Below are 144179 nucleotides of genomic sequence, written 5' to 3'. Positions count from 1 at the left end.
CTGGCAATGGGGGTCTCTTGGAACAGCCAAGCCGGTTCCTCGACCTACATCTCCGAGATTATGTTCTCCAGTTACCTTCATATCTGAAGGACACTTCAGATTTATTGCGGAAAATTCATAACATCATCTTTGAAGATAGCTTCCACCTTGTGACCCTGGATGTTGAAGCATTGTACACTAGCATTGACCACCAAGCAGGCCTGAGGGCTACCAATTATTTCCTTGATGGAGGAGAGAAGAGTGCCTTCAATGATCTTCTGTACAACCTGCTAGCATTCGTATTACAGAAGAACTATTTCACATTCCAAGAACAGTTCTATCTCCAAGTTAGGGGCACCGCAATGGGGGCAGCGTGTGCGCCTACGTATGCAAACCTATTTCTTGGATGGTGGGAAAAGATGCTTGTCTTTACCGATACCAATGACAAATATACAGCACATATCATACTATGGCTGCGGTACATAGACGACATATTCCTCATTTGGGACGGAGACTCTGACTTACTTCAGGAATTCATTCAACTTCTCAATACCAACAACTTGAACTTGAAATTAACACACACTATCAGCCAAAAACGAATAGCTTTTCTTGACGTCTACATATACAAATCCCCTAAGGGGTACCTGGCGACTGAGTTGTATAGGAAAGAAACGGCAACCAATACCTTGTTGTTTCAAACAAGCGCACACTTCCCCCCTACGGTGGAAAATATCCCCAAGGGAGAATTCCTAAGACTCAGACGTAACTGCTCAGTAGATGAGGTATTTAAAGCCAAAAGTCGGGAACTGACCCAACGACTGCTGGAAAGGGGGTACAGCAAACGATCACTGAAGAGGGCGTGCGTGGAAGTAACTAAAACACCTGAGAGACTCTGATTTTCCCAGACAAATCGATAACACATCAAGAGAAGGATGAAAAGATCAGATTCATTGGGACCTACTGCCCGGAATGGAGGATAATAAAAAAAGCAATAGAAATAGAATCTCCCTATTTTGAAGTTAGATAGTGACCTAGCACCCTTCATAGATGACAATATTCAGATGAGTTGGAGGAGAGCCAAGAATATCAAGGACCTCCTAGTGAGGAGCCATTTTCAAAAACCAATGGCAAAATCATATATACCTACTGGCTCTTTCCCCTGTGGGCATTGCAAAGCATGCCCCCTCATATGTAAAATCAACTCAGTGATCGATCGTTATGGAGAATCAATTCAGATCAAACATTTTTTCAACTGCAGTACTGAGGGAGTGATATATTGTATAGAGTGTAGCTGCAACCTGAAATACGTCGGGATGACGACAAGAAAATTAAAAGAACGCGTATTGGAACATGTAGGGAACTGCCGAAATGTTGCTAGTGACCTAACCCGCATGAGGAAACTGACTCCGGTGGCACGACATTTTCATTCTCATCATACGGACTTCTCAAAAGAATTTAAGGTTTTTGGTCTGGACAAAGTCCAGATGGGAATAAGAGGAGGTGATATGACGAAAGAACTGCTCAAACGAGAAACTGAATGGATTTTCAAATTAAATACATACAGACCCCTGGGACTCAATGAGAGCATCAATTATAGTGCCTTCCTCTAAAAACTCCGTCCTAATCAACACAACAATATTAGTGTATAGAATGGAGGATCAATAAACCAGATCCTGGAATAAAATATGGACCAAAACTCCAGCACACATTTACATCCCAACACACACAAATTAGTTCCCAATTAAAGGCAATGTACACTTTTTATTTTTTCACCGCACTGTTTTTCACTCGTTTGCCCTCTTTTCACCTTCACGTGTGGTTTCCCTCTTCACAATACTTACCCCTATACATATTCTGTTCGAGGAACAGTTCATTCCACCGCACCACACCATCCTCTGCCACTCACTTCCCTAGTACAATTCAGCCACACTAACTCAATCGCCACCCCAGCTCCTCGCGAACAATTTTCCCCATCTCTTCTTCCCCCCCTCCCCTTTTTCTTCCTCCTCTCCTTCCACCCCCTCCCAGTTCCTTCCCAAAACCCCGCCCCCCCCCTACACCACCTCCCCATTCTTTTTTCCCCCCCTTCCACCCCTCCAAACCCAAACCCCTAAACACCAAAAAAAAACCAACCCCCCCCCCCCTTTCTCCCTCCCCCCTTTTTATATGTATACATAATGGTCACATGCCCTTCACTGATACTAGCCCTGCTTGTCCAGAACAGTCCAATTTTGGAACCTGTCAATAGGTCACTCCCACTTATAAGTGAAAACCCTATTCACTGTTGACACATGGCATACCGTACTTCACAGCACCACATATTCCTGTGCACAGTTATCCCCATCCATATACAATACTATTGAATAATTTACTGGTCCAACAGTCCCTAGCACAACCCCCCCCCCCCTCTTTTTCCCCTCCCCCCTTCTCCTTTCCCATCCCCCCTCATTTACCCTCTCTCCTTCCTTCCCCCTTCCCTCTTCCCTTCTCCCTACTCCCATCTCCCTACCTAGGATCACATGTTTTCCCTAACACTTCTCATCACGACTTAAATGAATCACGTCAGTCCCACTCATATGCTTATAATAGCAAACAATTAAAAACAGACAATAGATCCAATTTTTGTAACTCAAATACAGTGGCAAAAGCATGTCCCCCCATTTGGCCCACCCATTTCTCTGTCATAACAATTCAATAAGAAGGATGCTAGGCAACGAGACGCCATCAATCCAATCATGAGGATGCTAGGCAACGAGACGCCAGTACTCCAATCAGCAGGATGCTAGGCAACGTGATGCCACCTCTTGAAGTAGACGCTATGGTATGACGCATGAATGTGCTGCTCATGGGCGCGATAAGGATATCAGCACCCGGGACGGTGTCCATCGAGCAAGGTTCGTATGGAGCATTTGGCTCTCCACGATATGGGCCTCATTTCCCTTTCCTTTTCTTCTCCTCTCTCTTTCCTTTCCTTTCTTCTTTTCTTTCCTTCCTGATCCTTGCGCCCTGACAAATAGGACCTCCCCGTCATTATCTACGAGCCTATGATACCGCAAGTAGGTTGCTAGGCAACCACACACACACAGACGGCTTCCGCTGACGCCAGCGGGGGCTGAGTAACTAATCAGATAGGAGAAGCAGCTATTGGCTGACTAGCAATGACCAGGGTTTTTAAACCCGGTACAGCAACAGATTATCAGCATTGGAAGTGAGCAAGCCCGCTAGACAGATGAAACGCGTTTTCCGACCGAATATGCATTAGGACCTTGAACCTTTGAGAAAGCCATGCAATAGGACCGAATCTCGGGAGAATATCATTATTGCTAATCGTCTCTTTAACTGACCCAGGGACCTGGGCGGTATCCGGTATTGAATTTGACAATTTTCTTATTCACAATCCTTGTCAGGCTATCTGAACTCCAAGTAACAACTAGGGAAGTTTGCATAGCACCTGGTGAAGGCGGGTAACACAGTGTATAGCATAATACAAAATTAAGTGTTTCCCGGATGATGCCTAGATTACCTTTCTGAGATACACTGTGTAATGATCCCCCACACTGGTATATGGGAGGGATCATATATGTGGAATATGTTTCTTCAGATCATGGTGATAATTTTGCGTATGTAAACTAGATCCTTTCAAAACAAGTATAATTACTGTGTATCACTAATTTATGTGATGTTAAATACTGGAGATGATAGCTGTGTAAAAAGGATGTACGGTTATTTTCATACATGGGAAGGAGTTCACAGTTGCCCAGGTATGATACACTTGTGCTAAAATTGAGTGATATGTTATTGTACTTCTCCCATATTCCCGCATACAATTTGAATTGTAGATTGGGATTCTCTGTTTGACATAGCTCTATATGCTGCAGATTATATGTGGACAAAAACATCCCTTATGAAAGGGTATATTCACATTGAATCTAGAGATGAGCGGGTTCGGTTTCTCTGAATCCGAACCCGCACGAACTTCATGTTTTTTTTCACGGGTCCGAGCGACTCGGATCTTCCCGCCTTGCTCGGTTAACCCGAGCGCGCCCGAACGTCATCATGACGCTGTCGGATTCTCGCGAGGCTCGGATTCTATCGCGAGACTCGGATTCTATATAAGGAGCCGCGCGTCGCCGCCATTTTCACACGTGCATTGAGATTGATAGGGAGAGGACGTGGCTGGCGTCCTCTCCGTTTAGAATAGATTAGAGAGACACTTGATTTACTAATTTTGGGGAGCATTAGGAGTACTCAGTACAGTGCAGAGTTTTGCTGATAGTGACCACCAGTTTTATTTATAATCCGTTCTCTGCCTGAAAAAAGCGATACACAGCACACAGTGACTCAGTCACATACCATATCTGTGTGCACTGCTCAGGCTCAGGCCAGTGTGCTGCATCATCTATTATCATAATATCTATATATAATATTATATATATCTGTCTGACTGCTCAGCTCACACAGCTTATAATTGTGGGGGAGACTGGGGAGCACTACTGCAGTGCCAGTTATAGGTTATAGCAGGAGCCAGGAGTACATAATATATTATATAGTGAGTGACCACCAGACACACAGTGCAGTTTATTTAATATATCCGTTCTCTGCCTGAAAAAAGCGATACACACAGTGACTCAGTCAGTCACATACCATATCTGTGTGCACTGCTCAGGCTCAGGCCAGTGTGCTGCATCATCTATATATATTATATATCTGTCTGACTGCTCAGCTCACACAGCTTATAATTGTGGGGGAGACTGGGGAGCACTACTGCAGTGCCAGTTATAGGTTATAGCAGGAGCCAGGAGTACATAATATTATATTAAAACAGTGCACACTTTTGCTGCAGGAGTGCCACTGCCAGTGTGACTAGTGACCAGTGACCTGACCACCAGTATATATAATATTAGTAGTATACTATCTCTTTATCAACCAGTCTATATTAGCAGCAGACACAGTACAGTGCGGTAGTTTACGGCTGTGGCTACCTCTGTGTCGGCACTCGGCAGCCCGTCCATAATTGTATATACCACCTAACCGTGGTTTTTTTTTCTTTCTTTATACATACATACTAGTTACGAGTATACTATCTCTTTATCAACCAGTCTATATTAGCAGCAGACACAGTACAGTGCGGTAGTTCACGGCTGTGGCTACCTCTGTGTCGGAGCAAAAGGGGGGGTTTAACCAAGGTTAAATCAGGCGCAAACAGGACTGTTGTGCTAATTTTGAGCAGCTGCCACACAAGCAAGACTAGTCAATCCTGCGATTGAAGAAACAACAAATAACAAACACAATAGCAGCGCTAGAATCTGTGAATTGGATGTAAAATCAACACAATAATATAAATCACTTAGGAACAAGTGGAGATGAATGGACTGAAAAGAAAGGTACCAAATTATTTATTAACATGAATGGTTAAAAGTGCACAACGTCCCTTTATATAGATGGGATCTTTGGGGTCCTTGGTCCTCACCAGGTTGCGGATTCCTCACTGCTGAGTTGGTAATTGCGGTGTCACCAATGTGCTGGAATGAGTCGTCTGATCATCTGATGGTAGTAGTCCACTAAAGGTCCGGATATGTCTCATGTAGCTTCCCAATAGCAAGTGATCTAAAATGCCTAACGCGTTTCGCTGCAGGGCCTGCAGCTTTTTCAAAGGTCTATATAAAGGGACGTTATTTAGAGGACTCCTTCCCTCCAGCGGTAATCATTGTGGTAACTATCACCAACAGAACTGTGCCATCAGTTCTAATGTTTTTCTGATTTATTCATCTGACGTCCACACTAATTAAGGAAAGGACGCATACAAAATAGCTCCCCAGTGATCTGTAACTTGATTTTATCATCATTACCAATTTTATCATTGCTTTGGCAATGTTGTGCACTTTTAACCATTCATGTTAATAAATAATTTGGTACCTTTCTTTTCAGTCCATTCATCTCCACTTGTTCCTAAGTGATTTATATTATTGTGTTGATTTTACATCCAATTCACAGATTCTAGCGCTGCTATTGTGTTTGTTATTTGTTGTTACCTCTGTGTCGGCACTCGGCAGCCCGTCCATAATTGTATATACCACCTAACCGTGGTTTTTTTTCCTTTCTTTATACATACATACTAGTTACGAGTATACTATCTCTTTATCAACCAGTCTATATATTAGCAGCAGACACAGTACAGTGCGGTAGTTCACGGCTGTGGCTACCTCTGTGTCGGCACTCGGCAGCCCGTCCATAATTGTATATACCACCTAACCGTGGTTTTTTTTTCTTTCTTTATACATACATACTAGTTACGAGTATACTATCTCTTTATCAACCAGTCTATATATTAGCAGCAGACACAGTACAGTGCGGTAGTTCACGGCTGTGGCTACCTCTGTGTCGGCACTCGGCAGCCCGTCCATAATTGTATATACCACCTAACCGTGGTTTTTTTTTCTTTCTTTATACATACATACTAGTTACGAGTATACTATCTCTTTATCAACCAGTCTATATATTAGCAGCAGACACAGTACAGTGCGGTAGTTCACGGCTGTGGCTACCTCTGTGTCGGCACTCGGCAGCCCGTCCATAATTGTATATACCACCTAACCGTGGGTTTTTTTTCTTTCTTTATACATACATACTAGTTACGAGTATACTATCTCTTTATCAACCAGTCTATATATTAGCAGCAGACACAGTACAGTGCGGTAGTTCACGGCTGTGGCTACCTCTGTGTCGGCACTCGGCAGCCCGTCCATAATTGTATATACCACCTAACCGTGGTTTTTTTTTCTTTCTTTATACATACATACTAGTTACGAGTATACTATCTCTTTATCAACCAGTCTATATATTAGCAGCAGACACAGTACAGTGCGGTAGTTCACGGCTGTGGCTACCTCTGTGTCGGCACTCGGCAGCCCGTCCATAATTGTATATACCACCTAACCGTGGTTTTTTTTTCTTTCTTTATACATACATACTAGTTACGAGTATACTATCTCTTTATCAGCCAGTCTATATATTAGCAGCAGACACAGTACAGTGCGGTAGTTCACGGCTGTGGCTACCTCTGTGTCGGCACTCGGCAGCCCGTCCATAATTGTATACTAGTATCCAATCCATCCATCTCCATTGTTTACCTGAGGTGCCTTTTAGTTGTGCCTATTAAAATATGGAGAACAAAAATGTTGAGGTTCCAAAATTAGGGAAAGATCAAGATCCACTTCCACCTCGTGCTGAAGCTGCTGCCACTAGTCATGGCCGAGACGATGAAATGCCAGCAACGTCGTCTGCCAAGGCCGATGCCCAATGGCATAGTACAGAGCATGTCAAAACCAAAACACCAAATATCAGTAAAAAAAGGACTCCAAAACCTAAAATAAAATTGTCGGAGGAGAAGCGTAAACTTGCCAATATGCCATTTACCACACGGAGTGGCAAGGAACGGCTGAGGCCCTGGCCTATGTTCATGGCTAGTGGTTCAGCTTCACATGAGGATGGAAGCACTCAGCCTCTCGCTAGAAAACTGAAAAGACTCAAGCTGGCAAAAGCACCGCAAAGAACTGTGCGTTCTTTGAAATCCCAAATCCACAAGGAGAGTCCAATTGTGTCGGTTGCGATGCCTGACCTTCCCAACACTGGACGTGAAGAGCATGCGCCTTCCACCATTTGCACGCCCCCTGCAAGTGCTGGAAGGAGCACCCGCAGTCCAGTTCCTGATAGTCAGATTGAAGATGTCAGTGTTGAAGTACACCAGGATGAGGAGGATATGGGTGTTGCTGGCGCTGGGGAGGAAATTGACCAGGAGGATTCTGATGGTGAGGTGGTTTGTTTAAGTCAGGCACCCGGGGAGACACCTGTTGTCCGTGGGAGGAATATGGCCGTTGACATGCCAGGTGAAAATACCAAAAAAATCAGCTCTTCGGTGTGGAGGTATTTCACCAGAAATGCGGACAACAGGTGTCAAGCCGTGTGTTCCCTTTGTCAAGCTGTAATAAGTAGGGGTAAGGACGTTAACCACCTCGGAACATCCTCCCTTATACGTCACCTGCAGCGCATTCATAATAAGTCAGTGACAAGTTCAAAAACTTTGGGTGACAGCGGAAGCAGTCCACTGACCAGTAAATCCCTTCCTCTTGTAACCAAGCTCACGCAAACCACCCCACCAACTCCCTCAGTGTCAATTTCCTCCTTCCCCAGGAATGCCAATAGTCCTGCAGGCCATGTCACTGGCAATTCTGACGAGTCCTCTCCTGCCTGGGATTCCTCCGATGCATCCTTGCGTGTAACGCCTACTGCTGCTGGCGCTGCTGTTGTTGCCGCTGGGAGTCGATGGTCATCCCAGAGGGGAAGTCGTAAGCCCACTTGTACTACTTCCAGTAAGCAATTGACTGTTCAACAGTCCTTTGCGAGGAAGATGAAATATCACAGCAGTCATCCTACTGCAAAGCGGATAACTGAGTCCTTGACAACTATGTTGGTGTTAGACGTGCGTCCGGTATCCGCCGTTAGTTCACAGGGAACTAGGCAATTTATTGAGGCAGTGTGCCCCCGTTACCAAATACCATCTAGGTTCCACTTCTCTAGGCAGGCGATACCGAGAATGTACACGGACGTCAGAAAAAGACTCACCAGTGTCCTAAAAAATGCAGTTGTACCCAATGTCCACTTAACCACGGACATGTGGACAAGTGGAGCAGGGCAGGGTCAGGACTATATGACTGTGACAGCCCACTGGGTAGATGTATGGACTCCCGCCGCAAGAACAGCAGCGGCGGCACCAGTAGCAGCATCTCGCAAACGCCAACTCTTTCCTAGGCAGGCTACGCTTTGTATCACCGCTTTCCAGAATACGCACACAGCTGAAAACCTCTTACGGCAACTGAGGAAGATCATCGCGGAATGGCTTACCCCAATTGGACTCTCCTGTGGATTTGTGGCATCGGACAACGCCAGCAATATTGTGTGTGCATTAAATATGGGCAAATTCCAGCACGTCCCATGTTTTGCACATACCTTGAATTTGGTGGTGCAGAATTTTTTAAAAAACGACAGGGGCGTGCAAGAGATGCTGTCGGTGGCCAGAAAAATTGCGGGACACTTTCGGCGTACAGGCACCACGTACAGAAGACTGGAGCACCACCAAAAACTACTGAACCTGCCCTGCCATCATCTGAAGCAAGAAGTGGTAACGAGGTGGAATTCAACCCTCTATATGCTTCAGAGGTTGGAGGAGCAGCAAAAGGCCATTCAAGCCTATACAATTGAGCACGATATAGTAGGTGGAATGCACCTGTCTCAAGTGCAGTGGAGAATGATTTCAACGTTGTGCAAGGTTCTGATGCCCTTTGAACTTGCCACACGTGAAGTCAGTTCAGACACTGCCAGCCTGAGTCAGGTCATTCCCCTCATCAGGCTTTTGCAGAAGAAGCTGGAGGCATTGAAGAAGGAGCTAAAAGGGAGCGATTCCGCTAGGCATGTGGGACTTGTGGATGCAGCCCTTAATTCGCTTAACAAGGATTCACGGGTGGTCAATCTGTTGAAATCAGAGCACTACATTTTGGCCACCGTGCTCGATCCTAGATTTAAAGCCTACCTTGGATCTCTCTTTCCGGCAGACACAGGTCTGCTGGGGTTGAAAGACCTGCTGGTGACAAAATTGTCAAGTCAAGCGGAACGCGACCTGTCAACATCTCCTCCTTCACATTCTCCCGCAACTGGGGGTGCGAGGAAAAGGCTCAGAATTCCGAGCCCACCCGCTGGCGGTGATGCAGGGCAGTCTGGAGCGACTGCTGATGCTGACATTTGGTCCGGACTGAAGGACCTGACAACGATTACGGACATGTCGTCTACTGTCACTGCATATGATTCTCTCAACATTGATAGAATGGTGGAGGATTATATGAGTGACCGCATCCAAGTAGGCACGTCACACAGTCCGTACTTATACTGGCAGGAAAAAGAGGCAATTTGGAGGCCCTTGCACAAACTGGCTTTATTCTACCTAAGTTGCCCTCCCACAAGTGTGTACTCCGAAAGAGTGTTTAGTGCCGCCGCTCACCTTGTCAGCAATCGGCGTACGAGGTTACATCCAGAAAATGTGGAGAAGATGATGTTCATTAAAATGAATTATAATCAATTCCTCCGCGGAGACATTGACCAGCAGCAATTGCCTCCACAAAGTACACAGGGAGCTGAGATGGTGGATTCCAGTGGGGACGAATTGATAATCTGTGAGGAGGGGGATGTACACGGTGATATATCGGAGGGTGAAGATGAGGTGGACATCTTGCCTCTGTAGAGCCAGTTTGTGCAAGGAGAGATTAATTGCTTCTTTTTTTGGGGGGGTCCAAACCAACCCGTCATATCAGTCACAGTCGTGTGGCAGACCCTGTCACTGAAATGATGGGTTGGTTAAAGTGTGCATGTCCTGTTTTGTTTATACAACATAAGGGTGGGTGGGAGGGCCCAAGGACAATTCCATCTTGCACCTCTTTTTTCTTTTCTTTTTCTTTGCATCATGTGCTGATTGGGGAGGGTTTTTTGGAAGGGACATCCTGCGTGACACTGCAGTGCCACTCCTAGATGGGCCCGGTGTTTGTGTCGGCCACTAGGGTCGCTAATCTTACTCACACAGTCAGCTACCTCATTGCGCCTCTTTTTTTCTTTGCGTCATGTGCTGTTTGGGGAGGGTTTTTTGGAAGGGACATCCTGCGTGACACTGCAGTGCCACTCCTAGATGGGCCCGGTGTTTGTGTTGGCCACTAGGGTCGCTAATCTTACTCACACAGCTACCTCATTGCGCCTCTTTTTTTCTTTGCGTCATGTGCTGTTTGGGGAGGGTTTTTTGGAAGGGCCATCCTGCGTGACACTGCAGTGCCACTCCTAGATGGGCCCGGTGTTTGTGTCGGCCACTAGGGTCGCTAATCTTACTCACACAGCTACCTCATTGCGCCTCTTTTTTTCTTTGCGTCATGTGCTGTTTGGGGAGGGTTTTTTGGAAGGGCCATCCTGCGTGACACTGCAGTGCCACTCCTAGATGGGCCCGGTGTTTGTGTCGGCCACTAGGGTCGCTAATCTTACTCACACAGCTACCTCATTGCGCCTCTTTTTTTCTTTGCGTCATGTGCTGTTTGGGGAGGGTTTTTTGGAAGGGACATCCTGCGTGACACTGCAGTGCCACTCCTAGATGGGCCCGGTGTTTGTGTCGGCCACTAGGGTCGCTAATCTTACTCACACAGCTACCTCATTGCGCCTCTTTTTTTCTTTGCGTCATGTGCTGTTTGGGGAGGGTTTTTTGGAAGGGCCATCCTGCGTGACACTGCAGTGCCACTCCTAGATGGGCCCGGTGTTTGTGTCGGCCACTAGGGTCGCTAATCTTACTCACACAGCTACCTCATTGCGCCTCTTTTTTTCTTTGCGTCATGTGCTGTTTGGGGAGGGTTTTTTGGAAGGGACATCCTGCGTGACACTGCAGTGCCACTCCTAGATGGGCCCGGTGTTTGTGTCGGCCACTAGGGTCGCTAATCTTACTCACACAGCTACCTCATTGCGCCTCTTTTTTTCTTTGCGTCATGTGCTGTTTGGGGAGGGTTTTTTGGAAGGGACATCCTGCGTGACACTGCAGTGCCACTCCTAGATGGGCCCGGTGTTTGTGTCGGCCACTAGGGTCGCTAATCTTACTCACACAGCTACCTCATTGCGCCTCTTTTTTTCTTTGCGTCATGTGCTGTTTGGGGAGGGTTTTTTGGAAGGGCCATCCTGCGTGACACTGCAGTGCCACTCCTAGATGGGCCCGGTGTTTGTGTCGGCCACTAGGGTCGCTAATCTTACTCACACAGCTACCTCATTGCGCCTCTTTTTTTCTTTGCGTCATGTGCTGTTTGGGGAGGGTTTTTTGGAAGGGACATCCTGCGTGACACTGCAGTGCCACTCCTAGATGGGCCCGGTGTTTGTGTCGGCCACTAGGGTCGCTTATCTTACTCACACAGCGACCTCGGTGCAAATTTTAGGACTAAAAATAATATTGTGAGGTGTGAGGTATTCAGAATAGACTGAAAATGAGTGTAAATTATGGTTTTTGAGGTTAATAATACTTTGGGATCAAAATGACCCCCAAATTCTATGATTTAAGCTGTTTTTTAGTGTTTTTTGAAAAAAACACCCGAATCCAAAACACACCCGAATCCGACAAAAAAAATTCGGTGAGGTTTTGCCAAAACGCGTTCGAACCCAAAACACGGCCGCGGAACCGAACCCAAAACCAAAGCACAAAACCCGAAAAATTTCAGGCGCTCATCTCTAATTGAATCTACTTAGGAATTCCTTAAAACCCATATTGAATACTATTCAGATGTGAAATTGTGTATATGTATCGTATCTTTTCCTTCTCCTTCAATTTGTTGTTTCATTTCTTACCTTATTTCGTGGACTCTCGTCTACGATTCCTAGGAGTAATCCTGGGTCTAACATAGACAGCAGATCCACACTTTTTCTCAAATCTATTTAATAGGTGCACTCTCATTGGTGAGTGGAACACCTCATTTACGTGTTACTATCATACCTCACCGCTAGAGCCCAATCTCGTCTGATCTTGTAAGCAAAACGGTGATGGGCTGGGTCAGTATCTGTGGGGTGACCCTCAGAGAATACCCAGTGTAGTAATTTGAGGTTGTTCTTTTCAAACTCAATACCAACAGCAGGATCACCACTGCTTCTTCTTTCTAACTTTGACCTACCCTGATTTAACTCAGGCAGGAATCTAATTAAATGATAATCTGTTAACTTCAGTGATACATAGGCACACACCCCCTCAGGGTCATGTACTGATTAAATATTCCAATTAGTGAGACAAGCATATGTGTCGACAGAGCACTCTAAATAATAGAGGATGAAATGTGACAGCGGATATATGGGACAGATACTCCCGTTGTATGAGGTAGCTATTCGTGCATGACCTACTCAGGTCCCATTAAAACAAGCATTGCTTGTACTGGTAAGGCATAAGATAGATGTATGACGACTGTGCCTACATCTTTATGCCAGTCTATATTGGGGATAGACCAAACCAGAACATACCATATTTTTTACTTCATTAATATGTTTGTGTTGTTCATATTTTTACTTTCTTTTCTTGTACCAACTCCATGGGGAGAATGAGTGGATACTGACCTTATTTTAACAAGGCATAATAAACGTTATGTTTTAATATTATCATTATAACTTGAACAAGAGTGCACCCAAACAAGAGTCTTCTGTATTCTATTTTTACTCAAGCTGTTTTCTGACTCTGGGTGCACCACCAGACTTTAATTAGAGATTTTCTCTGCATATATGAATACTGGTCCATATAAACACATGTAATTGTGTATGACTGGTGCGGAATCACCAACCTTCCTTGGTCAACCTTCAGTTTTACTGATCCTAGATCAGTTTCAGATTCCTGCACAGTCTGATACTCACAATATCCAGTGGCAAGTGGTTTTTCTTCTTTCCCTCCGCTGCCCTAGGATAATTCAGCATCCACTCAACAATACAATTTTACATCATGTCCTCGTTCTCTTTGAAATCAGAACTTACCAGACGCAGGAACACTGAGGGATTTGAAGATCTCTTCTCAGAAACTGGGGATTCTGGAAGCCTGACTACAGATTGGAGGGGTCCTTTATCCAAACTCCAGAAAACGCTACAGAGGAGAACGCGACTTACTTAAGATATCACTACCCGGGAGAACTATATTAAATATAAAATTGTACCCAAGGGTTTGAGACCTAGGATTTTCCCATCTTTTCCCTTAGCCACAGACAATCTCAAGGCAGAGTGGGAAAATACCCTTTTGAAATGCTCCAGTGAATTACTACACATACTTATTAAACACGATACACTGATCCTTGATCAGGTAGAAAAAGAAATAGAAGAGGTTGGGAAAAGTCTGGAAAAGTGGGAAAAGGACCTTTCCTTCCAATCTACCTTTGAGAAATATAAGAGAGATTTAGAGATCTATGAAAGAAACATCATAAAACGGAAGCGAAACAAACTCCAGAGGGATAAACGGGACTTTTCACAGGGAAATCAATTTCGTTGGAACACACAGCCCCCAAAGTACAGAGATAGGAAACCCAAGGAGGACTATACATTTTCGGAGTTTGAGTCATCTAATAGCGAGGATTCCGCGAATGAACTGACAGATATTCCACGTACCAACTATATCCCGGAGGATCGAGAGGACTCACCCTATTTTTTAGGACGCGGCCAGAAAACAAGAGGACGAACCAGACCCGTAGGCCAATACGGAGGGGGAGAAAGAAGAGACAGAGGAAGGAACAACAATTGGGACACCCCACGGACCTCGAGGTATCCGGAACGGCAGAGGAAGGCTCGATAAATTCACCTTCCATGAAACATTTAGAGATTATCAATCTCTCCGAGAGAATAATTACCCCTGAACAAACCAAAGTATTAGGCAAGGGCCTATATTTCTCACCATCAAAACCCTTCAACAGATTCCTGTGGGAGAAAGACCTGAGAATGTATGGGAAGAAAATGACAAAATCACAGGAATTATTCATTCTAATCAATGTTATTATTGGTCCAAATCACTGGAAGAAACTGACAAAATCACTGGAAGCATTTGGCAAGAGCACTGTAATTAATAATTAATTATAAATCACTGATATTAATTGGTAAAATCTCGCTATCGCCTGCCTAGTGAAGTGGAATCCAGATGGGATTTTGTACCGGGGACACAATAACTTCATCAGTTGTCTAAATCCCAATGCACTAATGGCGGAAAACAGGCGCACGGCTAACAGTGCACTGATTATACTGAGAACTAATTATACTGATCAATCACTGATTATACTGAGCACTGATTTTACTGAGCACTGATGATACTACGGAGAACTGACACTGAGCAGCGAGAACAGCACTGGACTATTGTACTGTAGTATACTGGTCACCACAATGCTGCACTGTACTACTATATACTGCTCACAACAATGCAGCACAGATATGGATAATAGAAGTGACACAGAGCTGCAAGATACAGCAATGGCCTACTGTACTGTACTACTATACTGGTGGTCACCAAAATTCTGCACTGTACTACTATATATATATTGCTCACAACAATGCAGCACAGATATGGATACTTGAAGTGACATGGAGCTGCAAGATACAGCAATGGCCTACTGTAAACTATATACTGTTGGTCAGTGGTCACCAAAATGCTGCACTGTACTACTATATATACTGCTCATAAGAATGCAGCACAGATATGGATACTTGAAGTGACATGGAGCTGCAAGATACAGCAATGGCCTACTGTACTGTACAACTATATACTGTTGGTCACCAAAATTCTGCACTGTACTACTATATATACTGCTCACAACAATGCAGCACAGATATGGATACTTGAAGTGACACGGAGCTGCAAGATACAGCAATTGCCTACTGTACTGTACAACTATATACTGTTGATCACCAAAATGCTGCACTGTACTACTATATATACTGCTCACAACAATGCAGCACATATATGGATACTTGAAGTGACAAGGAGCTGCAAGATACAGCAATGGCCTACTGTACTGTACAACTATATATATATACACTGGTGGTCACCAAAATGCTGCACTGTATTACTTATACTGCTCACAACAATGCAGCACAGATATGGATAATAGAAGTGACACAGAGCTGCAAGATACAGCAATGGCCTACTGTACTGTACTACTATACTGGTGGTCACCAAAATGCTGCACTGTACTACTATATATATATTGCTCACAACAATGCAGCACAGATATGGATACTTGAAGTGACACGGAGCTGCAAGATACAGCAATGTCCTACTGTACTGTACTACTATATATATATACTGGTGGTCACCAAAATGCTGCACTGTACTACTATACTGCTCACAACAATGCAGCACAGATATGGATACTTGAAGTGACACAGAGCAGCAAGATACAGCAATGGCCTACTGTACTGTACTACTATATACTGGTGTTCACCAAAATGCTGCACTGTACTACTATATATATATATATATACTGCTCACAACAATGCAGCACAGATATGGATACTTGAAGTGACACGGAGCTGCAAGATACAGCAATGGCCTACTGTACTGTACTACTATACTGGTGGTCACCAAAATGCTGCACTATACTACTATATATATATATATATATATATATATATATAGCTATCCAGAAAAAACAGCGGCACTCGAGGATTTAGTGAGAAATACAAACTGTATTCAAAAAAAGTTACAAGAAGCCGACGTTTCGGGGCTTACATGCCCCTTTGTCAAGGTGTATAACGAATATATATATATATAGTATATACTGGTCACACAACAATGCAGCAGATATTGAGCACTGATGATCAGGATACTGTCTAGAACTGAGTCTGACACGGGGCTGCAAGATACAGCAATGGCCTACTGTACTGTACTACTATAATTATATAATGGTGGTCCCCACAATGCAGCACACTGAGCACAGATATTTGCAGCACACTGCGCACAGATATGGAGCTTTTCAGGCAGAGAACGTAGATATTTGCAGCACACTGAGCACAGATATGGAGCTTTTCAGGCAGAGAATGTAGATATTTGCAGCACACTGAGCACAGATATTTGCAGCACACTGAGCACAGATATTTTCAGCACACTGAGCACAGATATGGAGCTTTTCAGGGAGAGAACGTAGCCACGTCATCTCCGTTCAATTTCCAATGCACGAGTGAAAATGGCGGCGAGGCGCGGCACTTTATATGGAATACGAATCTCGCGAGAATCCGACAGCGGGATGATGACGTTTGGCCTCGTTCGGGTTAACCAAGCAAGGCGGGAAGATCCGAGGCTGCCTCGCACCCGTGTAAAATAGGTGAAGTTCGGGGGGGTTCAGATCTCGACGAACCGAACCCGCTCATTTTAATTGGTAACTGGAGCAGAGCAAACAAAATACTCAAGTTACTTGACTACTTACTTGTATATTTTGTTTGAGAAAATTCAGCTATTAAACTGTATCCCTCCCACTCAGAAATCCCTTAGACATTAATAATCGTAGCTATTGATGTGGACAAAGGTTCATGTGATCAATCTGAGCCCGAATACATTGTCACTGATAAACAAAAGTCAGGAATACACTTGCGCTAGTGAGTTTTGGGAACTCAGTTTTGTTATTTGTACTCACTAATTGGCACCTTACACACCATATTCTATTTCTCATTCATAGGATGTCCTTATATATTGGATTGATTGAACATTTGTTGAGCCACAGAAGATTTCCCAGTAGCCAATTAATCATGCTTCTGCCAGTACATGGGATTTTCACTCTCTCATTAAGACTTATGAATATTTACAGCTGCCCAGAAGATGGCTAACTGTCTGACATGCAATAAGGTAGATATAATATAAACTATATAGCTATACCCAGTGGTCGAAGTAGAAATTTTGAAGTGGGGGTATGGAAATATCAGGGGGGCTTTATTTAGGCAGGCCAAAATCCTGAGCCTCCCTGCTATTTCCATACATGATAACTAATGACACAGTGACCTGGGCCTAATGCCCAGGGTCACTTACCAATGCCTAGCATATACTATAGGCCTCAGGCCTGACTGCGCCCACAAGTTTAGTGCCCGACAACCCTAGTTAAAATAAGGGTAAAATAAGTAATAATGATGCCGGTATCCTGACATGGATCAGAATGCCGGCATCCCGAATAGGATCACAATGCTGGCACAAGCGTCCCGACAGCCGGAATCCTGATTGATGGACTGCCGTGCCGCTGGAGAGGTAAGCCACGGGGGGCGGGGAGCTGGTGATTATATTTAGGCTGCAATTGGTCACGCATACCCAATGCCTCCTCACAGTATACCTCCTCTCACAGCACACCTCCCCTCACAGTATACCTCCTCTCACAGCGCACTGCACCATTCCCTTCCCCTTCAGTGACAGTCCCAGCACCGGCCGCTGAAGTGAAGTGCAGGTATGACATACTGTTTCAGAGCTATACTCTTTGAGCACCATTTATAACAAAGTAAAGGTAACATGTGTGTTATTATTTGCTGCCTGGTGAATACCTGTTTAATGTACAACAGTTTAAGATTGCAATAGTATGTGATATCCTTCTCAGACCCTGACTTACCCCACTCTCTTGGGGAGACTCATGAATTTGGGAGGGAGCCCCCCTGGTTCCCAGTAAAGTGGGTAAATTCCCCACAAACCCTGGGAGCAACTGTTGAGTGGGCCTGATGCAGGTGTTGATGTTATTCACCAGTGCTGTAACAGGCCTCAACAGTGCATTGTGCCAGCCATGCCTCATGATCAGTGGCTGGTCCAGAGGTGGGGCTGCAGCACAGTCCAAATTTCAAAAAGGGAAGCCACACCTATTGTCACCAACTGTCATCCTACAGTGACGCACTGGCAGCTGGTGTGGCTCCAGTGGCGTAACTAAAAAATGTTCTCCCCCAAGCCAAAAATTCTCTGGCGCCCCCCCCCCCCCCCTCCATAATTGGCACTAGTAAAGTGGTGAATCTGCGCGCGCTGCAAAAAAGGGCGTAGCCTTGCTGAAATGGGTGTGGCTTTGCATAAAGGGGCGTGGCATTGCAGGAAAAGACTACCTTATACCCCAGTTTTGCAAACTGCACGCCCAGACGTTAGCCACCACAGGAAAAAAAAAGAATCCTGATTCATGCCCGTTATATTATTTGTCATTTTTCCTCCGTATAGTAATGCCCAGTATACATTATGCCACATACTGCAATGGCCCTTAGATATTATGCCACACACAATAATGCACATGACACAATATGCACACACTGTAATGCCCCCGACACATTATGCCACACACCATAATGCCTGTGACACATTATGACAGGCATCGCAATGCCCGTTATACATTATGCTACACACTGCAATGCCCCTGATACATTATAGCACATACCACAATACCTGTGACAGTTTATGACACACATCGCAATGTCCATGATACATTATGCCACACACTGCAATGACCCTGAGACATTATACCATATACCACAATGCCTGTGATATAGTATAAATACCACACACCGTAATGCCTGTGACACATACCGCAATGCCCGTTATACCCTATGCCACACACCGCAATGCCCGTTATACATTATAGCACACACTGCAATGCCCCTGAGACATTATACCACATACCACAATGCCCGTGATATAGTATGCCACACACCGTAATGCCTGTGACACATTATGACACACACCGCAATGTCCGTGATACATTATGCCACACACCGCTATGCCCATTACACATTAAGTCCTACAGTAAGGCTTCTTATTACTTTTAAATTACCTGCTCGTTGTTAGGGTCTCCTGCCCTGTGCTGCCACGTCGTCATGGCAACCGGGAGACAAGTGCTAGCGGAGTAACCTGAGCGCAGCTGATACTCCGGTTCGGGTCTTTTGCTATGCAGTGGTTACAGGCAGGGGATCCGGTGCTGGTTTTTGTGCTCACAGTCTGTGAGGTCTGAGGGGGGCGTGGACAGCACCTGCTTTATAAGGCCTCTTCTCAGGTTAAGCAGATGCTGCTGAATCTTTGTTGGTTAGTCAGTTCCTGAAAGTTAGCCAGTACTGTGTAGCTTTGTATTTGTTGTTGCTTACTGCAAATAGACCTGGGGATTTGGTACTACACTCTGCCAATCCAGACCTAGCAGTAAGACTGGAGTCAGTCATTTAGCCTGCTGAGGTTCTTTTGCTATTCTGTGAACCCAGCAGGTTTGTGGCTGTACTTTCAGACCTGCCTGCATAATCCTCTCTCACTGTGCAGGGCGTCCATGTGTCAGTTTAGTGGCAGTAAGCTGAACCTGGGCCCTGCAAGTGAGAATTAGGATTGTGGAGACTCTCCTTGTGTCTATTATTCCATCTCTGACCAAGGAGTTTACTGCCACACCCGTTGGTAACCCTTTAGGGTTTTGCTGTTGCCCTTAGCAACAGCATTTCGGGTTCTCTACGTATTAAAACACAACATCTTGCTTTTTCCATCTGAGCATTTCTAATACTAGGGAGACACCCAGTTTCTTAGCCTCTGGGCTTCTCTGTTCACTCTGTGTTGGTTTTGTTACCCTATCACCTTCTGTGTACGTTATGTCATATTTCCCAGTTTGTCTGTGAGTTCATTTGTTTTGCATCCCTCTCTGTTCAGACACCAGTACATTCCTGCAGGCACTGGTGTGCATAACAGTTCAAACACCAGTACATTCCTGCAGGCACTGGTGTGCATAACATATTCAGCAGCCCAATACTCCTGTTGAAATTTTGTGGGAATATGGAGCATACCCCTCAAAATACGTTGCAACAGGTGGTCGATCAGGTGCAGGTCCTGACTCGTCAATTTAATGATTTGTCCATTAAAATGCACACCTCCCAGGCCGCTGGTGGAGCTCCCGCAGCAGCAGCACCTTCAGGGGTTAAGGAGCCGAAAGTAAATCTTCCGGATCGTTTTTCTGGAGATCGCTCGCAGTTCTTTTGTTTCAAGGAGAGCTGCAAGTTATATTTCCAGCTTAGGCCTCAGTCTTCTGGGTCAGAGATTCAGCGGGTGGGTATAGTGATTTCCTTGCTACAAGGAGACCCACAGGTCTGGGCATATGGGTTGCAGCCTGACTGTCCGTCGCTTAAAAGTGTTGATGCTTTTTTTACGGCACTGGGCATGTTGTATGATGACCCTGACAAGACGGCCTCAGCCGAGGCTCAGATTTCGATCCTTAAGCAAGGGCGAAGGCCAGTTGAGGTTTACTGTACGGAGTTTCGGAGGTTGGCCCATGATACCCAGTGGAATGACCCAGCCCTGAGACACCAGTACCGAAGAGGTCTTTCTAACCAGATAAAAGACCAACTGGTACAATATCCCTTGCCTGATAGCTTGGATCAGCTCATGCAGTTATCCATCCGGGTGGATAGACGGCTGAGAGAGCGTAGGCTTGAAAGGGAGACCGAGGTTTCCTTCTTTCCCAAGGGAACCTCAGACTCTGAGGAATTTTCCGAGGAGCCTATGCAGATTGGGGCTACCCGCCTCTCCTCGCGTGAGAAGACGCGGAGGAGACAGCAGGGGTTGTGTTTGTACTGTGGGAATAAGGGTCATGTGGTAGTATCATGCCCAGAAAAGCCGGAAAACTTCAGGGCCTGAGGGTGATGGGAAATATCCTGTCAGGCCAGAAGTCAGAATTTCCCAAGAAGACTTTTATCATTCCGGTGACCTTGAAGATCCTCGGTCAAACTGTCAAGACTGAGGCCTTTGTGGACAGTGGGGCCGACGGGGTTTTTATGGACCGCCAATTCGCCCTGAAACACTCTGTTTCCTTAGTACCCTTGGCGTCGGAAATTGAGATTTGTGGGTTAAACGGGGAACCATTATCCCAGGGTAAAATTACCTCTTGCACTAGCCAGATTTCTTTGTTTATTGGAGCCACACACTCTGAAAAATTGTCCTTTTATGTGACTGTCTGTACTTTTGCCCCATTGGTGTTGGGGTTACCCTGGTTAAGGGCCCACAATCCTCAATTTGACTGGGTCTCTGGGGAGATTCTTAGTTGGGGTACTGATTGTTTCAGGAGTTGCTTGAGCCTTCCAGTCAGGCTCTCGCAGCTAAGTTTGCCAGGATTGCCAGGGTGTTATGCAGATTTTGCGGACGTGTTCTCCAAAAAAGTTGCAGAGGTACTACCTCCCCATCGCCCCTATGACTGTGCCATTGATTTGTTGCCGAATGCTAAGCTTCCCAAGAGCAGGTTGTACTCCCTGTCACGTCCTGAGACTCAGGCTATGGCAGAGTACATTCAGGAGAACTTGGCTAAAGGATTTATCAGACCTTCACAGTCTCCAGTTGGGTCGGGGTTCTTCTTCGTGGGTAAAAAGGACGTTTCATTGCGACCCTGCATCGACTTCAGGGAATTGAACCGTATCACGATTAAAAACTCATACCCACTGCCTCTCATTTCGGTCTTGTTTGACCAGCTTCGTACTGCCACCATTTTTTCTAAGATTGACCTACACGGTGCGTACAATCTAATCCGAATAAGAGAGGGGGATGAATGGAAGACTGCCTTTAATACCCACTCAGTGCATTATGAATATTTGGTGATGCCTTTTGGGCTCTGTAATGCCCCGGCAGTCTTCCAGGATTTCATGAACGATGTGCTCAGGGAATATTTGGATAGATTCTTAGTTGTATACTTAGATGACATCCTAATCTTCTCCCATTCCCTGGAGGAACATCGGAAGCATGTACGCTTAGTCCTCCAGAAACTCAGAGACCACCGGCTTGGGGCGAAGCTGGAGAAGTGCGAATTTGAAGTTCAGCAAATCGCATTTCTAGGATATATTATCTCCCCAGAAGGTTTCCAAATGGAGGGTTCCAAGGTACAGGCAGTCCTGGATTTGGTGCAGCCCACTAGTTTGAAGGCGCTTCAGCGTTTCCTGGGCTTTGCAAATTTTTATAGACGATTTATCGCTGGATTTTCGTCTATAGTGGCGCCCTTGGTGGCACTCACTAAGAAAGGGGCGGATGTTGCTCACTGGTCTCGTGAGGCCAAAGCGGCTTTTGCCCGTCTCAAAAGGGCATTTGTCTCGGCCAAGGTGCTGCGACACCCAGATCCAGAGCGTCCTTTTGTGGTGGAGGTGGATGCCTCTGAGATGGGTATTGGGGCAGTGCTCTCTCAGATGGGAGTGTCTGATAATCGCCTTCATCCCTGTGCTTACTTTTCCCGTAAATTTTCGCCTGCCGAGATGAATTATGACGTGGGTAACCGGGAATTGTTGGCTATTAAGGATGCACTCGAGGAGTGGAGACACTGGCTTGAGGGGGCTAAGTTTGTGGTCTCAATTCTCACCGACCATAAGAATTTGGCATATTTAGAGTAGAGATGAGCGGGTTCGGTTTCTCTGAATCCGAACCCGCCTGAACTTCATGTTTTTTTTCACGGGTCCGAGCGACTCGGATCTTCCCGCCTTGCTCGGTTAACCCGAGCGCGCCCGAACGTCATCATGACGCTGTCGGATTCTCGCGAGGCTCGGATTCTATCGCGAGACTCGGATTCTATATAAGGAGCCGCGCGTCGCCGCCATTTTCACACGTGCATTGAGATTGATAGGGAGAGGACGTGGCTGGCGTCCTCTCCATTTAGATTATAAGAGACTGAGAGAGATTTACTGGAGCTGACTAGGAGGAGTACTGTTACTGTAGAAGTGTAGAGACTGAGTGGAGAGAGTTTACTAGTGAGGACAGTGCAGTTTACTTTATAATCCGTTCTCTGCCTGAAAAAAGCGATACACAGCACACAGTGACTCAGTCACATACCATATCTGTGTGCACTGCTCAGGCTCAGGCCAGTGTGCTGCATCATCTATTATCTATATATAATATTATATATATATCTGTCTGACTGCTCAGCTCACACAGCTTATAATTGTGGGGGAGACTGGGGAGCACTACTGCAGTGCCAGTTATAGGTTATAGCAGGAGCCAGGAGTACATAATATATTATATAGTGAGTGACCACCAGACACACAGTGCAGTTTATTTAATATATCCGTTCTCTGCCTGAAAAAAGCGATACACACAGTGACTCAGTCAGTCACATACCATATCTGTGTGCACTGCTCAGGCTCAGGCCAGTGTGCTGCATCATCTATATATATTATATATCTGTCTGACTGCTCAGCTCACACAGCTTATAATTGTGGGGGAGACTGGGGAGCACTACTGCAGTGCCAGTTATAGGTTATAGCAGGAGCCAGGAGTACATAATATTATATTAAAATTAAACAGTGCACACTTTTGCTGCAGGAGTGCCACTGCCAGTGTGACTAGTGACCAGTGACCTGACCACCAGTATATATAATATTAGTAGTATACTATCTCTTTATCAACCAGTCTATATTAGCAGCAGACACAGTACAGTGCGGTAGTTCACGGCTGTGGCTACCTCTGTGTCGGCACTCGGCAGCCCGTCCATAATTGTATATACCACCTAACCGTGGTTTTTTTTTCTTTCTTTATACATACATACTAGTTACGAGTATACTATCTCTTTATCAACCAGTCTATATATTAGCAGCAGACACAGTACAGTGCGGTAGTTCACGGCTGTGGCTACCTCTGTGTCGGCACTCGGCAGCCCGTCCATAATTGTATATACCACCTAACCGTGGTTTTTTTTTCTTTCTTTATAGTCATACTAGTTACGAGTATACTATCTCTTTATCAACCAGTCTATATTAGCAGCAGACACAGTACAGTGCGGTAGTTCACGGCTGTGGCTACCTCTGTGTCGGCACTCGGCAGCCCGTCCATAATTGTATATACCACCTAACCGTGGTTTTTTTTTCTTTCTTTATACATACATACTAGTTACGAGTATACTATCTCTTTATCAACCAGTCTATATTAGCAGCAGACACAGTACAGTGCGGTAGTTCACGGCTGTGGCTACCTCTGTGTCGGCACTCGGCAGCCCGTCCATAATTGTATATACCACCTAACCGTGGTTTTTTTTTCTTTCTTTATACATACATACTAGTTACGAGTATACTATCTCTTTATCAACCAGTCTATATATTAGCAGCAGACACAGTACAGTGCGGTAGTTCACGGCTGTGGCTACCTCTGTGTCGGCACTCGGCAGCCCGTCCATAATTGTATATACCACCTAACCGTGGTTTTTTCTTTTTTCTTTATACATACATACTAGTTACGAGTATACTATCTCTTTATCAACCAGTCTATATTAGCAGCAGACACAGTACAGTGCGGTAGTTCACGGCTGTGGCTACCTCTGTGTCGGCACTCGGCAGCCCGTCCATAATTGTATATACCACCTAACCGTGGTTTTTTTTTCTTTCTTTATACATACATACTAGTTACGAGTATACTATCTCTTTATCAACCAGTCTATATTAGCAGCAGACACAGTACAGTGCGGTAGTTCACGGCTGTGGCTACCTCTGTGTCGGCACTCGGCAGCCCGTCCATAATTGTATATACCACCTAACCGTGGTTTTTTTTTCTTTCTTTATACATACATACTAGTTACGAGTATACTATCTCTTTATCAACCAGTCTATATTAGCAGCAGACACAGTACAGTGCGGTAGTTCACGGCTGTGGCTACCTCTGTGTCGGCACTCGGCAGCCCGTCCATAATTGTATATACCACCTAACCGTGGTTTTTTTTTCTTTCTTTATAGTCATACTAGTTACGAGTATACTATCTCTTTATCAACCAGTCTATATTAGCAGCAGACACAGTACAGTGCGGTAGTTCACGGCTGTGGCTACCTCTGTGTCGGCACTCGGCAGCCCGTCCATAATTGTATATACCACCTAACCGTGGTTTTTTTTTCTTTCTTTATACATACATACTAGTTACGAGTATACTATCTCTTTATCAACCAGTCTATATTAGCAGCAGACACAGTACAGTGCGGTAGTTCACGGCTGTGGCTACCTCTGTGTCGGCACTCGGCAGCCCGTCCATAATTGTATATACCACCTAACCGTGGTTTTTTTTTCTTTCTTTATACATACATACTAGTTACGAGTATACTATCTCTTTATCAACCAGTCTATATATTAGCAGCAGACACAGTACAGTGCGGTAGTTCACGGCTGTGGCTACCTCTGTGTCGGCACTCGGCAGCCCGTCCATAATTGTATATACCACCTAACCGTGGTTTTTTTTTCTTTCTTTATAGTCATACTAGTTACGAGTATACTATCTCTTTATCAACCAGTCTATATTAGCAGCAGACACAGTACAGTGCGGTAGTTCACGGCTGTGGCTACCTCTGTGTCGGCACTCGGCAGCCCGTCCATAATTGTATACTAGTATCCAATCCATCCATCTCCATTGTTTACCTGAGGTGCCTTTTAGTTGTGCCTATTAAAATATGGAGAACAAAAATGTTGAGGTTCCAAAATTAGGGAAAGATCAAGATCCACTTCCACCTCGTGCTGAAGCTGCTGCCACTAGTCATGGCCGAGACGATGAAATGCCAGCAACGTCGTCTGCCAAGGCCGATGCCCAATGTCATAGTACAGAGCATGTCAAATCCAAAACACCAAATATCAGTAAAAAAAGGACTCCAAAACCTAAAATAAAATTGTCGGAGGAGAAGCGTAAACTTGCCAATATGCCATTTACCACACGGAGTGGCAAGGAACGGCTGAGGCCCTGGCCTATGTTCATGGCTAGTGGTTCAGCTTCACATGAGGATGGAAGCACTCAGCCTCTCGCTAGAAAAATGAAAAGACTCAAGCTGGCAAAAGCAGCACAGCAAAGAACTGTGCATTCTTCGAAATCCCAAATCCACAAGGAGAGTCCAATTGTGTCGGTTGCGATGCCTGACCTTCCCAACACTGGACGTGAAGAGCATGCGCCTTCCACCATTTGCACGCCCCCTGCAAGTGCTGGAAGGAGCACCCGCAGTCCAGTTCCTGATAGTCAGATTGAAGATGTCAGTGTTGAAGTACACCAGGATGAGGAGGATATGGGTGTTGCTGGCGCTGGGGAGGAAATTGACCAGGAGGATTCTGATGGTGAGGTGGTTTGTTTAAGTCAGGCACCCGGGGAGACACCTGTTGTCCGTGGGAGGAATATGGCCGTTGACATGCCAGGTGAAAATACCAAAAAAATCAGCTCTTCGGTGTGGAGGTATTTCACCAGAAATGCGGACAACAGGTGTCAAGCCGTGTGTTCCCTTTGTCAAGCTGTAATAAGTAGGGGTAAGGACGTTAACCACCTCGGAACATCCTCCCTTATACGTCACCTGCAGCGCATTCATAATAAGTCAGTGACAAGTTCAAAAACTTTGGGTGACAGCGGAAGCAGTCCACTGACCAGTAAATCCCTTCCTCTTGTAACCAAGCTCACGCAAACCACCCCACCAACTCCCTCAGTGTCAATTTCCTCCTTCCCCAGGAATGCCAATAGTCCTGCAGGCCATGTCACTGGCAATTCTGACGAGTCCTCTCCTGCCTGGGATTCCTCCGATGCATCCTTGCGTGTAACGCCTACTGCTGCTGGCGCTGCTGTTGTTGCCGCTGGGAGTCGATGGTCATCCCAGAGGGGAAGTCGTAAGCCCACTTGTACTACTTCCAGTAAGCAATTGACTGTTCAACAGTCCTTTGCGAGGAAGATGAAATATCACAGCAGTCTTCCTACTGCAAAGCGGATAACTGAGGCCTTGACAACTATGTTGGTGTTAGACGTGCGTCCGGTATCCGCCGTTAGTTCACAGGGAACTAGACAATTTATTGAGGCAGTGTGCCCCCGTTACCAAATACCATCTAGGTTCCACTTCTCTAGGCAGGCGATACCGAGAATGTACACGGACGTCAGAAAAAGACTCACCAGTGTCCTAAAAAATGCAGTTGTACCCAATGTCCACTTAACCACGGACATGTGGACAAGTGGAGCAGGGCAGGGTCAGGACTATATGACTGTGACAGCCCACTGGGTAGATGTATGGACTCCCGCCGCAAGAACAGCAGCGGCGGCACCAGTAGCAGCATCTCGCAAACGCCAACTCTTTCCTAGGCAGGCTACGCTTTGTATCACCGCTTTCCAGAATACACACACAGCTGAAAACCTCTTACGGCAACTGAGGAAGATCATCGCGGAATGGCTTACCCCAATTGGACTCTCCTGTGGATTTGTGGCATCGGACAACGCCAGCAATATTGTGTGTGCATTAAATATGGGCAAATTCCAGCACGTCCCATGTTTTGCACATACCTTGAATTTGGTGGTGCAGAATTTTTAAAAAAACGACAGGGGCGTGCAAGAGATGCTGTCGGTGGCCAGAAAAATTGCGGGACACTTTCGGCGTGCAGGCACCACGTACAGAAGACTGGAGCACCACCAAAAACTACTGAACCTGCCCTGCCATCATCTGAAGCAAGAAGTGGTAACGAGGTGGAATTCAACCCTCTATATGCTTCAGAGGTTGGAGGAGCAGCAAAAGGCCATTCAAGCCTATACAATTGAGCACGATATAGGAGGTGGAATGCACCTGTCTCAAGTGCAGTGGAGAATGATTTCAACGTTGTGCAAGGTTCTGATGCCCTTTGAACTTGCCACACGTGAAGTCAGTTCAGACACTGCCAGCCTGAGTCAGGTCATTCCCCTCATCAGGCTTTTGCAGAAGAAGCTGGAGGCATTGAAGAAGGAGCTAAAAGGGAGCGATTCCGCTAGGCATGTGGGACTTGTGGATGCAGCCCTTAATTCGCTTAACAAGGATTCACGGGTGGTCAATCTGTTGAAATCAGAGCACTACATTTTGGCCACCGTGCTCGATCCTAGATTTAAAGCCTACCTTGGATCTCTCTTTCCGGCAGACACAAGTCTGCTGGGGTTGAAAGACCTGCTGGTGACAAAATTGTCAAGTCAAGCGGAACGCGACCTGTCAACATCTCCTCCTTCACATTCTCCCGCAACTGGGGGTGCGAGGAAAAGGCTCAGAATTCCGAGCCCACCCGCTGGCGGTGATGCAGGGCAGTCTGGAGCGACTGCTGATGCTGACATCTGGTCCGGACTGAAGGACCTGACAACGATTACGGACATGTCGTCTACTGTCACTGCATATGATTCTCTCAACATTGATAGAATGGTGGAGGATTATATGAGTGACCGCATCCAAGTAGGCACGTCACACAGTCCGTACTTATACTGGCAGGAAAAAGAGGCAATTTGGAGGCCCTTGCACAAACTGGCTTTATTCTACCTAAGTTGCCCTCCCACAAGTGTGTACTCCGAAAGAGTGTTTAGTGCCGCCGCTCACCTTGTCAGCAATCGGCGTACGAGGTTACATCCAGAAAATGTGGAGAAGATGATGTTCATTAAAATGAATTATAATCAATTCCTCCGCGGAGACATTGACCAGCAGCAATTGCCTCCACAAAGTACACAGGGAGCTGAGATGGTGGATTCCAGTGGGGACGAATTGATAATCTGTGAGGAGGGGGATGTACACGGTGATATATCGGAGGGTGAAGATGAGGTGGACATCTTGCCTCTGTAGAGCCAGTTTGTGCAAGGAGAGATTAATTGCTTCTTTTTGGGGGGGGGTCCAAACCAACCCGTCATATCAGTCACAGTCGTGTGGCAGACCCTGTCACTGAAATGATGGGTTGGTTAAAGTGTGCATGTCCTGTTTTGTTTATACAACATAAGGGTGGGTGGGAGGGCCCAAGGACAATTCCATCTTGCACCTCTTTTTTCTTTTCTTTTTCTTTGCATCATGTGCTGATTGGGGAGGGTTTTTTGGAAGGGACATCCTGCGTGACACTGCAGTGCCACTCCTAGATGGGCCCGGTGTTTGTGTCGGCCACTAGGGTCGCTAATCTTACTCACACAGTCAGCTACCTCATTGCGCCTCTTTTTTTCTTTGCGTCATGTGCTGTTTGGGGAGGGTTTTTTGGAAGGGACATCCTGCGTGACACTGCAGTGCCACTCCTAGATGGGCCCGGTGTTTGTGTCGGCCACTAGGGTCGCTAATCTTACTCACACAGCTACCTCATTGCGCCTCTTTTTTTCTTTGCGTCATGTGCTGTTTGGGGAGGGTTTTTTGGAAGGGACATCCTGCGTGACACTGCAGTGCCACTCCTAGATGGGCCCGGTGTTTGTGTCGGCCACTAGGGTCGCTAATCTTACTCACACAGCTACCTCATTGCGCCTCTTTTTTTCTTTGCGTCATGTGCTGTTTGGGGAGGGTTTTTTGGAAGGGCCATCCTGCGTGACACTGCAGTGCCACTCCTAGATGGGCCCGGTGTTTGTGTCGGCCACTAGGGTCGCTAATCTTACTCACACAGCTACCTCATTGCGCCTCTTTTTTTCTTTGCGTCATGTGCTGTTTGGGGAGGGTTTTTTGGAAGGGACATCCTGCGTGACACTGCAGTGCCACTCCTAGATGGGCCCGGTGTTTGTGTCGGCCACTAGGGTCGCTTATCTTACTCACACAGCGACCTCGGTGCAAATTTTAGGACTAAAAATAATATTGTGAGGTGTGAGGTATTCAGAATAGACTGAAAATGAGTGTAAATTATGGTTTTTGAGGTTAATAATACTTTGGGATCAAAATGACCCCCAAATTCTATGATTTAAGCTGTTTTTTAGAGTTTTTTGAAAAAAACACCCGAATCCAAAACACACCCGAATCCGACAAAAAAAATTCGGTGAGGTTTTGCCAAAACGCGTTCGAACCCAAAACACGGCCGCGGAACCGAACCCAAAACCAAAACACAAAACCCGAAAAATTTCAGGCGCTCATCTCTAATTTAGAGTCAGCGAAGCGTCTCAATGCCAGGCAGGCACGATGGGCTTTGTTTTTTGCTCGCTTTAATTTTTTGATAACATATCGCCCTGGGTCAAAAAACATCAAGGCTGATGCGCTCTCGCGGAGTTTTGCTCCAATCCAGGAGACCACCGAGGAGCCGTTGCCCATTGTGTCCCCATCATGTATTAAAGTGGGCATTACCCAGGACCTCTTGTCATTAGTCCTTAGAGCACAGGAGCAGGCTCCTCCAGACCTTCCGGTAGGTCTTTTGTTTGTGCCTCCTAGGTTAAGACAGCGAGTGTTCCTGGAATTCCATGCCAAGAAGTCGGCAGGTCACCCGGGTATTGCCAGAACTCGGGAGTTGCTATCTAGGGCGGTGTGGTGGCCCTCGGTGGCTAAGGATGTGGATCAGTGGGTTCGGGCATGTGACATCTGTGCCCGAAATAAGACTCCTAGAGGGGTTCCTGTTGGCCCATTACATCCACTCTCTATTCCATCTAAGCCATGGACCCACATTTCAATGGATTTTGTTGTGGACTTGCCCAAATCCTCGGGGATGACAGCCATCTGGGTTGTCGTTGACAGGTTTTCGAAGATGGCGCACTTCGTTCCACTGGTTGGGCTGCCATCGGCCAGACGCCTGTCTGAATTATTTATGCTGCATGTTGTGCGTCTCCACGGGTTGCCACTTGATGTGGTCTCTGACCGCGGATCCCAGTTTGTGGCCAAATTCTGGAGGGCATTTTGTTCCGATCTCCAGATTTCTGTCAGCTTGTCGTCAGGCTACCATCCGCAGTCTAATGGGCAGACTGAAAGGGTGAACCAGTCCTTGGAGCAGTTCCTCAGGTGTTATGTCTCCAAGTGTCAGACTGACTGGGTTGCTCATCTGTCAATGGCGGAGTTTGCCTATAACAACGCGGCTCACTCTGCTACAGGGATCTCTCCCTTCCTTTGTGTGTATGGGCATCATCCTAAGGCCAATTCTTTTGACCCCCCTGGACTCCACGCCTGGTGGTTCCTCTGTCGTTTCGGTCCTTAGAGGTATTTGGAGGAAAGTGAAGAAAGCCCTTGTGTCTGTGTCATTAGTGACCAAAAGGGTTTTTGATAAGCGGAAAAGACCCTGCAGCTTCAAATTAGGAGACTTCGTCTGGTTGTCTACCAAGAATTTGAAGTTGAGACAGCCATCTCATAAGTTAGGCCCCCGGTTCATCGGCCCTTATAAGATCACCAGGGTTATCAATCCGGTGGCATTTCAGTTAGATCTGCCCCGTTCTTTGGGTATCAATAAAACATTTCATTGTTCCCTTTTAAAACGGGCGATTAGTAATCCTTCTTCCAGAGGAAGACCTTCCCCTCTTCTGATACGTGGCCAGAGGGAGTTTGTTGTTGAAAGGATTCTTGACTCCAAGATGGTCGGGGTCGGCTGTCATTTTTGGTGCACTGGAAGGGGTATGGCCCGGAGGAGCGGTCGTGGGTGCGCAGTTGTGATCTTCATGCCCCCAGACTGATACGCTCTTTCTTCTCGCAGTTCCCCGATAAACCCGGTGGTAGGGGTTCTTTGACCCCTCGTCAGAGGGGGGGGTACTGTTAGGGTCTCCTGCCCTGTGCTGCCACGTCGTCATGGCAACCGGGAGACAAGTGCTAGCGGAGTAACCTGAGCGCAGCTGATACTCCGGTTCGGGTCTTTTGCTATGCAGTGGTTACAGGCAGGGGATCCGGTGCTGGTTTTTGTGCTCACAGTCTGTGAGGTCTGAGGGGGGCGTGGACAGCACCTGCTTTATAAGGCCTCTTCTCAGGTTAAGCAGATGCTGCTGAATCTTTGTTGGTTAGTCAGTTCCTGAAAGTTAGCCAGTACTGTGTAGCTTTGTATTTGTTGTTGCTTACTGCAAATAGGCCTGGGGATTTGGTACTACACTCTGCCAATCCAGACCTAGCAGTAAGACTGGAGTCAGTCATTTAGCCTGCTGAGGTTCTTTTGCTATTCTGTGAACCCAGCAGGTTTGTGGCTGTACTTTCAGACCTGCGTGCATAATCCTCTCTCACTGTGCAGGGCGTCCATGTGTCAGTTTAGTGGCAGTAAGCTGAACCTGGGCCCTGCAAGTGAGAATTAGGATTGTGGAGACTCTCCTTGTGTCTATTATTCCATCTCTGACCAAGGAGTTTACTGCCACACCCGTTGGTAACCCTTTAGGGTTTTGCTGTTGACCTTAGCAACAGCATTTCGGGTTCTCTACGTATTAAAACACAACATCTTGCTTTTTCCATCTGAGCATTTCTAATACTAGGGAGACACCCAGTTTCTTAGCCTCTGGGCTTCTCTGTTCACTCTGTGTTGGTTTTGTTACCCTATCACCTTCTGTGTACGTTATGTCATATTTCCCAGTTTGTCTGTGAGTTCATTTGTTTTGCATCCCTCTCTGTTCAGACACCAGTACATTCCTGCAGGCACTGGTGTGCATAACAGTTCAAACACCAGTACATTCCTGCAGGCACTGGTGTGCATAACACTCGTTGCCAGGGGTTTCATGCTCTTGGTTCCATGCACGGTGCCAGGGGTTTTCATGCTCAGTGTGTCATGCTCGTTGCCAGGGGTATCATGCGGTAGGTTTTATGCTTGTTGCCAGAGGTATCATGTGCTGGGTTTCAAGCTTGTTGCCAGGTGGTAATATTCGTTGCCAGGGGTTTCATGCACTGGGTGTCATGCTCGTTGCTAGGGGGTAATGCTTGTTGCCAGGGATTTCATGAGCTGGGTGTTGTGCTTGTAACCAGGGGGTAATGCGTGTTGCTAGGGTTGTGCTCCCAGTGCCAGATATTCTGCCACAGTGCCAGGTACACATATGCCCCCAGTGCCATTTATGCCACTTCCCCAGTGCCAGGTACACATATACCCCCAGTGCCAACTATGGCCCCCCTCCCCCAGTGCCAAGTACACATATACCCCCCCAGTGCCAAATACGCCCCCCCCCCCAGTGCCAAATAAGCTCTCCCCCAGTACCCAAATATGCTCTCCCCAGTGCCAAATATGCTCTCCCCCAGTACCCAAATATGCTCTCCCCCAGTGCCAATATGCTCTCCCCAGTGCCAAATATGCTCTTCCCCCAGTGCCCAAATATGCTCCTCCCCAGTGCCAAATATGCTCTCCCCCAGTGCCCAAATATGCTCCCCCCCAGTGCCAAATATGCTCTCCCCCAGTGCCAAATATGCTCTCCCCCAGTGCCCAAATATGCTCCTCCCCAATGCCAAATATGCTCTCCCCCAGTGCCAAATATGCTCTCCCCCAGTGCCCAAATATGCTCCTCCCCAGTGCCAAATATGCTCTCCCCCAGTGCCCAAATATGCTCTCCCCCAGTGCCATTTATGCCACCCCCCCAGTGCCAGGTACACATATACTCCCAGTGCCAACTATGGCCCCCCTCCCCCAGTGCCAGGTACACATATACCCCCCAGTGCCAAATATGCCCCCCCCCAGTGCCAAATAAGCTCTCCCCCAGTGCCCAAATATGCTCTCCCCCAGTGCCCAAATATGTTCTCCCCAGTGCCAATATGCTCTCCCCCAGTGCCCAAATATGCTCCTCCCCAGTGCCAAATATGCTCTCCCCCAGTGCCCAAATATGCTCTCCCCCAGTGCCCAAATATGCTCCTCCCCAGTGCCAAATATGCTCCCCCCCAGTGCCAAATATGCTCTCCCCAGTGCCAAATATGCTCTCCCCCAGTGCCAATATGCTCTTCCCCCAGTGCCCAAATATGCTCCTCCCCAGTGCCAAATATGCTCTCCCCCAGTGCCCAAATATGCTCTACCCCAGTGCCCAAATATGCTCCCCCCCAGTGCCAAATATGCTCTCCCCCAGTGCCAAATATGCTCTCTCCCAGTGCCCAAATATGCTCCTCCCCAGTGCCAAATATGCTCTCCCCCAGTGCCAATATGCTCTCCCCCAGTGCCAAATATGCTCTCCCCCAGTGCCCAAATATGCTCCTCCCCAGTGCCAAATATGCTCTACCCCAGTGCCCAAATATGCTCTCCCCCAGTACCCAAATATGCTCCCCCCAGTGCCCAAATATGCTCTCCCACAGTGCCCAAATATGCTCCCCCCCAGTGCCCAAATATGCTCTCCCCCAGTGCCAAATATGCTCTCCCCCAGTGCCCATATAAGCTCCCCCCCCCCCCCACTGCCAGGTACTCCGTCATCCCTCCCCTCCCCTCCGGGCTGCTGTGCTGTTTGTTTTGTGAAGGAGGGACATGGAGGGGACAGAGCGCGCCTCTCCTGTGTGTCCCTCCTGGGTCTCCGGCAGCAGCGGCGTGTCTGTTTAATGAAGTGACCGTTCGTGAGCTCTGATTGGCTCATGAACTGGCACTTCATTAAAGGGACACACAGGAGAGAATCGCGCTGTGCCCTCCATGTCCCTCCTTCACAAAACAGAATCAGTGGCGGCAGTTATGGCGCCCCGCAGCCCTGCGCGCCCCCAAGCGCACGCAGTAGCTGCGTATCCCTAGTTACGCCACTGTGTGGCTCCCCTATTTGAAATTTGGATGCGCTGCAGCCACACCTCTGAAGCCGCCACTGCTCCTGAGCACAAGATGTCATGAAGTTATGCTGAGGGAGGATGGTAACCAGCTAATGAGAAAACAGCACTGCCTGAGGCACTCATCCTTGGTCAACAGTGTCGCCTCCAGAGCCCTAGTTTACCACAATGACATGACTTGCGCTGCTTCGCCCTCCATCCTGTCCCCAAAAACGCTGAGAATATTGGTGAAACAGCAAGGATGTGGATCTGTGATGACACATACTGCAATGCTCCATCCATGTTCTACCCACCTACCTCCTCCTCTCCCGGGCTAGGAATTGTCAAAGTCAGCAAGTACATTTTGCTTACCCTGCTCTCTGTACACAAGTCTCACATTCCCCAAAAGCCTCATTGATCTCCATTAGAAGTGATTTCCATTTAAAGTCATAACATTGTTGGGGTTATTTGCTCCTAACAAGTCACAGTTCCTTTACTGCGTTTTTACGCTACCAATGCCCAGAAAACATGGCACTGATGGGACTCAGACTGCAAACTCTGGGTTACAACTGCGCAGCCTCTACATAGTAAGCAATAGTTATCCATAGGCTCAGTTTACAGTCTGTTTATCATTTTTAATCACTTCATATGTGTAGACCTGCATCATGCAATTGCCTCATGACCTACTGCTAGTAATGAGCTGATTGGTAACACAGGCCTTTCGCAGCAGTTTTTTGTGAAAAACATATTGGGTGGTATCCTATTAGCCCCAATAAGTCAGCGCGAACCACAGCTTATCAGGGATTTTGAACTGGGAAGAAAGGAGAGAGCAAAGTAACCTTTGTTACAGTATAGATTACAATTGGAACTAGGGCTGGCCTAACCCAGGATGGAGGGACGGGAAGAAGGGGGCGAGTGCACATTTTTTTTGCTAACCCCACTACTCAGGGGGGACTAGCCCTGATGCCAGCTGGTCTAGGGTTTGTGGAATCATGAGGGGGTGCACTTTTGCAGGCTAGTGTTGGGAAAGGAAGAAACGGGTGACCCCACACTTTTCCACGAGATTTTTCCTATATCAGCCTAGTCACTTACAAGTGCTAGTGCTGGTTAAGCTTAGAAAAAGGGAATACACACATTGTACTCCTTTTAATTATTTATTTTTTAAATGCTGTAACACCAAAAAATGGTATGCCTTGTTGAAGTACCTTCAATTCTTCTTCTTCTTCTTCTTCTTCTTCTTCTTCTTCTTCTTCTTCTTCTTCTTCTTCTTCTTCTCCTTCTCCTTCTTCTTCTCCTTCTCCTTCTCCTTCTCCTCCTCCTCCTCCTCCTCCTAGTAAAGGTGAATACCAGCCATATGCCAGATCAACACTATCTGCCCCCAGCTCCACCCCGTCCCCAGCTTTGCAACTCCATGTCCAGAACTATCACCTCTATATCCACTGCTTCACCCCCTCTCTGCTGCTGTCCTGCCCCACCACCTCCACCCATATTGTAACACCCCCACCCACTCACCTGCCAGCTAGGTCTTGTTCCCTTACCATACTGTATTTAACCCATTCCTTGCAGTCAGTTGGTTCCTCTACCTAGGCTAGGGCTAGGCCTATCCCATCTTCCTAGTTGTGCATATACATGTTGGAAATGGGACAGACCTTACAGAATTATTATATAGTATAGTAGTTAAGTGTAATGTATTTATTTTCAACATACCATTAATTTAATGTTTACATATTTACTATACTGAAAAAAGTAACACATTTTTAGTAATAGATCTTTTACTTTGAAATCATGAATCAAAGAGACCATATTATCAAAAACAATATATATTTTTTCATTAATGGTTTGCTAATTTAACATTTCTATTAAATGTTCTCCCTGTGGCACTAATTTAACACAATTGCAGATGCACTTTAATTAAAAAATGTAAGTTGTTAGGTCTTTGATGATGCATCCAATTGTCTGTGTCTATTTCACCTGTAATATTTCCTGCCAACTAATTCATGACACAAAGTGAGTTGTTTGATATATTTAGCATAGAAATTAAAATAATAGGACTACTAAAAGCCTGAGCGCCTCGTGTTACCTTACTGTGCTAAGAGCTGCACTTTATCTTCAATGGGTCTCCTGTTATTGGCACAATGCTCTGACTCCCCTCCCTCTACACTCTGTGCTCATCGCTCAGCTATCTCACAGAAGCATCACTAGGGATACAGTGGTTTGTGGAAGGAGGATGTGAACACTCAGCTATGGGTGCAGGAACAGACCCAAGTCCTACAGAAGGGACACAGAGCTGAGTAGGATCCGGTGAGTCCACAACAATCCATCTTATTAGTGATAAGATATGCAGAGTGTATGCATGCACAGTGTGTGTGTGTGTGTGTGTGTGTGTGTGTGTGTGTGTGTGTGTGTGTGTGTGTGTGTGTGTGTGTGTGTGTGTGTGTGTATATATATATGTATATGTGTGTATATATATATATATATATATATATATATACATATATATACATAATATAAGATGTTGGTGGCAGCTTAACATATTGCAGTGTATAGATAGGTATTACCTGTTTTTGACACACAGTGTATTGGATATAAAATGTTCTTGTGTTCTTTAATATATTGTTGAAATGTACACTGTACTGTACACACATACCAAGTACTATTTTCAATGCAAATACATATCGCTCTACGATGATGATATATAATATGTTTCAGAGGTTTTGTAGGTATAGAGTAAAATATTACACTTCATCCAGAGTTATGTAATCATTGAAGTCCGAGATAAAGGTTTTGCTTTGTTTCTACCTTTTCCCTGTGTTTGCCACCTTGGTTTATGATTCTGAGGTCAGACTAGGGAACATGAAGCATCTCCGTGTTTTTCTTTACCTCCTCTATCAATAGTTTGGAACCCTTTGCCCTAGAGTCAATAAACCATTAATGCTTGTTACAGTGACTCTCCCTCCTTTGTACTGTGCAGTGCACTTGACATCTCCCTTGATTGCTTAATTACCATCAACCAGACATGAATTGAAGGAGCCCAATCTTTACTGACATTTCCCCTTAAATTACATTTGGTTTGCTAACAACTATTAGGTAGTTCAACTGCTAGAAATTAATTGTTTTACTAATCACTTTTTAAGTCATGAATATTCCTTCTCCTCTTACAGTGCTCATCAAAAGTCTGTCCCCAGATACAGATATGTAATTATGATAAGCAAATGATTTGTACTGTGGTAAAAAAAAAAAAACAACTGGGAAAATATATATATCATTTACAAACACACAATTAATACAGGTATGAGTTCTCATCATATTACTCAGCTCCGTAATGCATGAATCCCCCCCCTTCCTTCCTGGACCATATATTTACCCTACAGGGGACCAGGGACATAATTCTCCCCAGCAGACACATGGCACCTTAATCCCCTAATTTTCTCTGGAATTGTAAAGCAATTTTTTTCCTTCCCACTGACGAAAGTTACGGATAGAAAGCTGTCTTGGTGTAGAATATTTTTGAGATATTGTTATCTTGACAAGAGGCCACAGGTTCTATCTATTTGGATGTGAGATTAGGGGACTCTCTTTGTATTAATAAACTACTGTGAAAGTTTGTTTTATATCACCTGAGGGAGTAATGTGAGAGAGGCAAATGACTGCAATAGTTCCAGTTTCACTGTTAGAGAAGCGCTGGCTGACACAGCTGCACTAGCTACAGTAAAGTTACTGCATTCAAGGAAAATGGGCACCCGCACTGCACAGGGGATGTTAAGGATGTAATGAGGGACTAGCCAATGCCATCTCTCAGCTGGAGAACAGGTTGCAAAGTTTAAATGGAATTGACACAAGCATGAGGGATAATGTGTTCCCTGCTGAGACGTGTGAACTAAAAGCGAGTTATTATAGCAAACTTGAACTGATTGTTCACTGCACATCTGCTTATAGTGCTGTATTTGTGTCAGCTGTAATCTTGCATACTCACGATTCTACTAGTGTCAGCTGTAATCGTGCATACTCACTGGATGTTCTATAGCTATAGTGTAAACTAATTTTTACATTAATTATCTATTCTATGTGGTTGTCAGAGCAACCTACTAATCGTACTAAAGACTGACTTCTATATGTTCTATGTCATTCAGCTCTGGCACTTTGCTGGACACATGATGATTGCATCTTTGTGGAATGCACAGAACACACTAGACAAGCAAGCTTGTGCAGCTGGTGACCTTATAGACAATCTGGCATGGTATAGCATTTCTACAGTATGTCTGGTCTGGTATATATGAGGTGGGAGTTTTTGTGCAGACTGAGAATGCATATGGGTGTATATTAGCATTGCAGGTATATTACCTGAAGTTGCCTCCATCTTCAGTATTGGCATTATTACCTGTTAGGTGACATTTCCATTTGCACAACTATTCTCTGTTGTGTATGTGACACTTCATTGCATTACTATATAATATACACATAGGGTAATGCAACTGCTGTATTCGCTATAAGCACTGTCATTACCTTCTCGCTAGCTCTACGCTTTCTCTGTGTTACCATCTGGGAAATGTGACTCCTGATTAGGCTTCATCCAAGTATGCCTTGTATACTATAAGTGACTTGGAATCACGCTACGATGTACATGAGACTTGAAATTCAGTGAAAAAGTAAAAAAGCATGAAGCTCACTATGGCAGAAGATCTAAGTCATGCAATCATGGCGCAAAAATGTTATATGTATAAAAGAATTGAAAAAATATAATAATAATAATAATGTGTGGGCTATAGTAAGAGTGATTAGAAAAGATTTTGCATGATTACATGACATTCTCAGATGAGTTACACATGAACAATCATACTGCCACTTACCCCCACCATTCATCCATGATTTTAAAGCCAGTCTTATGCCAAAATTACTACTACTACCAGGGCCGGTGCTAGGGTGTTCAGCGCCCCCCTGCAAACTATAATTTTGCGCCCTCCCATAACTGAAAAAGGGACAACGCGCGCCAAAGGCATTATATGAAAAATAATCTGTAACCAGGCATTACAAGCATGCTTCTGGTGGAAGATGAGAAGACCACCCGTTGAGGCACAGCACATTTGAACACCTCCATGTACAGTAGTTTTTATTAAGGCTATGGGCAGGATGTACTAAGATATTACGTTGCGCTTATAGCCCTCTTACCGCTCCGATGCGGTGTTATCGCAGTGACCCCAACAGACACGTACACACCACACAGATTGTCCCTTGCCTACACCCTGGCGTGACAGCACCGTGCACAGCAGAGGTATTACATGCAGACTACGCCGACATGGCGGCTCTCATTACACCGGGGTGAGTGACCCAGGGATAGGGACGTATTATAGATCCGTTCTCAGGCGCTACATTTGGCAACAGTCTGGGGCCTAGCTGCAGACTGATCCCGCCATACCCCGATCGGAAGGAAGCAATGCTGGGCACCACAGTGACATTACACAATAGGAAGGGGAGTGTCGCCCAGGTGGATAGATGCGCCTTTGACTGGCCATGGCTCCATGACTTCCCATCATCCGCTCACTCGCTGCCGCCTGCAGCCAGCACTGGGCGGGAAGAGTGTGTGCGGCTCTGGTGTCGCTGCGTGGCCGGGAAAGGAGGAGGCTGTGGAGAGAGCAGGAGATGGTGGAAGAGGGGGGGATGTTTGCTCCTGAGTGTCCTCGCTTCCCAGGGAGGGGAGAGGTGGGAGGCGGCAGTGCTGCTCCGGGGGAGTAGGAGGCGGAGGGTGGGGGCTTCGGAGCAATAAGAGGGCTATTAGCGAAGTGCAACGCAGCTCAGCGCAGTGTAACATATTAGTACATCCCGCCCTTGTGGTCCAGATGGTGGTTCAGCGTATAGTGAAGGCCACACAGGAAAAGGAAATTAAGTCACAATGTCCTTGGAGAAAATTTCAGAGCACTACTTTGGATGGACTTAATAGAAACATACAAATGGCAGATGATAGTGTGCATAACACAAATCAATGCCGTAACTAGACATTTTAGCGCTGTGTGCAAGAAACGGCATCGGTGCCCCCCACTTTATGTAAAATAGGGCAGCGCGAGCCGTAGGTACACGCAAAAAATATAGGGCTTCATGGGGAAGGGGTGTGGCCGCAAAATAATACCAATTCATATTACGGTGTGCAGTAGTCTCCATTATACGCCGCACAGTAGCGCCACTACACCAGGTAGAGCCCCTTTTACACATTACGACGGACAGTCCGCCTTTTTACACATTACGGCAGACAGTCCCCCTTTTTACACATTACGGCAGACAGCATCCCCTTTTTACACATTACGGCAGGTAGCGTCCACTTTTTACACATTACGGCAGACATTGTTCCCTTTTTACACATTATGGCAGACAGCGTCCCCTTTTTACACATTACGGCAGACATCATCCCCTTTTTTACACATTATGGCAGACAGTCCACCTGTTTACACATTACAGCAGACAGCGTCCCCTTTTGCACATTACAGCAGACAGCGTCCCCTTTTTACACATTACGGCAGACATCGTCCCCTTTTTACACATTACGGCAGACAGCGTCCCCTTTTTACACATTACGGCAGACAGCATCCCCCTCTTTACACATTATGGCAGACAGCGTTCCCATTTTTACACATTACGGCGGACAGCGTCCCCATTTTTACACATTACGGCAGACAGCGTCCCCCTTTTTACACATTACGGCAGACAGCGTCCCCTTTTTACACATTACGGCAGACAGCGTCCCCTTTTTACACATTACGGCAGACAGCAAAATTGCATAGCCTTCTCCTAATAGGATAAAACTGTATAAACTATTTATTAAAAGAGCACAATGTTTTTATGTTTGACATACAGTAGTACACATGTGGGAGCTGGTGTGTCTACTACATACCTGGGTAGGACACTTTGGAGAACTGGGGAACAAAGCATTCCATTTAAACAAGTGGTAAATGACAGCTACTGCATCAGAAGTAATCACAGGAGGGACGTTGACTTCCATGCCACATCACTATTTCATCCATATAACAGTTCTGGTCCCCTAAAGCGTACTTACAATCGCTGGCTGGCAGGATCACTCTGTAGCTGCCTTGTCCAGTGTAGCTCCGCCCCCATAGGCCCCATGTAGCTCCACCCCCTCAACACAGCATAGCTCCGCCCCCTAACAGCCGAACACTGCCGCTGTCACAGGGGAGTGGGGAGGAGGAGGCTACAAGTTGCCGGCGCCACTACCTGTCAGTGTGACAGGCACAGCAGCCGGCTGCAGAGGGGACAGGTGCGCAGCAGGGATGCAAAGCAGGGGGAGCGCCTCTCCAGTCCGGCGCCTACCTGCTTTGCATCCCTTTGCTGAGTGGGTGGCGCCGGGCCTGACTACTACTACTACTACTACTACTACTACTACTACTACTACTACTAATAATAATAATAATAATAATAATAATATTTTATTTATTTAGCGCTCTTTCTCTGACAGGACTCAAGGTGCTTTACAGACATCAAAAACAATGTACATAATATAGAAGATTTAAGTAATACAGAAATAGATAAGCCACACAGAAATAAAAAGAAAACCTTGAGCACACAGTAAGTATAATGCAAGATTGGTGTAGGCATTTTGAGTAACAACTTCCAAGGGTTGTGTATTCCACCCTCACATGTACCAGATGAGAAAACCATCTTGGGCGCACTGCGTAGGATTACCCTGGGTGGATTAGTTTACCCCTAGAAGAGATGACACACAATGGGGAGATTGTAATGTCTTAACTAGTGATGAGCGGGTTCGGTTCCACGGAAACCGAACCCCCCCCCCGTACTTCACCCATTTTACACGGGTCCGAGGCATACTCGGATTCTCCCGTAAGGCTCGGTTAACCCGAGCGCGCCCGAACGTCATCATCCCGCTGTCGGATTCTCGCGAGATTCGGATTCTATATAAGGAGCCGCGCGTCGCCGCCATTTTCACTCGTGCATTGGAAATGTTAGGGAGAGGACGTGGCTGGCGTCCTCTCCGTTTATTAATGTTGCTGCAAATATTTGTGCTTATTGCTTAATTGTGGGGACTGGGGAGCAGCTGTATTGTATAGAAGGAGTACAGTGCAGAGTTTTGCTGATCAGTGACCACCAGTTTTATCCGTTCTCTGCCTGAAAAACGCTCCATATCTGTGCTCAGTGTGCTGCATATATCTGTGCTCACACTGCTTTATTGTGGGGACTGGGGACCAGCAGTATTATATAGGAGGAGTACAGTGCAGAGTTTTGCTGACCAGTGACCACCAGTATTATACATTGTCTGCCTGAAAAACGCTCCATATCTGTGCTCAGTGTGCTGCATATATCTGTGCTCACACTGCTTTATTGTGGGGACTGGGGACCAACAGCATTATATAGGAGGAGTACAGTGCAGAGTTTTGCTGACAGTGACCACCAGTATATACAGCAGTACGGTACGGAAGGCCACTGCTCTACCTACCTCTGTGTCGTCAAGTATACTATCCATCTAGATTCTATACCTGTGGTGCATTTTAGTTTTGCAGTTTGCTGACAGTGACCACCAGTATATATAGCAGTACGGTACGGAAGGCCACTGCTCTACCTACCTCTGTGTCGTCAAGTATACTATCCATCTAGATTCTATACCTGTGGTGCATTTTAGTTTTGCAGTTTGCTGACAGTGACCACCAGTATATATAGCAGTACGGTACGGAAGGCCACTGCTCTACCTACCTCTGTGTCGTCAAGTATACTATCCATCTAGATTCTATACCTGTGGTGCATTTTAGTTTTGCAGTTTGCTGACAGTGACCACCAGTATATATAGCAGTACGGTACGGAAGGCCACTGCTCTACCTACCTCTGTGTCGTCAAGTATACTATCCATCTAGATTCTATACCTGTGGTGCATTTTAGTTTTGCAGTTTGCTGACAGTGACCACCAGTATATATAGCAGTACGGTACAGAAGGCCACTGCTCTACCTACCTCTGTGTCGTCAAGTATACTATCCATCCATACCTGTGGTGCATTTCAGTTGTGCGCAGTATATATAGTAGTAGGCCATTGCTATTGATACTGGCATATAATTCCACACATTAAAAAATGGAGAACAAAAATGTGGAGTTTAAAATAGGGAAAGATCAAGATCCACTTCCACCTCGTGCTGAAGCTGCTGCCACTAGTCATGGCCGAGACGATGAAATGCCATCAACGTCGTCTGCCAAGGCCGATGCCCAATGTTATAGTAGAGAGCATGTAAAATCCAAAAAGCAAAAGTTCAGTTAAATGACCCAAAAATCAAAATTAAAAGCGTCTGATGAGAAGCGTAAACTTGCCAATATGCCATTTACGACACGGAGTGGCAAGGAACGGCTGAGGCCTTGGCCTATGTTCATGGCTAGTGGTTCAGGTTCACATGAGGATGGAAGCACTCATCCTCTCGCTAGAAAACTGCAGTGCCACTCCTAGATGGGCCAGGTGTTTGTGTCGGCCACTTGGGTCGCTTAGCTTAGTCACACAGCTACCTCATTGCACCTCTTTTTTTCTTTGCATCATGTGCTGTTTGGGGACTATTTTTTAAATCTGCCATCCTGTCTGACACTGCAGTGCCACTCCTAGATGGGCCAGGTGTTTGTGTCGGCCACTTGTGTCGCTTAGCTTAGTCACACAGCGACCTTGGTGCGCCTCTTTTTTTCTTTGCATCATGTGCTGTTTGGGGACTATTTTTTAAATCTGCCATCCTGCCTGACACTGCAGTGCCACTCCTAGATGGGCAAGGTGTTTGTGTCGGCCACTTGGGTCGCTTAGCTTAGCCATCCAGCGACCTTGGTGAACCTCTTTTTTTATTTGCATCATGTGCTGTTTGGGGACTATTTTTTAAATCTGCCATCCTGTCTGACACTGCAGTGCCACTCCTAGATGGGCAAGGTGTTTGTGTCGGCCACTTGGGTCGCTTAGCTTAGCCATCCAGCGACCTTGGTGCACCTCTTTTTTTATTTGCATCATGTGCTGTTTGGGGACTATTTTTTAAATCTGCCATCCTGTCTGACACTGCAGTGCCACTCCTAGATGGGCCAGGTGTTTGTGTTGGCCACTTGTGTCGCTTAGCTTAGTCACACAGCGACCTTGGTGCGTCTCTTTTTTTCTTTGCATCATGTGCTGTTTGGGGACTATTTTTTTGAAGTGCCATCCTGTCTGACACTGCAGTGCCACTCCTAGATGGGCCAGGTGTTTGTGTCGGCCACTTGTGTCGCTTAGCTTAGTCACACAGCGACCTTGGTGCGCCTCTTTTTTTCTTTGCATCATGTGCTGTTTGGGGACTATTTTTTTGAAGTGCCATCCTGCCTGACACTGCAGTGCCACTCCTAGATGGGCCAGGTGTTTGTGTCGGCCACTTGTGTCGCTTAGCTTAGCCATCCAGCGACCTCGGTGCAAATTTTAGGACTAAAAATAGTATTGTGAGGTGTGAGGTGTTCAGAATAGACTGAAAATTAGTGTAAATTATAGTTATTGAGGTTAATAATACTATGGGATCAAAATGACCCCCAAATTTTATGATTTAAGCTGTTTTTGAGGGTTTTTTATAAAAAAAACACCCGAATCCAAAACACACCCGAATCCGACAAAAAATTTTCAGGGAGGTTTTGGCAAAACGCGTCCGAATCCAAAACACGGCCGCGGAACTGAATCCAATACCAAAACACAAAACCCGAAAAATTTCCGGTGCACATCTCTAGTCTTAACGCTCAGACTTAATTATGCTAGGTACACACTATACAATTATCTGTCAGATATTCTACCAGATCTAGCTGGTTGGAATGAAACTTTGGTAATGGATGAGAACAAATGGCAATCGACCATTTGCTCCCAAAAACTGCAAAATGGACAAAAACAGTTGTTCATCCAAGTTGGTTAAATTTGTGTTTAACCAATTTGTATGAACGACAGGTTTTGTTAGTTTTCCAGTGTTTGGGAGCAAATGCTAGATTGTAATTTGCTCTCATCCATTACCAGATTTTCATTCCAACCAGCTAGATCTGGCAGATTATCTGCCAGATAATTGTATTGTGTGTACCTAGGCTAATTCCCAACAAAACTAAAAGGTCCATGTATTTTTCATCCCATCCACAAGTGTACCAGATGAGGCAGCCATGTTGGGTGAACTGCAAAGGTTACACTGTGGGAGATAAGCCATACAAGGGCTCAATACATACATTGGAAATCTGACACTTGTGTAGTAGTAGTAGTAGTAGTAGTAGTAGTAGTAGTAGTAGTAGTAGTAGTAGTAGTAGTAGTAGTAGTAGTAGTAATATGATATACCCTGCATGGAAAGAGCCACATGAAAAACATCCTGCCCAAGGAGGAACCATCCGATGCCACCACACTCAAGTCCGATGGAAATGTCCCTGCTGAGCCTGGTCCTGGTGCTCTACCCCCATAGCTCCCTGCTTATGTTGAGGGTTAGGCCTGGGTGCAAACCTGATGTTCTCAGCACGAGGGGTGGTAAGCCTGGTCCTGGAGTTCTCATTGCAGAGGTGTGGAGAGGCCACATAATGATCACTGAGCTTTGTGGTTATAACTTGTAAGGCAGTTCTTCTGCAGTAATGTTGGTTCGTTTGTTTGCCTTCTTTTATCCTTCGGTTTAGCACAGGTATAACGCTGATATTGATTGGTATTGATACTATAAACCTTCCGATCAGTGGGGGGTCATTCAGAGTTGATCGCACGGTAGCAGTTTCTTGCAGCCGTGCGATCAGATAGTCGCCGCCTATGGGGGAGTGTATTTACTTTTAGCATAGCAAGTGTGCGATCACTTGTGCAGGGGAGCTGTGTAAAATGTTTTTGTGCAGTTTCTGAGTAGGTCTGAACTTACTCAGCTGCTGCGATCACTTCAGCCTGTCAGGTCCAGAAATTGACGTCAGACATCCGCCCTGCAAACTCCTGGACACGCCTGCGTTTTCCACGGCACTCCCAGAAAACAGTCACTTGCCACCCACAAACGCCTTCTTCCTGTCAATCTCCTTGCGATCGGCTGTGCGAATGGATTCTTCGTTAAATCCATCGCACAGCAACGATCCGCTTTGTACCCGTACAAAGCGCCTGCACATTGCGGTGCATACGCATGCGCAGTAGTGACCTGATCGCTGCGCTTCGAAAAACAGCAGCGTGCGATCAGGTCGGAAATGACCCCCCTCCGTGAACGTACAGCCTTCAACAAAGTCTTGAGCACCACTGTTCCCTGAGCACTTACAAGGCCAAACAAACACAAACAAGCATAGTGTGGTGCAGTACATATTGGGGGTCATTCCGAGTTGATCGCTCGCTAGCAGTTTTTAGCAGCCGTGCAAATGCTATGCCACCGCACACTGGGAGTGTATTTTAGCTTAGCAGAAGTGCGAACGAAGGGATCGCAGAACGGCTACAAAAATTTTTTGTGCAGTTTCAGAGTAGCTTCAGACCTACTCAGCGCTTGCGATCACTTCAGACCATTCAGTTCCTGATTTGACGTCACAAACACACCTTGCGTTCGCCCAGCCACGCCTGCGTTTTTCCTGGCACGCCTGCGTTTTTCTGAACACTCCCTGAAAACGGTCAGTTGACACCCAGAAACGCCCTCTTCCTGTCAATCACTCTGCGGCTGCCTGTGCGACTGAAAAGCATCGCTAGACCCTGTGTAAAATGACATCGTTTGTTGTAATAGTACGCCGCGTGTGCGCATTGCGCCGCATACGCATGCGCAGAAGTGACTTTTTTTGCCTCATTGCTGCACAGCGAACGAATGCAGCTAGCGAACAACTCGGAATGACCACCATAATGCAGCTCTTTGCAGCATTAAGGATCAATCTAGTCTCAAGCTTTATTATTTGTGGCACAGTGGGGCTGCAGACTTTGGGGGTCTATTTACTAAGCATTATTATTTTGCCTAATTTTAATGTGGCCTTATTATTGTGGTTACTATGTGTTTTGTGGCACTTTTGAGACAAAGGGGTCTATGTATTAAGCTTTGGAGAGAGATAAAGTGGACAAAGATAAAGTACCAGCCAATCAGCTCCTAACTTCCATGTTACAGACTACATTTGAAAAATGACACGTAGGAACAAGTTAGTTGGCAGTGGTGGATTTCCCACTAGGCACGTGCATAAGGTGACACTCGCATGAAAGCCCTGCTAGGCCGATGGCCAGATGAGGCCAGGTGATTTTTTTTTTCATTACGACTAATACCCCTTTTCCACTAGCTCAAAAAACACGGGTAAATGCACGGGGGCGCGCATTTACCCGTGTTTTTGGCAAGTGGAAAAGGGTAAACCCGGATCAAGTGACCCGTGAATCCTACCCGGCTATTTACCTGGGTAGGACACGGGAATGATCCGGGTAGGGTGTAGTGTAAACGGGAGCCGTGTCGATGCGACACGGCTCCCGTTTACACTGTATGGATGGGCGGCGCTGGGAGATCATGTGATCTCCCTGCGCCGCCCCTGCCGTGTAGCTAGAAGCGTCACCAACCCGGCATATGCCGGGTTGTGACTGCTAATGGGAAAGGGACCGAGCACGGGTCGCAGCAGGGGGCAGCTCCCGTGTCAGGCTCCCGGCTGCGACCCGTGCTCGTAGGTGTAAAAGGGGTATCATTTTTTTATTTTGTAACTGGGGGCAAGGGTAGTTAACTGTGGTGGTGGAAGGGGGGTAAGGTTGGTGCTGCTTTGTCAATCGAGATGACGTAACATGAAGGGGACCGTGACGGTATGTGGAGGGGGCAACTAATAATGTTGTGCCTAGGAGCGTCCTGAACTGTAAATTTGCCCATGTTGGTTGGTACTTTATCTCTTTCCACTTTATCCCTTTCTAAAGCTTAGTAAATAGACCCATTTGTCCATAAAAGTGACTCCTTTCCTCCTGACTGGTGCCTAATGCAGTTACTGTACAAGTCTTTTTATAGCCTATTCCCAATAAATCTGCATAGCAAGATCATTGCCGGAGTTAGGGCCACATGGACCTGGGGCTGAAAATTATGAAGAGCCTATTGTGAGAAGCAAAGGAGGTGTGACCAGTGCTGGGTGGGTGTGTCCAGTGCAATTTTGGTGTGTACACCCCCTACATTATCAACTCCAATGTCTCCCTAATATGTAAAAGTAGATAAATTGCATTCATTTGTGAGGAAATGCAATTTGAATATTTATTGCAGTCCATGTAGCCAGCTGGGCGGCTAGTCATCATCATGCTGTCATGATAAAGGGACTATTTTTATGTGGAGGCCTGGCACAGTAGTTCCATCCGTCACATTGTTACTCTGGTTCTGGGGAATATGAAAAATAAGCCTCTTGAAAGATGAAATTCATCTGACAAACTTAGAACATACCGAATCTCAGTGCTGTAGCTTTAGACATAGCCATCTATCTTCTTCTGAGCAAGGGCCAAGCTACATAGGTGCAGGGAGTGCAGCTGCTATAATCCCCAGAGCTGAGAAGGGCCCACCTTTCCTGTCACAGTTACCTGTGTTATATACATTTTTCACCATTGGTAGATCCACAGGGGCCCTTCCAAACTTTTGCCTTCCAATATAACTAGGTATGCCTCTGGACCTGCTCATTGTAATGTGGTATAAAATTTACTGGAGCTCATTATAATGTTACATAGTATGAATTGGAGGCACCATAGTGTGGCATAAGATGAACTGGGGGCACTGTAATGTTACATAATTTGAGCTGGGGACACTGTTATCATGTGAATTGGGAGTACTGTGTGGAATAATGTGTGCTGGCAGCACTACAGTGTGACTTAATCTGAACTAGGGCACTACTAGGGTCGGGACCACAATCTCCCGGGACCTTAAATGGTGGTCCAACACTGACGCCACTGGTGGGAAAGTGCAGCAGAGGTTGTTCTTCCTCAGGCAACTAAGGAAGTTCAACATCCCACAGAAGCTTCTGCTCCTCTTGTACTCTGTGATTGTGGAGTTGGTACTGTGCTCCTCGATACTGGTATGGTACGGTTCCGCCAACGCAAAGGACAGATGCAGGCTCCAAAAGGTGGTCAGAACCGCAGAGAAGATCATCGGGCCGACCTTCCCTCAGTCCAGGACCTGTACCTGTCCAGAGCTAAAAAGCAGGCAACGAAGATAGTAAAGAACCAGCTACACTCCGGCCACAGCGTGTTTAACTTGCTTCCTTCAGGTAGGCGTTACAGGCAGAGGCGTCACTCACCTCTGTGACACCCGGTGCGGTAGCGAGGATAAAAGGGGTGGGGCTTCACGGGAATGGGCGGGGCTTAAATAGAGGGCGTTGCTTCGCGGGCGGAACCCGTTTTTAAACCATTGCAGGCACGCAAAGGGGGCGGGGCTTTGCGGAGGGGCGGGGCTTCGCGTCCCGACACCCGTTTTTTTTTTCACTGGGGGGTGTGGGAGGTGAGGGCTGACTCTCGGGAGGTGCTGTCCCTGCAGTGCTGGCTGCTACAAAGTGACAGGAGCCGAGTGCTGCACATAATATAACAGTGCAGCACTCGGCTTCTGTCACTCTGCAGGAGCCGGCATTTTGGTGTCACCCCTCGGCGGTGACACCCGGGAGCGGGCCGCACCCCCCGCACCCCCCTTGTGACGCCACTGGTTACAGGGCCGTCCCCGCCAGGTCCACCAGAAGCCTCAAAAGTTTCTTTCCCCAAGCAGTCCACATGCTGACCTCCTGAACATTGACTGACTAGACGTACATGTAACTCACTTGTGTCCCCACGGTCAGGGACAGTTCTTGCCCTTGTGGCGCCCCGGGCAAAAATATAGGGGCGTGGCTTCATATGGGGGCGTGGTCAGTTACACCCCCATTTTTCCCCCTTGAAGCCCCGCTGAAAGAAGAAAAAAAAGAAAAAGTTATACTTACGATCCCCGCTCCTGATTCCAGACCGCTGCAGACCTCCGCCGGCGCCGCTCTTCTCCTCTCCTCTACTCTCCTCCGATCTATGGGAGAGACGTCAGTCATGACGTCTCTCCCATAGATACACAAAAGGAAGAAGGAAAGGGCTGTATTGTCGGTGCACATAGGGAAGACTAGATCTGGTTATCACATCTGCCTATATTTGTTTAAAATTTAACTTTTATTAGTATCTGTTTAAAACTAGTGTACATTACTTACACATAACCATGAGTATAAGCGAAACATAGAGGTTAAAATTGTGACGTAGACAAAGCATACAAAGTGCAAATGAAATAAAGGTGATTTATTCCAATGTCCAAATATGTATAATCTATTATTCCATAATTGGATCAGTGTTCATTCATATGTTTAGTCATTATTATGCTCTTGAAAGAGGCATTTAGGGAATATAGATATTAATTATGGTAGTATCTTAGGTATGATTTCAATATGAGCTGTTTGATATCAGCTTGTGTGTAACAAAACAATCGTCGCAATATCTAATTGGAACAGATGTGTAATAAAGTGTAGAAAACAAAGGTGATGCTATAAATTCAATATAGATATATAATACACTCTGGGGGGATGAATATCTTCCTCAGTTGTGTATGATCAGTAACATATGTAACGTCCTCTTATAGTGGTTAGGTAATCACACTATTGTTGTCCCTTGAAGGAAAGCACCTCCATTCATAGGGGCTGGTGATACCCACTCAATTAATTTGATTCAATACCTTCCAAATGCTTGGTGTTATTCGTGATTGAGTATATAACAGTTGGTTATAGTGGTTAGGTGTTCACAACATTATTATCCCTAGAGGAAAAGGCGTCCTCATTATGAAGGATTAGTGACACCTTTCTGTTATAACCAGAGTATTAAATTATACACCATCATCAAGCATCCAGACGATTCATTAGGAAGGGGAATCGTTTATTGTATTACTGTTGTTTATAATATCCAATGTATTATATGGGGATATATCTTTCCCTCAATTTTTCATACTAGGCCACATCTGTTACGATCTGTTAGATATTCACATTAATATGTCCTTAGAAGGAGAGCATCTTCATTTGTTAGGACTGTATTGCTGATAATAGGAATTAAATATCAGTGTACAACTTCCCAGATTATGCATCACCGTTGAACATCTAATATAATTATTAAGAAGGAAAAACCTTCATTAAGTGTATATAAATAGCGACGTATTGAATGAAGATTTTATTATCCTGAAATGTACCACCTAATAAGGATAGATTTTCCAAGTAGCACTAGATATTAGTGTTAACACATTATTTTATTCACAGCTGCCACATTATATCATATCACAGTTACCTCTATGTAATCACTAACTGACTTGGAGAGTTCATTTGGAAACATTTGTTGCATTTGCGTCTGCTCTGTTGTATCAAATTTAACATATAAAGATGGAATGTATCTATTTGAGCTTGAAGCAATGCCTTATGCTCCCTGTGTATGTTAAAAGATTTTAACAGCCACTGCTGCGTTGTTCATTAATTCACTATATTGTTATGTAATCAGCAGATATGTTACTATCTATATTTCAATAATCATCTATCCACTGTCTCCTAGTAATAGTTGTGATATTCACTGCATATGGTGACTGGGTAGCGCTGGTTAGTCATTAATTTGGAAACATTTGTTGCAATTGTATCACAGGTGCTAGATAACACTGACACATCTAGCATGCAAGTCTGGTAGGTTTATCTTAACTTGCAGCAGTGCTTACAACTCCCTATATGTTCTCAAATGAATTGATAAAGCTAATTATTTATCTTATAACATTCACTATGTGTGGGTAAGAGACTCAGTACGCAATTGGCGTATGGGGTACCGTAAGGGTACACACTTAGCGTAGCAGACGCTTAGCCGTGGTCGAGACGCACATGCGGCACGCTCGCTCACAGCTTAACGCTTGGTGTCGAGCACGCTATAGGCGGCCGACTACCGTAATGCTACGCTACCAGCGTAGCGGACGCTCGTGACCACGAGGGGAACACGAGCGGCGCAGACGCTCACGGGATGACACTCAGTAAACCTTGTATGCAACACACAGAAAGGATACGCTTATACTGTAAACCTTGTATTGAAATACTGTAGCGATATAACGCTGCTTAACCTTGTTATTACAAAAGCTGTTTGAGCGATTGAGACGCTCCGAATACCCTCAGTAATGTAATAAACACACAATACCTTGCTAAGGTTCCAACACCTTTACTAACAATATCTAGCTATGTAAAAAAGGGAAAACAGTTAACAGTTCATACACTACAGGCTAACATCAATATCTAAATATAATAACTACACATATACAATATACAACAGTTTAACAATAACAGAGAGAGAGAGAGAGAGAGTATGGCAAATACAGAGAATAAGTTGGTTACAGAGAGTACTTACACACATGGGAATGAATCGCCTGCGCTATCTGGATATCCAGCTCCCAGTTAATCAGTGATGAAAACCGTTGTGGAGAGAAGAGTCTTGTGTCCCCAATCCTATTGCAGACTATATTTATGTACTAGCTCAAGACATACTACAATAGATACTGTTGTGCCCTCTTTCCATTGGTTAGGGGGTGGGACATGTACTGCACCTGGGATCATTGGTTAGTTCAAGAAGTGGGCGCTGGCTAGGACTTTTTAGTATTCTAAATTCCTCTCTGGTTGTATTGTGGAAACCTATTGTTTGGATCTTCCAAACAAACTCTGTCTCTGGGCTTTGTTTACCCCACCGTCACCTCTTTCAGTTGAGACAATGACATCTCAGCACTCATTATTCTGGAGAGAAACCTGGACCTATTCATAAACAAAGGTGTAAACCCTCTTCATAGAATCTCAAAGCTTAGTGTAAATAAGGCTATTTGTTTTCAGTCTGTGGGAAAGAGGTGACTGAATTCCAGTCACCCACCCTGCATTTATGTGTAATTTATTCTGAATGCAATTAATCTTATGTTCTACTTCTGTGCATAACCATGAGCAGGAACTATGCGAATCCCTCCCAACTGTCATAGACACAACACTTCTTCAATAACCCACAGCTGGACACCATACACTACCCTCCAACCTTTGTCTGAGCCCTCCCAGCATGCAAAGAGGAATCTCTCTGTCTAAGAGGTTTTAAACTTACCATACTTGCTGACATTATGAAGGGGGATATTAACTATAAAACGCATTATATTGGTTAAATATGTAGCGATCGAGTCGCTCGCTAGTCGCACACAAACACCGCCGTAAATACCCATCTCCATGCGCAGGCGACGTCAGAGCGTCCCCTACGCAACCTGAGGGGATGCGTACGCACGGGGGAGTCGGTGCGCGAGCAGCGGGCACGTGCATTGGGGTTAGTACAAGGCATCATAGGTCACTATATTTTTCGACTTTGACAGTCGACCCTTTGGCAGTCATCAATAACTGCCACTTCCTAAACAATTCAAACAGAAAAATATATGTCATCATGGAATACCTTTTTATGATTGGGTAGAGGGAGGAGAGGAGAAGGTGGGAAAGGTATGACCTAGTGAGATAGTAGAAGCGTGTGTGTATGAATCCATGTTTGAGGGGTCATGTATCATCGTGCCGTACGTGTTTTAAATCAAGCTTCGAGGTATTGCGAAGTATACATTTGAATCCTTCTTATCCCGTATCAAAGGTCTGTGGATGGGCTGTCAAACTCTACCGAGCTCTTTTCGTCTTTTGGTTGCAACAAATGGGGGAGCACATTTAGTTGATGATACATGAATGGGGGGGTATGTGAGTGCTGATACCTGTGTCTATATTCCCTATCGACTATGTGTGTCATTACCTGGAGGTTGTAGAGATGAGGATAAGAAACAATCGTTATAAATGCAGTCGTAAACTATGTGAGTTTATATAAACAGTCGCCAATTGAGGTCTTGTCTGATGTCTTGTCTTGATGTACATGTTGTCTGTTGTCTCTCTGTGCTTTTGCTATAAATAGCGAGCAAAAGTTGTTCCATTGTCCATAAAGTTACAGTCTCTAAAGTATTGGGCTATCGTAAAAGTTAAAGTCACTAGGGAAATTGGGGGCTTGTAGCATAGTTCATCAATGATCTGTATAAAAGAGGTTGTCAAATTCTTCTTCCAAGCGGATGTCTTTGTACCTTGGAGGAAAACAAAGGAGAAACGGGTGAAAGAAACGGACCGTGGAATCACATTTTCATCACAACATTGTCTCTATCGTTGGGTCATAAATCAGATTAGTTGTTGTTATTACAGTGTCTTCGCTCCTTAAACTCATCACCCTGGTATTACTTTTACACTTCGCTAAAACCCGAACGCATCTAAATATCAGGCCAACCAATATGATGACTCCCAGAATACACAAAAGAAATTTCCCTACATCCATAATAATATCTTGGGCCCATTCTCCTAAACCCGAGAACCAATTTCGTGGGTTCAACCATGACACCCAACCGGTCAGCTCATTACCCACAGCGGCGAGAGTGAGATTATGTTTCCTTCGGAACTCCCATTTTAATTGTAAAATGTCATCCATCTTTTGGTCTATGACCTCGGCTGGGTCCTCCGTGCTGTTTGTAATGTACGTGCAGCACGTTATTCCATATTGAGTTGCTAGGGTAACACAATACCCGCCTGTCACAGCTGTGAGGTAATTAAGAATCATCCTATGCTGAACCAGTTCTGTTTTGTAGGCTTGTAACTCTTTCCCAGTGTACCTGAATGTGTCGTCATACATTTCGGTGATATTGTCTAACAAATTTGCAAGCGCAGATATATATTTATAATGTATCACTCCTCTGGTGGTATGAGTGATATCTAACGCGAGTAGGAATTGAATCCCGGTGGATTCATGGATCAGATCAGAGGCCGAGTGCTCTGTCCTCTCTATCAGGTGCCTCTTAACGATGTGCTTGTAATGAGTGTGAGTATAAGGAGCTTGGGCACCGCGGTGAATGTCTTTCATTTTGTTATGGGATACAGTCATTACTTCAGGCAGTACTTTTCCAATATAACACAATCCCTCTGAGTTTGGGGCAAGGAACCTATACGCCTTCCTCCCGCATATGAAATATGCATCATCGGGGAGAACATATGGGACTGAGTATGACATAACCATGTTACAAACTTTCCATGTGAACTCTCCTAACCCTAACCCTCCCATCTGTCTAGTACACGTATCAGGTTGTACGATATGTGCACAGTATCCTGGTGATACTTCTCCAACTCGCATGGTCCTATTTCCTAGAGTATACCTATACCGGAAATATTTTCCATGGTCGGCTATCTGGCGTATAAGTTCTGTGTCTATGGGCATTCTATCGGGTCTGTATGAAAAGGTCATGGTTTGATTACTCCATGACACTTCCCAATTTCCCGGCTTTCGGGGATTGGAAATGTTAAAGCACACTAAGGACCTATCCACATGATATTGGTGGAGCTTCAAACTAGGAGGACTAGAGATATTAAACCTCTTGTCCACCGGCCTCCCACCACTTAGCTCAAGTACCTCTCCTACAGTTAAAGGGAATGGTACTAGTCCTGATTTGCTATGACCTTGAGGTACTTGAGAGCATACCCAACAGTCTGTCTGATTTAACACTTTACCCACTAAGGAGTGATAGTAACTCAATGGATGCCGGTCCATATGGATATTAAAACTGAATTGACATTTCTTGATGCACCCATCCTCAACTATACTGTCACAGTGCCTACAGATGCAGTTCTCTTTAGCTAACAATCCTTCACAATGTCTACAAATAACATGGCTGCTAGATCGTTTTCTGGTACTCGCCTTTGCTTGGTGATTGTGTTGCTATTGGAAATTTACGCCTCCGTCTCAGTCATCAGAAACCCATTCCGGATCCTTTCTCGACCTCACTGGTACTCTCACCAAAACAGACTGCTCTGGTCAACATCATGGTCAACAGGAAAACACGGACTGCAGTCTCTTGGGGCGAGTCCATCTTACAGGAGGAGAAAGAGAAATTTGTAATGAGGGCACAAAAAAAATACTTTGTGGGGAAAGAAAAAATGTTATGATGCTTTTGTCCTCTAGTCATGTTGTTCTTCTTGCTCTGCTGTCATCTCAAAGGTGCTATCTCTCAGTCTTCCAAACGAATCATTCTGGTGATACAATATTCCTTCCAAATCTGCGATCTTTCTGTAAGGAGCAAAAATCTTGCATTACCATTTGTCTAACTGATGTGTGACATACCATCTTTAAAGCATGAGAACACGAGAGAGAAGAGGAAAAAAACAAACGAGAGAGAGAACAATTCATATATATGTTACATAAAACAACAAACAAAAAAACATTGTCAGATCTTCCGTTCACCATCAGGCTGTCACACCAACACATCCATTGGTATCTTTGCGCAGTCTCCCCCACCAGTATTTCCACACTTCACCTTTTTGTGCCTGGCCAGGACACACCGATGTCGGTAGGTCACACTGGGGTTAGGTAGACTTCTGCAAAGACCAAGTAGCTATGTGATGTTTGAGTTCTGCCGATGAACGTCAGAGATGGGGAAAAAAACATTTACAAATCAATTACAACGTTTACCCGGCCGTTCCTGTGTCTACAAGGAACTGACCTCCCAATTTCATTAACTGTAACCTCAGGCTTACTATCAGTCCTAATGATCACCTTTCCCGACTACATATTACAGGTGCGGCCCAAACTTCCTCCTATATGATCCCTGATTACAATTTCGTGTGTCATAACTCTGCTCGTGTTCTTGTCTAGGGGATCTGACTTTATGTGGGCTGTTACAGTTGCTGGCATAATGCCCTTCTCTTTTACAAAGATAACAAACCCTTGGCTTCCTCCATGTGCCAGTGGCCTGGGGTTTCGGTCGATTTGATGCCTCCTCTAGTGCTTGGATGCTCATCACCATCAACCGCTCTCCCTGTGCTTCCCTGGTTCTTTGGATATTACGGTCATGCTCGATAGCGGACTCTCTTAATGCAGCCACCGAGATACCTCTCCAGTGAGGTAGAGAGGTTTGTACCCTGGTTCTTAGTGTGTCTTTTAAGCCGTCCATTAATACGGACACAGCTACTTCTCTATGATTCACATTTGTTTTAATGTCTTCTATCCCTGTATACCTAGCCATGTCCTGCAATGCCCGATGGAAATAATCAGCAGCTGTTTCTCCCTCTTTTTGTTTGATGGAGAAAATTTTGTTCCATTTGACAACAGCAGGAAAATACACTCCCAACAGCAGATTGATTCTTTTTACATTATCTTGGTTGTACTCATCCGTAAGGGGTACCTCTTCATCTAGTTTACAGTCAGCGATAAATTTCACTGAGTCGACATTGGGGGGTAAACATGCCCTCTGCAATACCCGCCAATCTTTGTTATTGGGCTCCACAGTATTTCCTAGCTCTCTAATGTACTTCTGGCTTGCAACTAGATCTTTCCTAGGATCAGGGAATTCAGACACCATTGATCTTAATTCCGTTCGGGAAAAGGGGCAGTGCATGGCGATGTTTCTGACAGGAGTGACTCCTGAAGTGTCAGTTTTCCCATTTGGTACTGCAATTACCCTGACAGGATTAAGTCCAATAACGTCATTCTGAGTTGGTTCTACAATATGAGGTACATTTGTTTGTGCGTGATATATAACACCATACGTACCTGTGGACACGACCTCACCTGACCCTCCATTAGGGGGTTTGATTACTGCCTTTACCGATTTGGTCGCGTCCACCTGGATGTCTTGTATGATGGCTGCTGGGAAAGGTGCCGACATTGTGCTGGGCTCACTTTCTTGTTTGTGATCCTGAGGGAAGTTTAACATGGGGTGCAACTTGCACGGGTTAACAGGGGTACATTTAACAGTTTTACTTTTATCATTGTTACATTTATTACAATTATTCTTATCATCAATAATACAGTTGCTAAGTGCATGTTTATTAAACACCAGTGTGCCACTCTCTGTAACCACCTTCTCTTTTGTTGCCATATTTTTCTTACCACAGTGAGAGTCAGCTGTGTAAGCTAATCCTCCTTGTATTTCACCTTCCTGTTGCCATATCTGTAAACAATCATAATGTCTAATTCGTTGCTTCCCGGATTTTATGAGACAGATCCTTCGCCTTAAATTATGCAATACCTCTGAGTCAAAACTACCTATCCCAGGAAATGGTGCTTTATCCCCCACAGTCATTCGTGTCCATTCGTCACAAAAGGTCTCAGTGTGGGGACCATACTTCCCCCACATTACTAACCGAGCAGACCCTCGGGGTCTGCAAGCCTCTTCAGTCTGAACCCTGACTGCTAAACGTCCTTGTGTTGTGCACTTGGCTTCCATTGTGGACCTTTTTAACACAGAAAAACTTCCTAAAATGCACCAAACACAGAAGTCTACTACAGTGGAAGTTTTCCAAGCTCTTCCACCAGCTTCTTCTGCTCCGAGTACAACGAATCTGCCCCTTTTAGCAGACCCACGTAATCGTTGCAGGCCCTACCAGCGAAAATTCCTTACCTTTATATTTTTTTACACAAATCACGCTTGCATGTGCTCCCTACAACACGCATGAGGACAATTTAAATATACGACCTCATATCACGTTGCGTTATTGGTCACACATACAACCGTGCGGTCCAATCGTACCACTTATAGACACTTGTTGCCTATAAATGGTAGGATCGTTGGAGTCTCCTTACTGTGCTCCAAAACAGCCAGAGCGTAATACCACGAAAACTTTATCACAATCCGTCGCACGTTTTCACCTAGACCGTGCTCATCACGTATTCACCTAGACCGTGATTCACCAAGACTTACTTCACCAAGATTTACTTCACCAAGATTTCACCAAGACTTCACCAAGAGGAGTTCAATACACTCATACCGTTTTCAACCCACTATCATTCTATAGTTTTTCTGATCAGAAAAATAATTTCCCGTAATCTGATAGCTCTCCCCAGAGGCATTACAGTAAAGTAAGGTATTTAAACTAAATTTTGGAAACTGAAATCAATTTGTGCTATTATCGCGTTGCCTCCTTATCGCTTACTTAAAACAATACTATCGTGTGATTTGTATCATGTGGGCGTACCCAGACGCTCTGTTGCGTAATATACGCTCCGTGCGTCGGCCCTTGCGTCGCGTACGCTAGTCTCACCCTTTTGTTAGAGACACGCGTACGCCGGCCAGATATGTCCACAGAAATACAATTAACACGTTTATATCAATGTAAATGATCTTTAACTGTAATCATCTACCGAGCACCACACAGGTCTTTCCTTGTATCTTTAGGCAAAGCTGTGTGCGTGTTTTACAAATTACTCCTTAACGTATTATTTTTACTTTTAACTACCAATAGCAACAAATCTTTCTCAGCACGTTATCAATTATGAAATGGTAACCAGGAGAATGAAAATGTGAAAATACACAAATGAAAATGCAATTCTAAATTTATCTAATAACATACATTGATGTAAGCACGCACATATAGATATTACATATATGTACTAATCACTATTACATATATGAGACCCTATTCAGTGCTTCTAATTTGCATATGAATGTGCTTTTTAACTCTCTGAAGGCGATTTCTTTCACTGCTGGGAGAGAGAGAAAAAAAAACCCAATTATACAGGTTAATTTGCATTTCAATGGCCCATCTTACAAGTAGCAGAGTTAAACAGGCTCTTGAATGGAGACAGTGACAAAACAAAAAAAAAACAAAAAAAACCCACTACTTATTTGTGTATTTCCTAAATCAAATATTTATTTTATTATTAACTTTTATCAAACTCTATCTGAACCACTCATGATTGACCATGACATGGACTAAACAAATGCATTAAAAAAACTCATTAAATGATGATTTATTTATTTTTTGACAATGGATGGCTGATTATTTCCTGAGTCAAATGAAAATCAGCCGCTTAGGGAGAAAAAAAAAATTTGACCTTCCCAAAATGGCCGCTGCTCCTCCCCCTTCCACCTCTATGAGGGTTACACAAAATGGGGGACAGACCATGCGGCTCCTTTTGTCACAAAGAAAATCATCATGCCAGCCCCTGAAGTTATTTTTAAGCCTGGGTAAAAACTATCACGCTATGCAGAGCGATTAAAAATACTTTTAAACCTATTTAAACAGACAAGCCATCCAATCTGTGTGTGCAGTTGGCACCAAATAGAAATAAAAACCAGATTTACAAAGACAATAGCTTAATGTTCCTACCTTCCTCGGATTCCACCAGCATCCCTACAAGCCAAAAGAATCAGACGCAGACTCTCATCTGATCAGCACTACAAGATACTACCTTTCCTCCCCTTTGCTGATAGATAAAGTCTGCGCATTTTCGCCTGACTGCAGATATGAGATGGACCGGACTTGCCCCCAATTGATAAAGCTAATTATTTATCTTATAACATTCACTATGTGTGGGTAAAAGACTCAGTACGCAATTGGCGTATGGGGTACCGTAAGGGTACACACTTAGCGTAGCAGACGCTTAGCCGTGGTCGAGACGCACATGCGGCACGCTCGCTCACAGCTTAACGCTTGGTGTCGAGCACGCTATAGGCGGCCGACTACCGTAATGCTACGCTACCAGCGTAGCGGACGCTCGTGACCACGAGGGGAACACGAGCGGCGCAGACGCTCACGGGATGACACTCAGTAAACCTTGTATGCAACACACAGAAAGGATACGCTTATACTGTAAACCTTGTATTGAAATACTGTAGCGATATAACGCTGCTTAACCTTGTTAATACAAAAGCTGTTTGAGCGATTGAGACACTCCGAATACCCTCAGTAATGTAATAAACACACAATACCTTGCTAAGGTTCCAACACCTTTACTAACAATATCTAGCTATGTAAAAAAGGGAAAACAGTTAACAGTTCATACACTACAGGCTAACATCAATATCTAAATATAATAACTACACATATACAATATACAACAGTTTAACAATAACAGAGAGAGAGAGAGAGAGAGAGTATGGCAAATACAGAGAATAAGTTGGTTACAGAGAGTACTTACACACATGGGAATGAATCGCCTGCGCTATCTGGATATCCAGCTCCCAGTTAATCAGTGATGAAAACCGTTGTGGAGAGAAGAGTCTTGTGTCCCCAATCCTATTGCAGACTATATTTATGTACTAGCTCAAGACATACTACAATAGATACTGTTGTGCCCTCTTTCCATTGGTTAGGGGGTGGGACATGTACTGCACCTGGGATCATTGGTTAGTTCAAGAAGTGGGCGCTGGCTAGGACTTTTTAGTATTCTAAATTCCTCTCTGGTTGTATTGTGGAAACCTATTGTTTGGATCTTCCAAACAAACTCTGTCTCTGGGCTTTGTTTACCCCACCGTCACCTCTTTCAGTTGAGACAATGACATCTCAGCACTCATTATTCTGGAGAGAAACCTGGACCTATTCATAAACAAAGGTGTAAACCCTCTTCATAGAATCTCAAAGCTTAGTGTAAATAAGGCTATTTGTTTTCAGTCTGTGGGAAAGAGGTGACTGAATTCCAGTCACCCACCCTGCATTTATGTGTAATTTATTCTGAATGCAATTAATCTTATGTTCTACTTCTGTGCATAACCATGAGCAGGAACTATGCGAATCCCTCCCAACTGTCATAGACACAACACTTCTTCAATACCCCACAGCTGGACACCATACACTACCCTCCAACCTTTGTCTGAGCCCTCCCAGCATGCAAAGAGGAATCTCTCTGTCTAAGAGGTTTTAAACTTACCATACTTGCTGACATTATGAAGGGGGATATTAACTATAAAACGCATTATATTGGTTAAATATGTAGCGATCGAGTCGCTCGCTAGTCGCACACAAACACCGCCGTAAATACCCATCTCCATGCGCAGGCGACGTCAGAGCGTCCCCTACGCAACCTGAGGGGATGCGTACGCACGGGGGAGTCGGTGCGCGAGCAGCGGGCACGTGCATTGGGGTTAGTACAAGGCATCATAGGTCGCTATATTTTTCGACTTTGACAGTCGACCCTTTGGCAGTCATCAATAACTGCCACTTCCTAAACAATTCAAACAGAAAAATATATGTCATCATGGAATACCTTTTTATGATTGGGTAGAGGGAGGAGAGGAGAAGGTGGGAAAGGTATGACCTAGTGAGATAGTAGAAGCGTGTGTGTATGAATCCATGTTTGAGGGGTCATGTATCATCGTGCCGTACGTGATGAGTTCTGCAATTTGAGTTGTACATGGATGAAAAATTAAATCAATTCAATATAAGAGCCAGATAATAACTTTTCTGGATTAATACTAATTTAAAGACGGGAATGGTACACAAATAATGTCACCATTAACTTGGATCTATTAAGATAGATCCAGATCTCAAAATTAATTCATACTGGAAGAAGTGTATAGTTGCTGTAAAAAACCAGATAGTCATTTGTCTGAATTAATACTAATTTCGACATAAGAATGGTGAATGGGTGATGTCACTATTAACTTAGATCCATTAAATTAGATCCAGATCCCAAAGTTGATTTACACTAAAAAAGGTGTATAGCTATTGGATTAATTCAATCCAATGGGATATAGGCTGTCAAGAAGAAAAATCATTTTAGTTTCGAATTGGAGTAATTCTTGGTCCAGATTGCCACCGCGTATGCCCAACTGTATATGCTTTAGGCCAAAGGCTTTGAGACCCAATGGATCACTGTTATGATGTTTCAAAAAGTGTCTCGCAACAGGTTGTAGGGTTTTAAAATTGGAAGCATCTTTTTTAGCATTACGTATGCTTCCAATGTGTTCCAAAATTCTGACCTTTAATGGTCTAATAGTTTTCCCTACATATTTCCTGTGACATGGGCATTCAAGATGGTAAACAGTTCCTATGGTTGTACATGTGATTTTCGGGGAAATTGTCCATTTTTTACCAAATTTATCGAAAAAGTGGTCAACAGGGACCATGTGGGCACAGGTTTTGCAATTACCACAGGGTGATGAACCTATTGCTTTCACCCGATTGTCTGGAATTTTAGTCAAATGGCTATGTACCAATCGATCTTTGATACTTCTAGATCTTCTCCAGCTTGCTTGAGGTTTTGTAGGCAGGAATGTCGCCAAATCTGTATCGGTTTGAAGTATGGGCCAATGTTTGTGTAAACTGTGTAATATCCCATTCCATTGGGTATTAAAGGTGCCCACGAACCTTATAGGTTCTTCTCGGGAGGCTTTAGGCTTGGGTTTTAGCAGAGTATCTCGTTCATAAGTGTTCACTTCTCTGATTGATCGATTCAGAAGCTTCTTGCTATACCCTCTCGATTGGAGGCATTCATTAAGTTCATTCTGCCTGACATGAAAGGTTTCTTCACTAGAACAGTTTCTTTTGATTCTGAGTAGTTCTCCCTTGGGTATTGCTCGAATGGTGGCTGGGAGGTGAGAACTGTCTGAATGCAGGATGCTATTTGTCGCTGTAGGCTTCCTGTATAAATCTGTTGAGATGTTTCCTTTGTCATTGATGGATATGGAGATGTCCAGGAAATTGATGGAGGTCTGACTAGCTTCCAAAGTCAATTTAAGGTTGAGGTCGTTAGTATTCAGAATTTCAATGAACTCTTTCAATTCCCTCAATGGGCCCTCCCACAATATCAATATATCATCAATATATCTGAGATATATCAATATGATGTCAGTATATTTTTCAAATATTTCCTGAAACACTACCTCCCTTTCCCACCACCCCAGGTAGAGATTGGCGTAAGTAGGGGCACAAGCTGTCCCCATAGCTGTGCCCCTCACCTGAAGGTAGTGGTACTCATTGCAGGTGAAGTAGTTTTTTGATAAGATAAATTCCAACATCTCAATGATGAATTCACTGAGTTCACTGTGGGTCTCCATACTTAAGAAGTATCTTATAGCATTAATCCCTTTATCATGAATAATGCTAGTGTAGAGACTCTCTACGTCACAGGTGGCTAACCATACTCCTGGGTTAACACTTAGATTATTCAATCTGTTTAGTACATCCATAGTGTCACGTATATGGGAGGGTAGTGCAGTGACATGTTTACGGAGATGGTAGTAAACAAAAGTACTTGCTTTTTTGGTTAGACTACAGACTCCTGATACAATAGGCCTACCCGGTGGTTTCTTTTAGCTTTTATGTACCTTGGGTAATAGGTACAGGGTAGGAATTTTTGGTTTAACTACCGTAAGGAATTCGAAGTCCTTTTTATTTATGACTCCATTGTCAAAGGCAGACTGAATCAAGGTGTTATAATGTCCCAAGAATTTAGCTGTTGGATTAAAGCTAAGTCTTTTATAACAGTTGATGTCATTCAGTTGTTTGTTTAGTTCCTCTAGATACATATCCCTAGGCCACAGGACTATATTCTCCCCTTTATCAGAGGGCTTGATTATTATGTCCTGCCACTTTGATATTTCCTCTAGGGCAGCTCTTTCAGATGTACTCAGATTGTCAACATGACATTTTCTATGGAGGAATAATTGGTCCAAATCCTTAGAAACTAATTTTTGGAACACTTCTGCTTGGGGACATAAACTGATGTCTGGAAAGAATTTTGATTTTAATCTTATTGATGATCTACTCCTAGTATCATCATGAGGAGCTTCAACCGGAACCGATTCATCAGCTAATTCCTCTAAAATTTGTATGGCTGCAAGATCTTCTGTATCCACAACGTTTCCTACATAATTGTCCTTTTTCTGTTCTTGATTAATAAAGAATTTTTTAAGAAGAATCTTTCTAATGAAGAGTTGCAGGTCTTTCTCGCACTCGAATCTATCCATAGTTTGTGTCGGTGAAAAAGACAGACCTTTACTTAAAACAGATAGTTGATCATTAGTTAAATTCTTATCGATTAGATTAATGATTTTAAGATTGTCTGTTTTTTCACTCCCAGATGATCCGGGATTAATTATTTGTATCTCCTCCTCTCCCTGGGTTCTTCTCTCCAGTCCAAAGAGTCTCTTTTTCTTCTTCCTCCCCGAGCTCCGCCTGGTTTTTCTCCTTCTGTATCTGTATACATCCATGAATATTTTTGACCTCTCCCTAAAAAATCACGTCTAAACATCCTTCCACTACTTCCACCTGTAGAGTTTTCCCCTTCAGAGGATTCCGCCTCAGATGTAGAGTAATTGGCTGAATACGTTGCCTTACTTCGTTGTATTGGAGTGTTCCACTTGTAGACCCTATTTGAGGCATAATCTGTCTTGTCGCGTTGGAATTTGCGGCGTTTTATTTCTATAATCTCTCTTTCATGTTCTTCAATATCTTTTTTATATTTATCATATCTTTGTTGGAACTCCTCCACTGATTCAAAGTTCTTCAATCTTTCACTTAATGCTGAGATTTCACAGTTTAATTGGGTAAGTATTAACTCATCATGTTTCATTAGAATTCTGATTAATTCTTTAGAGCAGTTACTGAGAACCCCCTCCCATTCTCTTTTAAGGCCTTCCGTCGCTAACTCAAAAGCTGGGAATAATTTTGGTCTAAGACCCCGTGGAATCAGATTATTTTTTAGATAGTTCTCGAATGTACTTTTGTTCCAACTTGTTTTGTTCTGTTTCATCAGGGCTATTTTTAGACTATACAAGTCATCTGACCAATTAGGATCACTGATATCTTGTAGGTCGGAATTCATATTGAATACTGAATCCATATCTTTCTTTAACTTGTCTCTTCTATTCTCCAAATCTTTTGTCAGGGTAAAAGTTGACATCCTGCTCTGGAGAGGTAATGGTTCTTTAATTGATCTGTATAACTTTTATCAAAAATTGATCCCAAAAGTTGGGGGGTGCTAGATACTGAAACAGGAGACTGGTAAGTTACCAGTAAACTTGGCGAACAAAAATTGTATCTGCACACACACTGTATTTGTCTTAAATCTGCATTTGAAACATAAGTTCCATCACGGACCCCTATTTAAATTTTTGGTAATTACCAAAAATTTAAATGGGGGTCCATGATGGAACTTATGTTTCAAATGCAGATTTAAGACAAATACAGTGTGTGTGCAGATACAATTTTTGTTCGTCTCTCCCATAGCACAGCATAGACACTAGAGGTCAATTATGACCCCTAGCATCTGTGCCACAATGCTGTGCGGTGCGCGATGACGTCATCGCGCACTGCACAGTAAAGGTCCTCTCCACGAAGGGAAACTAGACGCGTAGCGTCTGGTTCCCTTCGCAGCGGGGGACCAGTGGGTGGCACTGCAGGGTGCACAGTGGCGGATCTTGCCATGGTGTGGCGCCCTCCGGAAGGCGGCGCCCCGGGCAAAAGTCCGCTACTGCCTATGGTATACCTATCTGTATGACTTTACTTGCCCCCACCTGCTTATCTGTTAGCTACGTGGCTGTTGTATTGCAAACCGAAGACAAATTCCTAGTATACACAAGTATATCTGGCCAATAAAGTTGATTCTGATACTATGGTTCATAAAATAAACTAGGTCACTACTATGGGGCATAACATTAATTAAGGCTCTACTATTGGTTGGTTCAGAAAATGATCTTTGGCAGTGTTATGGGGCATAAAATTAACAGCTGCTGCAGAGGTGTTTCTCTAGATCAGGCATGTCCAAAGTCCGGCCCGGGGGCCAAATGCAGCCCATGCTGACATTTCCACCGGCCCACAGTGTCTGTGCACCTGGATGCGGGCGGAGCAGTAGACGTGTGATGCCAGAGGGCGGGACGCACAGTGAGGACAGCGCAATCCAGTGGCGTCCCAGCAGCAGCTGATGGTGGGGACCCGCGAGCGCGCATTTACCTTCCCAAGAGAGGCGGAAGGACTGTCCGGCTTTCTTGCTGTCTGGAGCGGGTGAGGGGGTGCCGGCCGCTACTGTGCAGCTGTGAAGTTTTTGTCGTCTGTCTGGTGAGTGTGCGGGTGGTGGGGGCAGGAGTGCTTGACAATGCTGCAGTATGCTGGAGGGAGGGGAGATTAGGGGTATTGGCACACTGTGTATGGATGATTCTGGCAGCACTGCTGGGGGCATAAAGGGAGTCATTCCGAGTTGCTCACTCACTAGCTACTTTTTGCAGCGCTGCGATCAGATAGTCGCCGCCTATAGGAGAGTGTATTTTAGCTTTGCAAGTGTGCGAACGCCTGTGCAGCCGAGCTCTGCAAAAAGTTTTTGTGCAGTTTCTGAGTAGGTCTGAACTTACTCAGCCCTTGCGATCACTTCAGCCTGTCTGGTCCCGGAATTGATGTCAGACACCCGCCCACACGCCTGCGTTTTTCCAAACACTCCCAGAAAACGGTCAGTTGACACCCATAAATGCCTTCTTCCTGTCAATCTCCTTGCGATCGGCTGTGCGAATGGATGCTGCATTAAATCCATCGTTCAGCAATGATCCGCTTTGTACCCGTACGACACGCCTGCGCATTGCGGTGCATACGCATGCACAGTAGTGACCTGATCGATGCGCTGCGAAAAACGGCAGCGTGAAATCAGTTCGGAATGACCCCCATAATGTGTCTCTGGCACTGGGGACATTTGTGTATCTGGCAGCACTGCGGGCATTTGTGTATCTGGCAGCACTGCTGGGGGTATTTGTGTATCTGGCAGCACTGCTGGGAGCATTTAATGTGTATCTGGCAGCACTGTGGGGGCATATAATGTGTATCTGGCAGCACTGCTGGGGGTATATAATGTGTATCTGGCACTGGGGGCATTTGTGTATTTGGCAGCACTGCTGGGGTCATTTGTGTATCTGGCAGCACTGCTGGGGGCATTTGTGTATCTGGCAGCAATGCTGGGGGCATATAATGTGTATCTAGCAGCACTGTGGGGGCATTTGTGTATCTGGCAGAACTGCTGGGGGCATATAATGTGTATCTGGCAGCACTGTGGGGGCATATAATGTGTATCTGGCAGCACTGTGGGGGCATATAATGTGTATCTGGCAGCACTGCTGGTGGCATATAATGTGTATCTGGCACTGGGGGGGTATTTGTGTATCTGGCAGCACTGGGGGGCATTTGTGTATCTGGAAGCACTGCTCGGGGTATTTGTGTATCTGGCAGCACTGCTAGGGGCATTTGTGTATCTGGTCGGCCTCCACACATTTTCACCTCATCAAATCTGGCCCTCTTTGCAAAAAGTTTGGACACCCCATCAACTAGATGCATTTGGACAGGGGTCCCTTCAAAATGTTACTATGGTTCCCACCAAGTTTTGGCTATACTAATAAGCAACTATTTGCAAGTTATTTAGTAGTCGTATTTTATTCACCCACCTGTATGTTTTACATTGTGTACACTCCCAATGTTTCTACGAGGATTAAGAATTACTTGGTATATATCTACAGATGTACTACTTTCATACTTACTGTAGTACACTATTTGCAGAGCAGGAGACACAATGCTGGTAACAAGTATGGGTACATGGACCTCACTTCTGGAAAGGCAAGTCCTGTCATATGGCGAGACAGCATACACTATACTAGTAGCAGATGGCTCCCCACCACTCTTCATTATCGCAGCATCAGTTTAGAAGCTGCTCTGCACAGTGTTACATGCCGCATGGATGTCATCAATATTAAGGATGACAGTGTGACAGAATGGCCTTTAGAGAAACGTGAATCACCAACTTCTGTGCGTCTTTCTGCTGTAGATCAGCTAAAGCACAATAAAGCTCACTGCACTGTGTGTGAGTTATCCCAATGATTTTCTGGACCCATAAAGCAAAACTAAACTGAAACACTGGGAAAAAAAAATTTAAAGTTCCATCTGTGAGATATGGGTATTTTACACAGACTTTGATTGGATTCGGATTTGGAGCTTAAATATAATATGAAATCAAAGAGAATTGCATAAAATGGAAAAGTAATATCGACTGAACTAAAGTCGCTGTATTGGGTGCATCAGCCATGAGGCCTTGGATGTGAGGAGTATGAATGACCATTGATGGATGATGGTTACGAACCACCAATGTTTTTTTGTGCTATGAAAATAGGAATTCTATTCAACGGCAGCACTGATGATCTAATGGTGACAAAATGGTTAGTTTTTATCTCCCCCAAAGCTGAGTGCGTTCATCCTGTTTGTTGGAGGCTTGCTCTTATTGGCTGTCACTCATACAGCCTCTCAGAGAGTTGTGTACAGTGGTAGGTCCCTGCCCTGCTGGCTAGACCAGTAGTAGCTGTGCTAATGTCCCACTACACTGACCGCCAGTGGCGCCGAGAGGGGAGATCCAAATTACCGGGCTGAGGGAGGGGCCCAGTGGGGTCCCGGGTACGCTACCCACCCCCACCCCCTCCCAAGTTTGGCTGGCCGGTGACATCGCCATCTTCCCAGTGATCTCTTTGGGGAGATGGCGTCACACATAGAAAGCAAAATTGATAGGACATATAATATAACTGAAATCCAGGAACCATTCCATGCTACCCTTGGGATGGAAATCCTTAGTAAGGAGTGGCCCGCGTAGTTGATACTACACTACAGTCATCAGGGAGCAGACACAGTAAAGCAGAAATACGGCATCACTGCACATGTGCAGGCCCTGTCGCATGTTCAGAAAGGAAGACTGGATCATCGGCACCTGTCAAAATATTGCTGTTCGGTCCTGTAATGTAGGGTTCCGCCACTCTGCTTATTAATCTAACATGTAAATAGACTAGCAAAACTAAGGATAGCAGAAATATACATCCGGTAATTAAAATTGTCAACAAAATCAGTTTCTATTTTCTGTCCTCACCGAATGATCACCTCCATTGGAACTTAAGTGTGATAAACTGACTACTCAATGGTAAAAAGGTTTGAGGCTATCCAAGGTCTTCATGTAATACTGTCACGTGTGATCAAGTGTGGGTGTATAAGGCAAAGCTTGTACAGTACCTGTAGTTCTTCTCAGCTTGCTGCTTCGGCTTCACTAGCTGATGATACACGTTCCCCCTTCTTGCAGACAGAAAAAGATGAGGATCACCAGAGAATAGACACTTCACCGGAAAAGCGGGGCTAAAGGAATTTATTAGCACTATGGTGCTCACCACTGCTTGGTAAATGGAAAAGGGTTAATCAAACAAACTACAATACCATAATTAAAACAAACCACAATAGTGTACAAGTACCCTGCAGAATCATGCAATATGTAACCAAATCCTTGAAATACTCTTTCCACAGAAATATTAGCCAAACATACTATAAAGCCACCGTTTGCCTATCTCATTAGCAGGCATTCAGGTTTAAACTTCGAGAGCAATGTGATCTACAAGAGCAGTAACTAGGTGTGTGTGGAGGGGGCACCGCACATAGCGCTACAGGCTAGGGGGCGCTGTTGGTGGCATTTGTCAATTATCTGTTTTAATTACTTTCAATTGCAGATTCCCCCTTTTTGAAGCCCAGCATCTCCTGACAACCACTGTCTCCTACCCTGACCCCTTCTGTCACTAATACCTATACAACATTCATGAACACAAGTTGAGATTTTCTTGTTATTCAGTCACACTGTCCTTTATTACATTTCAAGATGCTGACATACCCAGGATTCAAACCCATTGTCTGTGGTATTGCAGTCAGATGATCTATTCATTGAGCTATCTGCCCTTGCATAGAAAGGTAGATAATTATAAGCTAGAGCATTCTAACTACTTGAAGCTTGTACTTTGTGAAAAAATGATCAGCATTGTCACTATGGCTGAGCAGATCTATGTAGTGTGTGACTGCAAGAGATTGGATGGGTGGCTGCACAATACATAGATCTGCACAATTGCAATGCTGATTATTATTTTTTACAAAGTACTAGTAGCTTTATATAGTGTTCATAGTTTTTATGGAGGATCAAACAGCTCAATGAGTAGGGTGTTTGATTAGAATTCAACAGGTTATAGGTTTGAATCTTGGGTATGGCTGTATATTGAAATGTGTTATTAAATAAAGGGTATTGTAACTGAATAACAATGAGCTCTCAAGATAAGTGCATGAATGTGGTATATAAAGAGGATTTGTGTACAAAACCAATTTCCTGCAGTGGTCTATAAATATGTGTGTATTATTATTTCTTTCTATCTATCTATCTATCTATCTATCTATCTATCTATCTATCTATCCATCTATATCTATCAGTGGGAAGGGGCATCATAGCATGGGCTATCTCTGGGATCAGTTTTGTCAAGCCCCTTCCCAAAGAGGCATGCGCCTTATGTCCCTATTGAAAAAAATGAGGGAGGGGGGGAGGGTGCCGATTTTCTCTCTGGCACAGGGCACCAAAAAGTCTAGTTATCTACTATGCAGGTACCTGCGTCATTTAACTAATCATATTACTGTGTTGACACATACATTTCAGGTGCATAGCACATCACACTGTATATCCTTTACCTGACATCGGGTACCCAATCCCTAACTTAAAGGTCTCGTTCAGTAGTCTCACTTCCTTTACCTGTGCACAGGATTTATGTGATATAACTGTGGGTACTTAGAGGTTGCGCCTGAAGCCTGTTACGTCCCCGGAGTCGCGAAGCAACAGTTTATATGTCAAGTAGCAAGAGACACCGTCTCTCATTAATTTAAGGTAGCATACCTGTGCGGAGTTAGTATATTCTCCCCGTACTTGCGTGGGTTTCCTGCGTGGGTTAATCAAACAAACTACAATACCATAATTAAAACAATAAACAAAACATGTGATAGGGAATATAGATTGTAAGCTCCACTGGGGCAGGGACCGAGGTGAATGGCCAAATATTCCCTGTAAAGCGCTGCGGAATATGTGTGCGGTATATAAATAACTGGTAATAAATGTAATAAATATGAGTTCAACAGGAATAGTTCAGCAGATCTTTGGCGTTTAAGCAGTAACTTGTGTTTCCCTTTTAGGATGGCTGGTAATGTACAATAACTAGCACAACACTGTGGTAGTGACTTGTTCACTAAGTTCATGCAAGAGTAATGCCCCCTGCGGTTATAAATTAACTCTGACCAGGATCGGCAAAGCGCGGCATAGATAGTCTGTTAGTTTGGGCACTGTCCCAGCTCTCCCTCAGTGCTGGATACTACTCCACGTCTCCTCTGTGGCTGTGACATACACGCCGGGCTGCCTATGCGAACTCCGCCAGGCAATCCACAGGCCACTGAATACTCCTCTCCACAGGACAAAACACTGTCCTCTGCACACCACGCTGGCTCCCTCTCTTCAGCTCCAGCTCTGTGCAGGAGCTATTTAAGCCCTCCTCTAAACCAGGGCATAGTTCTATAAATCCAGGGTAACATTCCACATCTGGGCTGAGGGCACCCAATCAGCTGCAGGTAAGAAGTTCTGCAGCTAGCAACATTGTATAACTCCTGTTGGTCCTACAGCCTCTGGGCTGCTGGCTGTGAACTGCATTAACCCTTTCTTGGGCTGGTTAGTTGTGGCCTGCATGTCCCAGTGTCTGTGATTACTGGCATGCTGGTACTTGTGGTGCCACATCTTGTCTGAGGGTATCACATTCAGATCCAGAATAAATCAGTGTTTAAAGTGGTAAAGATGAAGAAATAATATTTTAGCCAGCTAGCAAGTTCACACTTTTGCTCACTTATACCAAACATTGAGCCTAAAGGCCCATCCATACACACCGGGCGATTTTGAGCTGAAAGCAGATCACGTTTGGTGTTTTGAGCTGCTTTCAGCTCAAAACCGCCCAATGTGTATGCCCTGGCAATGAGCGCTGATGTGCACCCCCGCTTCATCGCCATCGGCCGCTGCAGTATTGCCAGCAGATGAACAGTGGGGTGAACGGCTTTCCATAGCGTTCTGCTATGGAAAGCCGTTCACCCCCGCTGACATTGCTGGGCAGGGGGGGAAAACACCCAGTGTGTATGCACCTTAACTCAGGTTGGATCGCAGTAAGCGATCCAACCGCAAATTCGGAGAAAAAGATGCGGGCACATGCACAGCGCCCGTCCTGCACATGTGCCCGTATTTTCTGCGGGGGGGGGGGCAGCAGAAAATGCGATGTGGGGGGGGGAGGCAACGCTCCGTTTCAAGGGAGGAGACGGAGCGTTGCGGGGCGGTGCGGCACTAACAGAGGCGACAAACACGCATCCACCGTGGTCGAGAAGAACATGGTGAGGCCCTTTATACCACTCAGATCTAGAGATGGCATCTGTCCCAGTGACTTCATTTAAACACTGTGTTCTCTTTTGAAACTGGTGAGTATTTGGTTATCAGAACTTGGATATTCTTAAACATAACATCTTTGATTCAGTTTAGCAGTGAGTGAATATAGCAGGTAATAAGGAAGAAAGTTGCTTTGTTGATTTATAGCTTATACAGTGGGGCAAAAAAGAATTTGGACAGCCACCGATTGTGCAAGTTGACCCACTTAAAAAGATGAGAGAGGTCTGTAATATCCATCATAGGTACACTTCAACTGTGAGAGACAGAATCTGAAAAAAAGCCCAGGAAATCACATTGTATGATTTTTAAACAATTTATTTGTATATTCTTGTGGAAAATAAATATTTGGACACCTTCCAAGCAGCAACATTTCTGGCTCTCACAAACCTGTTACTTCTTCTTTAAGAAGCTCTTCTACCCTCCACTTGTTAACCTGTATTAATGGCACCTGTTTGAACTGGTTATCTGTATAAAAGACACCTGTCCACACCCTCAAACAGTCAGACTGCTACCTCTCCACCATGGACAAGACCAGAGAGCTGTCTAAGGACACCAGGGACAAAATTGTAGAGCTGCACAAGGCTGGGATGAGCTACTCGACAATAGGCAATCAGCTTGGTGAGAAGAGATCAACTGTTGGCGCAATTATAAAAAAATGGAAGAAATACAAGATCACTGACAATCTCCCTCGACCTGGGGCTCCATGCAAGATCTCACCTCGTGGGGTATTAATGTTCTTGAGAACGGTGAGGAATCAGCCCAGAACTACACGGGGGTACCTGGTCAATGACCTCAAGAGAGCTGGGACCACAGTCACAAAGTTACCATTAGTTAAAACTACGTCATCATAGATTGAAATCCTGAAGCGCCCGAAAGGTCCCCATGCTTAAGCCAGCACATGTCCAGGCCTGTCTAAAGTTTGCCAGTGACCATCTGGATGATCTAGAGGAGGATTGGGAGAATGTAATGTGGTCAGATGAGAGCAAAATCTAACTTTTTGGTGAAAACTCCACTCGCAGTGTGTGGAGGGAGAAGAATGATGAATGGCATCCCAAGAACACCATACCCACTGTGAAGCATGGGTGTGGAAACATCATGCTTTGGGGCTGCTTTTCTGCAAAGGGGACAGGACGACTGATCCGTATTAAGGAGAGGAAGAATGGGGCCATATATCGTGAGATTTTGGCCCAAAACCTCCTTCCCTCAGTAAGAGTATTGAAGATGGAATGTGGCTGGGTCTTCTAGCATGACAATTAAACCAAACACACCGCCCGGGCAACTAAGGAGTTGCTCCGTAAGAAGCATTTCAAGGTCCTGGAGTGGCCTAGCCAGTCTCCAGACCTCAACCCAATAGAAAATCTGTGGAGGGAGTTGAAAGTCCGTGTTGCCCAGCGACAGCCCCAAAACATGATAGATATAGAGAAGATCTGCATGGAAGAGTGGGCCAAAATACCTGCTACAGTGTGTGCAAATTACAGGAAACGTTTGACCTCTGTAATTGCCAACCGAGGTTATATTACAAAGTATTGAGTTAAACTTTTTGATTGTCCAAATATTTATTTTCCGCAAGAATATACAAGTAAATTGTTTAAAAATCATACAATGTGATTTCCTATTTATTTTATTTTATTTCAGATTCTGTCTCTCACAGTTGAAGTGTACCTATGATGGAAATTACAGACCTCTCTCATCTATTTAAGTTGCTCAACTTGCACAATCGGTGGCTGTCCAAATACTTTCTTGCCCCACTGTACATATTTCAGATTTTGGAGAAAGTCTGGATCTCATAATTTGCAGGTTATAACATAGAAGGTGTTGACATGTAGTTAAATGGTTAAACCATAGGTGCCAGTGGCGGAACTAGCGAGCGGTGGGCCCATGTGCGACAAAATGCTTTGCCCCCCCTTCCCTCATCCCATCCAAGTCCATCCCCTCACCCCTGGAGAGGATCTGGTTAGTGGGACCTGCTCAGGGCCAGGGAAATGGATACCTAGCAACAGTGCCGTAATTAGACATTTTAGCGCTGTGTTCAAGAAACGGCATCGGAGCCCCCCCCCCACTCCATGTAAAACAGGGGCAAAAATAAATAGGGGTGTGGCTTCGTGGGGAAGCGGTGTGGCCACAAAATAATACCAATTCATATAACGGTGCACAGTAGTCTCCATTATTCAAATTCCGCCGCACGGTAGCGCCACTACACTAGGTAGAGCCCCTTTTACACATTACGGTGGACAGATTCCCCTTTTTACACATTACGGCAGACAGCGTCCCATTTTTACACATTACGGAAGACAGCGTGCCCTTTTTACACATTACGGCAGACAGAGTCCCCTTTTTTTACACATTACGGCAGACAGCGTCCCCTTTTTATACATTACAGCAGATAGTGTCCCCCTTTTTACACATTACGGCAGACAGCGTCCCATTTTTACTAGAGATGAGCGGGTTCGGTTTTACTCGGTTTTACTCGGATTTACTCGGTTCTCAAAACGGCATCTTATTGGCTCACGGATGTCACGTGTTTTGGATAGCCAATAAAAAAAATCCGGATAAAACCGAACTGGCGTTAATTCTGGCGTTAAATCCGAACCCGCTCATCTCTACTTTTTACACATTACAGCAGACAGTCCCCCTTTTTACACATTAAGGCAGACAGCGTCCCCTTTTTTACACATTACCGCAAACATTACAGCAGATAGTGTCCCCCTTTTTACACATTACGGCAGACAGTGTCCCTTTTTTATACATTATAGCAGACAGTCCCCCTTTTTACACATAAAGGAAGAAAGCATCCCCCTTTTTACACATTACGGCAAACAGCGTCCCCTTTTTTTTTACACATTACGGCAAACAGTCCCCCTTTTTACACATTAAGGCAGACTAGATAGATAGATAGATAGATAGATAGATAGATAGATAGATAGATAGATAGATAGATAGATAGAATAGACATACTTACTGTTTCCGCTGGCTCACGCTCCTGGTGCAGCTTCTGGTAGATCCCGGGCAGCCAGGGAGAAGGAGGAGGGAGCCGCAGCAGCACTGTGTAATTGGTGGAGGCGCTGCTGCTGCTGGCCCTCTCCTTCACCATAGGCTGCCCTCCGCCCTGTGAATGCTGGGATGCGCTTCATTTTGACTCATTATATGCCGCTCTGGCTTTGGGCCCCTGGACAGTGGCGGGCCCCAGTGTAAGGCACTGCCTGCACTGCGGTAGTTCCACCACTGATAGGTGCCTACCTTGCTGCACCTTCCTCCAGGAGACTGCAGCGTGGTAGGCTAATGGGGGCGTGTCTGGTGGCAATGTGGGCGGTCCGGGGGCATGGGCGACTGGGAAAGTGAGCGGCCTGGGCGCGTGGCACTATAGTCGCGTCATCGTGGCCCCGCCCCCGCTAGACAGTGCAGAGAAAACAGGCACTGTACAGCGGGGGGTGGAGCTACGATGATGCAAATCAGCGCATATCACGTCATCGTATCCCCCCAGGACAGCCCACTTGTTCTCTGCTGTGGGCGGTCGAGGGGGAGTGCGGGGGCTGCCAGCAAAGGCGGGACACTTGCCCACCTTTCCGATTCAGCATGGATCGCAAAAGCAAAATCTTTCTCTAATGAGCAATACCATGCACAGTGCAGGTGGGGCAGATATAATGTGTGCAGAGAGAGATAGATTTGGGTGGGGTGTTGTTAAGCTAAAATCTAAATTGCAGTGTAAAAATAAAGCAGCCAGTATTTACCCTGCACAGAAACAAAGTAACCCACCCAAATCTAACTCTCTCTGCACATGTTATATTTGAACCACCTGCAGTGCACATGGGGGCCGATTCAGACCTGATCGCTAGGCTGCGTTTTCTCACAGCCTGCGATCAGATCTGAACTGCACCGCAATGTGCAGGCATGATGGACCGCAGCAACTGGGATCACCGGTCAGCGACAGGATGGTGCGAAAATTCCAAAGGCACCGGCGATCGCAAATAGATTGATAGTTTGTGGTTGGCAACTAGGGAGGCCAATCCCGGGCCGTTTTTTCAATCCCGGGATTCGGGGTTGAAAAACGCTCAATCCGGGATTCCTGGGATTGCAGTAGGGATCAGTGAAGGGCAGTGGAGAAGGGTGTAGGGAGCGGCGCTGGTGGGAGGGTGTAGGTAGCTGCACGGGAGGGATGGTGTAGGTAGCGGTGCGGAAGGGAGGGAGGGTGTAGGAGGCGGCGCGGAAGGGAGGGTGTAGGTAGTGGTGCGGGAGGGAGGGTGTAGGTAGCGGTGCGGGAGGGAGGGTGTAGGTAGCGGCGCGGGAGGGAGGGTTGGTGAAGGTAGCGGCACGGGAGGGCAACTGTTAGAGAGCACTGCACGGAGGGAGGGTGGGTGTTAGTAAAGTAATACTACTATTAGGTGGGCAGCAGCCATGGACACACTGAACGCGGTGGCATTTCAAATGAAGCGCCGGCCGCCAGCCAACCAGAGCTGGCGGACCGGCAGCCAATCAGGGAAGCGGCCGCAGCTGTCGCTCCTGATTGGCTGGCGCTGCTGCGGCAGATTCCCTGATTGGCTGCCGGTCCGCCAGCTCTGATTGGCTGGCGGCCGGCGCTACATTTGAAGTGCCGCCGCGTTCAGCGTGTGTCCATGGCTGCCGCCCGCCTAATTGTAAGTAGTATTACTTACACACCCACCCTCCCACACATGCGCAATGTAATCCTGTGAATCCCGGGATTGGAGGCTCCAATCCCGGGATTCAAATTCCGCCATTTTTGGGCCCAAATCCCGGGATCCCGCCGATCCCGGGATTGGCCTCCCTAGTGGCAACTGACTGTTTTCAAGGAGTATCCGGGAAAATTCAGGAGGGACCTGGTGTTTGGAGGGAGGGTGTTTGACGTCAGCTCCAGCCCCGATCATCGCAGCAGCAGAGTAAGTCCTGGGCTGAGCAAAAACTGCACAAACTGATGTTTGTGCAGTTCTGATACAAATGCGATCGCACACCTGCACACAACCAATACCCTCCCCCTGTAGGCAACGACTACATGGATTGCAGGGATGCAAAAAACGCACCTAGCGATCAGGTCTGAATTACCCCCATGGTTTTGCCCATTAGAGAAATATTTTGCTTTTGCGATCCATGTTGAATCAGGCCCTTAGAAACAAAGAAACATAGACTTTGACAGCTGATATGAATCACTTGACCCACCTAGTCTGCCCTTTTTTTACCATATTTTTTTACCTCAAACCTTATTTGATCCTTTTTTATTGTAAGGATATCCTTATGTCTATCCCATGCATATTTAAATTGCTCTACTGTCTTAGCTTCTGCCACCTCTGATGGGAGGCTATTCCACTTGTCCACTACCCTTTCAGTGAAGTACTTTTTCCTCAAATTTCCCCTGAACCTCCCCCCCTCCAGTCTCAGTGCATGTCCTCGTGTCCTATTGCTTCTCTTCATTTGGAGAATGTTTCCCTCCTGGCAGAGGCGGAACTCTGGGAGGCAGCGGAGTCTGCTGCCGCCGGGCTCCTGACCTGAAGGGGGCACCTCGTCTCCACTTCCGTGCCGGCCGCAATGAGTCAAACTGACTCAGTCCTGTAAGCCCGTCAGCCGCGGGCTGTAACGAGGTCCCTCCAGCGCTCAGCCCCGGGAAATCACGGCACATGTGCGCGGCTGCAGTGACTGTGGGAGTTAAGAGAGAAGCTGCTGCTGCCACCGTTGCTGCGGGTGAGTGTGCGGGGAGGGGAAGGTTGTTGGACACGCGTGCAAGGCTACAAAAGTTGGTACCACATGTTGAATGGGCACCTGGAGCTGAGGCTCTCCCCTGTGCCGACTGTTTCTGCTCAGCCCATGACTGCTACTAATCTGGGACTGCTTCTGCTGCCGACGATTAGGAACGAGGTGGCTTTGTTCTGGACACTAATCCTCATACAGGCAATGCCTATAAAAAAGGTATGTTTGCAGATATATAGGTGTGTGTGTGTGTGTGTGTGTGTGTGTATATACACACACACACACACACACACACACACACTCTAGTCACGAATGACCGCCACTCTGCCTCATCTCCCCCTCCACTCTGCCTCCCCCACCCACTGTTCTGATCACCATTGCTCTATCTGCCCCCCCCCCCCACCCCTTTGCGAAGACCTTCTGTCCTATATAGTCGACAAGAAAAATATTGGTGCCCCCCAAACCCCTATATATATTTATAGTGGTTCGGGGTGGGCACCAATATTTCTCTTGCCTCCAGGTACCTGAGACGAACTTACGCCACTGCCTCCTGGACTTTGTTAAAATCCTTGATATATTTGAAAGTTTCTATATCCCCCTTGCCCATCTCTGCTCCAAACGATATGTATTGAGATTTTTTAGTCTTTCTGAGTATGTTTTGTGATGTAGGCCATGCACCATTTTAGTTGCCCTTCTTTGTACAGTCTCTTATGTATTAATATCCTTCTGAAGATATGGCCTCCAGTATTCTAGATGAGGCCATACCAATACAGTGGCATTATTACTTCTTTCTTTCTGCTGCTGCTGATTCCTCTCCCTATGCAACCAAGCATCTGACTAGCTATCCTCATTGCTTTGTTACATTGCTTACCTGCCTTTAAGTCACCTGAAATAGTGACTCCAAGATCCCTTTCCTCCTCAGTAGCTTGCAGTATATTGCCATTAATACTATATTTAGCCTTTGGATTTTTGAGACCCAAGTGCATGATTTTGCATTTTTTTTGGCATTAAACTGTAATTGCCACACTCTTGACCATTCTGCTAGTCTACCTAGATCCTCTGTCTATTAACTTAGTGTATTGTGCATGACTTATTAGCCACAATAACATTACATGTTTCCAGACTTAAATTTCAGGCTGATTAGACTTCAGGTGCATGTTGTATACTTTGCTCTATAAAAGGTTCTGCATATGCCCAAGTCTGTCACTGTTAGTGTCTCAGTGCTGTATGGCTGTACAGTACTTAACCAGGGAGAGATTGATACATTATCATATTGACTGATTTTTATCTTCTATCACCTGCATCTTGTTATCTTCAATGAAACCTAGTCTGGAGTCAATGTGCGGACTAACCTACTTGCTCACATCTGCTATGCACCTAACAGGCCTCTGTCAATAGAAAGTACATACATACAGATGTAACCATGCTCCTCTTTCTGTGAAGCGGCATTTTGCATCACAGCATGCTGCATGGCGTGCCAGGCTGTGACTATTCACAGTCGGCGATCACTTCATTTAAAGCCGGCGATCACTTCATTAATTCCTTTAGGAATTAATGGAGCGAACAGTAGCCGACGTACCATGCAGCAAGCCACGTTGCAGCATGCTGCATCGCAGCAAAGTGAGCATGGCTGCATCTATAAATCTCTATGGCATTTAGTAACTCTGTTTCAGCGGACATCAATTTCTGGTGAATGTTTACATCAGTAATTCAGATTAATCATATGTAAGGAAGTATAAGGAAATACAATTTAACCTAAGATTATCATTTTTTTGCCATTAATAAAGTAAGTTTGTGCTTTAATCAAGTAATGATATTTATTAATGTTTCTCTAACTTTTTCCTAGGTAAAGATTAAAATATGAACACATGCACTGGTGTCACATTCAGATCACCCATTATGATGAGATACCACTATGACATTACCAGCATCACTGCATTACTAAAGCCTTCTATAAACACTGTAATACGGTGGTACAATTCTATTGTTTCAGACCAAATTGGCCACAAATTGATGCACAGGGGCTGATGGCAACTAGTCATTGCTCATCTGGACTAACTGATGTTAATAGGGCACTTGAGCTAATCAGCTGGATCTGTCCAATGACATTGTCAAACAAGTTATATTAAAAATGTGAATTTTTATATTAACTTCAGCTATGTCATTCTAATGTATGTTTTAGACCATGGATATGCTGCCAGCTATTGTGAATCAGAGCCATCTGGTCCTGCCCGATGCCAACATCTCATCGTTGGGATTTCTGGGCTCATGGAGAGAGCCTACATTTACAGCAGCTGCTAAAGTACGTGTGGGAGTCACCTGCTGCTTCTTCCTACTGGCATCATGTAGTAACGTGGCCGTACTGTGCAGCATCAGCAGAAAGCGATGCAAGTCTCATCTCCGGATCCTGCTTCTCAGCCTCTCTGTGGCCGACCTGCTGGTCACCTTCCTGGTGATGCCCCTGGATGCCCTGTGGAATGTGATGGTGCAGTGGTACGCAGATGAACTTTCCTGCAAGATCCTTAACTTTGGGAAGTTATTTGCTATGTACTCTGCAGCTCTAGTGCTAGTGGTGATCAGCCTGGACCGTCAGTGGGCCATTCTCTACCCACTCAGCTTCACCAGTGCCGGCCAACGCAACCGCATTATGCTATGGATGGCCTGGATTGGCAGCCTGCTATTAGCATCACCCCAGGTACAGATCAGCAATGTCTCTCTGTGACTATAGTCACCATTATAATACCCTGTATACAGTGTTAATAAGGGATCAGTATGAGATCCCAGCGCATGAGATCCCGGCGCTCAAAATACAAACGCCAGGATTCCGATGTGGAAGAAGCCGACAGGGGTGAGTAAGGGGTTTTCTCCCCTCTCCCCAACCCCCTGATCCTTCCTACTCGCAGCCTAACCCTAACCTACCTCCTTACCTGTGGTGCGATGCGTTATGTCCTCATTCGGGATTCTGGCTGTTGGGATTCCGACGCCGGGATGGTGCACCCATTCTGGATGTCGGTGTCGGCATTCAGAATAGGGTCAGTATTCCGGCGTTGGTATTCTGAATGCCTGGATACCGACAACCGGGATCCTGATTGCTTCCTGGTAATAAATACAGTGCTTTGGAAATTAGTGAAATCTGTTATAGGTGGTAGGAGCCAATGCAGCATCTTTGGTACGTGGGGGCTCATTTATCAATAAGCGATAAAGCTCAATGTGAATGATAAAACTTGTTGCGTATGATAAATGGTGCTCCAGCCAATCATCTCCTGTCATTTGTTCAGATCCTAACTGTCATGTGTTTGAAAAATGACAGTTGGGAGCTGATTGGCTGGAGCACCATTTATCATAAACAATGATTTTCCTCATTCACAAAGAGTTTTATCATTCGTTGATAAATGGGCCCTTGTTCTGCTGAACGCAGCAGCAAATTTGTTAGCAGTTGTGCAAAACCACGTGCATTGCAGGGGGGGCAGATATAACATGTGCAGAGAGAGTTAGATTTGGGTGGGGTGTGTTCAAACTGAAATCTAAATTGCAGTGTAAAAATAAAGCAGGCAGTGTTTACCCTGCACAGAAACAAAATAACCCACCTAAATCTAACTCTCTCTGCAAATGTTATATCTGCTACACCTGCAGTGCACATTGGAGGTAATTCTGAGTTGATCGCAGCAGGAACTTTTTTAGCAGTTGGGCAAAACCAAGTGCACTGCAGGGGAGGCAGATATAACATGTGCAGAAAGAGTTAGATGTGGGTGCGGTGGGTTATTTTGTTTCTGTGCAGGGTAAATACTAGCTGCTTTAGTTTTACACTGCAATTTAGATTGCAGATTGAACACACCACACCCAAATCTAACTCTCTCTGCACATGTTAAATCTGCCTCCCCTGCAGTGCACATGGTTTTTCCCAACCGCTAACAAAATTCCTGCTGCGATCAACTTGGGTTTACACTGATCTATGGGGATAATTCAGAGTTGATCGTAGCAGCAAATTTGTTAACAGATGGGCAAAACCATGGCCCTTATTCCGAGTTGATCGCACCAAGCAACTTTAAGCTGCTGGTGCGATCAACTAATCTCCGCCTATGGGGGAGTGTATTTTAGCATAGCAGGGCTGTGATCGCTTGTGCAGTCCTGCTATGCTAAAAAAAAGTTTCACACAAAACAAGACCAGCCCTGGACATACTTACCATGTGCGATGGTCACGGCTTTGGCGTCAGACATCCGCCCTCCGTTCGCCTGGACACGCCTGCGTTTTTCTTACCACTCCCCAAAAACAGCTTCAAACAGTCACTTGACGCCCCGGAATGCCTTCCTGCTGTCAATCTTCTTGCGGTCGCCGCTGCGACCGCTTTATTTGCTGTCAGCGTCGTTGCCCGGCGACAAATGTTGCCGGCAACTACGCGTGTGTGCAATCCAGACCCGATCGCACCGCCATACCTCCCAACTGTCCCGATTTTCGCAGGACAGTCCCTTTTTTGGGGACTGTCCCACTGTCCCACCCGCGGGCCACAGTGTCCCGCGGAGGGGGGGGGGGGCAGTTGGGAGGCTCTGTCACTTGCTGCCCTGCTTAGCAGAGCAGCGATGAATAGAAGCTGTGCGCATTTACCCTGCACAGAAATAAAATAACCCACCCAAATCTAACTCTTTCTGCACATGTTATATCTGCCCCCCCCCCCCCCCCCCCTGCAGTGCACATGGTTTTGCCCAACTGCTAACAAAATTCCTGCTGCGATCAACTTGGAATTACCCCCATGGTTTTGCCCAACTGCTAACAAATTTGCTGCTGCGATCAACTCTGAATTACCCCCATAGATCAGTGTAAACCAGACTTGCCTACTCTCCCAGAATGACCGGGAGGCTCCCGAAAATCAGGTGACCCTCCCGGCCCCCCGGAAGAACAGGCAAGTCTCCCGATTTCAGGGGTTCCCCACTGCCCGGCCGCCCACTTAGCGAGTAAAGTGGGCGGTCCGGGCAGGCGATGGCACGATTCTTGTTGAATCGCGTCATCATAGCCATGCCCCCTGCTGTATAATGCCGGTAATAGCGGCATTACACAGCGGGGGCGTGACTTACGTGACGCGATCCCGCAGCCACGCCCCGTTCCGCCTCCGTCATGCCCCGTCACGCCTCTGGCCCGCCCCCCTCTGCACGCCCCATCACTGCCCACCCCCCTGCTGAGCCAACCTGGCTGCTCTCTCCCAGAGAGAGCAGCCAGAAAGTCGGCAAGTATGGTGTAAAAAATGTTTGTAATATTTTAGTAAAAGAGAATAATGATTCCTGTGCTATTTCTGCTTAGTGTAAGGTCTGTTTGAAATTCATTGGAGTGGAAAACATCTAACATACGGTCTGTGTGACAAGGAGAGTCTCCATAGACTACATATTGTGTGACTTATGAAATCCAAAGCGTTTCTGAGCTACTCCTAAAACCTTTCTCCATTACATGGCTCTAATACAGCTTGAGATTTGTACACTGCATGTTCTAAAGGTGGATTTGTATGATTTTTGAGTTACGGTAATTATCTTTAAAGATACAGAAGCATGCATTCTGCATGTGCATGACAAACATTTGTTTGATACGGAATCAGAGCCGGTCCTAACCAATATGATGCCCTAGGCAAGATTTTGGCTGGTGCCCCCTAGCACCACCGCTGGTTTCGCCTCTGACCTTGCACCTCTTTCCCAGCACCATCACCCCTCACTCATAGCAGTCCTTATTTTGGTGTTTGTACCCCCTATATTTTAAATAGGAACAGTTCGCACATTTGGCGCACAGCCCAAAAAGGGGTGTGTTTTTGCTGGCAAAGGGCATGGCCACACAATAGTAACCCCAAATCAAATTACGCCACACAGTACTGCAACTTTATTCACATTTGATCATGCGATAGTGTCCATAATTCACATTACATCCCACAGTAGTATCACTTTACCTTATAAACGTTACTCCTCACAGTAGAGCCCCTTATTCACATTACATCACACTGAATTGCTCCTTATTCACATTACACCACACCCTATTGCTCTTTATTCACTTTAGAAGACATAGTAGTACTCTTTCTATACGCAATGCCACATAGTAGAGCACCTTATACACATACAGTAATGCCACACATTAGTAATGCATTTATACACATAATTCCGCACCGTAATGCCCTTTACACATATGAGACACATTATTAATGTCCTTATAAACATAATGCACCTTACACATTATGACAACCTTTATTAATGCCCTTTTACACATAGTGTCCCTTACACATATGCTGCACATTATTAATGCCCTTATTCACATAATGACACACATTTTGCCCCCTACAGATTTGCTGCACATTATTAGTGCCCCTATGCACATAATGACACACATAGTGCCCCTTACACATATGTTGCACGTTATTAATGCATTTTTACATGACACACATAATGCTCCTTACACTGGTTCACTACGATATGCCGGCGGTCGGGCTCCCGGCGACCAGCATACCGGCGCCGGGAGCCCGACCGCCGGCTTACCGACAGTGTGGCGAGCGCAAATGAGCCCCTTGCGGGCTCGCTGCGCTCGCCATGCTACGGGCACGGTGGCGTATTTTATTCTCCCTCCAGGGGGGTCGTGGACCCCCACAAGGGAGAATAAGTGTCGGTATGCCGGCTGTCGGGCTCCCGCCGCCGGTATGCTGGTCGCCGGGAGCCCGACCGCCGGCATACTGAAGACCACCCCCTTACACATATTCTGAACATTACTGCACTACCAACCAACTCACATGCACACAGCACTCACACTGCTGCTAACACTGTGACCTCTGCCTCTGCTTGGATACAGATGTGTCCTCATAATTCTTGCCACAATGCTAATGTCGGGCACCTTTTTTTATGAAAATGCATCTTATTTGCATTGCTATGTGGCTAGGATGCACAAGCTGCTTCTGCTGATTAAACTGATATGCAGCATGCCTATATACTGTGTGAGACTGTGGCTGTATCTGCATATGAAATGCTACACACAGAATATAGGCATGCCGCATATCATTTTAATCAGCAGAAGCTGCTGATGCCCCTAGGCATATCAAATGCCCTAGGCAATTGCCTAGTTTGCCTATGCATATGGCCGGCTCTGTACGGAATACACAGTATTTACCAGCAGGTTGCCGGCTGTCAAGATCCCAGCAGCGAATGCCAGCGTTTTAGACCTAACCGAAGGCATACCTCCCAACATGACCCTCTCCAGGAGGGACACAATGCTCTGCTTCTGGACTTTTCTCTTAATTTATGATTACCGGCACCTGTTTTGAACAGGTTAGTGGATATGAAAGGTGTTTCACCACAGGTGATGGCAATTATACATTAAGAGGGAAGTCCAGGAGCAGAACATTCTGTCCCTCCTGGAGGGGGTCATGTTGGGAGGTATGCTGAAGGAGGTGGGTCGGGGGGTTGAATAGGGCAGGCCTGGTCCTTAGTTTGGGAGAGAGCAGGATAGAGGAGAAGAAGGGGGCAGGCCAGGTTCTCTGGCTGAGAGATAGCAGGGTAGAGGTGATGGGGGAGGGATGAAGGAATGAAGGGACACCCTGGTCTTATAGACGTGTTTCAATGCCGGAGATGGTCATGAGAGCCTGACATCCCCAGCGACAAGAGCAGGACCGCCTCCCACTCAGTGGCAGCAGTAACTCAGAGATGAGCCGAGGGTCCCCCTGCCCCTTCCTCTTCTCCTCCAGCCAGACCACATTTGCATTCTTTTTGTCACTGCCTACAGTGCAGCAGCGTGGCCGCAGTGGCATAATAATCAGTCAGTTTGTCTCATTATAATGCCGATGGCTGTGGGCCCCATCAATGCGCCAGCGCCCTCCGGAAGTCGGCGCCCCGGGCAAAAGTCCTGCTTGCCCACGGCAAGATCTGCTACTGCATCCCATCCATAATGTCAAATTCTAGGTTTACCTACCAACTTTTGCCAAAAGATCGTCCCCCCACACCTAAAGAAAAAAAAAGACAAAACAATATTGTAATGCATGGTTCATGTGTGCCTGTGAGTAAACATATTGCACTCTGTAAATGTATTTGTTGGTTTTCCTGTGCAAAATTTAACACAGTTTACTGTTGTGTTCTCAGCTCTTCCTCTTCCGTCTGCGAACTGTCCCCGGAGCCAACTTCACACAGTGCGCTACACATGGGAGCTTTGCCCAGCGCTGGCAGGAGACCACTTACAACATGTTCACTTTTTGCACCCTGTTTGTCACTCCACTGGGCGTCATGATTGTATGTTACACCCGCATCCTCTGGGAAATCGGCAAACAGGTGAAACACAAGAAAGGTGGGATGTCTTTATATCTAGCACTTGGGACGAGACTAGAAAATGTGTGATTTTTTAATTTGCTCTCACACAGTATTTTCTGTCCGCTGCAAAATAATCTGTTCTGTAATGGCAGTATGTTTAAATTTCCCATGTTTCCGGGTTTGCTCCAGACAGTCGTGGGTTTCTTTTTTTAATTCTATATTTTTTTGTTATGCATGGGGGGAAGGGGCTATGCAATACCCCAGACGACATATGTAATTGGGCCCAAGTTTGCCGGAGGGACAGGATTCCGGTTAATCTCTGACGTTTTTTTTAAAGTGGCAATCGTTTACAAGGCATGGACCACCCACTTCACTTGGTAAGTAGGCGGCTGGTTGCTGGGTAGCAATCGTCACAGGGAGTCTTGGCCACTCTTCCGTAGAGGAGGCCACATGATTTTTACGGAGCCTCCTGGCCATTCCATGAGAGTAGGCATGTGTATCAATGTCAAATTTATATCTTCAGAGTACCAGTGTTAAATGTCAGTGTCCTATTTCTATCCTCAGAGTGCTAGTGTTGTATGTCAGTGTGATACTGTATTTATACCCCAGGAGTGGCATTGTTATATATCACTGTCATATTTATACCCCCAGAGTGCCAGTGTTATATATCAGTGTCATATTTATACCCCGGAGTGCCAGTGTTATATATCAGTGTCATATTTATACCCCTGGAGTGCCAGTGTTATATATCAGTGTCATATATATACCCTTGGAGTGCTAGTGTTATATATCAGTGTCATATTTATACCCCCGGAGTGCCAGTGTTATATATCAGTGTCATATTTATATCCCCGGACTGCCAGTGTTATGTATCAGTGTCATATTTATACCCCCGGAGTGCAAGTGTTATATATCACTGTCATATTTATACCGCCAGAGTGCCAGTGTTATATATCAGTGTCATATTTATACCCCCGGAGTGCCAGTGTTATATATCAGTGTCATATTTATACCCCCGGAGTGCCAGTGTTATATATCAGTGTCATATTTATACCCCCGGAGTGCCAGTGTTATATATCAGTGTGTGTCATATATACCCTTGGAGTTCTAGTGTTATATATCAGTGTCATATTTATACCCCCGGAGGCCGGAGCGCCAGTGTTATATATCAGTGTCATATTTATATCCCCAGACTGCCAGTGTTATGTATCAGTGTCATATTTATATCCCAGGAGTGCCAGTGTTATACAGTATATCAGTGTCATATTTATACCCCCGGAGTGCCAGTGTTATATATCAGTGTCATATTTATACCCCCGGAGTACCAGTGTTATGTATCAGTGTCATATATATTTATACCCCCGGAGTGCTAGTGTTATATATCAGTGTCATATTTATACCCAAGGAGTGCCAGTGTTATGTATCAGTGTCATATTTAGATCCTCGGAGTGCCAGTGTTATATGTCAGCGCCATATTTATATTCACAGCTTGTTATATGTCAGTGCCATTTATATCATCAGAGTGCCAATGTTGTATGTCAGTGCCATTTTTATTAGAGACTAGCTGTTTTACCCGTTCTTCACACGGGGGTGTCTCATTTTCACGGGTTGGTAAATCTATAGAGATGTAGCCCCTAAAAGAATTAGCGTGAAGATACATAGCCTATATGTTAACGGACAGTCTAAAGAACATATCCATTTTCAAAAAGCGACTCCGAAAACTATGGATTTGATACTGATGTCGGTCATTTAGGACATTTTATTTTTCACCCCCCCCCCATGTTGATGGGGGCTGAGCTTGGACTTAAACGGCATCGGGAGTGTCACTATTCATCTCAGCGACCCCGAAAACTCTGGATTTTTACATGTCACCCCCTTCCCACCCCCACCCCTAGAGGTGCTAGGAGTGTCTTACCGCGACAGTATTTTTTTCCAGATTGTAAGTCATATGTGTACCAAGTTTGGTGTAAATTGCTCCAGGCATTCCAGAGTTATTCCCAAAAACTATGGATTTTTACATGTCACCCCCTTCCCACCCCCAGCCCTAGGGGTGCTAGGGTTGTCTTACCCCCACAGTATTTTTTTCCAGATTTTAAGTCATATGTGTACCAAGTTGGTGTAAATTGCTCCAGGCATTCCAGAGTTATGCTTGAACATACATACATACATACATACATACATACATACACAGTTACACACATACACACACAACATCCATTTTTATATATATATTATATATAGATAGATGAACGGGTCCGGTTCTCCGAGAACCGGACCCACCTGAACTTCCCGATTTGAGTCCAGATCAGGGTTTCCCGCCTTACTCGGATCCCAAATTGAGGCAAAACGTCATCATGCCGCTGTCAGATTGTCACGGGTTTTGGATTCTATAAAGATCCCCGGTGTTCGGCTCCATTTTCAGTACGCTTGTGAAGAGTGTACTGAACGGATGTGTCCGTCTCAGTACTGTGTTGTCTGACTGGTGTGAGGCTGGTGTATCAGAAAGGGGTGCTCTGTCCATATATACAGGGGGATCTGCCCCAGTATTAATTCAATTAACCCAGTAACATCCAGGGGCTGGGGTGTCCTATCAGTATCAGTCCAGGGGTGCTCTGTCTGCTATATCTGAAAGGGGTGATCTGTCCGTCCATCCAGGAACTCTGTCCCAATATAAAATTAGAATAATAAAAGCTAACAGCAAAAACCCTAAAAATATAATTATAAAAATAAATATTTTTTTTTGTTTGTTTGTGCTATACCCCAGTGTACTATACAATTTTTATTTTATGTTCATGAGCACTGTGACACTGCCGATCAGACCGCAGTATATTATTATTTCATACTCATACACATATTGTGACACTGTAGGTGGTAAATTTTTTGTACAAATTGTGGTGTGTGCTGTACCCCACTTGGTTTGCGTTTATTGATAGATATGAAGGACGAACAATTGAGAGATGAGGCATAGATGGCTTGAGTCAGGGCATGTAAAATCAAAGAAAAAGTAAAAGTTGGATTAGTAAAAGTTAGATTAGTGTGAGTCGCTCTCCCTCCGCCAGTCCTCCACATCTGGTCTCATTTCCTACCTATATTCGGACCTGTCATCTTTCTGAATGCACACACGGGACTCCTTTGAGTTGGCTTGGGAATGGGATTTGGGTGAGTCCTTAGATCATGAAGACTGGGATGTTATTAGAGAGGGAGCAAGGTCAAGCTCAATATGTGTCAGAATAAAAGAAAACATCTATAAGATTCTTTATAGATGGTACTTGGTGCCCTCCAGAATAGCTAAGATATTCCCTGATGCCTCTAATCAGTGCTGGCGAGGCTGCGGGTTGGAAGGTTCATTTTTTCACATCTGGTGGAGTTGCACCAAGCTCTCCACTTTCTGGTCGGATATTAGGAACCTTCTCTCCTCACTTCTACAAATCTCGCTTCCCTTAGATCCCACATTTTTTCTCTTACCATTGCCATTCCCAGATGCTACCTACCACCAGAATAAACTTATTAGACATGTCCTATCGGCAGCCACTTGTCAACTCGCTGCTGACTGGAAACAACCCCTCCCACCCACTATCACCTCTGTTATTACTAGAGTTTGGTCAGTTCACCGCATGGAATTTATGACCAGTGTTATTAAACACTCTTCTAAATCCTTTGATAAAACATGGGGCCCCTGGATGTCCTTCTTTTTTTTTCTTTTTTTCCTCTTCTTACTTGTTTTCTGTCTCTCCCTTTTTCCTCTCTCTTTTGACGGTTCTAGCCACGCCGTCTCCTTTTCTTTTCCTACATTTTCTTCCTTCTTCTCTTGTAGTCTATAGTTTTATGATGTTTATGTCCTCTTGCTTCAGGACCCTTTTTTTTTTGCTAATGAAAATGAAAAATTGGATCTAGCAGTGCACATGTGACATGTTATTGGCCGATTTAGCCTGTGTGTCTCTCATTCATTTGACTCTGCCGGTTTCAGACTTAATGCCTTAATATGTCTTGTGTGCTTTGTGTGTTTCTGTTGGGATGTGTTCTGCTTTATCCTTCAATAAATATATTCTTAAAAAAAAGTCAGATTAGTGCAATCATATAACCAAAAAAGGGGGTAATTCAGACCTGATCGCTATGGTGCGTTTTTTGCAGCCCTGTGATTAGATAGTTGCCGCCTACAGGGGGAGGGGTAAAGCCTGTGCAAGTGTGCATTCGCTTCTTTAGCAGAGCTGCACAAACATCAGTTTGTGCAGTCTCTGCGCAGCCCAGGACTTACTCAGCCACTGCGATTGTTTCCTGCTGTTCGGGGGCAGAGCTGACATCCCTCCATACGCCTGAGCCCGCCTGGGTTTTTTCGGACACTCCTGCAAAATAGTTCACACCCAGTAACGGCCACTTCCTGTCAATCATCTTGCTATCGCTGGTGCGATCATTTTTTTCGCACCATCCCATCGCTAAGCACTGATGCCCGATGCTGTTGTGCGACGCGCCGGCGCATTGCGGTGCATACGCATGTACAGTTCAGATCTGATTGCCCGCTGTGCGAAAATGCACAGCAGCGATCAGGTCTGAATTACCCCCCAAAATTGTTGTCCATGCAATAAAGACCGTGCTCCCAATGATTAATTTACTTTTTTAAATTCAAACAAATTAAATTAAATTACTAATCAGTCCTTCTTTCCACTACATATATACTCAACCTCCCTTGGGACCCTGATCTAGTTGTTGATAAAGATCTGTGTCAGACCATTTTTGCTGATTTTGGTTTCACACTTTTTTTATTTTATTTTTTTACTAAAACAGCTAAAATAACATGATTTGGCCTTTTTTTTCCCCTATAGTATTATTAACCCCAATAACATTCATTTCCGGGCATTTCCAGGCTATTTTGACCACAGTACAAACAATGAAAGATAAATATATATTGTACAATATATATATATATTTTTTAGATGTTATAATCATCTGTACAGATTATTTTCAGCCTCAATGTAGGATCAGTTACTGAAAGTTATTTTCGACCTGGAGAAGGTAACCGCTTCATAAAGCTTTACGCAAGGTATGCAATACTATATAAATGTTTTTGACTGATATACACAACTAATTTTGTATTAATTCAACATATTTCCTCTTTATTGCAGACATCGTAGCAGAAAGGGAGTGTAATTGAGTCCCAGATGCTGCTCCCTTGTGTGGAATCCAAAACCTGCAAGATCCGATGCTGGATGAAAACAATATTGTGATGTGATCAAAATTGACTGGAAATGAGTGAAAATTTATTTTAGTGAGGTTAATAATACTGTAGTAACAAAAACAGGCCCAAAATCTGTGATTTTAGCTGTTTTTATGATTTTTTTTCTAAAAAAAAAAAATACAGATCCACAACCAAAACCCACAAAGACAGTTTTGGCAAAACCAATACAGATCCAAAACACGAAGGAGATACAGATCCATAACCCAAGATTTGGGATGGCGCACATCACTAATTTTTATCCTCAGAGTGCCAGTATTGTGTTGTCAGTGTCATATTCAGTGACGTGCGTAAGGGTAATATGGGTGGCGGAGTCTCAGCTGTCATACTCCAGTATACTCCAGAGTTTTGACTATAAAATAATTATAATAATACAATGAAGATATTTAGACATATGAGGCCAAATGTAATAGAGTGAGAGTTTCAAAAAGTGAGAGATTTGGTAAGATTTTGCATTTTTTTTTTAAAAAGTGGCAATCATTTACACAGCAAGATCAACCTGGTTTTGCAGTGTAAATGATTGCCACTTTTTAAAAAAAAAAAGAAAAACCTTCCCAAAGCTCTCACTTTCTGAAACTCTCACTCTATTACATTTGGCCCTATATCTTTTTTTTTAGTGAAAACGTACCAAATTTGCAGCGTATGCTGGAAATACAGAGACTGTCAGATAGAGACCAGGGGCAGGATGTGATGCCATCCGAGTTAGCTAGAGGTGCGGGTTGCTGATCAAATTCTTCTAGGGCGGGGTTGCACTATGGGCAATAACGGGCAAACGCAGGATGTCTAGAGGGGGGTTTCCAAATGCAATCCGCAATTTCCCACTGTGCCGAACATCGGGCAACTGGAAATCCCCCCTGCGTTTATCTATGCTTTACCTATATCACCTGCAGATACATTCATTATGTGTATCTTATCACTCTAGATCCTGCGCACAGGATACCCCCCTCAGGGGTAAATGCAGGATTAATGGGGAAGGGGGGGGGTGTTACTTCTATGTGTGCACAAGTGTGTTCGTGTACACACACATATATGTAGATATATATAATACATAAATTACATAGAACACACACACAAATGCACACATAGAACACACAAACATACATATATACAGTACACACACTCATAGAACACATCAATACATACATAGATAGATAGATATACATCATACACAGAACACGTACACATAAATACACACATGGAACACATACATATACACACACATACACATATACACAATTACACCCCACACACAGTACACTTACATTTGGAAACTGCCCTGTCCTGAAGGAAGAGGATGCTGCAGGTGTCATTAATGCAGCGCTGGACTGGGGCACGTTTCATCAATAAGCCCCCATGGCATAATTGGTGCGGCAACTGTAGCCCCGCCCCCTCGTGGCTAAATGCCGCGATTTGCGGGTCGGCGTTGAGGGGGAGGGGCCAATATGACTCAATTACATAAGAATCTCGTCATATTGGCCCCGCCCCCTCCCGACAGACCCGCAAATCGCGGCATATAGCCGCAAGGGGGTGGGGCTACAAATGCCAGCCGTCCGGACCACAGCTGGAAAATAAATTCTGGGTACTCAGAAACCCCCCCTGCGTGCGCCACAGAATAATACTGTAAAACACAGTTCAAGAGGAGGCAGAGAGAGAGAGTAACAAAGTATATACTGCTGCACATTTATACAGTATAATGTCCATTGGGTTCAAATATGTGTGTGTAAATCTAGCTTTGATACTATCCTTACAGGATGTAGTTATGTGACCACTGGTCACAATACCTCCACCTACATCCCGCCGCCTCACTATCCTGATGGTCGGTATACTGACCAACAGGGACTATTCCCACTCGTGGGTGTCCACGACCCCCTTAGAGTGGGAATAGAATCTGTGGCAAACACAGCTCACCACCGAGCCCGCAGCGTAGCGAGCGCAGCAAGCCCGCAATGGGCTTGTTGCGCTTGCCCCTCCCCGGGATCCCAGCCGCCGGTAACGCATACCACACCCATCCTTACATTGCCAGTGTTGTATGTCATATTCATACCTTCAGAGTGCCAGTGTTATATGTCATTGTCGGATCAAGCTCAGTACATGGAACCCCCTGGTTTAGCATAACTTAACTGCTTTAGAACATCATCAAACTTGTTCAGAACATTAAGACGTGTACCCTCGTGGGTTCGCTTCACTCGCCACAGGTTACTATTTCCAATAAATGTCCACGTGGATAGTGTTCTGACTTCTGAAGCAGTTTAGGGGGTTCCATGTTCTGAACTTGAGCTTTCAGTGTCACATTTATACCCTCAGAGTAGCAGCGTTATATAGTAATATAAAGGTTGAGTCTGCACCAGTGTAGCAATGTAAGGAAAAAAATGGTTAAGTCGATTAAACCAACATAAAGGCCTAACTTCAGAGCTGTAACTACGTGTGTGCCAGGTGTGCCTGGCACACAGCGCAGTCGCCTTGAGGGTGCAACGATCAGCAACTAGGTCAGGCTTGTAATGATCAAATTGACTCATTACAAGCCGCCTGTGCTGTGTGCGCAACGCCGGAGGAGAGGAGCAGCTCCGGAGGCAGGGCAGAAGGAGTAGGGAGGGGGACTGGAGCCGCAGCAGTGCTATGTAATTGGTAGCGGCGTCGCTGCAGCTGTCCCTCTCCTTCCGCATTGGCTGGCCAGCGCTGCTGTGAATGCTGGGATGCACTTCCCCAGCCTACGGCGCGCACTGTCCCAGTTTTACATAAGGGGGGATGGGCGCCAATGCCGTTTCTTGCACACAGCGCTAAAATGCCTAGTTACGGCACTGCCTAACTTAATAGTATATGAGAAGGCTGGGTTATTAGTGCTCCCAGAATTTTGTGAAGTACAAAATAATACTAGCACACACTAAAACTAGGGCACACTTGTGCACTAGTATTAATTTGCCAGTGTTATTACAGTATATCCCAGCGCGCTGGTGCCGGTGTTATACAGATGTGCCCAATAACATATAACTATAGCCTCCCTGCAAATGCTTTTCATATGCAGATACAGGCACGGTAGCGCACAGAATATAGGCATACCGCATATAATTTTAATCAGCAGAATCTTCTTGTGTATCTTATTCACGTAGCAATGCGAATAAGATGCATTTTCTGCAAAAGAAGACGCAGGGCGCCAACGGAGTTGCACAGTACCGATCAGCTCACATCTCCCGCTGTGTGTCGTATTGAAGAAGGATGTATAATGACACATCTGTATGTCAGCGCCATATTTATATGCTTAAATTGCCAGTGTTATATGTCTGCTTCATATGTTTATCTTCGGAGTGCCAAGCTGATATGTTCAGAGTGCCAGTGTGGTATGTCAATGTCATATTTTTATCCTCATAGTGTCAATGTTATATGGCAGTTCCATATGTATAGCCTCAGAGTGCCAAGTTGATATGTTCAGAGGGTCAATACTGTATCTCACTGGTCTAATTCTCATCATTACCTCAACGGTTGCAATAATGCTATCAGCTATCCAGTCACTCTATGGAGCAGACGTGTGAGGGGGCTCTCCCTGGGTCCCAGCCTGCCATCATCTGGACCCTGCGGTGGCTGCCGCCCAGGGAAGCCCCTCCACACCGGACCGCAGCTCACCTATGCCGCTGCTCACCCTCTGCCGCTGCTCCGGTCCCCCACACTTCCTCACTGCACTGATGTAACCTCCATGACGGGTGCCACTCAACACTCCATGACACTACCTGCTCATCCCAGCCTGCTTCAGCTGCGACGACCGCAAGTTTCCTCTCCGCCTTGATGGCTCAACCTGCCCTCCTCACCCCTGCTGATCTCCTGTCCCGCTCATGCTTATCTCCTGGGACACCTGGCCCGATTCCATTCTGTTCACGTGGCCTGACTCTGCTGCCCAATGAGATCTCCCTCCGGACATGCCCTGCTTCAGTTTCTGGTCCTGGTGCCAGGTACCCCCAGGTGGGATATATATCAGGAGCATGGGGCTCCACCTTGAGCCACTGGGCCCATTTATTCGCTCCAGGCTGCTGGAGCGATGCACACTACTGACTCCATTTTGGAAATCCTGCTGTGCTCTGCAACCTGCGGCCTAGCACCTCTTTAGTTCTCCTGATGTCTCTGAACCGTGATTGTGGATCCACTTCCAGGTGAAGACAACCCCATCCCCGTCCAACTTGATGCTGCCCAGTGGCCTCACCTCTGCTGGTTAGCAACGAGGCCTGGCCCATCCCTTAGAACATCAGGGCTCCTCGGGGAAGGGAAGCTGAGGGGGAAGGAGCACCAGGACCAGATCGCGATCACCATCTTGACGCATGCAAGCCCCTCACCACCATCACTGCCTTTTATTGCCTCTGCCCCCTGGAACTGCGCTAGAGGAGAGTACCAGTTGGATCGCCAACCTACTTTCCATTCCCCTGTTTATCACTTTCCCATCACTGCCTATATACTGTTTGCTGAATATGCTGTTCATTGTTTTGTACCATTCTTTTTTCTTTTCTTTTTTTTATGTAATTCCACCCAACTGTATTGCTAGACCTGTGTGCAGGGTCTTTATCCAGGGTATATCAAATGAATACGCACATGCTAGTTTTTCCGGTGTCCGGTCTCTAGGCCGACAGCAACTAGGTCGACAGTGTCTAGGTCGATCGCTATTGGTTGACAGTAACTAGGTCGACAGGGTTTCTAGGTCGACAGGGTCTCTAGGTCGACATGTTCTAGGTCGACAGGTCAAAAGGTTGACATGAGTTTTTCAAAAAAAATTCTTTTTTTGAACTTTTTCATACTTAACGATCCACGTGGACTACGATAAGGAACAGTAACCTGTGCCGAGCGCAGCGGAGCAAAGCACCTTGCCCAAAGCATGGCGAGCGAACACGGTGCCCTAATTGGGTTTCTGGGTCACTGTACGGAGAAATCGACCCCAAAAAAACATAAAAAACTGATGTCGACCTTTTCACCTGTCAACCTAGACCATGTTGACCAAGAGACCCTGTCGACCTAGCATCCCTGTCGACCTACTGTAGTTACTGTCGACCAATAGTGGTCGACCTAGACACTGTTGACCTAGTTACTGTCGACCCTCCATACCTCTCCCAGTTTTCCTATATATGCCTTGGGTCCTTGTACAGCTTAATTCCCACAGTGTAATCTTGGTAGTGCGCCCAGCATGGCTGCCTTACCTGGTATGCTCGTGGATGGGATAGAAATACATGGACCTGACTATTATGTTGGGACCGTACTCCTAGCATTCGTATGCTGCAGCCACTAATTTTGTATGATCTCTTCTGTTTCCAACCTTTTCCACTCTTAGTAATTCTACGTAGTGCACCCAAGATGGCTGCCTCACCTGGTATCTTGTGTGGGTGGAATTGACAACCCATGGAAGTTATTACCCAAAATGTCTGAGCCAACCCCTGCAATTATACTTATTGTGATCTCTAGGTTTTTGTTGTTCTTAATTATTTCTGTGTAGTTTTGTACTTGTAATTCTAAATCCTCTGTATTAAGCATCAAGTTTTTTTGATGTCTGTAAATCGACTTTGAGTTCTACGGGAGAAAAGCGCTATATAAATAAAATAACAATTATTATTATTATTATTATTATTATTGTTGTTATTATTATCACTATCACTGCAGTTAAACAATAAATAAATAAATATATATATATATATACTCAACTGTCCTGTTGATATTGGCCCAGAGTAGTAATATTTCAGTTACAGCTGCATCTGGTCTGCCATTGCAAATGTTTCCATGCATGAGCCAGCTTACTGGCTTGCAAATGCTCAGTACAACTGCAGCCGTTCACTGGGCCTAGGGTGTTATTCCGTGTAGATCGCTCGCTGCAGATTTTCGCAGCGCAGCGATCAGGTAAAAAAATGGCAAAACTGCGCATGCGTATGCACTGCAATGCGCAGGCGTGTCGTACAGGTTCAAAGAGGATCGGTGCTGGGCGATGGATTTAGCGAGATACCATTTGCACAGCCGAACGCAAGGTGATTGACAGAAAGAGGGCGTTTATGGGTGTCAACTGACCGTTTTCTGGGAGTGTTTGTGAAAACGCGGGCGTTTGCAGGGCAGGTGTGTGACGTCAATTCCGGCACCAAAAAGACTGAAGTGATCGCAAGGGCTGAGTAAGTCCAGAGCTACTCTGAAACTGCACAAAATGTTTTGCTGCGCTCGACTGCACAGGCGTTCGCACACTTGCAAAGCAAAAATACACTCCCCCGTGGGCGGCGATTATGCGTTTGCACGGCTGCTAAAAGTAGGTAGCGAGCGATCAACTCGGAATGACCCCCCTATTTCAGAGTTGATCGCAGCAGCAAATTTGTTAGCAGCTGGGCAAAACCATGGGGGTCATTCCGAGTTTGTCGTAGCTGTGCTAAATTTAGCACAGCTACGATCAAGCACTCAGACATGCGGGGGGGGGACCCAGCACAGGGCTATCCCGCCCCGCATGCCAGTGCCGACCCCCCCCCCCCCCCCTGCAGAAGTGTAAAAGAATCGCACAGCGGCGATGCTTTTGCATTTGAGGAGTAACTCCTGGCTCCTGCGGCTGGCCGGTAGAACCTCTTCGCTGCCCCGGGAAACAGCGGCTGCGTGTGATGTCACGCAGCCACAGCGGCTCGCTCCCCCCCAACGGTCCGGCCACGCCTGTGTTGGCCGGACCGCGTACCCTAAATGGTGGCTTAACGCCGCCGTCCAGCCCCCTCCCACCCAGCGACCACCTCTGCCTGTCAATCAGGCAGAGGCGATCGCTAGGCAACGACGGCCTTCGGCTGTCTGGCATGTGCAGGCGCACTGCGGCGCCGGCGCATGCGCAGTACTGACCCGATCACACTGCTGCGATAAACTGAAGCGTACGATTGGGTCCGAATGACCCCCCATGTGCATTGCAGGCGGGGTGGGGGACAGATATAACATGTGCAGAGAGAGTTAGATTTGGGTGTGGTGTGTTCAAACTGAAATCTAAATTGCAGTGTAAAAATAAAGCAGCCAGTATTTACCCTGCACAGAAACAAAATAACCCACCCAAATCTTACTCTCTCTGCAAATGGTATATCTGCCCCCCCTGCAGTGCACATGGTTTTGCAAAACTGCTAACAAATTTACTGCTGCGATCAACTCTGAATTACCCCCAGTGAAAGAACAGATTTGAAGGTTTGCCTGAATTGGGAAAAAAATTAATAACATTTAAAAGTAAATATAGTTTTATTTAAAAATGTAAAATAAAATGCATAAATAGATTGTCTTTATTCTCAGAATATCTTGCATTGGCAAAAGAAGAAGTATTCTGGGGGTACGTGTTAAATGATCTTCCCTATACAAATACAGAAGGAAAAAAATGTTACTGCTGGTTGCAGAAGGGTTATAATTTCACTCCTTTTTATACTTCAATATAATGCAGTTAGACCACCCAGCTACCATAGAGATAAGCTCCTAACTGCCACATTACAGGCTGGGTATGAAAAAAGACAGGATCTGATTGGTTGGCACTTTATCTCTCTCCAATGCTTAGTAAATAGACCCTTTATAGTTACTATAACACCCTGAGACATACGTGGGCGCAGTGCCATAACTAGACATTTTAGCGCTGTGTGCAAGAAACAGCATCGGCGCCCCCTACCACCACCATATACAAAAATATAGGGGCGTGGCTTCATGGGAAAGGGGCATGGCCACAGAGCTCCCTTTTACACATTATGGTAGGCAGAGCTCCCTTTTACACAGTATGGCAGGTAGAGTCCTCTTTTACACATTAGGCAGGTAGAGTCCCCTTTTTACACAGTACGGCAGGTAGAATCCCATTTTACACATTACGGCAGGCAGGGTCCCCCTTTTACACAGTACAGCAGGTAGAGTCCCCCTTTTACAAATTACAGCAACAGAGCCTCCTTTTTTTTTAGTGTGTGTGTGTGTCTCAGTCACCTGTGGGGGCGATCAGGAATCCAGGTCTGCCAGGTGCAGACACTCATATATGGGAGCTGGCGGCTGCAGTAGCGCTCCCTATCCATTGCAGAGGCGGCGGCGGGTCTCACAGGTGGAATTACAGAACGAGGGGCTGTGTACCACCAAATGTCGCCTGCAGCACCGCTCCCCGTCCCTTACAGAGGCGGCGGCGGGAGACAGGTGCCGGCGGCGAGCGGGACTTTCACTAGTACCTCACTGGATATGACGGCCGTATATGGGAGTGTGCTGCCAGAGGGTGCACCTTCAGTGCAATTGCAATGTGGGCAAGGCACCATCGGCACACACTTAGTTACGGCCCTGCATGGGCGTATCTGTAATTGGTGCTTCGACTACTTGGCAAATGTGCCAGCAAAAGGGGAGGTGCAACACAGAGACTGCACACGGGCCCCCTCCTCTCTTGACCCACCCCTGGAGACATAATATAACAGACAATATACCTGCACTTTGCACACATTCCATTATACAAGCAGATGATACTTTGCACGCCTGGTAAAAGTATGGATGATGACGAGTCTATCAAGGACTGGGAACTCTAGTACCCATGTACAATAGTTTGCCAATTGCATAAGTAGAACTACTAAGATAAAGGGGGTAATTCAATTGTTTCTGCCCGCGGCTGCCACTAGATGGTGCCCAGAATCAGAAGCAAAGTAGCATACCCTATGGGGGTCGTTCTTAGGTGTTTGCTCGTTTCCGATTTTCGCATCGGAGCGATTAAGGCAAAAATGTGCATGCGCATGGTACGCAGTGCGCATGCGCTAAGTATTTTAGCACAAAACTTAGTAGATTTACTCACGTCCGAACGAAGAATTTTCATTGTTGAAGTGATCGGAGTGTGATTGACAGGAAGTGGATGTTTCTAGGCGGAAACTGACCGTTTTCAGAGAGTGTGCGGAAAACGCAGGCGTGCCAGGATAAAACGCGGGAGTGTCTGGAGAAATGGGGGAGAGGCTGGCTGAACGCAGGGCATGTTTGTGTCGTCAAACCAGGAACGAAACGGGCTGAGCTGATTGCAGTGTAGGAGTAAGTCTCGAGCTACTCAGAAACTGCTAAGAAATTTATATTCGCAATACTGCTAATCTTTCGTTCGCAATTCTGCTAAGATAAGATACACTCCCAGAGGGCGGCGGCCTAGCGTGTGCAATGCTGCTAAAATCTGCTAGCAAGCGAACAACTCTAATAATAGATCAAGGAGGAGCTGTAGATGTAGCATATCTAGACTTTAGTAAGGCATTTGACACTGTCCCACATCACAGACTGCTAAATAAACTTGAAAGCCTGGGGGTGGATTATAAATTAGTGAAATGGATAAGAACCTGGTTGCAGGATAGGAAACAGACAGTTGTAGTTAATGGAGTGCAATCTATGGAGGGAAATGTTACCAGTGGAGTACCCCAGGGATCTGTACTTGGTCCAGTTCTCTTTAATATCTTTGTTGGTGACATTGCAGATGGTATTGAAGGGAAGATATGCCTTTTTGCAGATGATACAAAGATATGCAACAGGGTAGACACACCGGGAGGGGTCAAACAAATGATTGATGACCTAGGTAGGCTTGAGAAATGGTCAAGAACGTGGCAACTACAGTTTAATGCTAAAAAATGCAAAATCATGCACTTGGGTCTCAAAAACCCAAAGGCTAAGTATAGTATCAAGGGTACTATAATGGAAACTACTGAGGAGGAAAGAGATTTAGGAGTCACTATTTCAAGTGACTTGAAGGCAGGAAAGCAATGCAACAAAGCAATGAGAAAGGCAAGTCAGATGCTTGGTTGCATAGGGAGAGGAATCAGTAGCAGGAAAAAAGAAGTGATAATGCCACTGTATCGGTCATTGGTAAGGCCCCATCTGGAATACTGTGTCCAGTTCTGGAGACCCTATCTCCAGAAGGATATAAATACATTAGAGAGTGTACAAAGAAGGGCAACTAAAATGGTGCATGGCCTACATCACAAAACTTACCCGGAAAGGCTAAAAGATCTTAACATGTATAGTTTGGAGGAGAGAAGGGAAAGGGGAGACATGATAGAAACTTTCAAATATATAAAGGGTCTTAACAAAGTTCAGGAGGGAAACATTCTTCAAAGGAAAAGAAGCATTAGAACTCGAGGGCATACATTGAGACTGGAGGGGGGGAGGTTCAGGGGAAATTTAAGGAAAAATTACTTCACAGAAAGGGTAGTGGATAAGTGGAATAGCCTCCCATCAGAGGTGGTAGAGGCTAAGACTGTAGGGCAATTTAAACATGCTTGGGACAGGCATATGAATATCCTTACAAAGAATCAAGGTTAAAAAAGGGTTGAGATTGCCTAAAGGATAAAATAAAAAAGGGGCAGACTAGATGGGCCAAGTGGTTCTTATCTGCCGTCAAATTCTATGTTTCTATGTTTCTATGTAACTCGGAATGACCCCCTATATACACTATAGCTATCAGACCTCTTACAGCAGCTTCCATTATATGTAACATATAGGTGGTCATTCCGAGTTGATCGCAACAGCAACTTTGTTAGCAGTTGGGCAAAACCATGGCCCTCATTCCGAGTTGTTCGCTCGGTAATTTTCTTCGCATCGCAGCGATTTTCCGCTAATTACGCATGCGCAATGTTCGCACTGCGACTGCGCCAAGTAAATTTCCAATGAAGTTTGGTAATTTACTCACGGCATTACAAGGTTTTTTTCTTCGTTCTGGTGATCGGAGTGTGATTGACAGGAAGTGGGTGTTTCTGGGCGGAAACTGGCCGTTTTATGAGAGTGTGTAAAAAAACGCTACCATTTCTGGGAAAAACGCGGGAGTGGCTGGAGAAACGGGGGAGTGTCTGGGCGAACGCTGGGTGTGTTTGTGACGTCAAACCAGAAACGACAAGCACTAAACTGATCGCACTGGAAGAGTAAGTCTCGAGCTACTCAGAAACTGCACAGATAAATCTTTTCGCAATATTGCGAATCTTTCGTTCACAATTTTACTAAGCTAAGATTCACTCCCAGTAGGCAGCGGCTTAGCGTGTGCAATGCTGCTAAAAGTAGCTTGCGAGCGAACAACTCGGAATGAGGGCCCATGTGCGCTCCTGGGGGGGCAGATATAACGTGCATAGAGAGTTAGATTTGGGTGTGGTGTGTTCAAACTTGAATCTAGATTGCAGTGTAAGAATAAAGCAGCCAGTATTTACCCTGCACAGAAACAAAATAACCCACCCAAATCTAACTCTCTCTGCAAATGTTATATCTGCCCCCCTGCAGTGCACATGGTTTTGCCCAATTGCTAACAAACTTGCTGCTGTGATCAACTCAGAATAACCCCCATAGTGTATTTGTTGGGATGCAGGAGTGCAGTGAACATGAGACTATGCCAGAACTGGAAACACCACACAGACAGTGTTTCATGAAAATTTAGTTACAGTAATAGTAAGAATGAGACGAGATCTTTTGGGAATAAAAACATGAAAATCCTCTCCTATTATCCGACCCGATGTGCAGCATGTCAGGGCTTCCCTGCTGTCATCCACTGTCTGAGCTCTCCACACTTCTCGGCCCATGCCAGCTTTCTGGGGCAGGGACAAGCTGCTAATTGCTCTGTGATAGCCCTTTGATGTCATGCTCAGAGGATGCCTGGGACCCTCATTAATTTCATAGTGAACGACAAGGGAGATAAACAGCTTCTCTTATACAGGGTCTTGATCAGAGCTTTGGGTTGATAATGCTGATTTATATACAGGAATGAAAAGCTATACCTTATACACACTTTAAATTAGTGATGTGCACCGGAAATTTTTCGGGTTTTGTGTATTGGTTTTGGATTCGGGTCCGCGGCCGTGTTTTGGATTCGGACGCGTTTTGGCAAAACCTCCCTGAAATTTTTTTGTCAGATTCGGGTGTGTTTTGGATTCAGGTGTTTTTTTACAAAAAACCCTCAAAAACAGCTTAAATCATAGAATTTGGGGGTCATTTTGATCCCATAGTATTATTAACCTCAATAACCATAATTTCCACTCATTTTCAGTCTATTCTGAACACCTCACACCTCACAATATTATTTTTAGTCCTAAAATTTGCACCGAGGTCGCTGGATGTCTAAGCTAAGTGACACAAGTGGCCGACACAAACACCTGGCCCATCTAGGAGTGGCACTGCAGTGTCAGGCAGGATGGCACTTCAAAAAAATTGTCCCCAAACAGCACATGATGCAAAGAAAAATGAAAGAAAAAAGAGGTGCAAGATGGAATTGTCCTTGGGCCCTCCCACCCACCCTTATGTTGTATAAACAGGACATGCACACTTTCAACGAACTCATAATTTCAGCCACAGGGTCTGCCACACGACTGTGACTGAAATGACTGGTTGGTTTGGGCCCCCACCAAAAAAGAAGCAATCAATCTCTCCTTGCACAAACTGGCTCTACAGAGGCAAGATGTCCACCTCATCATCATCCTCCGATTCCTCACCCCTTTCACTGTGTACATCCCCCTCCTCACAGATTATTAATTCGTCCCCACTGGAATCCACCATCTCAGGTCCCTGTGTACTTTCTGGAGGCAATTGCTGGTGAATGTCTCCACGGAGGAATTGATTATAATTCATTTTGATGAACATCATCTTCTCCACATTTTCTGGAAGTAACCTCGTACACCGATTGCTGACAAGGTGAGCGGCTGCACTAAACACTCTTTCGGAGTACACACTGGAGGGGGGGGCAACTTAGGTAAAATACAGCCAGTTTGTGCAAGGGCCTCCAAATTGCCTCTTTTTCCTGCCAGTATACGTACGGACTGTCTGACGTGCCTACTTGGATGCGGTCACTCATATAATCCTCCACCATTCTTTCAATGGTAACAGAATCATATGCAGTGACAGTAGACGACATGTCAGTAATCGTTGCCAGGTCCTTCAGTCCAGACCAGATGTCAGCACTCGCTCCAGACTGCCCTGCATCTCCGCCAGCGGGTGGGCTCGGAATTCTTAGCCTTTTCCTCGCACCCCCAGTTGCGGGAGAATGTGAAGGAGGAGCTGTTGACGGGTCACGTTCCACTTGACTTGACAATTTTCTCACCAGCAGGTCTTTGAACCTCTGCAGACTTGTGTCTGCCGGAAAGAGAGATACAACGTAGGTTTTAAATCTAGGATCGAGCACGGTGGCCAAAATGTAGTGCTCTGATTTCAACAGATTGACCACCCGTGAATCCTGGTTAAGCGAATTAAGGGCTCCATCCACAAGTCCCACATGCCTAGCGGAATCGCTCTGTTTTAGCTCCTCCTTCAATGTCTCCAGCATCTTCTGCAAAAGCCTGATGAGGGGAATGACCTGACTCAGGCAGGCAGTGTCTGAACTGACTTCACGTGTGACAAGTTCAAAGGGTTGCAGAACCTTGCACAACATTGAAATCATTCTCCACTGCGCTTGAGTCAGGTGCATTCCCCCCTCCTTTGCCTATATCGTGGGCAGATGTATAGGCTTGAATGGCCTTTTGCTGCTCCTCCATCCTCTGAAGCATATAGAGGGTTGAATTCCACCTCGTTACCACCTCTTGCTTCAGATGATGGCAGGGCATGTTCAGGAGTGTTTGGTGGTGCTCCAGTCTTCGGCACGCGGTGGCTGAATGCCGAAAGTGGCCCGCAATTTTTCGGGCCATCGATAGCATCTCTTGCACGCCCCTGTCATTTTTTAAATAATTCTGCACCACCAAATTCAATGTATGTGCAAAACATGGGACGTGCTGGAATTTGCCCAGATGTAATGCACGCACAATATTGCTGGCGTTGTCCGATGTCACAAATCCCCAGGAGAGTCCAATTGGGGTAAGCCATTCTGCGATGATGTTCCTCAGTTTCCGTAAGAGGTTGTCAGCTGTGTGCCTCTTATGGAAAGCGGTGATACAAAGCGTAGCCTGCCTAGGAACGAGTTGGCATTTGCGAGATGCTGCTACTAGTGCCGCCGATGCTGTTCTTGCTGCGGGAGGCAATACATCTACCCGGTGGGCTGTCACAGCCATATAGTCCTGAGTCTGCCCTGCTCCACTTGTCCACATGTCCGTGGTTAAATGGACATTGGGTACAACTGCATTTTTTAGGACACTGGTGACTCTTTTTCTGAGGTCTGTGTACATTTTCGGTATCGCCTGCCTAGAGAAATGGAACCTAGATGGTATTTGGTACCGGGGACACAGTACCTCAATCAAGTCTCTAGTTGCCTCTGAATTAACGGTGGATACCGGAACCACATTTCTCACCACCCAGGCTGACAAGACCTGAGTTATCCGCTTTGCAGCAAGATGACTGCTGTGATATTTCATCTTCCTCGCAAAGGACTGTTGGACAGTCAATTGCTTACTGGAAGTAGTACAAGTGGTCTTCCGACTTCCCCCCTGGGATGACGATTGACTCCCAGCAGCAACAACAGCAGCGCCAGCAGCAGTAGGCGTTACACTCAAGGATGCATCGGAGGAATCCCAGGCAGGAGAGGACTTGTCAGACTTGCCAGTGACATGGCCTGCAGGACTATTGGCTTTCCTGTGTAAGGTGGAAATTGACACTGAGGGAGTTGGTGGTGTGGTTTGCAGGAGCTTGGTTACAAGAGGAAAGGATTTAGTGGTCAGTGGACTGCTTCCGCTGTCATCCAAAGTTTTTGAACTTGTCACTGACATGATGAATGCGCTGCAGGTGACGTATAAGGGAGGATGTTCCGAGGTGGTTAACGTCCTTACCCCTACTTATTACAGCTTGAAAAAGGCAACACATGGCTTGACACCTGTTGTCCGCATTTGTGTTGAAATAATTCCACACCGAAGAGCTGATTTTTTTTGTATTTTGACCAGGCATGTCAATGGCCATATTCGTCCCACGGACAACAGGTGTTGCATCCTCATGTGAATCTGAACCACTAGCCATGAACATAGGACAGGGCCTCAGCCGTTCCTTGCCACTCCGTGTCGTAAATGGCATATTGGCAAGTTTACGCTTCTCATCAGATGCTTTCAATTTTGATTTTTGGGTCATTTTACTGAACTTTTGTTTTTTGGATTTTACATGCTCTCTAGTATGACATTGGGCATCGGCCTTGGCAGATGACGTTGATGGCATTTCATCATCTCGGCCATGACTAGTGGCAGCAGCTTCAGCACGAGGTGGAAGTGGATCTTGATTTTTCCCTATTTTAACCTCCACATTTTTGTTCTCCATTTTTTAATGTGTGGAATTATATGCCAGTATCAATAGCAATGGCCTACTACTATATATACTGCGCACAACTGAAATGCACCACAGGTATGGATGGATAGTATACTTGACGACACAGAGGTAGGTAGAGCAGTGGCCTACTGTACCGTACTGCTATATATTATATACTGGTGGTCAGCAAACTGTTCAAAACTTAAATGCACCACAGGTATGGATGGATAGTATACTTGACGACACAGAGGTAGGTACAGCAGTGGCCTACTGTACCGTAATACTATATATTATATACTGGTGGTCAGCAAACTGTGCAAAACTTAAATGCACCACAGGTATGGATGGATAGTATACTTGACGACACAGAGGTAGGTACAGCAGTGGCCTACTGTACCGTAATGCTATATATTATATACTGGTGGTCAGCAAACTGTGCAAAACTTAAATGCACCACAGGTATGGATGGATAGTATACTTGACGACACAGAGGTAGGTACAGCAGTGGCCTTCTGTACCGTACTCCTATATATTATATACTGGTGGTCAGCAAAATTATGCACTGTACTCCTACTATATACTACAATGCAGCACAGATATGGAGTGTTTTTCAGGCAGACAACGTATACTGGTGGTCACTGGTCAGCAAAACTCTGCACTGTACTCCTCCTATATAATATACTGGTGGTCCCCAGTCCCCACAATAAAGCAGTGTGAGCACAGATATATGCAGCACACTGAGCACAGATATGGAGTGTTTTTCAGGCAGACAACGTATACTGGTGGTCACTGTCAGCAAAACTCTGCACTGTACTCCTCCTATATAATACAGCTGCTCCCCAGTCCCCACAATTAAGCAGTGTGAGCACAGATATATGCAGCATACTGAGCACAGATAAGGAGCGTTTTATTCAGGCAGAGAACGGATAAAACTGGTGGTCACTGATCAGCAAAACTCTGCACTGTACTCCTCCTATATTATACAGCTGCTCCCCAGTCCCCACAATTAAGCAATAAGCAAGCACAAATATTTGCATCAACAATAAACGGAGAGGACGCCAGCCACGTCCTTTCCCTAACATTTTCAATGCACGAGTGAAAATGGCGGCGACGCGCGGCTGCTTATATAGAATCCGAATCTCGCGAGAATCCGATAGCGGGATGATGACGTTCGGGCGCGCTCGGGTTAACCGAGCCATACAGGAGAATCCGAGTATGCCTCGGACCCGTGTAAAATGGGTGAAGTTCGGGGGGATTCGGTTTCCGAGGAACCGAACCCGCTCATCACTACTTTAAATACACTTTACCATGGAGCCGCTGCGGCCGCTAAACTTAATACACACTGTACGCACCTTTTACGCTGTTAGCGTACAGAGTCCCGTACCGTGTACGGACTTTGCGTACAAACGCCGCGCTGACGGTACAAAGTACACACAGCGCGTACACACCCAATGAATACACTTTAAACCTTATACAGCAATGCAATGCGATACTAATACACTTTAAACCTTATGCAGCTATGCAGTGCGATGCTATTACACTTTAAACCTTAGCAGGGAAAGAAAGACACAACACCAGTCTGTAGTTAAACCACTGGGTTCCGACACCACAGCGTATTATTGCTGAAAGGGGGATACAATATAAACAAATCAATACAACAGAATAATGGCTACATTCAATGGTACATACGTGAGTGGATTCGCCGCGCTACCCGGTCCGGTCCTCGGTCATCTAATAGATAACTTTGTGAGTCTTGTGTCTGACCAGGCCTGCAGCAGGCTCTCTTTATACAATTCATCCAAAACTTAACACAATGGATACTGTAATCTCTTTGTCCATTGGACACAGGGATGGTCATTTACAGTACATGAGAGGTCATAGGTCGGTTTGAATAGGTAGGCGATGTCTGTTCCAACTGCTCTTGTGGGCGGTCTCCTCTGGATTCCCGCTGCATACATAATGTACAGTAAATACAGTTTATATCTATATTCTGCTCCTGCACATAACTATCCGCAGGAACATGCGATCTTTCTCAAACCAACACCGGAATGTTACCCTTAAAATACCCTTCAGCTGGATACCAAACACCACCTTATAACCTTGTTCTGTCCCCTCCTATCCTGTAAAGGTGAATCCCTTTGTTCTGTTACCATTTAAACTGCTGTTACTTTCTGATGTGGTGCAGGGAGACTATGTGTACATTGTGCACTCTTTGGATTAAATATGTAATGTGTTTTGATAGCCTTCCATGCGTTCACAAACTCTACCATAAATACTCATACCACGCGCTAATGCGCAGGACCGCGGGAGCGACCATACGCAAATTAAAGGTTTTGCGCACGCACGGCAGAACAAGTACACGCGCGGAGGACATCTGTGTGTAGTTTGTACGTGATGTGTGTACTGCAATATTTTTCGACTTTGACAGTCCACCCTTTGGCCGTCACCAATAACTGCCACTATCTAATCACTAAACAGAAAAATATCTATACAGAAGTTTTGGATGGTCGGGGGAGAGTTGTTGGTGGGAAATGTATGACCTGGTGGGATAGTAGAAAGCATGTATGTATGAATCCATGTCTGAGGGGCATGTATCATCGTGCCGTATATGTTCTAAATAAGCTTCGAGGTATTGCAAAGTATACATTAAATCCTTCTCATCCCGTATTAAGGGTCTGTACATGGGCCAACAAACACTACCGAGCTCTTTTTCAGCTTCTTGTTAAAACAAATGGGGTGCACTATGTGTGCCATTAACTGGAGGTTGCAGAGATGAAGATAAGACACATATCTAAAATACATTCACATAAACATTATGGGTAGGGCTGATGTCTTTTCCGGATGGATGTATCTGGGCAGAGGGGGAAACAAAAGAAAAACGGGTGAAAGAAACAGTCCATGAAATTCATTTGCAATCCTTATCATAACGCTGTCTCTATGTATGGGTCATAAATTAAATCTGCTATAACAGCGCCCTCGCTCCTTAGACTCATCAACTTTGTGCCGTGCTTGCGCCGCGTCAGAATTCGAATACACCTAAATATTGAACCAATAATTATGACGACTCCCAGGATACAAAGGAGAAGCTTCCCTACACTCATAATAACATTTTGAGCCCATTCTCCTAAACCTGAGAACCAATTTCGTGGGTTCAACCATGAGACCCAGCCGGTCAGTTCATTACTCACAGTCACTAAGGTAAGGTTGTGCTTCCTCCTGAACTCCCACTTCAACTGCAAGATATCGTCCATCTTTTGATCGATGATCTCCGTGGGGTATTCAGTACTGTTCGTAATATACGTACAGCACTTCACACCATATTGAGTTGACATAGTAACACAGTACCCACCTGTCATGGCTGTGATATAATTAAGGACCATCCTGTGCTGAATCAGTTCCTGCTTGTAAGCTTGTAACTCCCTTCCCGTATACCTGAAGGTGTCGTCATACATCTCAGTGATATTATCTATCAAGTTCGCTAGCGCATGGATATACCTATAATTTATAATTCCTCTGGCAGTACGGGTGATGTCTAATGCAAGAAGGAATTGAATCCCAGTGGATTTGTGGATCAAATCAGAGGCTACGTGCTCTGTCCTATCTATGAGGTGTCTCTTGATGATGTGTTCATAGTGAGTATGAGTATAAGGAGCCTGAGCACTGCGGTGAACGTCTTTCATCTTATCATGGGTTATGGTCATGACCTCTGGCAGTACTCTCCCAATATAACACAATCCCTCTGAGCTCGGGGCAAGCCACTTGTACGCCTTCCTCCCACATATGAAATAGGCATCATCTGGGAGAACATAGGGGACAAAATATAACATCACCATATTACAAACTTTCCAAGTGAAGAAACCAATCCCTAGTTCTCCCATCTGCTCAGTACAAGTATCGGGCTGGATGATATGAGCACAATACCCTGGTGATACTTTTCCAACCCACATGGTCTTGCTTCCACGAGTATACCTGTACCGAAAATACCTCCCACTGTTGGCTATTTGGCGTACAAGTTCAGAGTCTATGGGTTTCCTATCAGCTCTGTGTGAAAAGGTCATTGTCTGGTTATTCCACGTCACTTCCTAATTTCCCGGTTTTCTGTAATTAGAAATATAAAAACACAATAAGGACCTGTCTACATGATACTGGTGGAGCTTCAAACTAGGGGGCCTAGAAATATTGAATTTCTTGTCCACCGGTCTCCCACCCCGTAATTCGAGTACCTCATCTATTGCTAAAGGGTACGGTACTAATCCTGACTTGCTCTGACCTTGAGGTACCTGTGAGCACACCCAGCATTCTGTCTGGTTTAAGACCTTACCCACTAGTGAGTGGTAATCACTCAACGGATGACGGTCCATGTCGATATTAAGGTTGGACTGACATCTCTGGATGCACCCATCCTCAACTATATTCTCACAATTCCTACAAATACAATATTCATCAGACAATAACCCCTCACAGTGCCTCCGAGCTCCCTGACTACCAGAGCGCTTACTGATGCCAGCCTTTACTAAAGTGATGCGCTGATCCTGAGATCCTACAAATTCATACTTGCCATCAGAACCCATTCCAGATCCCTGCTCGACCTCTCTGGGACCCTCGCCAAAACAAACTGTCCTTATCAAAACCAGAATTACTAACAGAACCCGAAACGCAGTCTCTTGTGATCGATCCATTTCGTTAGGGGAAAGGAGGAAAATAAGAAGGAGAAAAGAAAGGAACAATGTAGGGGGAGGTGAAAAAAGAAAGTGGTACGACAACCATTCTAGCTCTTGTTACTCTCTGTGCTCAGATGCCTTTCAACAGTCCTGCCTCTCAACTTTCCCGGAACAGACACTCCAGTGATACGAGATTCTCTACACTCTGCTCTTTGTCACGAGTCAGCGACCTTCTTGCAGTGGGACGAGTGGATCCAAGTCTCTCTTTCGGTGACCTTCAATGCTGTTGTGCTGGTTAACAAGACTTGATATGGTCCTTCCCACCTGTCTATGAGGCAACCTGAGCGTAAGAAATTTCAAATCATCACATAATCCCCAGGTTCAATGTCATGACAATTACTGTTCGGTAGGTCAGGAATCACCAGCTTTAAATTTCTTTGTTGATTTCTCAGCTGCTGTCTCATCCCAACCAAATATTTCACAGTCACTTCATTATTACATTTCAAATCATCCTGGGGGTCTATCATTACATGAGGTTGTCGACCAAAAAGAATTTCAAAGGGTGATAGGTTAAGGGGAGACCTGGGAGTGGTTCTGATGCTGTACAACACTAGTGGCAAAGCTTCTGGCCTCGACAATCCAGTTTCAGCCATTAATTTGCTCAGCTTGTTCTTAATAGTGCTATTCACTCTCTCCACCTTTGCACTCGCCTGTGGACGGTACGGAGTATGCAGCTTGCTATTAATTCCCATCAGCTTGCACATGACCTGAAAGACTTCACCTGTAAAATGGGTACCCCTATCACTTTCAATTATTCTAGGGATACCTTATCTACACACAAATTCCTGCACAATTTTCTTTGCAGTGAACGTAGCAGTATTTGTGGCAGCAGGGAACGCTTCTACCCAGTTGGAAAATACATCAATACAAACTAACACATATTTTAAATTCCTACAGGGTGGTAATTGTATGAAATCGATTTGTATTACCTGAAAAGGTCCGTCTGTCGGAGGGATATGAGATGGCTCTGTTGGTATTGACTTTCCAATATTCTTCCTCAAGCAAGTAAAACATGTCATTGCTCTCTTACCTGCATGAGAAGAGAATCCTGGCGCACACCAGTAGGCTCTCACCAGCTTACACATACCCTCTTTAACCAGATGAGTCAGACCGTGTGCCGCCTCAGCTAGGCTTGGAAGATATGCTCTGGGGGCCACTGGCTTACCGTGTCCACCTGTCCACAGTCCTGAGGATTCCTGGCCATATCCCTTTGACCTCCAGACTGCCTTTTCCTGTAAAGAACACAAATCTTGCATTTCAATTAATTGTTGTGTGTTGATCGTGTTAAATGTCATCAGTGGTGGGATGTTCGTTTGTATGGGGGTGCTGGCTGCTGATTTAGCAGCTTCGTCTGCCCGGCTGTTACCAAGTGAAATTGGGTCTTGGTTGTAAGTATGTGCTTTGCACTTGATAACAGCCACTCTGTCTGGTTCCTGTATCGCTGTTTGAAGCCTTTTTATGTGGGACGCATGCGCTACAGGTGTGCCAGCTGCCGTCATGAAATTTCTGAGGCGCCATAGGGCCCCGAAATCATGCACCACTCCAAAGGCATACCTAGAATCTGTGTATATATTAGCAGACTTACCCTTGGCCAATTCACACGCTCTGGTTAGGGCGACCAACTCAGCAACTTTTGCTGAGTGCGGTGGGCCCAGGGGTTCAGCTTCTATGATACCTCTGTCGTCTACAACTGCATATCCAGTGCACAGGTCTCCCGAGTCCGTCTGTCTATGGCAACTACCGTCAGTGTAGAAAGTAAAGTCTACTCCTTCCAGTGGGTTGTCACTGATGTCAGGCCTTGCAGTAAAAGTCTGATTCAGGTATTCCATACAATCATGCGTATCAGTGTCTGCACTAAATCCTCCTTCACCATCATTCTCATCCTCCACCCTTTGTGCCTGTCCAGGCAAACTTGGCAAGTAAGTTGCAGGATTTAGTGAGCTGCATCTCTTAATGGTGATGTTTACAGGGGCCATCAGTGATAATTCCCACTTTGTAAACCGAGCAGATGAGACATGTCTGGTTTGGGCGGAGTTCAGTAAGGCTGATACTGCATGAGGTGTATGGATGGTCAGGTTGTGTCCTAACACTATGTCCTCGCTTTTACTTACTAACAAAGCTATCGCTGCAACACTTCGCAAGCATGTGGGGAGAGACCGCGCTACGGTGTCCAACTGTGCACTGTAGTAAGCTACCGGCCTGCTGGCATCACCATGTCTCTGGGTTAAAACTCCTGCCGTGCACCCTGCACTTTCTGTACCGTATAATTCAAAGGGCTTCTCATAATCTGGCATACCTAATGCAGGTGCCTGTGATAGGCACTGTTTGAGTTTCTCAAATGCCAGTTCGGACTCATCTGTGTGTGAGACCCAGTAGTGGATCTTGCCACGGCAAACAGGACTTTTGCCCAGGGCGCCGCCTTCCGGAGGGCGCCGCACCATGGCAAGATCCGCTGCTGCTGTGGTGCCCCCCGCTGTCCGCTGTGAAGGGAAACTAGACGCTACACGTCTAGTTTCCCTTCGTGGGCTGCCCGCTGTGAAGGGAAACTAGATGCTACGCGTCTAGTTTCCCTTCCTGGAGAGGACCTTCAATGATGTGCGGAGCGCGTTGACGTCATCGTTCACCGCACAGCAAAGGTCCTCTCCACGAAGGGAACTAGACGCTTAGCGTCTAGTTTACCTTCGTGGAGAGGACCTTTGCTGTGCGGTGCGCGATGACATCATCGCGCACCGCACATCCTACAACAGTACAGGGGGCGTAACTGACCATGCCCCCTGTATGAAGCCATGCCCCCTAATGCAGCCTGGGGCGCCAGAAGCCCCGGAACCGGCCCTGGTGAGACCCATTCAGGTTTGTTCGAAGAGACCATTTCTTGCAAAGTTTCGACAGTACCCACACATTCCAAGGAAAGTGCGGATCTGTTGCTGCGTTTGTGGCAGAGTCATGTCGCGAATCGCCTGTATTCTATCAGCGGTGATGTGTCTAAGTCCTTGAGTCAAGCAATGTCCCAAATATTTTACCCTGGTCTGGCACAACTGCAACTTATCCTTTGAAACCTTGTGTCCCGTTTGGGAAAGATGAAACAGAAACTGTTTCATGTCTTTCAAGGACGATTCAAGTGAGTCAGAACACAACAATAAGTCATCGACATACTGTATTAGCACTGATCCACTCTCAGGTTGAAAGGATTGTAAACAGTCATGCAAGGCCTGGGAGAAAATACTTGGCTGTCAATGAAACCTTGGGGGAGACGAGTCCAGGTGTACTGTACTCCCCTGTATGTAAAAGCAAAAAGATATTGGCTGTCAGGGTGCCGAGGGACAGAAAAGAAGGCAGAACAGAGGTCGATGACAGTGAAGAATTTTGCAGTAGAGGGAATTTGCATGAGGATGACAGCTGGATTGGGCACTACGGGGAATTGGCTCTCAACTATCTTGTTTATCCCCCTTAGATCCTGCACTAGCTTGTAACCCCTCCCCCCACTCTTTTTCACAGGGAAGATGGGACTATTGGCAATGCTGGACGTCCTGACTAGGATGCCCTGTTGTAACAACCGCATCTATGACGGGGTACACTCCTAATTCTACCTCTGGCTTTAGAGGATACTGAGGAATTTTTGGAGCTATCCTATCATCTTTTACTTGCACTACTACTGGAGCTACATTTGCCATCAATCCAGTGTCTTGTCCATCTTTGGTCTAAAGGGAACCCAGTATTTGTGAGATCATTTCCTCTACCTTTGATGGACACTTGTCTATAACAGTAGAATGCGACATTAGCCTTTGAGGGGTGTCTAATATATCTTGTACTTCTTGAGCGTGGTTCCCAGGTATATCCAAGAAGACACCCTCAGGAGTACAGTATATGACACACCGCATTTTACACAATAAATCTCTCCCGAGTAGATTAGTCGGAGCCGATGCAGCCAACAGGAAAGAATGTTTGGTTTGCAAGGGCCCTATCGTAATCTCTGCAGCTCTACTCAAAGGGTATTGTTGCACAGTTCCTGTTACTCCCATTGCCGAAATTGTTTTACCCATGGTTTTTATGCCTACTGTCGAATTTAACACTGACCTGGCCGCCCCTGTATCTACAAGAAAAGGTAATGGTACACCAGCTACATCAACCGTGACCTCAGGTTCACTACCAAGGCTAGCAATCAACTTCACTGGCTGCAGACTACAGGTGTGGCCCAACCCCTATTGTGTGGTGAGACCCTCCCGCAGCGCATTGGCAGCTACAATATGTGAGGGGGGTAGCTGAGAATTTTCAGAGGCCTGCCAGTCTCTCCTTGGTGGGTACCTCCCTGTTTCCCCTGTATGTGGCTCATAATTTCTCCTAGGTGGTCCCTGATCCCAATTATGTGAATTGTAGTGAGGCTCGTATTCTGGTCTAGGGGGTCGGTTTACGTTATGTGTACCTTTATTTCTACAATCCTGGGCAAAATGTCCTTCCTTTTTACAAGCGTAGCATATTCTAGGTCGTTTCCAATCAGCAGGGGTCGGGGTTTTCGGCTGATGGGGTTTTGCTGTAAGGGCCTGTATACTTACCGTCATCAGCTTTTCCCCCTGTGACTCCCTGTGCTTACTGATGTTCCTATCATGTTCGACAGCGGACTCTCTCAACGCAGCCACCGAGATACCTCTCCAGTTTGGTAGAGGGGTCTATACCCTTGTTCTCAGTGCCTCCTTCAACCCGTCCATTAATACAGAAACAGCTGCCTCCCTGTGATGTACATTGTCTTTAATGTCCTCGATCCCAGTGTATCTAGCCATTTCCTGCAGTGCTCGATGGAAATATTCGGATGCTGTTTCACCTTCCTTTTGTTTTATGGAAAAGATTTTATTCCATTTGACAACAGTAGGGAAATATACTCCTAATTGCAGATTGATTTGCCGTACATTCTCCTGAGTGTACTCATCAGTGAGAGGTACTTCTGCGTCTAACTTACAATCAGTTATGAATTAAGCGGGGTCAATATTTGAGGGTAAACATACCCGTAGCACTGTTCGCCAATCTTTGTTCGTGGGTTCGTTGGCGTTACCTAACTCTTTAATGAACCTCTGGCATGCGACTAGATCTTTCCTGGGATCGGGAAATTCTGACATAATTGACCTTAACTCTGTCCGGGACCAAGGACAATGCATGGCAATGTTCCTGATGGGAGTTACTCCCTGAGCGTCAGTTTTCCCATTGGGGACTGCGATCACCCTGACAGGATTTAATTCAATTACATCATTCTGGTTTGATTCTACAATGTGGGGAGCTATTGTCTCTGCATAATGTATGGTACCGTACTTACCTGTGGACACGACCTCACTTATCCCTCCGCTAGGGGGCTTTGCTACTGCTCTTGTTGGTTGGGCCGTGCCCACCTGAGTATCTTGTATGGTGGCTGCTAGAGAGAGTGCCGATATTGTGCTGGGCTTATCTTCCTGCTCGCAGTCCTGGGGAAAATGTAAAATAGGATACAACTGGCAAGGGTTAGCGTTAGTACATTTATCAATTACTCTCCTATCCTGTACCAATGTACCATTGCCTGTAGCCACTTTCTCCTCCACAATATATGGTGGTGGTGGTGCGGTCGCCATTGTTTTCCCGCTAGGTTTGGAACCTGCTGCGCGAGCTAATTCCCTTTGCACATCCCCCTCTTGCTGCCAAAAATTTAAACAATCTGTATGTTTAATCCTTTGTTTCTTGGATTTTATCAGACATATCCTTATCCTTAAGTTCTGTAATACCTCTGGTTCAAAGCTGCCCACCCTAGGGAATGGTACCCTATCTTTGTTAGTCATACGTACCCACTCATTGCATAAAACTTCTGTGTGTGAACCATATTTTTCACACATGATGAACCTTGCTGAGCCTTTTGGCCACAGTTCTGCCTGAACCCTGCCTAAACGTCTCTCACTTGAGCAACTGGCTCCCATATTTGTGGGTCTTTTTAATAACAAAAAAATTCCCACAAACACCAAAATACTCAATGTAAGTAGACGGTGGAAGTATCTCCGAGCGCCTTCCACTCGCTCTCGCCCACGCTGGCCAGTACTACCATACACTGTTGATAGCGAAGGCAATGTACCCAACTTAGGGCTCCTATCAGACCTTACAACCCCGTAATTTCTTTCGGTGGAAGTTCTGTTTGGAATATTTTCCTGAGAGAGGCAGCTAAAAATTCCTTTTCGGTATCTTTCAACTGGAATTGTTTGTAGGGTGAAAAACAGAGAAATTAGATAACTATCCTTCACCCTTTCCAGTGAAGCCCACCAGGGAGATTTCCCGACGTTGTCAAAGAAAAAACCCTTTGTCTATACAATCACGTCTGCGTATGCTCTTCCACAGCGCACATGACATAATAATATCACGTTGCGCTGTGCAGAACAAACGGACATGTGATGCAATAGCACAGCCTATAGATACTAGTTATCTATATGCCCTACGATTGCTGTAGACCACTTAGCCTACACCACTCCAGACCACTTTAGTTGTATGGGATCACTTCAGACCACTTCAGACCCCTTCAGTTCCTAATAACGCAGGGTAGCGAACCCTACGCCACTGGGCCTCTACTAACCCAGTGTTACCACTTTAGACCACTTCAGACCACTTCAGTTCCTTGGTTCAGTATCCACTCACTCCTGCGTTCGCTCACTCAAATACACGTTGTTTTTCTGTACAGAAAATTTGGATTCATTCAGGTTGGCAGCTTTACCCCCAGAGGCAATTTTTTTTCAAATACAATTTTTTATTATTCAAAGGTATAGAAGAATGCATAGAGAATATGTATCGTCAAATACATACAATGCAGTAATCCAGTAGTACAGAAACAAATAACATGAATAACTAATCCAAAAACAGCGTGTTAAAATGAAAAGAAACCTCAACTAATACATTGCAAATTGGATTATAAATTGAGGATTCTGTAGAGTTTATCTACGTGAAACTAAGACGAAAATAAAATAGAGAAGTAATAAAAAAGAGGAGAAAAGAAAAAGAAAAAGGTAAAAGAAAAGGAAAGAGAAAAGAAAAACATAGAGAAACGAAGGAGACAATAGAGGGGGGGTGGAGGAGGGAAGGGGAGGGGGGGGGAATTGATCTTTGTTATTGAAAAAAGGCCTAAGTGTTTTACAATCATCCAATCAGAATTAACTAGTAAACCAGTGTTGAGTGGGATTAGGAGTTAGCGATGACACGGAGATGGTGCCAGTCCGTATTTTCAAATACTTTCATAATTCTATCTTGAGTAGACGAGTCTAGAGAAATAATGAATGGGGACCATTTGGCATAAAACCAGTCAACGTGCTTATCCAAGTCAAGAAAAGTGTTATTCCTATCAAAGTAAAGAAGCTGTAAGAGCTTCAACTTTAATTCTTGCAAGGAAGGAGAGGAGGAGGAAATCCAATGGATAAGAATTACTTTCTTTGCAAGTGTCACAATGGTAACCAGCAACGGAATATGAAGAGAGAGTTCTCTGTTGGGGAGCCAATTTTTAAAATTCACACATAGGCAGGCTAGAGGATCAGGGAGAACATGCGTGGAGAATAAAAAGTTTAGGTATACAATTACCTTATTCCAGAAACGTTTTATTTTCCCACAGTCCCAAAAACAGTGGAAAAAGTTAGCGTGTGAGCAGTGACATTTAATACAGGATCCTGAAGTGTCTGGAATCATATGTTCTCTTTGAGCTGGAGATATGTAGGCTCTATGTATAGTTCTCCAGTGTACTTCCTGAAGATAGGAGGATTTCAGAAACTTTAAAGTTTTAGAGCAATGTTCAGTAAGAGTCAAAGGGGAATTAATGTCGGGGATATCGTTTTGCCAAGTAGACGCTAGTGCATGCCATGATGTCGTGTTAGAGATCGGTAATAGAATAGTGTAGAGAAATTTTATACAATAGGGGACAGTATTTAATAAATGCAGAAGGGAATTAATGGGATCAGTTGAGTTTTGATGTCTAGTTTTAGGATCCAGCGAAAAGACAAAGTGCCGTGTTTGTAAATACATGAAAAAGTTAGAGGTGTGTAAAGAGAATTGTGATTGAAGAGTGGAAAAAGACAGTATTTGTCCTCCAGGGTCAAAGACCTGTGAGGTAAGTGAGAGACCTTTATCTTTCCATGAGTGGAAAATTGGGTTAGTTAGCGAGGGATAAAAGGAGGGATTACCCCAAAGAGTAATGTATGGAGAAGTAGACGGATTTCTTGTCAATTTTTTGTTTATAGTAATCCAAGCCAAATAAGTGTCATGGAACAATATATGGTGAAAAATATTCGAGGGAATGTCTGATTTTTTGGAGTGAAGAAGGGCACTGGGAGAGTAAGGATTGAAAAGAGCTGTGTCTAGAGAAATTGAGGTGTATGTAGATTTAGAAAGAAGCCAATCTGAAATATATCTGAAATAGGTGGCTAGAGTATATAATTTTAAATTTGGAAGGGACAATCCTCCGTGAGATTTATGAGTCTGTAGTTTGTGGAAAGCAATTCGAGGGCGTTTATTTTGCCATAAAAATCGTGAGGTGATCTGGTCAAAACGTTTCATGTCAGAAACAAAAAGACTAATTGGTAACATTTGAAGCAAGTAGAAAATTTTAGGAAATATAATAGACTTAACTACCGCTATTCTTCCAATAATGGATAATGGTAAATTTAGCCATGAATCGTATAGAGAAGATATTTTGGTAAGAGACGGAGTAAGGTTGAGTTTATATAATGAGGACACATCTGAAGGAATACTTAATCCAAGGTATTTAATTTCTATTTTGAGTGTGGATAAGGAAAGAGGGAGTGAGGGGATTTGTGGAAGAGACTTGGGACCTTCTGTTATGCACACCAGTGCCTGCAGGAAAGTACTGGTGTCAGGACTGTTATGCACTCCAATGCCTGCAGGAATGTACTGGTGTTTGAACTGTTATGCAAAACAAATGGACTTACAGACAGACTGGGGAATATGACATAACGTACACAGAAGGTGATAGGGTAACAAAATACACACAAAGTGAACAGAGAAGCCCAGAGGCTAAGGAACTGGGTATCTCCCTTGTATTAGAACTGCTCAGATGAGAAAAGCAAGATGTTGTGTTTTAATACGTAGAGAACCCGAAATGCTGTTGCTAAGGGCAACAGCAAAACCCTAAAGGGTTACCAACGGGTGTGGCAGTAAACTCCTTGGTCAGAGATGGAATGATAGACACAAGGAGAGTCTCCACAATCCTAATTCTCACTTGCAGTGCACAGGTTCAGCTTACTGCCACTAAACTGACCCCTGACACCTAGCAAAGTGAGACAGGATTAGACAGGCAAGTCTTAGAATACAGCCGCAAACTTGCTAAGTTCACAGAGTAGTAACAGAACCCCAGCAAGCTAAACGACTGACTCCAGTCTTACTGCTAGGTCTGGATTGGCAGAGTGTAATACCAAATCCCCAGGCCTATTTGCAGTAAGCAACAAACAAATACAAAGCTACACAGTACTGGCTAACTTTCAGAAACTGACTAACCAACAAAGATTCAGCAGCATCTGCTTACCCTGAGAAGAGGCCTTATAAAGCAGGTGCTGTCCACGCCCCACTCAGACCTCACAGACTGTGAGCACAAAAACCAGCACCGGATCCCCTGCCATGCACAGAGCCTATAACCACTGCACAGCAAAAGACCCGAACCGGAGTATCAGCTGCGCTCAGGTCACTCCGCTAGCAATTGTCTCCCGGTTGCCATGACGACGTGGCAGCACAGGGCAGGGGACCCTAACAGTACCCCCCCTCTGATGAGGGGTCAAAGAACCCCTACCACCGGGTTTATCGGGGAACTGCGAGAAGAAAGAGCGTATCAGTCTGGGGGCATGAAGATCACAACTGCGCACCCACGACCGCTCCTCCGGGCCATACCCCTTCCAGTGCACCAAAAATGACAGCCAACCCCGAACCACCTTGGAGTCAAGAATCCTTTCAACAACAAACTCCCTCTGGCCACGTATCAGAAGAGGGGAAGGTCTTCCACTGGAAGAAGGATTACTAATCGCCCGTTTTAAAAGGGAACAATGAAATGTTTTATTGATACCCAAAGAACGGGGCAGATCTAACTGAAATGCCACCGGATTGATAACCCTGGTGATCTTATAAGGGCCGATGAACCGGGGGCCTAACTTATGAGATGGCTGTCTCAACTTCAAATTCTTGGTAGACAACCAGACGAAGTCTCCTAATTTGAAGCTGCAGGGTCTTTTCCGCTTATCAAAAACCCTTTTGGTCACTAATGACACAGACACAAGGGCTTTCTTCACTTTCCGCCAAATACCTCTAAGGACCGAAACCACAGAGGAACCACCAGGTGTGGAGTCCAGGGGGTCAAAAGAATTGGCCTTAGGATGATGCCCATACACACAAAGGAAGGGAGAGATCCCTGTAGCAGAGTGAGCCGCGTTGTTATAGGCAAACTCCGCCATGGACAGATGAGCAACCCAGTCAGTCTGACACTTGGAGACATAACACCTGAGGAACTGCTCCAAGGACTGGTTCACCCTTTCAGTCTGCCCATTAGACTGCGGATGGTAGCCCGACGACAAGCTGACAGAAATCTGGAGATCGGAACAAAATGCCCTCCAGAATTTGGCCACAAACTGGGATCCGCGGTCAGAGACCACATCAAGTGGCAACCCGTGGAGACGCACAACATGCAGCATAAATAATTCAGACAGGCGTCTGGCCGATGGCAGCCCAACCAGTGGAACGAAGTGCGCCATCTTCGGAAACCTGTCAACGACAACCCAGATGGCTGTCATCCCCGAGGATTTGGGCAAGTCCACCACAAAATCCATTGAAATGTGGGTCCATGGCTTAGATGGGATAGAGAGTGGATGTAATGGGCCAACAGGAACCCCTCTAGGAGTCTTATTTCGGGCACAGATGTCACATGCCCGAACCCACTGATCCACATCCTTAGCCACCGAGGGCCACCACACCGCCCTAGATAGCAACTCCCGAGTTCTGGCAATACCCGGGTGACCTGCAGACTTCTTGGCATGGAATTCCAGGAACACTCGCTGTCTTAACCTAGGAGGCACAAACAAAAGACCTACCGGAAGGTCTGGAGGAGCCTGCTCCTGTGCTCTAAGGACTAATGATAAGAGGTCCTGGGTAATGCCCACTTTAATACATGATGGGGAAACAATGGGCAACGGCTCCTCGGTGGTCTCCTGGATTGGAGCAAAACTCCGCGAGAGCGCATCAGCCTTGATGTTTTTTGACCCAGGGCGATATGTTATCAAAAAATTAAAGCGAGCAAAAAACAAAGCCCATCGTGCCTGCCTGGCATTGAGACGCTTCGCTGACTCTAAATATGCCAGATTCTTATGGTCAGTGAGAATTGAGACCACAAACATAGCCCCCTCAAGCCAGTGTCTCCACTCCTCGAGTGCATCCTTAATAGCCAACAATTCCCGGTTACCCACGTCATAATTCATCTCGGCAGGCGAAAATTTACGGGAAAAGTAAGCACAGGGATGAAGGCGATTATCAGACACTCCCATCTGAGAAAGCACTGCCCCAATACCCATCTCAGAGGCATCCACCTCCACCACAAAAGGACGCTCTGGATCTGGGTGTCGCAGCACCTTAGCCGAAACAAATGCCCTTTTGAGACGGGCAAAAGCCGCTTTAGCCTCACAAGACCAGTGAGCAACATCCGCCCCTTTCTTAGTGAGTGCCACCAAGGGCGCCACTATAGACGAAAATCCAGCGATAAATCGTCTATAAAAATTCGCAAAGCCCAGGAAACGCTGAAGCGCCTTCAAACTAGTGGGCTGCACCCAATCCAGGACTGCCTGTACATTGGAACCCTCCATTTGGAAACCTTCTGGGGAGATAATATATCCTAGAAATGCGATTTGCTGAACTTCAAATTCGCACTTCTCCAGCTTCGCCCCAAGCCGGTGGTCTCTGAGTTTCTGGAGGACTAAGCGTACATGCTTCCGATGTTCCTCCAGGGAATGGGAGAAGATTAGGATGTCATCTAAGTATACAACTAAGAATCTATCCAAATATTCCCTGAGCACATCATTCATGAAATCCTGGAAGACTGCCGGGGCATTACAGAGCCCAAAAGGCATCACCAAATATTCATAATGCCCTGAGTGGGTATTAAAGGCAGTCTTCCATTCATCCCCCTCTCTTATTCGGATTAGATTGTACGCACCGCGTAGGTCAATCTTAGAAAAAATGGTGGCAGTACGAAGCTGGTCAAACAAGACCGAAATGAGAGGCAGTGGGTATGAGTTTTTAATCGTGATACGGTTCAATTCCCTGAAGTCGATGCAGGGTAGCAACGAACCGTCCTTTTTACCCACGAAGAAGAACCCCGACCCAACTGGAGACTGTGAAGGTCTGATAAATCCCTTAGCCAAGTTCTCCTGAATGTACTCTGCCATAGCCTGAGTCTCAGGACGTGACAGGGAGTACAACCTGCTCTTGGGAAGCTTAGCATTTGGCAACAAATTAATGGCACAGTCATAGGGGCGATGGGGAGGTAGTACCTCTGCAACTTTTTTGGAGAACACGTCCGCAAAATCTGCATAACACCCTGGCAATCCTGGCAAACTTAGCTGCGAGAGCCTGACTGGAAGGCTCAAGCAACTCCTGAAACAATCAGTACCCCAACTAAGAATCTCCCCAGAGACCCAGTCAAATTGAGGATTGTGGGCCCTTAACCAGGGTAACCCCAACACCAATGGGGCAAAAGTACAGACAGTCACATAAAAGGACAATTTTTCAGAGTGTGTGGCTCCAATAAACAAAGAAATCTGGCTAGTGCAAGAGGTAATTTTACCTTGGGATAATGGTTCCCCGTTTAACCCACAAATCTCAATTTCCGATGCCAAGGGTACTAAGGGAACAGAGTGTTTCAGGGCGAATTGGCGGTCCATAAAAACCCCGTCGGCCCCACTGTCCACAAAGGCCTCAGTCTTGACAGTTTGACCGAGGATCTTCAAGGTCACCGGAATGGTAAAAGTCTTCTTGGGAAATTCTGACTTCTGGCCTGACAGGATATTTCCCATCACCCTCAGGCCCTGAAGTTTTCCGGCTTTTCTGGGCATGATACTACCACATGACCTTTATTCCCACAGTACAAACACAACCCCTGCTGTCTCCTCCGCGTCTTCTCACGCGAGGAGAGGCGGGTAGCCCCAATCTGCATAGGCTCCTCGGAAAATTCCTCAGAGTCTGAGGATCCCTTGGGAAGGAAGGAAATCTCAGTCTCCCTTTCAAGCCTACGCTCTCTCAGCCGTCTATCCACCCGGATGGATAACTGCATGAGCTGATCCAAGCTATCAGGCAAGGGATATTGTACCAGTTGGTCCTTTATCTGGTTAGAAAGACCTCTTCGGTACTGGTGTCTCAGGGCTGGGTCATTCCACTGGGTATCATGGGCCAACCTCCGAAACTCCGTACAGTAAACCTCAACTGGCCTTCGCCCTTGCTTAAGGATCGAAATCTGAGCCTCGGCTGAGGCCGTCTTGTCAGGGTCATCATACAACATGCCCAGTGCCGTAAAAAAAGCATCAACACTTTTAAGCGACGGACAGTCAGGCTGCAACCCATATGCCCAGACCTGTGGGTCTCCTTGTAGCAAGGAAATCACTATGCCCACCCGCTGAATCTCCGACCCAGAAGACTGAGGCCTAAGCCGGAAGTATAGCTTGCAGCTCTCCTTGAAACAAAAGAACTGCGAGCGATCTCCAGAAAAACGATCCGGGAGATTTACTTTCGGCTCCTTAACCCCTGCAGGTGCTGCTGCTGCGGGAGCTCCGCCAGCAGCCTGGGAGGTGTGCATTTTAATGGACAAATCATTAAATTGTCGAGTCAGGACCTGCACCTGATCAACCACCTGTTGCAACGTATTTTGAGGGGTATGCTCCATATTCCCACAAAATTTCAACAGGAGTATTAGGCTGCTGAATATGTTATGCACACCAGTGCCTGCAGGAAAGTACTGGTGTCAGGACTGTTATGCACTCCAGTGCCTGCAGGAATGTACTGGTGTTTGAACTGTTATGCAAAACAAATGGACTTACAGACAGACTGGGGAATATGACATAACGTACACAGAAGGTGATAGGGTAACAAAATACACACAAAGTGAACAGAGAAGCCCAGAGGCTAAGGAACTGGGTATCTCCCTTGTATTAGAACTGCTCAGATGAGAAAAGCAAGATGTTGTGTTTTAATACGTAGAGAACCCGAAATGCTGTTGCTAAGGGCAACAGCAAAACCCTAAAGGGTTACCAACGGGTGTGGCAGTAAACTCCTTGGTCAGAGATGGAATGATAGACACAAGGAGAGTCTCCACAATCCTAATTCTCACTTGCAGTGCACAGGTTCAGCTTACTGCCACTAAACTGACCCCTGACACCTAGCAAAGTGAGACAGGATTAGACAGGCAAGTCTTAGAATACAGCCGCAAACTTGCTAAGTTCACAGAGTAGTAACAGAACCCCAGCAAGCTAAACGACTGACTCCAGTCTTACTGCTAGGTCTGGATTGGCAGAGTGTAATACCAAATCCCCAGGCCTATTTGCAGTAAGCAACAAACAAATACAAAGCTACACAGTACTGGCTAACTTTCAGAAACTGACTAACCAACAAAGATTCAGCAGCATCTGCTTACCCTGAGAAGAGGCCTTATAAAGCAGGTGCTGTCCACGCCCCACTCAGACCTCACAGACTGTGAACACAAAAACCAGCACCGGATCCCCTGCCATGCACAGAGCCTATAACCACTGCACAGCAAAAGACCCGAACCGGAGTATCAGCTGCGCTCAGTTCACTCCGCTAGCACTTGTCTCCCGGTTGCCATGACGACGTGGCAGCACAGGGCAGGAGACCCTAACACCTTCTAACGTTAGGATTTCTGACTTGGACATGTTTATCTTAAATCCTGATTGAGCACCAAAATTGGATATCAAAGAAAACAAAGAGGGTAAGGAGATAAAAGGGTTAGACAGAAAAAGTAAGAGGTCATCTGCATATAGAGCGAGTTTTAATGGGATATTCCCAACTGGAATACCGTGAATGGAAGGAGAGTTCCTGATAGAAATTGCCAGTGGCTCAATAGCGATGGCGAAGAGTAATGGAGAAAGGGGGCATCCCTGACGTGTACCTCGAGAAACTGCGAATGGAGTGGATAAGTAACCATTACAATATAGCTGAGAGGTCGGGGAGGTGTAAAGGGTCTGGATAAAAGAGATGAAGGAAGAGGGATAGCCGAAATGGTGCATAGATCCAAAAAGGTGTGGCCACTCTAAAAGGTCAAAAGCCTTCTCTGCGTCTAAGGCTAGTACAATATTATGTGATGAAGAGGGATGAAATTTCAGATGTTGGATTACAGAGAGAACCTTGCGTACATTAGTCACAGAATGTCTGCCCCAAATGAACCCGGATTGGTCTGGATGGATTATGTGAGGGAGGGAGAATTTTAGTCGGTCGGCTATGATTTTTGCAAAAATTTTATAATCTGAATTCAATAGAGAAATTGGGCGGTAGGAACCAGGGAGGGAGGGGTCTCGTCCCGGCTTCAAAAGGACTTTAATTATGGCACTATTAAAGTAAAGGGGAATAGATTTTGAATTAATTATTGAGTTAAACAGATCCAGAAGATGTTTATCAATTTTGTCAATTAAAAGTTTGTAAAACTCATTAGAAAAGCCGTCGGGGCCCGGAGCTTTATTGAGTTTCAGGTGGCTAATAGCTGAACGAACTTCTTCTAAAGTAATGGGGTTAACTAGGGATTCAGTAAATTCAGAAGAAATTTGGGGTAATGGGGGAAAGGACCAGGAATGGTGATTACCGTCGGAGGGGGGAGACTGACCAGAATATAATGTTTCATAGAATGATTTCATTATAGATGTAATATGTTGGGGGTCAGTAGTTAAAGAACCATCAGGGAGCTTTAGAGGATGTACTAACATAGGGGGTGAGGTGCCTTTCAGAATATTTGTTAGAAGTTTACCTATCTTATTTCCGAACTTGTGAAACCGAAAATCTACTTTAAATTTATATTTATCTCCCATCAAAGAAAGAAACTCATTAAACTGGAGTTTTAATGTTAAATAGGAAGATTTGTTAGACGGAGTGGGGTGAGTTTTGAAGGCCTGATAGGCAGAAGAAAGGGCACGTTGCATCTCTAAATATGATTGAGCATATTGTTTCTTCAGGGCCGAGGAGTATGAAATAATGTTTCCCCTAAGTACCGATTTGGCAGTTTGCCAAAATAAAGGGGGATCTAATTCTGAATGCGGTTCATTTGAAAAGTAAAAGGAGTCCCAGGTCGCCAGCAGAAAGTCGCAAAATTTATTGGAGTTAGAAAGGTGAGAGGGAAATCTCCATTGAGGGGACTGGGTACGGGAAGGGTGAAGAGTGAATGAAAACCAGATCAAAGCGTGGTCAGAGATAACAATGGGTTCGATGACTGAATCTGAAACCGATGGGAAGAGGTGTTGGGATATAAACACATAATCGATTCTGGAAAAAGTATTGTGTGCGGAGGAGTGACAGGAAAATTCCCTTTCAATCGGGTTGAGTGCACGCCAAATATCTATCAGTTGCAAGGAATCAGAAAAAAAAGATATGCCAAGTTTAGGGAGGTGTTGAGGGTCCCTAGAGGTATTAGAGCGGTCTAAATAATTAGAAGAAATTAGATTGAAATCACCGCACACAATAAGATTATCATTGGAGAATAGGGTTAATTTAGCTACTAGCATCTGAAAGAAAGATTTTTTATAAGTAGTGGGAGCGTAAACATTGCAGAGGATTAACACACGTGAATCAATAGAGAGTTTAGTGATTAAGAATCGGCCGTTAGGGTCTATGTCAGAGGATAGTACTATAATGTTAAGGTTACGTTTTGCCAAGAGGACTACTCCTCTAGATTTAGAGTTAAATGGAGCCGCTGCTATAAGGGACCAATGTGACATCTGTAATTTCAAGGACTCTTGTTGAGTTAAATGAGTTTCCTGCAGAAATGCAACATTAATATTTGACTTGGATAGATATAAGAGGATTTTGCGACGTTTAGCCGGAGAATTAATCCCACCAACATTCAGCGTACCAATTTTTAGGTCCATCATGTGAATGGCCAGTGAGGGTAAAAAAATAAGAGGCTCAACCTTAAATCAAGTAAATAGATCAGAAAGCGGGAGTAGGATGTGGGGATGGGGAGGGGAGTGGCATGGGGGGAAAAAGAACACATACAAAAACAAATGGTAAATGTTTGATAAGCAAACAAACTTCCGGACCAAAAAAACATTATGAGGACTGAAATTAATCTAAGCATTATTTCTATTCCGGAACAATGCTCCAGGTGGTTTCCCGACAACGGCACCTGAGAATACTTATATTCAAAAATAAGATAGAGCTAAGCCACAGGATGTAACAATAAGCCTAATATACATTTAGCAATATATTGATTTTAAATGAGAACATCATTAAGCTTAAACAGTTGTGGCGGTTACCAAAAAGGCATAAGATAGCCTGAAAACAAAAATCAAACTTTACGTAAACTCCCCGTACATATGTTGTACAGGAAGAGAAAACAAATATGCGACCAAGTGGGACTTAGTCCACCATATTGGTAACTATCACATGCTTTGAAGCACATCGAAACTTAAACTTAATTATTAGAAATGAACTAGAAGAAGGGGGTAACCATCATTATTAAGGCATTATGAGTTGGACCTGGGAGTCAAGAGTCAGGGATAGGGGCGACATCAGCGATGTCATTATGGTCGTCAGTAGACCCTTCTTGGAGATAGGACGCTGCATCCTCCGGAGTAGAGAAATCCAGGTGTTTGTCGCCATCGTAAATACGAAGCTTCGCTGGATAAAGTAGGGAGAATTTTCGTTTGGCGGACACCAACTTTGAACATATAGGGTTAAAGGCCTTCCTAGCTCTCGATAATTCTGCAGAAAAGTCTTGAAAAAATGAGCAGACGATTGTTTTCCCACTGTATAGAACGAATCTTTCTGGAGGCAGACCAAATGGCAACCTTGTGTAGATAATTGAGGCATCTGAACAGTGTAACCCTAGGGCGACCCTCGGAAGAGCGGGGCAGAGGTCCAACACGGTGCACACGTTCAATTACTAAATCTTTGCAGGTGTCAGCGATACCTAAGAGGGTAGGAAGCGTCACTTGGACAAATTGAGAGAGACTATCCCCCTTCACCGATTCCGGAAGGCCTACCAGCCGTATATTATTTCTTCTGGACCTATTTTCTGCGTCGTCCAGCTTCATCCATAACTAGTAATTCTCTTTTTCAAGACGTTTGACACAGCCCTGAACATCAGCCATATCATGGCAGAGACCTCCAATTCTATTTTCATTAACAGAGACTCTGTGTGAGAGATGTTGCAACTGGAGCGAAATATCTGAAACTGCTTTCGACAGCAATGGAGATATAGCTTGTGTTATGGCCTCTGTCAGATCCGCATGTGTAATAGGTGAATCAGGAGATCGACCAGTTGATGGGGAGCATGAGAGAGATTGTGAAGCAATCAATTTTTTAGGAGCTGGAGAAGAGGGAGGGGTGGTAATTCCAGGAGCCATGGTTGAATTGGCTCTCCTTTTTTCCTGACGAACAGGGAGGAAGGAAGGTAGGGCTTTGGCTGCAGAATTGGGGGATAGAAACCGGTCCATCAGTAATAATAGGTATAGAGGAAACGGGAAACAGGAGCACAGTTAATAATTCGCTGGTTCAGTGAAGTGAGAAAAAGCTAGATGACGTGTGGAAGGAGTCTTTTGGGAGAGACTATAGTGTGGCGTCTGGGAGCCGCAGAAGTTGGGCTTCTATCCTGTATTATCTTTGAGAAACCTTAGGAAACCTTGGATATCGGCCTGAGGTGTGATGACTGACTAGCAATAATGAACTGGGTTAATCAGAGGTGGCTCACCTTAGATTCCTCAGCGGGAATCTGTCGTCTGACTGAGGGTCTCTGCAGCAGCAAGGAGTGACAGTGTGATAACAAACACCAGATGACTCACATAAAATGGCGCTGCTGCGGTTGTTAGGTTACCGCTCCTGACCTTGTGAGAGCTGGGTGCCGTGGCCGTGTTCGGCGGCTCTCGCTGGCGGCGGCTCCCGCAACTGTGAGGGTCACTATAGGCTGTACCACTCAGCCTGTCACACTGGGAGCTCCGGGAGAGCAGCCGCGATGACACGTCGGCTGGCGGGAGCTTTCCTCGGCAGGAGAGCGGCTCGTAGTAAAAAGGTCACAGCCGCAGGAGGCTCGCAGAACGGGGTCGCAGAGACGCTGGTGGTATTTGTGGCTCACAGAGGCTGTTAAAACAGCCGTTATAACGGTGCCGTAGTCGGGGAACACCGGAGCTCTGCTGTGATGTGTCTTCACAGCATGAAGCCGGAACCGGAAGTCCCCCCGAGGCAATTTAAATAAAAATTATTTATACTAAATTCTGTTTTTATACTAAATTTTTTTAGAAACCGGGTAGTTTTGTGCTATTGTAGCATGGCTACTGTCCCACCTTTAAACTAAACGAACTATTGTGTAATTTGTACTTAGCGCCCATACTCTTACGCAATTTGCGTAAACACGCGACCGTGCATGTCTCTTACGCCGCGTGTGCAGTTCCGTACTTTGTCCGAGACACGTGTACAAAACCGTACGTCCGCAATAGCACAAATCATACAACTCTATAAATGTGAGCAATAAAACTACTATTGCCCACTAAACACAACACAGTTTCTTTCTGTATAAACCTTTACAACTAGGCCAGACTGCGTTTGTGCTTTACGCTTACTTCCTTAAATATTTATTTTAGTTTTAACTATATAGCAACAAATATCTCCGGTTTCACACAGGTCTAAATGAATCTAGCAATCTGAATGCTATGGCAACAATGTGAGGGTATACAAAGAGTATGGGTGCTGTGTACGCTTTTGGCGCCAAAAAATAAATTCACAGATTTTTAAATAGCTTTTTTTCTGTTTACCTTACGGGTTCTACCAGCATCTCTACAAACCATACAGAGCAATCAGCAAATAAGTAGGGTTTTCAGTGTATCCATCGACCAGGAAAAGGATACGTAGGATACTTTCTGTCCACCCTTTTGCTGATAGATTAAGTCTGCTGTGACCTGTTAGGCTGTGAGTATGTGGAAAACCGGACGGACCCCCCAATTGATAATGCTGATTTATATACAGGAATGAAAAGCTATACCTTATACACACTTTAAATACACTTTACCATGGAGCCGCTGCGGCCGCTAAACTTATTACACACTCTACGCACCTTTTACGCTGTTAGCGTAGAGTCCCGTACCGTGTATGGACTTGGCGTACAAACGCCGCGCTGACGGTACAAAGTACACACAGCGCGCGCACACCCAATGAATACACTTTAAACCTTATACAGCAATGCAATGCGATACTAATACACTTTAAACCTCATGCAGCAATGCAGTGCGATGCTATTACACTTTAAACCTTAGCAGGGAAAGAAAGACACGACACCAGTCTGTAGTTAAACCACTGGGTTCCGACACCACAGCATATTATTGCTGAAAGGGTGTTACAATATATACAATACAATACAACAGAATAATGGCTACATTCAATGGTACATACGTGAGTGGATTCGCCGCGCTACCCGGTCCGGTCCTCGGTCATCTAATAGATAACTTTGTGAGTCTTGTGTCTGACCAGGCCTGCAGCAGGCTCTCTTTATACAATTCATCCAAAACTTAACACAATGGATACTGTAATCTCTTTGTCCATTGGACACAGGGATGGTCATTTACAGTACAGGAGAGGTCATAGGTCGGTTTGAATAGGTAGGCGATGTCTGTTCCAACTGCTCTTGTAGGCGGTCTCCTCTGGATTCCCGCCGCATACCAAATGTACAGTAAATACAGTTTATATCTATATTCTCCTCCTGCACATAACTATCCGCAGGAACATGCGATCTTTCTCAAACCAACACCGGAATGTTACCCTTAAAATACCCTTCAGCTGGATACCAAACACCACCTTATAACCTTGTTCTGTCCCCTCCTATCCTGTAAAGGTGAATCCCTTTGTTCTGTTACCATTTAAACTGCTGTTACTTACTGATGTGGTGCAGGGAGGCTATGTGTAAAATGTGTACTATTTGGATTAAATATGTAATGTGTTTTGATAGCCTTCCATGCGTTCACAAACTCTACCATAAATACTCATACCACGTGCTAATGCACAGGACCGCGGAAGCGACCATACGCAAATTGCGGATGTGCGCACGCACGGCAGAACAAGTACACGCGCGGAGGCCATCTGTGTGTAGTTTGTACGTGATGTGTGTACTGCAATATTTTTCGACTTTGACAGGGTGCAGAGAAAAGCAGTTGAGATCTTACAGTATACCAAGGGTTACTTGCAGCAGAGATTTACATCTGGCTCTGCGGTGCAGCAATGTAAGCCAAACACAGGTCTAACAACCCTACATAAGCCAATGATAGTTATAGCTCTCTTTTATATAACAATAATAACAACAATGGTATTTTGCTTTGTGCAGTTATGTATGAAAGAAGATCAAGACAGATATTGGAGCTGATTTAGAGATGGACGCAGATCTCTGCATACGCAGCCAGATCTGCGTCCATCTCCTCACATGCCGGGAGCCACCCAGCACCGGGCAAGGTCACCCAGAATGTGTGACGGGCTGCCTCCCGATGCGTCATTTAAGGTTGACCCCTAGCAGTGCAGCCTGGATGCGCTGTCAAACAGTCCGCCACCATTTTTAAAATTAGACCGGTTGCATGTGACATCACACAACCGTCCCGAAAATGGTCTCGGCCCGCCCCTGTTCGACCTGACACGGCCCCCCCCCCCCAAGACGTGTCGCCGCCCTGCAAACACCTGCCGCTGTCAATCACATCCAGGATGCGGCTGCAATGTTCATTGGTTCCCAAAGGAAAAAGCTTTTACTATTAAAATAAAGCATAGTTTGCATATGTTTTTTATTTACAATTTCATTTTTCTATCTTTATCTTTCTTAAAAAACATCTTTTACTTAAATCTGAAACTGGAAGTTCACGTCTCTGTCTCTAGTACAAATGCTTGATCTGGCAGCACCCCCTTGACAACTGCCTGGCCTAGAAAGCATTAGAATTACTCTTTCTCTGTGTTCTGGGCAATGTATTTTATAGACTCCTTAGACTATAAGCGCCAGTGAGGCAGGGACTGCTGTGAATGTTTTACTATACTCAGGAAAGTGTTTTTTATAGTGGCGCACATTTAAAGAGAGGAGAGGACCCGCGTGCATCCTCCATTGTGGGTCTCTCCTCTCCAGCAGCAAGCAGACACTGACAAAATGCGCAGGTCTCCGGAAATAAGGCGCCTTGTTCCCGGGGACATCTTTAGTGCGCATGCGCAAATCACTCGAAAATCGCAGTGGAACTCCGGAGGGGTAAGTATATTATATGGGTGTGGGGTGTGAAGTGTGGGCCCCCCTGGGGCACCGCTCACACTGCACCCATTATAGAAACACCTATGGTGGAACTGTATAAATGATAATTGGCATAAGATAGAAATGGTCTAGAGCAGTGATTCCTAAACTTTCTTACATCACGGCAGCCTAGAATTTCAGCATTTTTTTCATGTAACCCCTAGGATAAAAAAATATTATTGATACATTTTGAAAAAAATGTTATATTAATTGTACCTACCTACTGTATGTACCTTAGGGTCAGTTGTGTGGTGGTGGTGGTGGTGGTGGTGGTGGTGGTGGTGGTGGTGGTGGTGTACAGATGATTGTCAGCCACTAGCACTGTTTTGCCTATCACATTGACCATAAATAATTTGATTTGGTCCTGGACCAGCAACCTGAGGCACCCCTGCAAGAGCTCCTCTGCATCCCAGGGTGCCTAGACACACAGTTTGGGAACCACTAGTCTACAGTATTGCAACATATACTAATTTTTATTCATTATTTGGGGGTTTCACAATAAAAATAGTTTTGGGAGGCAAAAGCTGCAGTACTTTTCTTGGCCTCGAATATATTTGAAGGTGCAGGTGTCGCTCAGTGTGTTCAGATTTCAAGCAATTATGAAAGCTTTCCACAGAGATACAGTCGCATATTTTAGTTTTCACAAGACGACAGCAATGTGGTTCTGGAGTACCTGTTCTGTAAATTATTCATTATACTGTGTGATTCGAGCAGTTTGGAGCAATGGTAAATGTATTTGTCTGCAGTTAAGTCCCTCTGGATGATATGTCCATTGGAATGCAAACACTTTATAATTGATGTGTTTTTTATTTCCAGAACTTGCAAGGAGTAAGAATGACCTCATCTCAAAAGCAAGGCTGAAAACATTGAAGATGACATTGGTTATTGTCGTTTCATTCATGGTCTGTTGGACTCCATATTATCTGTTAGGCATATGGTACTGGTTCCATCCAGAGATGATCCTCCTGACCCCTGAGTATGTTCATCATAGCTTGTTCCTCTTTGGTCTCCTTCACACCTGCACTGATCCTCTTGTGTATGGCCTGTACACCCCATCCTTTAAAGAGGACATGCGCAACTGTCTCCAAAAAATACGTTGTCTGTTGACAAGGAGAGATAAGAACAGCAAGCAGCTAGCAGACTCTGAGATGAATACCAAATACTTTACCTCGATGGATGGACCAACATCTACTGGATCAACCCTACAGTCTATCTTCTGAAGAAAATATTACAAACAGTACTTTTACTGGGCTGTCACTATAAAGCACTGCTCCAAATCCATATAAGACACTTTCCATATAAAATATATGTTAAAGCCAGTAATTTAATTACGTTGGATAACCAATGCATAGGTTAGGACAGTGGTTCTCATCCGCGGTCCTCAAGTATCCCCAACAGTTCATGTTTTCCAGGTCTCCTCACAGATATGCAAGTGAAAATAATTTACTCCCCCTGTGGGTCTTTTAAAAAGTGTCAGTGAGTAATGAATACACCTGTTCAACTGCTCAGTGACTTGGAAAACATGAACTGTTGGAGGTACTTGAGGACCGAGGTTGAGAACCACAGGGTTAGGAGATACAGTCCATTTACTACCGATCAATCCAGCAAGCTGAGTCATGCCCATTAGGAGTCCTGACGCTTTGCACATCAATAGTATCCAATTCTGGAATACACTATGGGGGATAATCAGAAAATCTGCATTAATTCGACCTATGTGTATTTAATAGCGGGCATTTTCACCCGTTTTTGGATCCATTTTCACTCATGCCTTTTCGGGGTATTTTTTCTGTCGAAGTGGCATGGGTGAAAACAGAAACCTAAAAACGGGCGAAAATGCCGGCAAATTCGTCAAAACGCATGTATCGGCAGCGAATTCACCGATCCATATGGTTTCGCCCATGCCAGATTTTTTGCCCAATTGAAAAAACGGCACGGGCATTGAATAGGTCGATTGTAAATTCGACCTAAAAATGGGTGAAAAGTGACGTTTTTTTTCCGACTGGTTGAAAAAACATCATTAATTGAATATCCTCCTATATATCTACAAATTAATTTGACTGCTTTGTGTCTTTGCCCAAATAACAATTCTGGAATGATTAGAAGTTTACCAGGTTTAGTTGTATGTTCCTTTAATAAAGCCTCACTAATGTAGCATCAGCACCAGATGGAACATCAATGAAAAGGTGCTATTTTGGTTTATTTGATATACTTTTCACAAGTGACCGTTGTTATTCCACTTTGAAAATAACATCTGTCTCTGAAAATTCCATTAGTGTAATTATTTGAAACCTGCAGACAGTTCTGTACAGAACATTTTCCCAGATGCTTCTATATATACGCATGACCTTTCAAGACTTCTCTTCAAGTCATACTTCTGATATTGGTGAATGCTTTTTCTTTGACTACAAGACATGAACACTTAAGTCACACTGTGATTGACCAGAAATTCATGCGGTTTAATTTAACTGTACAGTGTATTGTTGCTCACATTGTTCCCCTCTGTACATAGGCTGTAGTCACGACTGGGCGTTAATCTCTGCTGCTGTATATAAGCAGCCGCAGGGCCCTGTGGCTGATTCAAGTGGACAGCCAATTAGACCTCCATGACCTGAGGATGTCGAGACATTGCCATGGTTTCCAATTACGTGATCACTGTAATTGACAGTAATAGAAACAAAGTGCACCCGATGCAAACCAGAAAACTCATCAGTGGTCCACCTGGAGTACTTCGAGACACACATCTTACCTTCACTCTTGGGAGACAGCTCTGGAAACTAAAAGTGCACTTAAGTTATTGATCCCACTGTCCCAATTTAAGTTGCATGGTCTCAATTTGAGGAATCTGTCTCACTGTCTCAATAGTCGGCACCTTTGTCCTGTCAGAATGTTGGGAGGTATGCCCTGAGCCCCTCTTAGGTTTGCTGTGCACAAATGGGTGCAGCACACAATGCAATTATGTTTTGGGGGAAAAGAGATAAGGAGGCCAGGGGGAAAACACTTTGTGACAGCATGCACTATGCACCTGTTTCTAGGTCACTGCTACCCTTGCATCATTTGCCGCAGTTGCGTCTGCAACTTTAGCTAATGACACTACAAAGTCCATCCCTGGTGTACATCCATGAGTCCCAGGGGCAAGCACAGGATATCTGGTGGCCGATTGCCATATGCTTAATTTTAGAGCAAGCATACAGTAGCCTGCCAGACGTATAGGAAAAGCTGCTGTCACTGAGCATGTGCAGCAGCTCCGATCCATCCCATATACTGCATTCTGTGACAGCAACTATAGTAAAGTCATATTATACAATATCTGGACACTTTTTGAGCTGCTAGCTTGGAGGGGGAGGGGGATTTCAGGGCAACTGGAATCACCTTACTCCCCACCCCCCCTTCCCCACACACATTTGCCAATTTCTCCAAATATGCAAGGACTGAGATGGCCACAACACAGTCCTCGCTTCTCTGGTGAGCCTTTAGTTGCACCATTGAATCTTGCACTAGGTCTATGTCAGGTGCAGTTTCTTCACTTGAGTGTGACCTCCTACAGTATGTGAGAGGTTGGGGATCTCTGTACACAATTTCTTTCAGCTTCATGCCGGTAACACGCCTGTGTAGCTACCATAAGGTGCAACATCTCCGTACCCCAGTCACCTCTTAGTCACCGTCCAGGAACACCCTTTACATTTCTGAAATTGTACATCCAAATCTGTTCTGCAACTCTATGGGGGGAATTAAATTGTTTGAAAAGTCGGTTGGGTGTCTGTTTTTTCCTGTCTATTCAATAGGAAAAAACAGACACTTAACTGACTTTTCAAACAATTGAATATCCCCCATATATACAAAATTGGGAAGTAATGTGCGGTGTCTCCCCATTGCATATGCATTGCATACACATCTATGGCTTAAGTTCATCATGTGGGTGAGGGGGTCTTCAGGTCTTCACTACATGGGTGAATTATGTGTGTGAAGTGCTTTATTATGTTCCTGTAGTGCATCTGGAAATGTGCTTCTCAACTGCAACATGTAGGCACAAAATGAGCCATCAGAGGTATACAGTAGGAAGGGACCCGGTGTCTGCCAGCTCTGGGTCGTTGCATAATTCAAAGCATTTTAAAGAGTGGCAATAGCCTTCTGTTCTCTGCACAGCAAGGAAAGCCACTAACCAGTTACCGTCCCCTTCCCTACACCTCATTTTAGTCATTTCACTCCAGAAAAGAGAATTTCTAGTCTGAACTGCTCAGCAAAATGAAGCACAGTGCACCTCTCCCTTAGAGTGTGGGCACATTGCAGGGATCTCCCATAGCATGCACAGATCCTCCCCACAGATTGTGCGTACGTATGTTACTTCACCACTGCTGTAATTTTGCTTTATAAATCAAGGCAAATGTCAGGACTAAAGGTTTTTTGGGGGGATTGTGGCATATCTATAATGGGTGATGGGTGTGCGGCACACATGGGCTCAGGGTATGGAGGAGCCCACACCACAAACTCTGCACCCAGTGGCGTATCTATAATAGGTGCAGTGTGTGCGGTGCACATGGGCCCCCGGGGTCCAGAGGAGGCCCACACCACACACATTGCACTCACTTCTTGTATACTTACCTTTCTGGTGTCCATCGGTGTCCGTGTGTGGGCCCCCTCCTCTCCCGTAGCCGGCAGCGACGCTGTTAGCACTCTGAGCACTAGAGACTCTGGCACAGTGCCAGAGTCTACAGCGCATGCGCAGGTCTCCAAAAAAATGACTGTTGCGCCATACTTCTAGAGACCAGCGCATGCACTGTAGACTTTGGCACTGTGCCAGAGTCTCTAGTGCTCAGAGAGCTAACAGCGTCGCTGCCGGTTACGGGAGAGGAGTGGGCCCACACACGGAGACTGCACACGGGTCCTCTCCTCTCTAGATACGCCCCTGTCTGCACCCATATAGTATTCTCACCTCTGCATTGGCAGAAAATACCATAGCAGCCATTTTCCTGGCGATTTGTGCATGTGCAGTAGAGAAATCACCAGGAATATGGCGCGGGTGAAGTAGGCACTGACATAGTGTCAAAGTCTACTCATATGGCTACCTGCGAGAGAGGAGGGGGCCTGCATGGAGTCTTCACACTGACCCCCTCCTCTCTTATGCCATAATTTTATTTTTTTTTGTATGTGATCCTATTCATAAATTAACCCCTGTAATATACCCATTAGAATTAGATAGTACTTTGGTGACTTTTTATAGCTGTTTAGGGCTATTCAAATATATGTTTATAGAAATATATACACACAATTGCTCCTGGTTGTATATCTACCTCAAACCCTCTAAAAAAAAAAAAAAAAAAAAATCACAAAAAATCTAATTATAAACTACACCAGTGGCGGATCCAGGGGGGGGGGGGGCACTCGGGCCCGTGCCCCGCCTGTCATTTGTGGCCTCCGTCCCCTCCCGGCGCCGGCGCCACACAGGGAGATGACGGGCGCCCGCTGAGATTGTTTTACCAGCGGGTGCCCGTCTCCCTGCACAGCGGCAGCCGGAGGCAGGAGCTCAGTACTGAGCTCCGGCTTCCGGCGCTGTTACTGTGCGGCGTGCACTATGGGAGAGACGTCAGTCATGACGTCTCTCTCATAGTGCTGAGGAGCGGATGGCAAGAGGAGGACTGCAGCAGTCTGGAAGCGGGAACGGGGCTCGGTAAGTATGATGGTTTTTTCTTCCTTAGTGCAGCGGGGGCATCTACTGGGGGCAAACTATGGGGGGACATTACTACTGGGGGGGCATCAACAAGGGGCATTACTACTGGGGGCATTATTACTGGGGGGCATCTACTGGGGGCATTACTACTGGGGGGTCATCTATTGGGGGCATTACTACTGGGGGCAGCTACTGGGGGACATTTTTACTGGGGGCCATCTACTGGGGGCATTATTACTGGGGGGCATCTACTGGGTGCATTACTACTGGGGGGTCATATATTGGGGGCAAACTCCTAGGGGGCATTACTACTGGGGGCAAACTACTGGAGGATATTATTACTGGGGGGCATCTACTGGGGGCAAACTACTGGGGGACATTATTACTGGGGGGCATCTACTGGGGGACATTATTACTGGGGGCCAACTACAAAGGGGCTAACTACTGGGGGCATACTACAGGAGGGCATTACTACTGGCGGCGTAACTACAGGGGCATTACTACTGGCGGCTTAACTACAGGGGCATTACTACTTGGGGGGCTAAAACTACAGGGGGGGCCAAACTACTGGGGGCATAACTACAGGGGCCAAACTACTGGGGGCATAACTACAGGGGCCAACCTACTGGGGGATAACTACAGGGGCCAAACTACTGGGGGCATTTCTACTGGGGCTAAACTACAAGGGGGGCATAACTACAGGGGCTAAACTACAATGGGGCATTACTACTGGTGGCTAAACTACAAGCAGGCAAACTACTGGGGGCATTACCACTGGGAGGCTAAACTAAAGGGGGCGGGGGTAAACTACTGGGGTCATAACTGCAGGGGCATTACCACTGGGGGAATAACTATTAGGGCGCTAAATGACTGGGGGCATTACTACAGGCAACATTACTACTGGGGGCAATACGGGCATTGCATAAGGGGCACCACTAGTATTTGGTCTATATAAGGGGCACTACCAGTACAGTGGACATTGCATAATGAGCGCTACAACTGTGGGCATTGTATAAGAAGTGCCACCTCACATGCACCGAAGCCGCACGCAAATGTACTTGCCCCTTCCATGGTGCCCCCCTATCATTTTCTTCTGGATCCGCCCCTGAACTACATTTGTGTCTGATGGAGCAGAACTGGGTGTAACGGGGGCGCTTGCATGTAGGCTGAGCTGTGTGTACACAGAATGCCGTTATCAGACAGATCTCTTACACCAGGCATAGGGCTGGTGAAAGTGCGCCCTGACAGCACAGCACAAGTGGAAGGTTACGGGCTGCGCAGTCACATATCTGAGTACAACAGTGAATCCACAAGGAAACAGCTTATACCTCTATGTCACGGAGCAAACCTGTATACAATAGGTGACCACGTCCCAGGAAAAAGCTCCAGGAAAAATGTTCCACTAGTATTAGATGCTGATCAGATATTTTAGTTATGAAAACACACACTGCTCTGTATAGCACAAATCACTGGTGACATTGTATGACACAGTGACCTGTATGAGTGTCACAGATACTGTATGTACATGGGCAGTCACAACATGCACAAAGTGTCACTTCTTCAGGACATGGCTATCATAGCAGTGGCAGTAGTTAGTGAGGCAGCATAGAGCGTGAGCACAAACACAGCACAATCAAGGATGCTAAGTGGGGTTTTATATATGTTAAACTCCACCTATCGTTACTTTCTGTATATGTGTTTGATTCTTGTTATATATATATATTATTGTACTTTACATAAACTATGTAATTGATCTGTATTTCTGTTTGTGTTCTGTCAGTTGTAATATAGATAATAGACGACAGGTACAGTACAAGGGGGTTTTGTGGTGGGGAACATCAGAAATCAGGCTCTCTCTTTTCCAATAAAGTTTATTATGTTATTATGCACAGACCAGTGACGTGCGGTGAGGTGAGGCAGAGCCATTCCTGTCATACTAACGTTTGCTAGAAATATCTTCTTTGTGTTATTCTAATCAATTTAAAATTTAAAAACTGGAGTTAAAAGTCTATGGCAGGTGAGGCAGCGCCTCCCCCCTGCCTATCTTTTCTCCACATCTCTAATCAAAACGCACCTGCCCTTATTTATCAATGAGTGATAAATTTCACTGTGAGTGATACATTGCACCAGCCAATCCACTCCTAACTGTCGTTTTTCAAACCCAGCCTGTGACATGGAAGTTAGGAGCTGATTGGCTGGTGCAATTTATCACTCACAGTGAAATTTCTCACTCATTGGTAAATAAAAGCAATTGTGTGTAAATCTGGCTCTGGTACAAGCCAGAGCCTCCTGAGCCATTTACCTCACTGCACGTCCCTGGCTCCGACCCATTTCATGTCAAAAAGGCCGTAGTTTCTGTACGATTCCAGACCTTTTCCAAGACTTGCCCAACAACAGTAAAGCATTACACAGACATGTTTGTGTTTGTGTTATTCTTTACTATTGGGGGCAAGTCTGTGATCAGACTGAAATGTTGACTTTTATGATGTGAAATGGATCTGTAAGTAATCGAGTAATACACTTTATTGTAAGAAAAAGAACCCTAGTGAGTGCACTCTTTTCTGTTTGGACTGTATTTGTGTCATCCTCAGTGCGAGACACAGGGTTAGCAGGACCACAGTTATTTGCATTTGATGTTGTAACGGGTTCCCATTGGCACAGAACTGCATTCTCCTATTCCTCCTCATTTTTAAATAAATGTACCTGATCAGTTATTACAATGACCATGAACTTCTTACACTGATGGGAATTTGTGTCCCAGTACACTGATGAGGGGTCTATTTACTAAGCGTTGGATGGAGATACAGTGCATGGAGATAAAGTACCAGCCAATCTCCTCCAAACCAGTGGCGTGCGGTGAAGTCAGTGGCTGGGGAGGCACAAGCAGCTAACACCCCCCCCCCCCCCCCCTTTATTCACAAAACCAGCACCAGGCAGAACTAGCCAGAGGGGGGGGGGGGGTAATGTCATAGCAGGGGAGACACTCGGTATGGGGTCCCCCTGCCATAGCATTAATCTACCCCCCCCCCCCCTTAAACTAGTCAGCCCTGGGCTGGAATTCCTCGGAAGTGGGGACCCCAAAAAATAAACATGGGGTCCCCCTCCCGAGCAATAACCAGCACTGGGCTGATAGCCCAGTGCTATGCCCCGCACCCCTGGTGGCAGTGGGTGTGGGGTTCATTGTTAAAATTGTTCTTTACAGATGGCCTACAGATCCCAGCAAGCCTGCCCCAGCATGCTGGCACTTGGAGAA

At 45.5% G+C, this 144179-nt stretch overlaps 1 protein-coding gene across 1 annotated transcript; it reads left to right on the top strand.

Moving 5' to 3' along the window:
* The first annotated feature begins 36972 nt into the window (after window positions 1-36972).
* Window positions 36973-139912, top strand: LOC134931845 (gonadotropin-releasing hormone II receptor-like). The gene is made up of 4 exons (XM_063925606.1): window positions 36973-37095; window positions 81637-82149; window positions 87546-87747; window positions 136078-139912. Exons 2-4 carry the CDS (start codon window positions 81640-81642, stop codon window positions 136479-136481), a joined length of 1116 nt encoding a protein of 371 aa, XP_063781676.1. The 5' UTR covers window positions 36973-37095; window positions 81637-81639; the 3' UTR covers window positions 136482-139912.
* The last annotated feature ends 4267 nt before the right edge of the window (window positions 139913-144179 follow it).

The sequence above is a fragment of the Pseudophryne corroboree genome, chromosome 6 (genome assembly GCF_028390025.1).
Source record: "Pseudophryne corroboree isolate aPseCor3 chromosome 6, aPseCor3.hap2, whole genome shotgun sequence".
Classification (NCBI taxonomy): Eukaryota; Metazoa; Chordata; class Amphibia; order Anura; family Myobatrachidae; genus Pseudophryne; species Pseudophryne corroboree.
The sequence above is the reverse complement of the archived record's forward strand: the minus strand, read 5'-3'. Positions and strand labels throughout refer to the sequence as shown.

What these genes read in the sequence shown, in the direction of transcription:
- LOC134931845 (XM_063925606.1), top strand. Translation starts at nt 81,640, where the DNA reads ATGGATATGCTGCCAGCTATTGTGAATCAGAGCCATCTGGTCCTGCCC. An exon ending in TGCTATTAGCATCACCCCAG is followed by an intron (nt 82,150 to 87,545) that starts GTACAGATCAGC and finishes TTGTGTTCTCAG; the next exon opens with CTCTTCCTCTTCCGTCTGCG. An exon ending in ACAGGTGAAACACAAGAAAG is followed by an intron (nt 87,748 to 136,077) that starts GTGGGATGTCTT and finishes TTTTATTTCCAG; the next exon opens with AACTTGCAAGGAGTAAGAAT.